Source organism: Adelges cooleyi, unplaced genomic scaffold (assembly GCF_023614345.1).
Source record: "Adelges cooleyi isolate 19-005CV unplaced genomic scaffold, UGA_ACOO_1.1 ACOO_flye_CR_arks_rails_tigmint_CR_PRNA_651, whole genome shotgun sequence".
Taxonomy (NCBI): domain Eukaryota; kingdom Metazoa; phylum Arthropoda; class Insecta; order Hemiptera; family Adelgidae; genus Adelges; species Adelges cooleyi.
Window position 1 is genome coordinate 13,729,762 of NW_026096352.1, and position 144,179 is coordinate 13,873,940.

The 144,179-nt window shown below is 31.0% G+C and overlaps 9 protein-coding genes and 1 non-coding gene across 15 annotated transcripts; 3 read left to right on the forward strand and 7 right to left on the reverse strand.

The window, feature by feature from the left end:
- Positions 1-7,801: 7,801 nt before the first annotated feature.
- LOC126844608 (uncharacterized) lies at positions 7,802-21,210 on the reverse strand. The gene is made up of 14 exons (XM_050582912.1): positions 21,184-21,210; positions 21,086-21,128; positions 20,755-20,779; positions 16,225-16,303; positions 16,130-16,159; positions 15,992-16,036; positions 15,330-15,383; positions 14,995-15,024; positions 14,870-14,905; positions 14,689-14,739; positions 13,500-13,529; positions 12,061-12,141; positions 9,230-9,319; positions 7,802-8,085 (listed from the first exon to the last, which is right to left on the reverse strand). The coding sequence occupies exons 4-14, from the start codon at positions 16,295-16,297 to the stop codon at positions 7,844-7,846; spliced, it is 762 nt and encodes a 253-aa protein (XP_050438869.1). The 5' UTR covers positions 16,298-16,303; positions 20,755-20,779; positions 21,086-21,128; positions 21,184-21,210; the 3' UTR covers positions 7,802-7,843.
- Positions 21,211-22,708: 1,498 nt separating this feature from the next.
- Positions 22,709-28,577, reverse strand: LOC126844840 (dynein intermediate chain 3, ciliary-like). Its single transcript, XM_050583264.1, has 10 exons — positions 28,395-28,577; positions 28,154-28,315; positions 26,604-26,868; positions 26,252-26,505; positions 24,844-25,005; positions 23,923-24,131; positions 23,733-23,868; positions 23,512-23,658; positions 23,102-23,284; positions 22,709-22,922 (listed from the first exon to the last, which is right to left on the reverse strand). Exons 1-10 carry the CDS (start codon positions 28,575-28,577, stop codon positions 22,830-22,832), a joined length of 1,794 nt encoding a protein of 597 aa, XP_050439221.1. The 3' UTR covers positions 22,709-22,829.
- Positions 28,578-33,325: 4,748 nt separating this feature from the next.
- LOC126844253 (receptor expression-enhancing protein 1-like) lies at positions 33,326-37,413 on the forward strand. 2 transcript variants are annotated; one of them, XM_050582290.1, is made up of 7 exons: positions 33,326-33,669; positions 33,748-33,955; positions 34,370-34,442; positions 34,772-34,851; positions 34,959-35,079; positions 35,539-35,652; positions 35,835-37,413. In XM_050582290.1, the coding sequence occupies exons 2-7, from the start codon at positions 33,924-33,926 to the stop codon at positions 36,102-36,104; spliced, it is 690 nt and encodes a 229-aa protein (XP_050438247.1). In that variant the 5' UTR covers positions 33,326-33,669; positions 33,748-33,923; the 3' UTR covers positions 36,105-37,413. The 2 variants fall into 2 exon arrangements, with proteins under 2 accessions (XP_050438247.1, XP_050438248.1); XM_050582291.1 differs by lacking the exon at positions 33,326-33,669 and having other exon boundaries at positions 33,676-33,955.
- A 4,028-nt stretch (positions 37,414-41,441) lies between these two features.
- LOC126844168 (histone-lysine N-methyltransferase 2D-like) lies at positions 41,442-61,623 on the forward strand. Of its 3 annotated transcripts, XM_050582079.1 has the most exons (7): positions 41,442-41,565; positions 41,935-42,049; positions 43,308-43,540; positions 58,133-58,628; positions 58,738-59,027; positions 60,150-60,257; positions 60,367-61,623. In XM_050582079.1, exons 3-7 carry the CDS (start codon positions 43,337-43,339, stop codon positions 60,799-60,801), a joined length of 1,533 nt encoding a protein of 510 aa, XP_050438036.1. In that variant the 5' UTR covers positions 41,442-41,565; positions 41,935-42,049; positions 43,308-43,336; the 3' UTR covers positions 60,802-61,623. The 3 variants fall into 3 exon arrangements, with proteins under 3 accessions (XP_050438036.1, XP_050438035.1, XP_050438037.1); XM_050582078.1 differs by lacking the exon at positions 41,442-41,565 and having other exon boundaries at positions 41,572-42,049; XM_050582080.1 differs by lacking the exons at positions 41,442-41,565; positions 41,935-42,049; positions 43,308-43,540 and adding an exon at positions 55,399-55,849.
- LOC126844167 (neuroendocrine convertase 2) lies at positions 61,501-73,800 on the reverse strand. The gene is made up of 12 exons (XM_050582077.1): positions 73,465-73,800; positions 70,196-70,300; positions 69,812-70,112; positions 68,932-68,969; positions 68,226-68,391; positions 67,930-68,105; positions 66,735-66,947; positions 65,655-65,755; positions 64,857-65,120; positions 63,088-63,258; positions 62,897-63,014; positions 61,501-62,819 (listed from the first exon to the last, which is right to left on the reverse strand). Exons 1-12 carry the CDS (start codon positions 73,702-73,704, stop codon positions 62,535-62,537), a joined length of 2,178 nt encoding a protein of 725 aa, XP_050438034.1. The 5' UTR covers positions 73,705-73,800; the 3' UTR covers positions 61,501-62,534.
- Positions 73,801-75,062: 1,262 nt separating this feature from the next.
- LOC126844248 (uncharacterized) lies at positions 75,063-96,765 on the reverse strand. 3 transcript variants are annotated; one of them, XM_050582284.1, is made up of 4 exons: positions 96,524-96,765; positions 80,156-80,310; positions 78,376-78,685; positions 75,063-77,699 (listed from the first exon to the last, which is right to left on the reverse strand). In XM_050582284.1, exons 2-4 carry the CDS (start codon positions 80,304-80,306, stop codon positions 76,205-76,207), a joined length of 1,956 nt encoding a protein of 651 aa, XP_050438241.1. In that variant the 5' UTR covers positions 80,307-80,310; positions 96,524-96,765; the 3' UTR covers positions 75,063-76,204. The 3 variants fall into 3 exon arrangements, with proteins under 3 accessions (XP_050438241.1, XP_050438240.1, XP_050438239.1); XM_050582283.1 differs by lacking the exon at positions 96,524-96,765 and adding an exon at positions 82,577-82,913; XM_050582282.1 differs by lacking the exon at positions 96,524-96,765 and adding an exon at positions 80,385-80,569 and having other exon boundaries at positions 75,064-77,699.
- Positions 96,766-97,964: 1,199 nt separating this feature from the next.
- LOC126845038 (5S ribosomal RNA) lies at positions 97,965-98,083 on the forward strand. Its single transcript, XR_007686667.1, has one exon. It is a non-coding gene; the product is annotated as a 5S ribosomal RNA (ribosomal RNA).
- Positions 98,084-113,173: 15,090 nt separating this feature from the next.
- On the reverse strand, positions 113,174-117,013 carry LOC126844520 (uncharacterized). The gene is made up of 2 exons (XM_050582777.1): positions 116,803-117,013; positions 113,174-114,603 (listed from the first exon to the last, which is right to left on the reverse strand). The coding sequence occupies exons 1-2, from the start codon at positions 116,890-116,892 to the stop codon at positions 113,284-113,286; spliced, it is 1,410 nt and encodes a 469-aa protein (XP_050438734.1). The 5' UTR covers positions 116,893-117,013; the 3' UTR covers positions 113,174-113,283.
- Positions 117,014-119,308: 2,295 nt separating this feature from the next.
- LOC126844165 (juvenile hormone esterase-like) lies at positions 119,309-125,092 on the reverse strand. Its single transcript, XM_050582073.1, has 11 exons — positions 124,866-125,092; positions 122,304-122,444; positions 122,076-122,216; positions 121,856-122,003; positions 121,544-121,729; positions 121,274-121,473; positions 120,894-121,056; positions 120,620-120,783; positions 120,025-120,187; positions 119,597-119,729; positions 119,309-119,532 (listed from the first exon to the last, which is right to left on the reverse strand). Exons 1-11 carry the CDS (start codon positions 124,935-124,937, stop codon positions 119,358-119,360), a joined length of 1,686 nt encoding a protein of 561 aa, XP_050438030.1. The 5' UTR covers positions 124,938-125,092; the 3' UTR covers positions 119,309-119,357.
- A 3,756-nt stretch (positions 125,093-128,848) lies between these two features.
- Positions 128,849-138,565, reverse strand: LOC126844164 (juvenile hormone esterase-like). Its single transcript, XM_050582072.1, has 11 exons — positions 138,353-138,565; positions 132,811-132,951; positions 132,584-132,724; positions 132,364-132,511; positions 132,052-132,237; positions 131,782-131,981; positions 131,401-131,563; positions 130,742-130,905; positions 129,611-129,773; positions 129,181-129,313; positions 128,849-129,117 (listed from the first exon to the last, which is right to left on the reverse strand). Exons 1-11 carry the CDS (start codon positions 138,440-138,442, stop codon positions 128,943-128,945), a joined length of 1,704 nt encoding a protein of 567 aa, XP_050438029.1. The 5' UTR covers positions 138,443-138,565; the 3' UTR covers positions 128,849-128,942.
- Between the last annotated feature and the right edge of the window lie 5,614 nt (positions 138,566-144,179).

Sequence of the window (144,179 nt, forward strand, 5' to 3'; positions counted from 1 at the left end):
TTATAGGAAAAGCGAAAAAACCGCGGTGTTTCAAGAACATTGTAAATTTATCTGTAATATACACAGCCCAAAAAATTGTCTGGATGAGCTGTGAATGAGAATTGAAATAGATTTTCTAAGAATTGTAAAAAAATAGCGCCAGGATAAATGATTAGAGATAAGAGACAAAATAGAGGTGATAAGAGCTTAGTGATATGAGATAACATATCCATGATAAAATGTTTTACCTTGGAGCAGAGAAAATAAATAGGATTTTTCCATCAACCTTACCTCTTTATTCAGCCCATGGATCAGAAATCGAAAATTTTAACAGGATATATTAAAAACAAACACTAAGGAAACTTTAATTAAATAAAGGCTCTGAAGTAAGTTTAGAAGAAAGTTAAATGTATATATTATTATTATAATGGTATTCTATTATGAATTTGTTATATTTCAATATTGACAGTATTATTACTATTAGCAATTATTAAATTTCTATAAAATTTAATACGCTAACTTATTGGTTTGTATTGTTATTTTTTTTCAGGTGTACAGATTAATAAATTTACAAATATCCACATATTTTTTTGTAAATAGTATATATACCTAGTATATACTAGGTATTAAAACTTCTCAGAACACTCAATAAGAAAAAGGGGGCAATTTTTTTTTATATAGGGTATGACGCCCCAAACCGAGACAGATGGATAGTGCGGTATGGCTTAAAAAATGACCACACACAGGAGTGGATGTAGATGATATAAGGGTGTGGCAAAAAATGTTGAGAAGAAATAATTAACTGGTAATCTGATTGTAAAAATTAACTAATTAGGTAAATATTTAGAAGCATATTAACTCGCTAATACCAAGCCTTAAGTAAAATCAATACAGTATTTTTGTGAAAATATTATTAAATGTTTATTCTAACTAAAATACTGTAAACAGTCTAGATATCATAATACTTACTACTAAAAAATCTTATATAATTTAATACAAATCCTTATTACATAATATTTTACTTTGATTTATTGTCAGTTTTTCTTTTTCGCCAAACATGGCTGAAACAATGTTTCCTTATGGCAACTAAAAAAAAATTATTATTTTAATAATTAAATAATTATAAAATAATTATTCCCAAATTTGAATCGTACATATTCTAGAATCTTTTTTCTTAAAAGAAAAGAAGCAAAATTTTTATTCTAACTCAAAATAATCGGTACGATAATAATTATTATCAAAGCATTATTGACATATCTGTATCTACTTCTACCTCATATACGCTTTGTAAATGTTTATATAGGTTGATCATTTTATCATAAACCACTCAATATCTCATTGGATTTAATTAATAATCGCATTTTTTTTCATAGTGTTTTTAAATAATGTGATATCGATTTTTAAAAAAATTTTATATTCTTACACTCCTCTTAAACTTAAATTAATCTATACCAACTTATATGGTAACGCATACATTTCAAAACATTTTAAATTGAGAATAACGTAAAGCTGTCAAGGTATTAATTTTACATCGATGTGCTTAATTTCGTATTTTTATTTTAATATAACACTATTTTTTTCTAGCATTTATTAAATACGTCAAAACTAACATATCAAAAAATAATAATTAAATTTGATTTTTCCTATTAAAAATACAATTTAAACGTGATATACCCTAAGGGTTATAACACAATAAAATTACATATAAAATTAATTTTATTAAAACATTTTAAGCTGGTTTTTAAATGACGTAAAAAAATGTTACTGTTTAAATATATATTTTTCCGTTTTACTTAAGTTACTCCTCTTCAGTGGAAGGACTCTCGTTAGGAACAGAAAATTTAACATTTTCCGTGTCAGTTATGAATTGAAAACCAATTTTTTCCGTATGTTCTATTATGAAATCCATGGAAGAATGCAATTTGGCTACATAAATTTGGTAGGCCATTTCCTCTCCAGCGAGCGGTAGAATACCATATTCACGCAGTAACTCACGTTCATCGATGGTATGGTGTGCTGGTTTACAGGTTTCGCTCCAATGAAGCTCTAAGAACGTAGCATAACCTTTGATTTTTTGGTGAAACTCTTTGGCCTTCGATGCTACAGAACCATTTTTCACACTGGGATTTTTTTGTTTAAGATACAAATGAATTTTCAACAGAGTACGGTAAAATGAATGGGTGTCGGTAATCTTTCTTTTGTTAAATTGTTTAATCTGTACATAAATGCGCGACAATTTGAACATAGTAAGCTTACCTTTTTCGAGACACTCTTCAAGTTTTTGCCAACAATCTAGAGCGTTATCTTGATCATTATTTGACATATCACTGCACTCGATTATTGTCAACGACGTTCTCCAGAGAAAGTCAATTATTAACTTTCCGTAACCGCATTTCATTACTAAAAGGATTATTTTCAACTTATAGATTTCCGTGGTGACAGGCGCAGTCCATAACTCATTTTTCAACAAGTCCACTTTGGTGGACCTTTTGATGGGTACATCTATTATCTTACTGAACCACGTCATCTCATCCCAATGTTCTGCTTGCCAAAGGTAGTTGGCTTCACGCTTCTTTTTATCACTTGCGCATTTTGGTATGCATATCAAGAATAACGCAAATAATAGCTTCACAATTAAACGTTTTTCCATAATTAAGAGTTTAGAACTTTAAATTTGTTAAACACAAAAACGAATGTAACCTGCCTACTATATAGCAAAAACTAAAATGTATTAGATATGTGTAGTAGACTCATACTCCGCGCTAAAACCAACCGACACACACATTATTTGCTTAAAGCATACAGGTGTCACACAAACTTTCGACAAATGAAATAACTATTGTTGTAGTGAATATATCAAAATTTCTTTTAAAATGAATTTATACTTCTTTGCACTACAAACACCACATTTCTTTTTTTACCTAATGGTTATACTTTTTACCATTTTTACGTCCGTACGTACATTTGGACGATCATTTTTAAATCTTGCTAAAATAATTGAGTATATTATTATGAAATGTATGTGTCACACAAAAATATTAAACCAAATGTAAATTACAAAAAAACTTACAATATAAAACATTATCCAATAAATTTATTAGGGACTTTGTTGAATAGGGCCCATGCTTTTCTTTTTAGACAAAAATTAAAGATGTTTAACAATATTTAAAATTGTAGTTAATTTTCGGTTGTTTTCAAAGTAATTGACATTTTAAATAAAATGTGTTACAAATAATGGGTAAATTGTTCTTAAAATAAAATTATTTTACTTTTTAGTTTTTAGTTCACTTTTTACTATTTTTTAGGATAGCATGTTTTTTTATGAGCTATAAATTTATGTATACTGAAAATGTAACTTAGATGTTTTTGTATTTTGGCCACAAAAAATGTAAAATTGTACGTCATCTTGACCCATTAAATCCGAAGTTATTTTTTTTTACAGTTATGATTAAGATTGCCCGCTAGATCGCGACACACGCACAAATTTTGATCTTTTTAAACTTCTTTATAAGAGCCTTGATTGATGATGTGGTCACTCTCCTGCTCTCCAAGGAGAGTTCTCCAGGAGGTTTGCCTTAGCCTCTGCCTGGATCAGACTCTTCAGAGCCGTCGCTTTGTCCATTTTGCCCTTGATAATCTTATATGTGTAAGCAAATTGTAGCGAAATAATAATATTATATAACGATGTCATTGGATTTTTAATCGATTTCATCTTAGCAGACAGCACATTAACAGTTTCTTCACTATTGTCTAAGACTCCAAAATTTGTAATCAGGATTTCCATAATTTCTTTGTCTTCTATTATGTTATTTAAATATAGCCGGTCGAAATCAAAGTCTTCAACATAACCGATTTTTAATGGCTGCCGTTTACAGAAATTTGTAAGCTCATTTAGCGCTAAAGTACGATCTAACATGAATACACTTTTATGCATTTCATTTGATTTCAGGGCTATACTACAGTCCAATGGCACAGCGTCTCGTACATAGTCTAAAACATTACCATAAAGTGTTTCCATTTCAGAAATTCTTTTCTCATTAATACCTATTTTCTCCAATTGTTTCATTTGGTATGTATAAAAATGAAATACCCAAGTAAAATGTGTAAATGTTGACTCTTTAAAGTAATTTGTATTGATTCTTGCTTTCAACATATTTTGTTCCCACTTTTGACATGCACTTTCAATGGTAGCCCTAATGTTATCATCATTTCCGTAATTTTTTGGTTGTCTCAAGTACATAAAAACCAACATATTGTACGTGAAATGACATTTAATGTTTCTACATGAACTTGTGATGCAATCTATTATTTTTTTTTCGGGATAATGATTTAGTTGATGTTTGATATAAATTAACAATTCAAATTTTGTATATATACTTGTTCATAGTCATTTTTCACTTCAGTATACCACTGTGTCAAATCCGCCATATGATAGTTACAATTAGCAAAGTTTAGTAGTATTATCGTCATCAAAATTATAATGTGTTTCATTTTAAAACACTACTTCTTAAAATTTTAAAACTTATTTTATCACGTATAACTTTGTACCTACACAACAGATTCAGCACGACTTTTCAACTGCAGCTAGATTTAGTCAATGTTCAATGTTCCGACTATGACATATTTTCTTCTCATCATTTTACCAAAATATGCACAGAAACGAAAAAAAAATGTGTATATGGCCTCATCTGTGTTTAAACTATAGTGAAATGTTTACCTTATAACAATTTTAAAAAAAAAAATGTTTGTTGACAAAACATATTAAACAGAAACACTTAATATTAAAATGGATATGTTTTAGGGATAGTAGGCAGGTTCCTAGTTAAAAGATTAAATGTAAGATAATAATTAAGTGTGGTGATGGTGTGACATTTTTATTAAAGATCACATTCCTGGAAATAGTACGTTATGTTAGAAAACAAAACCATAGAATGCAAAACAAACTATATCCATCGATATACAAACAATTAATACCGAATAAAATATTAAAAATATCAAACATCTTAAAATTAAAAAAACTAAGATAATGAAAACAGCATTAGGACTCATCTACTTAAAATTTGTTATTGTTAACAGGAGTTTGAGTATGACATTTAATCTGATTCCAATTGGGTATGCCTTAACCCCCTCCCCCCAACGTTTGTTTAGAAACATTTCAATGCTGGATTGAAGTTTTAATAAGTTTACTTAGTTGATTTATATAGTTATGTGTGTGTGCTTGCAACTTCTATGGTAATTTGCATATTAACATTGTGCGAGAAACGCCTTTATAGTAATTGGATATTGATTTATAATATATTCGTCATTGTTTATGTGTTGTGCAATGAACGAGAACTTCTTGTCGCAGTAATTTAAAATCTTATGATCTCATCACAACTGGTAACTGGTAAGTCTTAATAATATGTTAAATATAACTGATAACGGCTTCTGATAGGAGACAGTTTATAAGAGATCAGTTTAGTTTAGGTTAGGAGAGTGTAGTGGAGGGGAAGGCTATCGGATAGGTCCACGAGGGAAGAAAAAAAGTGATGGGACGATCGTGGGCTAGGTCTGAGAGAGGAAAAAATACACATATTGTTATCCATGTATTAATCACATATCAGTATTTGAAATTTTTTTTAAATTTTGTTTCCCACCAATAATTACTCGTGAATAAGCCATTTTATCGATACAATCTGCAGTCCGTACCGTATCTTATATTTTAATAACATAATAATATATTATATCCATCATTTACAATATAGCATCATGCCACAGTGCCATCATACGCGTTTGTTGGAAAACTTTGTTTGTTTTCTTTCAGTATTCTCAATGTGATTGAAATCTTATATAATGGACAAATTTTATTAGCGATTCATCGTATTCGGCATAACATCTTGTATTATAATATTATAGTATTATTAAATCGTTTAAATCCAAACAATTTGTCGAATAATAGCAGATATCAAATCAACAATGCCTATTATTATTATGTACCTGTCGACCGTCGGCCATCTTATAACAGCGTTAATTTATGGTCGAATACATGAAACATGTTGAAAGTGTAATCCTTTCTGCCATCGTAGTCACAAAATACGCTAAATTGTCGAAATTTGCCGTTTTTGAACAATAATATTGTAAAAACTACTGGTTAAAAATTCAAAATTTGAACACGATTATTTAAAAAAAAAAATAATCTAACAGAATATCAAAAAAACAAGGAGGTTCCCATTTAAATTTTAAAAGTTGATATCATTCATACGCAAACCAATTCAGGTAAGTTACACCTAATAACATTCAAAAGTCAAAAGTAAAAAAAAAATCAAAAGTGGCTCTGAAAATCAAGGGACTCCAAACTTTTTTAATACCCTGTGCATTTTTGTTAATAAGAAAGGCATTCCGTTGTACGGCTAATCGCTTACAAAGGTGGGCATATATTTTATCATCTTTTGATTTTGAAATTAAATACACCAAATTTGAAAATAATGCGGCTGATTATTTTTCCCAAATAAAATTTGGCCAAAGTATAACAACCAATACAATAATTCTTATAAAATTGAATATTCTAATCTGTTGATACTGTGCTCCTCATTGGTAATCAATCTAGGCCATACAAATAAATTACAGTCGCAATAAAACCATAGGTACGCAATAACAATAATAATAATTCTTAAGCAACATTTGTGTTTATAATCGTCAGTAAGACCGTATATTTTAGAAAAACATTTTATTAATTGACAATTCAGATGTTATTAAAGAAATAACTAATTAATTAATACTTAACAATTAGGTAGTAATTAAGGTAATAAAAAAATTAGGAAATAACTAGGGTTATATTAAACAGGTTCAAGTTATTAATAGAGTTTCCAGTCGACATTAATACATTAGCATTTATATATAATTTGTATTGATATTAGATACATTTATAGGATAAAAATTTTAGAAAATTATTTTGGATACAAGATAGACTCTGGTTTTGACAAATACTATCATAATTCCAAAGCAAAAAGACATATTCAATGCGGGAATACACTAATGAATAATACAAAATTTTTAATGCACAAGAATCATTGAAATCACTACACATATGTTTTAATAATCATAGTTTCATAAATGACTTATTATAAATAAAATCAACATGATTATTGAAAGATAGTTTTGTGTCAAAGAAAACTCCTAGGTCTTTAGTAATAATATTACGTGCTATTTTTGTATTATTAACTGCATAATTAAAATAAAGAGTGTTTTTTTTAAAGAATAAGACATAATGGAACATTTATCAATAATTAAAGACATTCCATTATTGCTGCACCATTTATCAGCAAATAACAGAAATTTCGAGTAATTCAGAACTTTGCTAATATAATCATTTATAAATAAAGAAAAAATTGTGGGAGATAAGTGATATCCTTGGGGTACATCAGATAGAACATTTATTTAATTAGATATAAAAATGTTATATTTTACAAATTGGACACGATTGATTAGGTATATTAAACATAATCAAATTGCGAGAACGTAGTTGTCTATCTAACACTTAAGCAACTAAATCATTCTCATTAGAAATTAGAGATATTAAGATACTACTTTTTTTTCAAGTGCATTAAATTAATCTTTTAAAATTTTGTTTTCCTCAGTTAAAACCGACATAATTTTTAATAAGTCATCAATTATTTTATTGAATTTGTTTTAACCATTACTAGTATTATTCACTGTAGAGATTATTTTACCTTAGATATTTTTTATAATAATATAATATAATAACTAAATAAATAGTTGTTTGTGAAGCGATTTTATATATTTTTAATAGTTAACTAACTACAAAAATGATTTAAATACTATATAATTTTAGAACAAAAGTACATTTAATTACTGTTCAAAATTGTTATACTCTAAAATATTCCTCCTGTAGTTGTACAGTTAGCTCTTTAATTTGTATATCATTATCATTAACGTCCACTTGCCAAATTTTGTCCTGAATGGATCTGTATTGTATATTATGATCAGTTTTATATTCTATGATACAATCACCACGTTTATATTCTGCAGGTGTTTTCAATACAGTTTTTGTACTAATCCACAATGCTATCAAATAACATATCATTTTATCCATAGCTTCATTTTCAGCTAAAAAATTATAAAATAATATTTTTTCTTAAAAATTATCAAATTTATAGTTTAGTAGCATCTATTTTTCTATATTCTGCAAGAAACCATTACTACACGTGTATAAAATCAGTACCTAATACAATAAATATACAAACGGTGTCCTCATCTGACAGCCCAGTCACAACAGCTTTTTTAAATGACAGGCACGCGTTAGTTTAGACAAACATGTGTTGTGTGAGTTTTATAATATTATTATAATAAAATAATTGAACTAGTATGTCTGTAAAATATGCATTTTTAGATAAGAAATAAAAGATTAGATTTAATAGATTTAAGTTAAGAAATTAAAGATACTGTATTAGAAATACGAGGTTAGAAATAGTTGAATAGAGATAAGGGATTGATTATACGAGATTAAAGAGAAAATATTAGAGATACCAGATTAAAATGAATTGATTAGAGTAAATAGATCAGATTAGAGAAAATATATCCAGAGGGGAAAGAGGATAGGACGAAATTTAAGAGTAGGATACAGAAAAATGGGGAATAGGATAGAAAACTCTTCCCCTCCCATTATCCCTTATCGGCTGATCCCTTTCTCCTATTCTTTCTCTCCCTGTCAACATGCTTGAAGCGATCCGAAAGTTAAGTTTTAAATTTAACTAATAGGTTAAAAGGTTTTTTGGCGTGAGTGTCTAGATCGTTTGGTTTTGCACAGGTGGACTCTCCTACTTCCAATAGAGCTATTTACATCACTACACACACACGCAGCTGACCAGTTGGGTTGGCAGGTAGCGCTATCGGGTAAAGCGGCTTATTTTTATCCGCCCCCGGCGCAAACACTATAACGCTCTCCACCTTCTATTCTAGGATCTAAACTTGAGTAAAATTACTTTAAAAGTAATTAATCATAATTAGTTATGGACTAATCAAAATTTTCAGAAAATTATTATTGTTGCTAGAGCTCAGGATAAATTTAAAAACATATTTTAAATATTGTGTTGTATTGTAAAATAACGAAAACTAATGTGTCTCTTAAAAGAAAAACCACAAAATTGCAATTAGTTAAAAACAATTGATTATGATATCCATAATCAATCAAACTGTAAAAAATATATGTTGTAAAAAAGTAATACTATTATAACTCTGTAATTATATTCACCTAATTTTCGAGCAATTATATTTTTTAAAGCTTTCTCAACAAAACGTCTTCTCGCTTCTCCAAGTGGTTCCAAACGTTGAATCTTCGTACCTTCATAAATTTATAAATATAACAGGTTTGATGATTAATATTTATTATTATATATTTTGTACTTATGTATTTTAACAATACAGTGATAGCAATACGTGTTTAAAAATTAAATTATTTATAATTATTCCAAGTGTTTAATTAGCTTACTTTGTGTGTAATATATTATGTATTTCGCGCGTGGATCGCGGATATGTATTGAGGAGTATATACAAAGAGTGGTTATGCAAAATTTTCCATTGGTTAGCGGCTTTGTTAAGCTGGTATCTGATTTCCTTACGTTCCTCTGCGAAGCTAACAACAGTTTACTAGGAACGTAAGAGGTATTCGAGCATCAAAATAGTCTACGACGAATACGATATTGTTAATGATGACTCTGTTGGACCGTATCTAATAACGTTAGACTCTATAGATCAGTCCATGAAAAACATAGTAATTGATAATAGTCCTGTGCCCAAAGGAGTGATCATGCGAACTCTAAGGCAAGTCAAAGCAGCCCCAGCCATCTTCAATATTGCAAAAATCATGTTTTCCTGGAACCATGCTATTAAAAAACTTAGGACCGGGAGAACAGTTCTTCTATATAAAGATAAAGGGGATCCAGCAGACATAAAAAATTGGCGCCACAAAACGATTTTCAGTTTGGTAAGACGTACGAGAGAAGCCTAGATCATGAACTTCGTTTCCGCGTTTCATTCTCCTGCGTACACATGGATTCGTGTCAGGTGTCGCGAAAGCTCATGTTAATACATTGCTGGTTGACGGCTGCTTCCGTGTCGCTGAAACTAATAAAACCAATTGTTGCGTGGTGATGTTAGATCTTACAAAGACATTCGACACAATTGGCCACAACATAACACACATTTCAGTCATTACCAGTTCCGTCTTCACTGCATAGCTTGGTAATCACACTTATAACCACCAGCTCAACAAAAATAAATGACGACCAAAAGTCATCTAAAAGTATTTTTATAAATCTCGGAGTCCCACAAAGATCTCCTTTATCTTGAAACTAATCACTGACAACTCCCGAGTTAGAGAGTATTATTGCAATGTCCATTGCCGACGACAAAGTTATAGTCGCCAAGGACGCAGCCAGCGCAGTGACAGTTGTTGACATAATGAATCAAAAGTACGGTAAAATGGCAATGCATGTTAACCCATTTAAATCTTTCTGCATTAATGTACAAAAAGGTCAGCTGATGCATGAAGACACTACAGTTCTTGACGGATCCGGAATATTGTCGCTACACGAGGGAGAAAATATCAAATACCTGGCAGTCAACTTTAGCGGCCAAATTGTGTTCAATCGAAAAAGATTTTAGAAACTTGGCACCATCGCCTCGTTTACGCGGGGATCAAAAAATCAACATATTAGACCAATATGTTTATCTCAAGTTAGTATATCCATTGCAAACAGTCCCAATAGACATTTTGGACCAACCATTTCTGGAGCGAGTGCTATTCTAGTAAGACAAGGCGTACATGAGATTTGCAGTCTTCCCTTGGATACGCCACTCCCCGTGTTCTATACCAGTTAGTCCAACACATCACTATTTCCCAGAGATGTCGTCAGTTCACGATGGATACTTCCATGCCATCCGTGACGTGAAGGATGAAGAAATTCTTTGCCGCACTCACCTCGGTAGTGTAATAGACTCAAACGCGAGGGCAATGAGGACAGAGCTTAGGCTAGCAGAGTTTAAATTGTTTAAAATGGACGGAATTGTGCCAACGATGGATCAGAACTAAATGGTATAAATGTTGCACCTTAATCAAGGCTTGGGTATCAAATAAGAAAGGTCTGACTAGTGCAGAATAGATGGCAATAATTATGTCTATGAACTCAATGGCCAATAGACGTACAGGAGGTCGTGGTGTTAGTAGTCGCCACTGCAGGTTTCCAGTCTGTAATGAGAATAATATAATTAAAACACCTTCGGAACCTAGCAAACCATAAAGTGCACCACTCGTTATAACCACTCGTGAACCTGTTTTAGAGAAAAGGCTTTGAAGCCTATGAAGAGGTGCATTACGAGATCCATGAAAGGAACATCACTAAAAATAGAAGGGTGGATATTATTGTCCTTGATAGCATTATGGGTAGAAGTCTGATTCTGGATCTCACCAAACGATGGGAAATTAATGATGACAGACAAGACATATCAATATACGAAGAGAAAAAAACAATTTATACTCCATGCATACCATACCTAGCAGAACATTATAACATAACCCAATGGGAAGTTACTGGATTGTGGATTGGAACCGGAGGAACGGTTTCGTCTCTGCTAGTCTCATTCTTCAAAGCGAATGGTCTAGCAGTCGAAGAACTGCGAAAGATATGTCTTTTAATACTGAATGACACTCTATATATTATTAATTTCCAGATCTACTCCGTTTAAATGTTTTAAGTGTGATAATTATTTATTTGTTTACTTATTTATTTAATTATTTATGTTAATTTGTATTAATATTATTATCATCGTTGTTAGCAAAATCCTAATGTCATGTACTATTGTTTACATCAGTATGCTGTGTCACCAATGGCATCCTATGATTACTAGGCAGCTCGCTCGAATTTTTATTAAAATAAAGTTGAGTCTCATTATATATATAAATAATTTCTAACGGTAAAAATAAATATATGTTTAATATGAGTTGTGTAAGTTCTGTTATTTTAAATGTATAATTTATATATATTTAAAAAACATTAAAACTCTATAATTTATATTAACACTTACTTGCATGGAAAATACTAGTTTTTAATTGTTGTGTGGTACGAAATCTTCTCTCTTCTATAAGTTTGACCATCTTTCCAACTTCTGCAAAAATCAATAAATTATCGTGTTGATAACAAATAGTAAAAACAAAAATTATAAGTTTCTCGAAAAAAAATAGTTACGTCAAATTTCAAAGAACGATTAAAATAGTATTTTCTTTGTAAAACATGCCAATAGTATTCTTATGTTATTAAAATTATATTATAAGTGGTTTTAACAATTAAATTCGTATTTTATACTTGAAAGTGGATAACGAGAGGTTAACGTGGGGTTATAAAAAAGATATATAAAGCAAATATCAAATTGGCAAAAAGAGAAGATAATCTAATCATAATTGGTGATTGGAATGCGGTAGTAGGAGTGAGAGTGGATGGCCAAGAATTTGGAGCGAGAAACGGCAGGGGAGAGCGATTAGTAGATTTTTGTAAGCATTACGACATGTCGATAGCTAATACATATCAGAACAAACACCGAAGACGAAGAGACGAAGAGATAATTAAGATAAAATTAGAAGATGGAAATAATATATTAAAGAGCTCTACCAAGATGACGGACTCACTAATGGCCAAAACAGCGGAAATATGGATGAGCAGGGCAAAACTATTCTAAAAAACGATACCTATAACAAAGCTTTGGAGGAAATGAGAAGGAATAAAGCTCCGGGAATAGACAATATACCTATAGAACTCATCCAAAATTAAGGAAAACCAGTTAAAAAATAGCTATTTAAACTTGTGAAGGAAATATATGAATTAGGAGTATCCTTGAAGACTTCTAGAAAAATGTTATCATCCCAATACCAAAAAAGGCAACCGCAGACAAATCTGACGACTTCAGTACACTAAACCTTATGGCACACGAAGCAAACTTACTAGTAAAAATAATAACTTTCGATACCAATGACAGTGTACTTAATGAAATAGTTGAACCTAGAAGATTATAAAGGTCAATCAAAGAAAGAAAATGGAGACTAGTTGGACATACTTTAAGACACGAAGAGGCACTACACCATAGAATATTGGAAGGACAAATAGAAGGCAAGAGAGGCAGAGGACGTCCTAGAACAAATATAATCAATAAAATTATTAAAGATTCCAGACTGAGAACCTAAAGGGAACTAAAGGGGCCATAACAGAGAACTTTACCGTTTCACACCAAATTTTGATACACTTATTTTTTTACTATAGAGATTAATTTCTAATGGTGGTTGAACAAATAAAAAAATCTTTTTTTTGGGCTACCCTAGTGTAGGGAGTATGGAAGAATTTTGTAATGGTTTTACAGCATTACAGTTTTACGTTAGGGTTGATTAATAAAGAAGAAGAATATAAAGCAAATATAATTTTTGAAACAAGCCATAAGTTCTATTTACTACTAACAAATAACATTGTAGTAATTACTTTTGTTTTCAGCATCAAAAAAAGAAACACCTGTAACAAAAATATGAAAAATAAAATAACTATACCTACAGTTAATCAAACCAGGTTTTTATATTTTCCCCATGTAATTCAGTGAATATTGATGTGTCGTGGTGAAGGGTTGAGTTAAGGTTGGATAATTAACTTGAAAGTGGGTTAACTAACACGGTTGATATACATTTCTAGTTTTATATTCTCTTTTTCACACTTAAAGATACGACTTGCTTCTTTCTTACATTCTAAATACGTTCCGATTTTATTCTTCCTATGCAAGGTCATAAAGTCATGAACTTCTAGCTCTCTTTCTCCGACTTAGTGTTTTTTCATACGTTTCAATCAATCCAGTTTTTTTTTTTTTAGTTTACCAAAACTTCATCTGTAATTAATTTATGGCATCTTTTAATAGAAATCTTGAGTTTCTAAAGATCATTCCATCAATACCCATCATTTCATTATGATTACCCATCCTTCGTGTTCACTTATATTGTTTTAAAGAGTTTAGAGTTTTATATTCTTAAGCTTAGAAATAACGTGTCTGGCAATGCTAGTCTTCTAGATATATTAGGTTTTTTTAACTGTACTTCTATATTTACCAAATTATCATCTTAATCGTAATCAGTACCTTTCACAATTTGCACGTATCTAATAGAGCATTTAAATCTGATATCAATCAGAACATGGTCATGTTGTGACTTGTGATTATTATAAAGTACATGTACTGCAGCTGTTTACTTATTTTCTTCTTGGTTTCTAATAGTTCTTAGATGCTTGTTAAACAGTACCTACTCTAACTTTTCATATATTCGCTGTTATGTTCAATATAAAACTTATCACAATTTTCAAACTGATTTTTATAAACATCTGATATTTTCTGTTCACATATTTTATCCTTTTTTTCCCCTAAAATATCTTGTGTATTATTTTTCTTTAATAAAATGATTGTATTCCGTACACTTAGAAAAATATGTTTGACAATCTGCTTGTCATTTCTGGAAATGTAACATAGCTGATATTTTTGTCGTTTGTTCAAATTCTTATTTCAAGGGGCTTATTGTCCTGCTTTATTCAATTCTTTTGACCATTTGTGTTAATTGATAAATTTCAAAACAGGTTTGCATAGTTGCATAGTTTTGAAAATAGTTCGCAATAATATTTTTAATATTATACTCACCAAGTATAAAATCTATGTCTTTTTGCAAATTTTTCTGCATTCTTATAGAATCTAAATGTAAAAATAAAATACACTTGATGTACATATTTTCTTGTAATAGAAACCAATATTATACAATATGAATCTGTGCGAAGCATTATAAATCTGGAATTTGAAATATGTTAAGGTGATAATTAATTACTTTGTATTGTTTTTATACTGTCAGTATCTACATATTCTGAAATATAAAGTGAAATCTTTGTATACTTAATAATTATCAAACGGCTGTGTGGAAATATTTTTAAAAAATTCGATTAAAATGATTACCCGGTACAGTGATCATGCAATTCAATTCATCTGCAATAAACAATATATAAATTAATTATATTGGATTTTATTTTATTATAATATAAACCAAAAAAAAAATATATGTATTAGTAATTGGGAATATAGTGCTTGGCTCTATCATATTAAATAAGGTGGAAACTTTATGAAAATACAATAGCTGAATTAAAACTTATGGGGGAGCAGGCGATGATAAAATAAGATTTATATCACTCAACATTTGCCTTTAAGTTGAACTTTTATACGTTTTTTATACAAATACCTTCTGTTACCCAAGAATTTTTTAAAATTTTTTATTGTCATATAATTATTATTACCTATTGAATACCACCCTCCATAGACAATTCGTGTAATTGCATACTCCAATCCATCTAGAACAAACAAATAAAGGTTTATATTATAGAAAAATTTCAAATAAAATCATAATAGATACACAAATAATTAGAAAAAAATACACTATTCTTTAAGTGACTCCTCCTGTTGGGTTAAATAGTAAATTCCTAGAGTCAAGTGTGCGCATAGTAAAAAGAATTTATAAAACTAAATAAAGAAGTTTTTTTAGGGTGTGGAGAAATTTGAGATTAAAACGAAGAACAGTGTTATGCCCTTTACAAAACGGGAAGAAGGTTACCATTGATGATTAAAGAGTGACTGAGGGCATTAATACCCCCGGAGAGTAAAGAAATAATAGAGAAGGTGACTACCCGACTAACCAAGTTTACAATATTACTATAGCTGAAAAGCTAGGAGGATCCTTAAGAATCTGTCTGGACCCCTTGGAGCTAAATAAAGCGATCCAAAGATCTCATTATCAAATACCAACGTCTGATGAAATAATACCTAATTGAGAAGAGTGCATAATAGCACTTATTGTCCATTTAAATTATTTTTAGCATCTCAATTTCCATATGTATATATATTATTTTTTAATATTAATTACTAATTATTGTACACATGTGTGTATATGTGTATATCTTACTTCCATTTTCATTGTTATAGTTAGAAGCTTTCTCGATTTTTATGTCTGTAGTAAATGTTTTTAAAAATACATATGTAGAATAACAGTAAAATTTAAAAAATCATAATATTAGTCTGTTCGTTAAAAAAATTTACTTACTTGATTTAGAAACCATTTTTATACATATCCCTATAAAGAAATATACAATTTTACATAACTACCTTTTGTAAGAAAAATAAAAATAAAATAATTACCTAAAATGTCACTTTTTATATCTGCCAAAACTAATACCAAGAAAAATGTTGTTAAAACACAGAAAATTTTCATTTTTATCTGCAAATAATATTAAACATGAATGCAGTTTATATTAGTCTCAGGCGCTTCTGGAGTAAAGATGAGAAGGTTTTGGTTTTCCAATGATATATTTTATGTTTTTTGGCTAGAAATAACTTATATAGACCGATAAATATATATCTCTTATATCTATTTTATATATCTAATTCATATTTATAAGTTATTGCCGTCATAAAAAAGTAGGGTAACATTTTTTCCAACGAAACACAATATTATGCACACAATGATTAAATTAAAAATCAAATATGATATTTTATCACGGATCTTAAGATTTTATATAAGAAAATTTCGCTATAAAACAATCATAGACTGAGTATATTGCGATATTCACAGCAATGTTTATTTAAAAATCATTTATTTCAAAATTAGGAAAGGTGGAGAATAGAGATATTTTTTTCTGCGCGCATTACTCAACCGCACTTCCCCTCCCATCCTAACTTTTAAACATTAATAACTTTGAAACAAATTATCCAAAATTGAGTATCGAGCTGTCAAAATGTTCAGCAAATTATTTATATTTGATAGTTTAATCAAATATATCCGTTACCATTTTAAAACTTAAGTTCATACAATTTATAACGTATAAGGAATGGGCTTATATTTTTTAAAAATATATTTGATTTGTCCCAGCTAATAACTATAAATGTATAAATCAAAAAATTATTAAAAAAGTCTAATATCTTCTAAGTTATTGATTAGGCCATAATGTAATATAAATAAAAAGGGGAATAGAAAGGGAAAGGCGAAAAGGGAAGAAAGACTTAATAAGGCGTATTATTTGTTTTAATGATGGTTTATTAAGTATAGTTCTATGGCTTTAACTTCCAATTATGTACATATTATTATTGTTAATTATTTACTTACCTTGTCTTAGTTTTCTATTGAAGTCTAAGGGTTTAAGCTTTTTTGACTTACCATTAACGAATAAAATTACTTGTACATCGACTACCTTGATAACACAATCTGACTTATAATTAATGAATGTAATCAGGCACGCATTTTAGTCATTGTTTGTAAAGTAAGTGAAATAATATTTATCAATAATTTAGTTATTTTGTTAATTGAAATATTAAAGTATTGTTTCATTATTATTTTGTTTTGTTTTAATCAGAGTTTATCTAATTACTTTTTGTTGATGTAAAATAATTGAGGTAAATAAAATCAAAGAATATTGTAATTATTAATTAAAAAAAAATGGATAGTTAATTTGATTTGGATAATAACCAAAAGAATATTTCTAAAATTGTTATAACTTACGTGTATATTGTTTTTATATTTGTGAACATTTTAGACTTAGAATTTTGTGTGGTCATAGTCAAAAATATATATTTATTATTATTTCTGTTAGGTTTTTATATTTGTAAAAAAAAATGTTTAAGGTGCTTCGCCATGGCAAAGCCAAAAGTGTTGAATTGTAAATACTGGCTATGAAATTAGAGGTTTTATAATGAGATCGATTTTGATGACTTTTGGGTACTCATTTGACAAATGGATCGCGACAATGCAGCTGTTTCAGGGGCTGCGGCGATTGTAGGACTTGGGGAATTTTATTGTTGTGGTATGGTTTGACCACTACAATTTTGAAAAAGTTAAGTAGGTGAACCACTGCGGCGATGTGACTGATCAAAGGTCACGACAGAGTTACGAATTTTTACTACGGCGATGTGGCTGGCTGAAAACCACGATAGCTTTAAGGAAAAATATTTGAACACTAAGTCTGGTTGTAGTGTTTTAGAATTTCTACTGCGGCAATGTGGCTGATCGAAGACCACGACAGTATTGATAATGTTTTGGATGTGATGGATAAAATTAGTAGACAAGAGGTCGAAAGTATTACAATGTACAATATATGATTTATTATTATGGTCATTTCTTGTGCTGATTGTCCAGTATCAATCAAACTATTAAAATTATTTAAAAATTATTTGTAATATTTATTTATTATACAGAGTGTTTCACAATAGTTCGACAAATGAAATAACTTTTGTTCTAGTGAATATTTTTAAGATTTTTTTTTAAATTAATAATACTCGTTTACGCTATAAGCACCACGTTGTTGGATATTTACTTTTTATGTTACTAAAGGTTAAAGGGTAAGATGGGAGGTGGAGCACGGTAGAGAAATGCGTGCAGATAAAAATAGCTCCACGCTCTTACTCTACCGCACTCCACCTCCCATCCTACCCTTTAACTGACTGACTTTGACTGACTCGGTTTTTGATGCGCTTAAAGTAAAAAAAAAATCAAGTATATAACAGAATGGGAATGATAATTTGGAGGTGGTGTGATATTGGTTTTAAAAAAATAAATCTTAGTATGTAATTCATGACCGTTATAAAAAATTAAGATAATATATTTTACAATAGTACATAATATTGAGCAGAATAATGAATTAACTGAAAGTCTGATAAGCCCATATTTATAAATTATTTTAACATAATATTTATTGTCCATAATACCTACTTAAAATCTATTCAAAATAAAACATTGTACAAAGAAACTTGGATTTATAAGTTTATGATACAATATATAAAATATGAAGTTATATTTACACTATTTACATTACTTGAGGTTACTCCCACTTGGATGTCTTGACTAGTTCGCCAACGTTCGCCTCAAGTCATGTAAATAGTGTAAATATAATACCCCACTCAAGCTTCAATAATGAAGTTATATTTTATTCTTAAATTATATAATTTATAATTCGTCCATCTCTGATTGAAAGCCTACTTACAACCAGAGTTGTGCACCATTAAAATAAAACGTTATCTAAATAATCATATAGGTAACATATTATTATTAGTATTACTTACTTATGGACTTAATGTATAGTGAAACAGAACCAGTAAGTGAAATATTATCGAGGAACTAGATGCGAAGAAAATTTAAAATTAGAAAAAAACATATTGAAAGCGTACAAATTTACCATTTTGGAAGTTTGATAGTATTACTTACTTAAACAACCGCAATGATAATTGCCGAATGGGTTATATTATATCGACCGAAATAATAAAATCTACATATTTTTTTTAGAATTCTCTATACCCATTTATTGACACAGCTGACTGGAACGACGAAGACGAAGAAGCAACCTTAGTCATTTTTTGTTATGACTAACATATTTTCAATATTCCGAAGCGGAGTAAAATTTTTTATAAAAAATATTTGAATACTAAGGCCCAGCGCACACGGCGTGACTGTTTTGCGACTAAGGTTGCAAATGAGTTGAGCGCGCAACTGTTTTGTGACCTTGGCAGCAAAAAGCTGTAGGGATAACCGCACACGAGGCGATTGGAAAGGGAGTAGTTTGCAATCGGTTTCAAATCGGTTTCAATGCGATCGTTTTCTGCGGTCGCAGTTGCGTTGCGTCACAGTTGCACTGAAATTAGTAGGTTTTATTATTTTGGTTCCAAATCTTAAAATGATGAAAAAAAAAACATTTCGTTCTTCTTTATTTTTAAATATTTTTATACATGGATAATATATATATATATATACATTATACATATTATCCATGTTTTTTATAGTCCGCTGTGTTATTGATATATAGACAGACTACAGAAATCGTTCATTTTTCTCCTTTATAAAATTAAATTAAATTTTATGTTTAAAATAGTAATGTACAGACTACTGTACGATAAATTTAATAACGATGACACTCCTCTCCCTACCCTCTCCATAGGGATTGTTACAAGACAATACGCTGTGCGCTGTACGGTCCCTACGGCCACCAAGAAATATAATAACAAAATATTCACCTAACCACGCATTAAACGAATGTAACCTTATTATTTGTGTATACCTATTTGAATAGAAAATACCAACTGATCCGCAATCAGTCTTGCTCGTGTGCGGACAAAAGTTTCGTTTTAGTTGTAAACTAGTTGCGCGCTCAACTGATTTGCAACCTTAGTCGCAAAACAGTCGCGCCGTGTGCGCTGGGCCTAAGTCTATGTGGCTGATCGAAGACCACGACAGTATTGATAATGTTTTGGGTGTGATGGACAAAATTAGTAGACAAGAGGTCAATGTACAATATATGATATATTATTATGGTCATTTCTTGTGCTGATTGTCCAGTATGAATCAAATAATTAAAATTATTATTATATATATATCATTTTTGAAAATATGTCTCTTTTGTTAAAAATAAGTGAAAAATTTAAATTATGATTTTGCTAAATGGTAATAATTGTTAATTTTTTTGAAAAAATAGTTTGAAAAAAGATTTTAAGTGTTTTTAACTTTTTACGTGGTAAAAGCATTAGTTGGGCGTCATTTGTTACAGAAATGACAAAGAGAAAAGGGAAGAAAGACTTAATGAGGTTGTCAGTTATTTGTTTTAATGATGGCTTAATGAGTATAGTTCTATAACTTTTACTTCATATTACGTAGGTATTATATATTATTACTATTAATTATTCACTTACCTTGTCGTAGTTTTCTATTGATCTTCTGTGAGCATACAAATAAAACGATCTAAATAATCATCTAGGTAACAATATATTATTATTCAAGTAAACGTTATTCGAATAGTTTGTAAGTGCTTTTTTCAAGTAATTATACTTGAAAATATTATTATTTTTTTATAAATCCAATATATTTTACATTTAGAAAATATATAAAACCAGTTAATTTAGAGTCATTTTTTTATTCGAATAAATTGCAAAAAAAAATTATTTGATTAATTTTTTATTCGAATAATTATTCCAATTTTCACAAATGTGCTTACAACTTTTGAATTTTGATAGTATTACTTACTTATGGACTTGATGCGAAGTGAAACAGAACCAGTAATTGAAAACTAGAAAAAACACACTGAAAGCGTACAATTTTGGAAGTTTGATAGTATTACTTACTTAAACAACTGCAATGTAAATTCTCGAATGACTTATATTATATCAACCGGAACAACAAAATCTAAATATATTTTGCAGAACATTTTATGCCAATTTATTGACATAAGTAACATTAGTTAACACAACTGCCTGACACGACGAAAATGAAGAAGCAGGTGGCTTCTTTTTTACAATAATCTGAAGCGGAGTTAAAAAAGTTCACTAAGCTGTTATTGATTTTACAAATATCATAAGTTATGATCTTTAAAATATTAATATAAAAGACAATTTAGAGGCAATGAGGCATATTGGGCACGGGGAGTCTTATGTATGTATACTAGGGTGTACCAAGAAAAAATGTTTTTTATTTTTTTTCGTTCTTCTCTTGACATTATGTTCCTTGGGGTAAAATAATATTTCCCTATTTTTTTCAGATTTTTAAAATTATTTTTAGGGTTTGCGAGCATCAGTTTTCGAAAAAAAATTTTTTTTTTTAGTTTTTAATTTTTTTAAGGTATAAATATCAATTTTAAACAAATGTTGCTTGTATACAAAATCATCATTAGAAAAAGAGAAATAAGCCAATATTTTTTTTTTTTACAAAAAAAACTACTATCCAACTAATAGGCCTTAGAATGTAAAATTTGCGAAAACATTGATATATATATACCCTTAATAGTACCCTAAAATATTATTTTTAGGGGTATAAAATATTTTTAATTTATTCCTCATTTAGTTGCGAAGAATTCCGATGTAATTTATATAACACATTATTCCAACAATAGATCAGAAAAAAAATCAATTTAAAAAAAAAACAAATAACAAGTTTTGAATACTGTTACTTAACAATTTTTTTTCTTTTTAGTTCATAGTTTTTACAAGTAATTAAGAATAATGTGTTATGTTTTGTATATACAATTTATGTATTTCTATATAAAAATTTTTTTTTATTTTATAAAATAATATTGTTTTTTGTTAATTACTTAATTTTTACCTTGCTGACCTTTGGTCGGCTGTTCACCCATTGTATTACGTACAATTATTTTAAATACTACTTCAGTACTTGAAAACAAGCAGTGGCTATTGCCATTACATTGCACGTGACCAATTAATAATTAACTAGATTACTTAAAATAATAGCCGTATATAAAAAATAACCGTATTATTTTAATATTGTCATAATTATTATTAATAAAAGATAACACTTGCTGTATATTGAATTTCTGGGACAGTTTTATAACATTTACACATTGTAAACTAGTTACCTACTGAAACTTCCCAGAAGAGTACGCAAAATTAAAAATAAGAAGTGAATTTTACTTGCATAAAGTGGTTAGGCTAGGTACAACTTCAAGCGTTTTCGTATTATGTCTACAAAGAATCTAATTTCTTAACATACAAACTGAAAATAACAATCACACAAGATCATTCAAATTATATGGCTTTTATTAATTCTCTAAAATATTGATGATAATCTAACCATTTTTTATTAGCGAGAATGAATTTTTTCTAAAAAAAAGATTGAGCTGGCCTGTGGCCGGTCAGATTTTTGTAAAAGAAATTTAAAAAAAAATGTAATTAAGTAAAATTTCCCGGCCTTAATTAAGTTTTCACTTTTCCCCTGAACACATATGGATTTTACATGAAAACTTATACATATATATAGACTAAAGCTCAATATGATCTTCGAATGAGACTTCCTCTTCCCCGTCGTCATGTTCATCTTCTGTTACAGCATCGGCTTTATCATCATATTGTTTCTAAGCAAATAGTAATAGTAAGTTAAAATTATATTACACTATACTAAGACTAGACTTGAATGCATGCAATATAACTCAACAAAACAATATATTTTACGTATATAACATATTGTCTTTCCTTATATACTTAAACAGCTCACTTATATGAATATATACATAAAAAAGCAATAGATACTTACAACAGTGCTGAGTTCAAAAAACTCCCTCTCTGCTTCTTCGATTATTCTTGCTTCGGCTTCCGCCAACTGCACTTGTTTGTCTTTGACGGTGATAGTGTCTTTAGGCGCGGATTTTGTTTTTAATTTCAGCTCTCGAAGTTTGGCTTCGATGATTTTCTCACGTCTCGTTTCTCGATCAAACATCTATAATTAAATTTAACCACGAATAAATGCACGCATTTTTAAAAAATTATAATACTATATGTTATTTTAAAAAATAAGTGTACGATTAAAATACTAGTAATTACATCCTCTGATCATTAAAGCAGGGCGGAAAATTATCAGTTTGAAAACAACAGGAAAAGCAGACGAATACGACGCTATTGACCCGGGAGGAGCAAAAAGTACTTTTGTCAACAATCTACACTTACAGCAGTCAATAAGGCTTTATCGTTTTTCCCAGGTGTCACAAACCAATCGTTCATTTCAATCACATAAGTCTTACCGCAGTCGTCGCCGACGGCCAATAGCGCTCCGCCTTCGTGACATCTAATACAGTTCAAGCCTTCGTCAGACACCTATACAAATCGAGTGAACACATTGTTTTACTATAATTACCAAAATAATTGTTCTTTCTGACGCTATCCCTCACCTTAATTGTGAGTATGGAATCTTTCTGTTTCTGTAGAACATCCCAAGCGTCCAAACAACCGTCGGCCCGAGTCGTGTAGAACACCGATGGTTTAGTTTCACTCCAAGCGCCATCGGTCAGTCTCATTTCGTGACGCCTACAGTTGTTAAAAATATTTTAAATGATCATTTTTCTACGATTTATTATTTACTTTGACCACATAATTGGAGAGTCTTTGACGTCTTCTGACCACAATCGCACTTGCCAGTCACCGACTGTTAAAAAGTTTTTCAAGAACGTAGGATTTCGCTGAGCCGAGTAAACTGGACCAACGTGACAGTTATAGGTAGCCGAGATTTTTTCAAATACTGTTTTACCCTTACGGTTTCCGTTAAACACCTGACCGGTTTCAGTACCTATCTGGAAAATGGATTAGTTGAAATATGTATACAGCGATCAATTATTGCCCGGTGAAGGACAAACCGGATATAAGTCGCTAATATACAATATAACCAACACAATTGATAAATTATTCTGGTCAGTTACAAAACAAATAACAAAATAGTATGATCAAAAGTATATATTGCATTAAAAAAATATTATAAAACTAAGATGGAACTGGTTATTTTTTCCATTGAAGGAAAAACATTTAATCATGAATATGTCTTATGGTAACTACAACTTACAAGAAGAGTTTTTGTTCATTATCCTTATTTAATTCTTATCAACTGAATAGGTACCTTATTATTAATCTCCTTTCTTCTCCTCTCTCTTCTCTTCTCCACCGCTCTTACCACTCATCTCTTGGTTTTGACATTTCAGGTTAAGTTAGGTTTAGACAGTGGTGGATACAAGGGAGAGGGGGGCTAAGTTTTATGCATTAGAAGTGTATTTTTAGGTTTTATTTTTTTTTTATAATATAATATATTAGATTTTTTTTTCTTACTGTGTAAGCTTTAACACTATGACAATTGCTTATATGTAATTGAATTTTTTCCAGCCTTTCTCCCCTTTTTCATTCCTAGATCCACCTTCGAGTTCAGGTTAGCTGAGGTCAAACTCATGACGTAAATTTTCGACATATTTCGACTCTAGCCATAAGACATATTCATGTCAAAATCTTATCACACACCATAAATCGAATTGGAATTGCAGGGTCGTAATCCAAACAAGTCACGCCATGAGACCGCGCCCATTTCACCCACTCTGGATCATCTGTATTCTCGCTTTTCGACAGATCCAAAAACAGAACTTCTGTCGGTTCCGTTAGTTTCCTCGTGTCCCACCACATCACCTATGTGTAAACGTTAAAAATATCAACGTATTAACATTCAAAATGACATGCATCAAAGAATACAAATTCATCAAAAAATATAATAAATAATTTATAATTTACTCTAAAATAATGAAACGTAGCTTATTTTTTTCATCTTACTATTTCGTTCCAATTGATGCACGGTGGTTTACTTGAACTATTTGGCCATGTTATAAAAAAATAATAAAACTGTTTTCCGTCTTTACGTTGTATTCGACCCAATGACTAAGTGAAAACCCATAAAAAACATTTTCTCCATTTAACCATAAAATGTGTGAACTCCGTTAGTAATAATGTCATTATTACATTTTGTCTCAGTCAAATAACACCGTAAATACGTAGACGATAAACAAAATAAAGAAAGAAAAACAGAAATTAAAGGCCTACGTGGGAACTATAAGTTATTATCAGCTAAAGAACAAAGAGTAGAATTTGAGTTGACATTTTAGACCATTTCGACCAGCCCCTCTTTTTCACAAAATAATTCGTTCAATTTTTATTTGTTATTATAAGTACTTTATACCTAATTATTAGTTTTAATATTATGTAGTTTATTGATGAACATCTTTCTTCGTACTCTGCAAACGGAGATGGTTTGGGCATGTCATAAGAAAACAGGAATCGGAAGCAGAAAAAATGGTAAATGGGAATAAAAATAAACGTTGGAGGAACTTGTGGAAGAGGAAGGCCGAAAAAGAGAAATTATAGAACCGTGTAATCTCGACCAGGGGTTGTCGTACGACATAGAAACCCCTGGTCGAGAGAACACTGTTCCATAAATAGCATAAATAGCGGTAGGAAACAAGCGAGTAAGACAGTATAGTCACGCCAGCCGAACGGTGACTATCGCTTCCGAGTCCGAAACGTCAACATATAACTGAAGACAATAGATATAATACTATGTAAGATTATAAAACTGTGGCAAGAAACTCGTGGGCAGTTGTGAGCATTTCAAAAACTGAAATGACGCCACTGTCTAAAAGCCATCGCTTCTCGGCCTATTGGCTAAGATCATAGTGTATAAGTGCCATTGAGAGCTTCTGACTTTATGGCTTGTTTCAAATAATTAAACATAATAAATTACGTCAAGTTGTATAGTACTAATAGTAGCTATTACAGCTATTGACAACCAATGCCATTGACAACACCTCTGTAATGTAAGGCACTGAACTCGAACAATATTTCCAAACCACAAAGAAAGAATATTGAATTAAAAATCAAATACCTGACCGTCACTGGAGCCTGTATAAAATTCCGTACTGGTTTTGGAATTAATCCAATGCAGACTTCTGACTGGATCGCGGTGGCTGCTTTTAACGTTGCTGATGCCGACACTCGCTGAACCCTTGCGAATGTCCCAATAAGCGACCTGCCCACTTACAAGACCGCCAGCTAAGCACTGAGAGTCTCGGTTATTGAACTCGAGGGTAACGATTGGATGTTGCGATTCGATGGTGATAAAGGGCGTTGTCGAGTCCTCTACCAGATAAAACACGAATTAATTTAATTTAATTTAAATATGTTTATAGACAATATTATACGGGTAGTGCAATCAAATTGCAATAATTGTGTTTTACCCAAGTCAAATACTAGCGAATCGGGACTGCTAAGTGGGTCCGCCATTTGAAACTCCATGTTGGCGTAACTAATTGCTACTAACGAACCTTGATCGGGAGACCAAGATAAGTGCTGTACCGGTCTTGTTGGAGAAAAAGTATCGGACATGACGGCTACCGTCCGGAAAGATGGAGCTATTGTATGCATCTGCTGGCAGTCCGGGTCGATAAAATATGGTTCATATATGTCAATGGAGTTGTTTTGATTGATAAAGTGTTCGGTAAGCTATAAATTAAAAATTTACAAATCACATAGCCAATAATAATTAAAACTATTTGTTCATTAAGTAATTATTTTAGCTTCGGTTGTGGACTAGGAGGGTAATGTTTTTTACAATTATGTGTTCTTGTTAAATTTTTTATTTTTTGTGTCTAGACCCACGATTTATTCTAAAACGCTGAACCGATTTCTTCATGTACCTAGTCTATAGATCATAAATGGTAACTGAGAGGGTACTTTATTAGGCCGAAAATATAAAAAAATGTTATCTCTACCCCTTCAAAACCAAGAAAACCCCCCCTAAAAAGTACATATCTTTTAACTTAAAAATATGGCGCACTATAACTTTTTTTTTTTAAGTAGTATAATTAGTTTCAAACTTGTATGGACTATTGTCTTTAGTACTATCGATACACGATGACAAACCAAAACAATATATATCTATTTCCCCAGAAGGGATAAAAACTTTTTTTTTTTTAATTTTTCACGCGAATTTTTTAAACCTAATGTCTGAAAATAAGATTATAGCCTAAAGTTTAATCTTAAGTGAGGCTTAACATGTATTATTTTCTTTAAAATCTGAAGTCAATCTTTTTTTTAATTAAGAAAAACTACAAAAAAAAAGGAAATACCGTATCACTTTGACCGTAATACATTTTTAGCCTTCTAGGTTGCTACGTGTGAGTAAATCAACAGTCAACAAATATCCAAAAAGTACTTTTATTAAGTTCTAGATTTGCCTATTGGTAATTACGGCAATGAATTATTAGGAAAGGCCAAATAATCAACCCTGGACGTATCCACCCTTAAACTAATGGTACAATTTTAAACACATTTTTGCCTTTACAATGATATTTATCGACATTTAATACTTATAACGTCTACAGATTCGCACCGGAGCGTTTATTTGAAAGTGGTTTTATCACTTTCGGTTTTAATAAGTCCTAAAATTCTGTGACCTCCTCGATTTCAATAAGCTCCGTCCCCACTATGCCCCAACCCCATTGCGCTGGATTTGTTTTTATGTGCACATAAAAAAGATACGAGACTACTTTAATATTATATTTCTAATAACTTATTTCGTTTATTTTCTGTTACTATTTTATTATATTTAACTCTATATTTAATAAAACAACATTGAGGGCTGGAATTATGTCGATACGAGTAAATCGGTCTACTGGTCGCTGTCGACGGACAATGAAATTGACCATACAACCGAACACATACACTGACGGAATGCCAAGTTGTTCTATTTTCGATAAAAACAAAAAATACATGTGGTAACGCTTACGTTGGACATCTGCAACACGGCTTGCATGTACGAATCGTCCTTTTCGGCTTTTTTCCTAAACCTGACCACTTGTTCAGGATCGTCCATATTGACATCTTTGGGCCATCCGCCTTCCACGTGGTAAACACCGTGTTCAGCGTACTCTGCACGCACTGTGTTGATCTAAACCGGACGATCATCAACGAGTGTACACAATACCTTTTAATTGTTTAACAATTATATTGGTCAAATTTTTGTTTACATCGTGCAGTGACATATCGACGGCAATCAACGTGCTCCTATTACACGGGCTCTCCGGTATCCATTGGTCTTCCAGACGGGGTTGCGGTGTTAAATTCTCCAGCATTTTCGGACCCCAATTACTGAATTTACATTGTTTACCGTATTCTCGCCTACATTTGGCGTACGTGAAATTGGCGTGCATGTTGTATATTTTTATTTATAATCGGTCACAGTGCACAAACGGTGTGTGCACTAAAGACGACTTGCACGAACTAGCGAGACGTGCTCGTTTTTTTTCAACCCTTCTCGTCACCCGTAGAAACCGTAACTGTGAATCGATTAACTACCTTCTACCTTCGCTTGATACACAGGTAAATAGTAAAGCTTTATATGTTGAAATGAAACAGCAGTGGCGTGTCCAGAACAGCTATTGGCCCGGGTCTATGTTTCCCATAAGACATGATAGTTGAAACTAATAGTAAATGTCATATTGTAATCTGAGTAATATAGGTACATCGTTGCCAACAAATAAAATGTATTTGTGCATATTAAAGCTGTCGTAAACAAATCGACGTTTGGTTTACTTAGCCGGAAGACTAAATGTGTTTTCCTACTCCTGGCCTAGTAAATATCCCATCCCACTCCGTTCATTTGATCACGCGGCGCGGGTTTTTTGTTATTATATTTTTATATAATAATTTTTCGACTAAAACAAACAACGGGAACAGCTTCCTATTTGGTTAATACAGCCACAACTATAAAACGAAAACTGTAACACACGTATGGGACATCATCATAGAAAGGGGGAAACGCTGTCCCCGCCCCATTTTCGATTAGAAGAATGACTTAAAAATGTTGAGAAAAAAAATGACATTAATAAATATTTACTACTAAACCGACTTTGGCGAAATAAAAACTAAAATAATCTGTACATTTTCAGAAGTGTTCTTAGTTAGGTTACGTATAGCGGAAGTGCAAAACTATTATTATTATCTATTATTATTTATTATATTGTAATCATTGTATTAATTTAAAAGCCTTACCCTTACATTATTTTGGTTTCCACATTACAAATATTTATTCCCTCAAAGAGGCCATTTTAAATTTGGTCGTTAAGTCGGCAAATAAGCATTGTACTGTATAACTACTATGCGAAATGTTTTAAGAGAGAGCAACAGAATAGTTAAAATTAAGATCTGTAAAAATGAAAATTACAACGGGAATTTTTTCCCTTTCTAGGATGTAGGTCCTTATATATAAGATATAGTAGAGCTAACTCTAAAATATATTTAAAAAACTGCAATACAGAAACTCTATAAAAAAATATTTTGGCTTTAAAGTAGGCTGTCAAGGTATAAATTTTACATTGATGTGCTTTTATTTTAATATCACACAATTTATTTCTATTACATTTATTAAATACGTCGAAACAAACAAATCAAAAAACAGTTATTAAATTTTAGTTTTGCTATTGAAAATAAAATGTAAAATGCGGTATACCATAAGGGTTATAACACAATAAAATTACACATATACTGCATTTTAATAACATGTTTTAACTGGTTACAATTTCTATATGACAAAACAAAATTTTAATGTTATCTTATCTATTTTTCCGTTTTACTTAATTTACTCCTCTTCACTGGACGAACTCTTGTTAGGAATAGAAAATTTAACATTTTTCCTGTTAGTTGTGTAATGAAAACCAATATTTTCCGTATGGTTTATTATGAAATCAAAAGAAGAATGCAATCTGGCTAAATAAAATTCGTAGGTAATTTCACCTTCAGCGAGAGGTAGATGTCCATATTCATTCAGCAAGTCCTGTTGACTGATGGTATAGTGTGCTGGTTGACAGGTATCGCTCCAACGGAGCTCTAAGGACGCAGCAAAACGTTTGATTTCTTCGTAAAAATTGTTGGCATCTATTGCCGTAAGACCATTTTTCATAGCGGGTAGTGCTTCCTTAAGAAAATCATGAATCTGCAATATTGTACCGTAAAATGAATGAACGTCGATTATCCTTTTGTCAAAATTACTAATCTGTATATAAATGCGCGACAACTTGAACATAGTACGTGCACCTTTATTGAGACTCTCTTCAAGTTTTAGCCAACAATCTAAAGCGTGGAAATGTTGACCATCATTTGACAAATTACTGCACTCGATTATTGTCAACATCGTTGTCCAGAGACAGTCGATAATTTTTTTCCCGTAACCGCATTTCATTACTAAAAGAATTATTTTGAACTTGTAGACTTCCGCGACGATAGGAGCAGTCCATAACTCATTTTTCATCAGGTCCCTTTTGGTGGTCCCATTGATTATTACATTTTTTATCTTATTGAACCCCGTCATTTCGTCCCAATGTTGTGCTTGCCAAAGATAGTTGGCTTGACGCATCTTTTTCTCGCTTGTACATGTTTGTATGCATATTAAGAATAACGCAAACAATAGCTTCACAATTAAACGTTTTTCCATAGTAAAGAGTTTAGAACTTTAAATTTGTTGAGTACAAAAACAAATGCAACCTGCTTAATATATAGCAAAAACTAAAATGTGTTAGATATGTGTAGTTCACTCAATACTCCGCGCAAAAACCAACCGACATCTGCGCACATTATCTACCGCACTCCCATCCTAAACTTTTAAACTTAAATAACTTTAAAAGTAATGAGAAGAATTGGTTGTTGACCAGTCAACCTTTTCAGCAAATTATTCTGAATAAAATGGTTATCTTGAAAAAGAAATGTAACATAAATAATTAAAAAAAGTAAAACAGTTAAGTGCAATAAAAAATGTGGTGTTATAGCGCAAATGAGTATAAATTAATATAAACAAAAAAATCTAAAAAATATCCAAAGCACGAAAGTTATTTAATTTTGTCGAATCTTTGTGGGACACCGTGTATATCATAAGTCACTAAAAACATATTTTTCATCCAGTGACAAACTATTTTAAGCTATTAGAACACCTGTACACGTGTCTTTACTGTACTGAATTCGTTTTGTCGATTTCTAGTTATAATCAGTTTTTTAGCACGCAATTTATTTCAAGTATATTTAATTTAAAAAAAAATTTGTATTTAAATATTTAAAATTAAATACTTGCAAAATTTGAATTTTAATGATCACCAGCAAACAAATAATTTTACTATTTTTATTATTGTTTTTCCGTGCTTTTCAAAATAATTAATTAGTCTTGTTATCAATCACTAATGAAGAATAAATAATAATTAACAATAATTACATACTGGGTGATTCTATTAAGGCCCTACGTTAGTTTACTGGTAAAATAATTACAGTTTCAGTGTTGCGTTTAGGAAACATTTTTATTTGTTTTAGTAAAATATTAGACAATAGGTATTTTGTATCTCTTTCAGTATTTTCTAGAGCTTTATCAGCTTATACAACTTAAACGACAACATATAATATATTTAATTCGTTTTTTAATTTAAAAATAATTTACTGAAAAATTTTACTGGTCATAGCATAAGTTATTTAAGTTAAAACTAAGGACGGGAGGTGAAATGCGGTTGAGAAATGCGCGCAGATAAAAAAAACTCTACTCTCCACCCTTTCTGCAGTCTAAAATTGTAAACGTATATACCTTTAAAACTATTTATTCAAAACTAGTTATTGACCAATCAACATTTTCAGTAAAATATTCTTAATTTAAGAAGTTAATTAAATACAAGGTGATCAACTTATCGTGTACCACTCAATATCTCACTGGGTTTAATAAAAAAATTACATTTTTTCTTTATATAGTGTTATTTATTCCACAACTTGTAGCCATCAGAAAATAATAAATTTAAGAGAAGTTAGATATTTTGGATTTGTTATAGTTTGGAACCTTAGGTGAAATTATACATAATATTAAAAGTACAGCAGTGCGCTCGAATAAAGCCTCTGTAGGTTCAGCAAATTATAGCTTATTGCTTCGGATTAAGAAACTGTAATATTTATTTTGAATGTATGACTTTTGTTTTATTTTGTTTTTCTTTGTAATCACACAACAAGCTATGTTACACACGTATATTTATTTATATTGTTATTACATTATTATAAATTGTTTTTTAAATAAAATAAAAAAATTAATAGGTACGCTAGTGAGCGTTTTATATGTGTACCAATGCAATTTTGAACTAGACATTTCACAAATACTACAAATTACTAAATACTACTATTTTATATCCGGTTTAAGGGTCTTCTCTTTAAAAAAAAAACGCCGACGGAAAAAAAATGCAAATAAACTAATCGTTTAAATCACTTAAATTTCTTTATAATATGATAATATATTATATTAAATGTTTTGTATAATTTTTTAATTTGTATTTTTAACTAATTTTTTATTATATATATACTATACTAAATACCCCTGAACATAGGCAACGCAGTTGCAGTTTACAGTTCAGCAGATTGGCGCATTTTAGTAGTTCAGTACAATATATACCCCTTTGGTATAGGCAACCCAATATACAGTTCAGCAGTTCAGTAAATTAGACCTACCTAATCTACCTTACTGAACTGCTGAACTGTATGATGGGTTGCCTATATCCAGGGGGCATATGCACTGAACTACTGTGAAATGGGCCAATCTGCTGAACTGTGCACCGCAGTAAATGAGACCTTCCCGGTAAATATTATATTATTGATAGATATTTTTAAATAAAAAAATACTTTTGAAAATAATTTTTTGCGTCACTGCATGTTTTGGCACCTAATGGTGGGACTCGACCATCGATGTAATAACAATATTATTATTATTATCGTTATTAGTAGCCGTACACACATGTTATGTATGCAATATTATGGTCACACTCAACGATAGCGATTAGCGCGCGTCTGGCGTTTGATCTATTTTTCGACTCCATTATTATGCTACACAGGATGTTTTCAATGCTTTCATGTGCCGTATTTTGTACTTAGTGTGTGTTTAACGATCTAACAAACACATCACGCACAAACCGTACGCGGCGCGTCTTTGTTTCGAAACGAATAAAACAAAACCGATTGGCAACAAAACAGCTGCAGCAGTAATATTTTATTGTGTCGGCGGCCGTGTCAGCATTCGCGGTTACCAAGACGTCTTATCATTTCCGGACAACGGCTTTATGTGTTATCACGAGACGTGAAGACGACTTGAGCGTTTTGTCCTTATTGGGCCACAGCGGTTTTTTGCTTGTAATCGCGTGCGTTGCAATAATTTCGCATCCATATACGTTTTGGAGGACAGCCAACTATATAATTGTATTCTGGTCTGCGAGCGCGTTATAGGTCACAGCTACTACGGTACAGCATCACTATGTTATTACACACTATTATCTTTGGCTGCAGCCAGTAATAATTATTATTGTCAACCTCTTACAGGATCATTCGCTATGATATACAGCCGTCGACAACAGCCACAACACTCAGTCGTGGACGTCTCGTAGAGACTTGGTCTGTCCGCGGTTATCGTTTGAGACAATTATGAAACCAAGCTGCCGTTGCCGCCGCTTCTCACGGGACTTGTCCTCGTCGTTTGCCTGACACAACCGTACAAAATGATCCCGGGCGTCGTGTGCAAAGTCCTGACGTAAGTCGTTGTCTTGTCGTATTGGCAGTGGCGTATTTATGGGGAAGGTCCGTAGGTTCTGGTCTCACAGACCAAAAACCAAATAAATACAAGTATTCATATAAATAATAGTATTGTTTTTTTTATCATTTTATGGTTACCCAACAATTTGGATCGCCTTAAATTTTTTTTTTAAACTACGCCATTGCCTTTAGGTAATCGGGTTACAGGCCTTGCGGTATTCCAGCATTTTGAAAAAAATCATTGTATCAATCCCAAAAACTCAAAGACTTTCGAAATGTCAGTAGACCAACCGACCTGTATATCTGTGTGTGATATCTTCTACAAGAGTATTGCATTATTACGCAAATGTTTCAGTCCTCAATTTCAGAAATTTAGAGATATAATAAAATGCGTTTGCCATTTTTGCCCTAGGTTGCTATTCGGAGTCATGTACCCGGCCTACTCGTCATACAAGACCGTCAAGAACAAGCACGTCAAAAATTATGTAAGTAGCATTCGTAAAAGAACAACCATTCGATTTTTATTCCTATTGACTTAACCCGTAACTGGTACAGTGTGGGGTCATACACCACTTAACAATTTAAATCTTATGAAGCTTTTTATGACTGTTATGGGTTAAACTTCCTATGTTTATGTTTTGTCTAATTATTTATTGCATTGCTCTTGATACTAAAATTAATGTTAGTAAATAAAACTGGTACAACGGTTGAGACGCCTTAAATATTATGTGAATTCATTTTTTAAATACACATTAAATATACTTTATACATCTTGTATAAGACATTTGTAATCGTTGTTTTTTTATTTTTTTAGGTCAAGTGGATGATGTACTGGATCGTATTTGCCACATTCACGTGCATTGAAAGCCTGACAGACATATTTCTTGAGTTTTGGTGAGTGACAACCAACCTAACCAACACCCATTGCACTGGACAATGTTTAATATGTATTAAAAATAGGTGCTCATTCATTTGCTTTGTTAAAACTCGTCTTATTTTAGGTTTCCTTTTTATTACGACATCAAACTGATTGTGTTGCTGTGGTTAAGCTGTCCGTTCACCAAAGGTTCTACTATAGTGTACAAACAAATTGTGCACCCGACGCTTTTAAAAAAAGAGACTGTAAGTCTATAGTTATATTTCAATTTTACTGTGTGGGAGTGAAAACGCTGTTAGAAATAAATGCAATGGAGCATGAATTTTCATTTAATTTTTATCATACTTGTTCAGTCTCCAAGGCTCATTCCAATACACGTAACCTAGCTCCACCAGTCTTATGATAACCGTTTGTTATTTACTAGATAAAATAAAATGCTGATACAAAATTGAGAATTAATACTCAAAATTATAATATTAAAGTATAACAACAAAACTTGAATTACCACTATTGAAAAGTTTTTGATAAAATTAAAAACCCATTTTACCTACGGGTATGCTTTTACAAGTTTGATGTAAATTCCGAAAAAAAATTTGTTCTACCTTTGTTAATATTAAAGTATCAACTATTATTAAGAGTTTATTATTAATTATTTACATGTTATTATCATGATTATAACTTATTCATGATGTTTGTTCCAACAGGACATTGATGAGTTTTTGATAAGGTGTAAATCGCGCACATACAACGCTTTAACACAGACCGCTAAGCAGACGTTTCAAATGACTGCTGCCATAGTTATCCAGCACACCGCTGCCGTAAGTATGGTGTTTTCACTGACTTTACACTTGTAATTCAAGGGTTATTTAATAATACTGAAACTAAACTTACATTAAATACAAATTAAGGCAACATTTTCTGATTGAATCCATTGTTGTTGTCACTAACACGTATTTGAATTATTACTGTACATTATCAAACAAATTATAATCAATTACAGGTCGGCGGCTTGTTGCCTTATACGTTACTTCAGCAAGTGGCCAACAAACTGGATGTCGATTATACAGCGGCAGGGGCAGAGCCAGCCAACCGAGCAGTAAAAAAGAAAAAAGCTGTTGCCGCCGACGATCAGGATGTGTCGTCATCTGACGAGTGGTCAATAGCACAACGTCCAGCCACACCACCAGTAGTTGTTCAAAGACCCAAGCGCACTAAGACGAGCCAACAAAAACTCATTGCTGCAAACGTCACTAAACGTGCACTCGACTAGACCAATGAGAATCTCTAAAGACAATACTAATGACCATGAGGATTATCTCTGTTAAGTTATTTATAATTGGAAGTAATTATTATTGATAGATAATTATATCTCTAATTTTCTATACCTACCTACTATTCATCACACACAAGCATCACCTTTCCACGACCCCATACACACTTATTTATTTTGTCCATGTTTTCGATATGGGATATGGGTATTTATTCGAATGATAAATAACTTTTATTAGCCCAACAAAAAATATAAATCAGCTGCAGACTCGACTGAATTGTGGCGTCTCGTTTGTTTCCAAACTTGTATATTTTCAATAAAAATTTGTTGACTTTTGTCAAGTGATAATTTTCAATAACCTATCATTTTGTATAAATAATATTTCGTTTTCATTAAATTTAATTAAATATCATTATGAGTTGTGATAAAAAAAAAAAACCACGCTATCTTCTTTATACAATAATAATTATCGAGTATTTTTAATTTAAATATAGGTACGTTATCTTATTGCGAATGTATAATTTTTATTTTTTTTACTTGTAAAAAACTTTATACGAGTATTCGCTAGTCATTTTCATGCAACATTGTCATCAATAATGTGATCGGTCTACTTTCGCAAATAGATCGTACACTATTAAAATAATATAAGTAATGACAACGGTTGTTTCCTACCTAGATGGTGCTAATATTAACATAATATTTTCTTCTTATTTTTTTTTTTTTTGTTTATTTTTAATTTAAAAGTATACGTTATTTTATTTACATGTGTTTACTCGGACGAGTCGTCCAAAAATAAATGAAAAACTTAAATTACAATTTATTTTAATTTTTCTTCTCAACCGTATTTATCAGTATTTTAATTTAAAACTGTAATATTATTTTAGCAACAATAATAAGGTAGATTTTAATTGATATTTTGTGCAATTTGAACAGTTACAATGTTACACGCTATAATTTTCTTATAGTATAATATAGTTAAAATTTTGAGCTCGAAAAAAAATTATTATGTTAGTAGTAAATTTATTGAACTGTTATATTTTATTTTGTACAATATTACACTAGTCATGTTCATATCATGGGCACGCTCAAACACAATCCATGTACGTATTACAATGATACACTGATGTGCACACAAATAATTATTTTGGCAATATTATTAACACCGTTAGGTTAATAATAGTATAAAAATTACGATAATTATTGTATAATATCAGTTTGAGGAACCGACGAATTTGATGTATTTCTACTTACGAGCTTATGTTTATAAATAAATTTCAGTGTCAAATAAAATATATTGATATGTAAAAAAGAGATGTTAATTATTTATAAAATCTTGTATACAACAAATCATTTATAGAGAAGTCATTTGTTAATATTTTATCTGTCAAACTGATGATTGTCATATTATTTAAAAGCGATATTGTTACGTTGTTAAAATATGATATTGTATACAAAAATATATTGCATATTTAATGTACATCAACTGTTCTTGTTGTTTTACGAATAATTAATACTGACAATTGTCTTGTTTAAAATTAGGTGACAATTTTGCAGATTTAAAATCTAACTCCAGCCCCTTTTATAATCGGCATAGCAGTTGTAAATACTATCAACTAATAGTAATAAATAATTTATTACAAAATGGGACGATTTTAGAATCTCGTGGTATCCTCTTTGTGACTGTATAGAATTAATGAATTGAAGTAGTTTTTTAGAAAAAGTTTAGGAGTACAGTGATATTTTTTATTTACAGCAAAAATGTACCCCTTTCTTTGGGACAAAATCCAAGTAAAGCCATTTATTTTGGTTCAAATCTCCAATCTAAGCTTTAAATTTCTCTAGCACGTCTAGTTATTTTTAAGTCACTTACAAAAGGCTAAAAACTAAAAATCTTTATGAGGTCTTTTTACCAAGTTTTGTGTTTGTGATTAGAGATACATATTATTTTATTATGTTTTTTCACCTTATCATTAAGTACACTTATTGTGTGATAACTAATAAGGTTCGTCTCTAGCATAAATATAATAGACAAGTAAAACAAATTATCACACACATAGTACGTTTGAATAATTTTCAAAAATGTAATTTATGTATTCTAGTTAAAATAAAATCTAAAAAAAATAAAAACTGTTTTATTCTTTCTCTTGAATTCAGAATTATTGTAGATTTTATAGTTTTTTTTAACACAAAACAAAATTAGAAATTTCTGATTTTCGTTTTGTAAGTTGAAACTTTGGAGGCGATTTGGAGCCATTATAAATGTACAATACAAAAATCTAAGTCCAGATCAGAAAGGTCTAGGCATAAAAAGTCCAAAATAATAATAAATTTATTAATTAATTATAAATTTAAATAAAGTGTTATAATGTTCCATCAGTGAGATAATATGTAGGTAATCCTAAAATGTTGTCCTCTTTAAATTATCTATTAGCCAGGAGTTAAGGTATAAAAACTGGTTTTTAAATTGTAGACACTTTTTTTAAACTGTTTTTTTATTAAATACAAGCTGTCCGCCGTGTCCGGACCCGGCGTTGCCCGAGATTTAGTTTGGCTGAGTAAAAAAATTCCCATTCTCACCCCTATCCCTCATCTCTAATCAGATAACAGCGTGACCGCGTTTTTGTGACACTTTTTTCGGTTATTATGTCCTCTTCTTATTGCTCATGGGCCCCAGTCCCAGTTCCAGATCCCGTTCCAACAGTTAAAAGCTTGCCCAGAATCGTAGTACATAGAATCGACATGTTCCTTTAATCATCACCTACCATTCGCTCGAGTACCGTGTTTACCATGGTTACAAACAAAGGGTTTATTTTGGGTTAGCAATGAAAAATATTTCCTATTTAAAGTACAAAGTTCGTGTTTGAGGTCATCCTTAGGGGTGGAATTTTCGAAAAGTACTATGCCAGTCAGGTTTGTGATAGTGTACTCAACAACTTCCCAAAGTTTCATGGTGATCGGATGAATAGCGTACTAATGCATAAAGGACAGACAAACGACAGATATTCATTTATATATATATAAATATATATATTTATAAATAGATCTATAATATTAGTTAATTTGCTGTTAAAACGCGTGACTAACTCGAGTGGCAAACCGTCACTCATCCGATTTAGACGGTATGTACTTTGTACGTTTTGGTTCCATGTACAGCGACTTGAAGATAATTCCTTCGGCAGCGGTATCCTGCAGTAAGGCGCACGCCTTGACTTGTTTGACGAACGCTCTCTTGTATTCCTTTTTCAGCGACTTAATCCGGCTTTGACACACCACGTGACTGTAAATTATACAACAGTCTCAAAATAATAAACTCGGCACTCGGCGATTTGAGTAACAAAATAATAGAATACCTAAAAATTCCACTTTACTGAATCTGTCAACGGGCTAAACCCGCTTGTTATTTAGAAAATTAAATTTAATAGGTGTAATTTAAAATGAGTAATTTCTCAAATGATTTGGACCATCTAACAGATTGAAATCGTGAGATCCAATTTTAAAGGATTTCCTTCACACACGAGCGGATTTTTTGAGCGGTCAATTTGCCAAAACCCGGTAAAATTTTTAGATATTGTTTCCTAGGACATTATTTAAATACCCAACATAATTATTATGCTGCAGCTGCTATAGTAACGACGATTTGGCTTCAACGACTATGACGAGGAATTGCCTTCAGTGAAAAGACGGAAAGACACCCCAAAATAACAGTGTATATGGTTAATATTATTACTGTTACAGTACAACGTGGCTAAGTGAAAATTATTACTAAGAGATGCGCAGCTTCGAGTAACTGGGATTGTGACTTTGCATGATCTCTCTGGTCGTTCCATGGCTAGATGGTGTGTTTGGAAGTTTGTTGGCAAACCCGAATTGATTGTAATATGCCATTGTTGTGTTTCCGGGGTTATATTATGCACTATGGCCTATGGGTCGACTCTGTCGGCTACATGGACAGTATTATAACAGTATAAACATACTTGACCGACCGCAGTGGCAACGAGTCGGAATGAATAAACAATTAAACATTTCAAAATGTCTTTTTGGCCATTGTTTAATAAAATTATACAATATATACTCTGTTCGGAATAATAACAGAGTATAGTCAATATAATAATTATTATTTAATTCATTAGCGGACATTTTTGAGAGCGGTAGCCGGGAAGGTATGCTCAAAACACTAAAGTTTAAATTATGATCATGTCAAATACTCAAATGGGACATATGTATGAAAAAATAAATAAGTCTCTTGCAATTGAGGAATTTTGGAGAGCATTAACTTTAAGTTTTCGGGATTTCAGTAGCTCGTTTCTACAATTGCCTACACTTACCTATACCGAAGAACGTGACGTAGGTATTGACTAATGAGTAAAAAGAAAGTAGGAACTGTATACAATTGAGAGTATGACTTACTTTACTATTACTTACCAGTTACCATCTACCTATTATTACTTACACATATAACTTCTTAATAAGTATGGCTTATTAAAATGACTTACTCGATAAACAGGTTTCCAGCAATTATAATATATACTACATTTTAAAAATATACAAAACCAGTATATTATATAGGAAAACAATTATTTATTCGACTAAATTGTAAAATGATTATTCGAATACAAATTTGCACAACTCTGTCTATATTTTTTTTATTCATTAGGTCTTTTAATTAAAGAACAATTTTATTTTCATCTTATAAAATATAAAAATCACCCTAACTATTATATATAATAATATGCCATGCATATTTAATGTTTAATAAACATTAAACAGTCGTATGTAAGCTACAAACATGAAAAACGAAAATGTGACGAGCAATAAATTTGGCAGACGGTAATTTGACACTAGATGAAGGCACTCTCGCCCATAGACAGGCGGGCAACAAAATATCATAATATTCCCCTGTCCCTGTCCGATACGGGATATTCGTTGTTCCTGTCGTTTGGAGTCTATTCACGTCTAATTTCAACACGGTCCTAATCGCTATTATAATGTCTATTATGATTATAACGCTGAATATTACTTATACACCCAAGTCGCCTGAGGGTTGTAGCATAGATTAAATACATGTATTTAATCTATGGTTGTAGCCTAATAATTAACAATAAAAAATAATTATGTTTATTTCGGCGGACGTTAGAAGCGTCACTCACGCGCCTTCTATCGCGACGGGGTGTCCGGCGGTTGTTCGGCGCGACAATAAGACCATAAAACGTTCACCGTAAACGTCATACGACCTTTCTCCCCACCGCCATGGCCGTCGCGGGCGGCTACGGTAAACACCGCATTGTTGTCCGCCAACCAATATCACGCGTAGTACGCGGATTATACTGTATATACATTATACATATATATATATATATACACATTGTAGCCTTTAATAATATACATTATACACGATGAGTCATCGAGTGCTAAACATTTTCCCGCACCATGGCGGATATTATCATCGGTAGGTAGGTAATAGGTAGGTATCAGTTACACACTTACGCACAAACAGCGTATACGCTACATTGAACCACATATATACACACACACACACACACAAAAAAAACTGTGCAAATTTTTGCGTGCGTGTGTTGTTGTCATCGTCGTAATCACCACGTTCCGTGCTAACTGCAATAGCGTATTTTCAGTTTTTCATTGCCAAAAAAAAAAAAAAATTATACATAATATTTTACAATAATAATAATAACAATAAATAGTATAAACTAAAAAACGCTATTGTTCCGTTCGCTATTTATACGGTGTGTGTGTGTGTGTGTGTTCGCGCGTTCGTTCGTGTTGTAATTTTCTAGTCAATCACATATTTTGATAATTCGATCGCGGTGTACAGATGATCATCTATACTACTACAACAACAACAATAACAACAACAGAGACAACGAAGGGCGCGATGAACGATTCGTAGCCTCGACGACAATGGTCGAAGAACGGATGTATTTTCTCTAGTGAGTGTTACGCACAATTATTACTAAAAGGCGTTCCGTATACTTTACTTGTACTTATAATTAAAAATGGGTACCTATTTGGGTTTTTTTTTTGGTAGCGAGTGTTTTGACGATAATTGGCAAACGACCAGTGTTCGTGTACTGTTGGCTATGTTTTTCTCCTGATTTTTTACCGAATCCATCCACTTGAAAAATCATTGTCGGCGTTTTTTTTATGTTTATAAGTTTATAATTGTCCCAAGATAATCGTCCGTCGACGACAATAAATGTCTGAACTTATTTGAACTAGGTACCTAATTGTTTCATAATGGCAACAATATCAGATTGCAATGGTATCATAATTTCCGTTATCGGTTCCTGTCAATGCCACTCGATACTATCAGCAGTCGGTTGACTTCCAAAATATTATAACATATTTAGGTAGTACCTAATATACCTAAAAGTAAAAATGCTATGGTAGAGTAATGTGTTCTGTCTGATGGTAATACACTCTAAATGCATAGCGCCAGTACGCTTTGTGAGAGTCATTTTAGTTAGTCGACGGTTAATTTTTGTCGTAATATATTGCTATCTAACTTGACTACATTAGCCATCAGTGGACGATTTTTATAAATGATGTATAATGATATAAAATGATGTTCTAAAAAGTTTGGCGCTTGACAGTAGGTACTCTTGATTCAATAAGTCGTGTTTAAAATTGTACAGTTTGCGCTAATTTTGCGTAACTGTAAACGTTGATTCCTCGCTTAAAAAATGTATTTAAAATACATAGTTTATTTGAAATGTTTCATATCTGGGTATATGTCCCACATATTATTATGTCACTAATTTTTTTTGCTATATTTGCCATGATAATTTAATAAAATTGCTGTCAAAAAACCATTGATGGCCTCTTGACACGACAGATAATCAATAACTGTTGTCTATAGTATAATGTATAGTGATAACCATATTATTTTAAGGTTTGTTTTTAATGATAAATATCCATACAATCTATAATAGTTGAACGAGTACACTGACAATGTCATCTATATCTATAGATACACACTTGCATAGATTTCAGTTAGTCAATATATTATCTTTCCATTTAATATTAAATAGATCTCATATGTGTGATTGGAGGAGGGCGAAATACGTTTTATTAGTGGCGTGCAAAAATGGGAATCAATATGTATATAATCAAGTCTTAGGCTTTTATATCTATCATAATATCATATATTATAGAAATGTATTAATGTATATGTTTTGTTCTGTGTAGAACCATGTAATGTAAATTTTGCCTGTCAAATGTTTACGTCACAGCCGCAACAACTCCAACATGCCGATGTAAAATTGTCGCCACGACGCAACACGACCTCCACTGCTGCAGTATTGCCACCGCCTCCACCCGCAGTACCCATTGCTACTAAACCCAAACCCATAGCGGTGCCATCCAACAACATGTCTACAGTAAGCAACACCACATCAATGGTGACCACATCAATACTTACCGTAAGTACATACTTTTTGTAATAAACATATAAAAAAATATCTGATGTAATCTGGTTACCTGTTAGTAGGTTTATTTGAATATGTGTGTATAGAATATAGATAAATAAGTATCAACTAACAAACTAACAACACGATAGTCAATACATTATACAGACTAAATTATAAAAAAAATGTTCAGTATTCAAAAGCTGCAAAAAAAATTATGCGGAACTAACAATAAACTTTGAAAAAAAAAGACATATTGATCTCAAATATTGAAGCAAATTAAAAAATATAGACCAAAGAATAATTATTATCGATAACCTAGTGGCTTTCATTTCCATGCGTTCTGAAATAATTGAAACTTTTCAAGTAGTTAGACCTTCTTATCTTCAGATTTAAATAGGTTGTACGCATGATCTCTATTATGTGATTACATTATGGAATATTTTTTTATTGATATTACATTATGAGGTAATATTTATAAAAATTTTCATAATTATATTCATTATGTATCGTTGGATTTTTCGAAAAAATTGCCAAATGTTCTCACAACATCATTGTGACTGTTACCATTGGTATAACATTTCAAACATGAGACTGGTGGTTTGTTTTTGACGAGGTCAGTTAAAGCAACTAGAAACAGGTGTGACAATATATTACTGTCGTAATAATACTACCGTCTTGGCTGTGCTAAGAGTAACTACGAGAAACAGACTCGATAAAATTAATAAAATAACAATGTTGCTCGGTCACTTTGTGCACAAAGCTTAAGACGTTATGTACACTATAATGGTACGACATAATTTTGGTCCACCTAGAAAGTATAAAAATAATAATAATAATTGTTAATACTATTTATTGTACAAATAATAATTAGATATTTAGTTATCTGCGTGTGCTCACACTCAGCAGTTTTTACTGTGTGTTTTTAATGACAATTCTTGACGGAAAATAACTAGATCGATAATTGTAAGTACAGGCTAGATTGGGATGCTAGCAGACAGGATTGATCTATTGTGATATAATAATATACAATAATATGTTTTTAAATAACCAAAGTAGGGTAAAGTTATTGTTTTTTTTTTAGAACTTGTTGAGTGTGGTGATTAAAAAAAATAAGTAGTTAAATTAAAAGTAACCTTTTTAAAATGGTTTTTAATTTTTTACTCACTAAATATAATAGCTCTGTTCTCTAACTCTTATAATAATATTTACATACCTGAATTGTGCTATTGTCTGAAATCTTTTGGGTATACTCTCTTTAGAGTACACGTGCGAGTTACTTGTAATTAGTGCACAAAATAATATCATAAATCATATCTGCTAAATGACAGTACAACAAGTAAAGAATTGAATATCATAATGCCAAAAAAATAGAATATCTCATTAGGGAGTTTGTGCGTCGTTTAAGTTATTTTTTTGTTACTACTGTTAGTTTAATTTTTTTTTGTTACACTAGTTAATCACTGTCACTGTTATTTGGGTTCAAAGGGTGGACGCAGTTTACATTATAGATTTTTCATTTCTATCATTTGTGTGGTCTGATAAATAGTGTGGGTTCAACCAATAGTCGTCCATTGCAGTGTTATTTGTCTAGAATTAGAGTTAGTAGAAAAGTAATAATTTGTTGAACACAGTTTGTTTGAATCGTTTAAGCTATTTGTATATTAATTTGCACTAATACAAATATGGTGATTGTACAATATTTGTAAAAATATAACTATTTTTTTTATCTACGTCTCTTCTCATACAAATGGAGTCGGCCAGTGAAGTTTGTCGGTATGTTTATAATTTTTGTAATTTCAACAAGCGAAATAAGTAATAATAGGATATTTTTAGAGTAAATGAGTATACAGTTTACAATACCGCTAAAAAGAATCAATAAAATAACACATTTTCCTGCCGACTTGTGGTCCATCACAAAACAGGAAATTTTGCCTGAGCTCTCGCAAAGAGTACCACTTTAATTTTCTACACAATATAATCAATATGGTCTTATATTTATTTATTTACTTTTTAAAAATTTTTGGTGAAAAAACTTTGATTTGTATAATAATTATTGTTCATGAAGTTTGAATTAGTGTTTCCAAAGCAATGAAAACAATTTTAGGTATGATAATTTAGAAAGTTGAAAATTTAACAATAACTGCTAACTTTTTAATAATAATAACAATGTTATTGTTATTTTATTTTTTCAGAAATTTGTACACACTTCTTTATACTTTTAGTGTTTGGGTTTCAAATTTGTTATCATAGTAATGTTAAAATTTATTCACATTAATATGTTCAACTAAAACAACAATACATGCATAATAATGTACTTACTAAAAATAAATCAGTCAATTATTTTAAGATTGTGGTACGTCAGTTTTCTTCTTGTTTTAAGTTTATCAACCTTAAATCTTATGCTAACAATGTATTCAGAAAAGTTTAGTCAGTTGTTTAACAGTTAATTAATAATAACTGTGTGTGAATTCATCAAAATTAAATTTTATTCTGTAGCGAAAATAAATTTAAAAGTTGTTAAACATAATAATATGTTTTCTCTTTAAAAAAAAAAATTGTTTTAACTGCTGCAAAACGCAAATAGAACAAAAAAAAATGGCAGAGTTACCTCCAAACGCAACATACGAACCTTCAAAAATGTTTCTGTGTTTATCCTTCTTTATGTATAGGTACAACAAATTTTTATAAAAACGATTAATAGCTTGACTACAATAATTTGCAATATTTCTATGGTTTTTTTTATTTTAAGCTTCGATGCGTAGCTGAGAAGGTACTGTTTTTACAAAGATATATTTTAATTTTAATTTGTGTTTGGACCCACATTAACTTCTAAGCTACTAAACTGGTTTCTTTATGTAGCAAGTCCATAGATTACAAATTGTACATGAAGGGTACTTTACTGGTTTCGGTGGGCCAAATCAGCAGATGCTAATGTTTAACTTAAACATAAACAACAATATTATTAAAATTTGTATGAACTCTGTTCTTTACTAATTTTTTTATTTTTAAAAATAAATTTTCTTTTTTAGTGAAATTAAGTCACTTATTTATTTATATGTCATTACTATTATTCTGTGTTGTATATATGACTTGCAATGTACTATGTATATTTAGTCTAATTTTTTTTAATGAGTTATCGAAGCTAAGCATAAAAGCTTGTACTATTACTAGGTACTTTGTAGTTAGTGATTTCTGGCTTGTGTATAATTGTTTCATATTGTATGTATAATTGTGTCATCGTTTCGTTAGCTGTTGATTTACATACGCCATAATGGCATCTAGATCTAGTAGTAAATGAAATCATAGTGGTTGCCTATGCATCTTAGATCAGGGGCTAATAACATAATAAATTATTATAATATTTTAATAGACATATTACTTGATTATATGTATGATTTATTGTTTTATAATTGTTTACAATGTATTTAAAAAATAAATTTATAATTTGTACACTTTATACAATGTAGATAAATATTAATTATGTGAGAATATTAATATAAGGTAACTTAGGAGTAACGTTTGATATTTGCTATGCAGATTATAAAATCATTATTATTTTCTTACTTTTTATTTTTCATAATCTTGAAAAGTAGGTCATTATTATATATACTTTTTGTAAAATAATTTACACTTACATTTAATATCTTATCATTAAATAAGAATCTACAATTTATACAAGCTTTAGGATTCATTAGTATAATATAACGAGTAACTAATTCTATCATTTTACTTTTAATGTTACCCTTTTTTTCTATTAATAACTTATCTATATTATTAATAGACCAATAATCTTGCTTACAAAAATAATGGTACTTTTATATAGATAAAACATTAGTGTTTTTTTTAAATTTCAACTATTGGATTTGTCACGTGTAGAGATATTTATTGACACATTCTAAATGACATAATTTGAAAGAAGCCCAGCCAGCTACATACACAATAGCATTTTCTTTATGCAATTCCAATTGAATAAGTTTGGCATTCATCAAATATCGAATCCCTATTATATGTTGTTAACTTTTCTTCTAGACGTTTAAGTTTCATTTAAAATGTTTGGTTATTGCTAAGTATTTCATTACATTTATAAATTATTACCTATTAAGGGGATTCGATACCGACCGTTTTTAAGGAGTTTTGAATAGGCAATATTTAAGAAAAAAGTGGTTTTAATAAATTTCGACCATGTCAATTAATTTACCGGTTAATTTGTATAAGCTTCATGGTATTATTTTTAATTTAAATCATTTTGGCTATGAGTAAAAGCCATTTTAGTTAATATAATAGTACATTTTTTGTCCATCGCATAGGCCGAACCAGCGATCCGATTAGTAATCTAAAAACAGATTTGAATTCGTTATGAAATTTACTTGGGATCCTACGAAGTACTTTTTTGATATCTTTTTCTTACTATGAATAAAAAACGTTTAAACATTTTATAACATTTCAAATTTTTAAATCAAATTTGTAAAAGATTAAATTTCAAAATTGAAAAAAGTGCCTCGTAGGATCTCAAGTAAACTTCATGAAAAAATCAAATCTGTTTGCAAATTACTAATCGGAACACTAGTTCGGCCTGTGCGATGGACAAAACATGATGTGTTTTGACTGAAAAATACGGCCGGTATCAAACCCCTTAATTAAAAACTAATAACCGTAATTATAAACTATAAAAAAATAAATCTTAAATTAACATTTATAAATAAAATACCTTAACATTAAACCAAATACTATACAATAAATTCGAGTATTTGATTAAACTAACTAGGTTCTATTTATAAACACAACAAATAATAATATTACAATATTTATAGCTTTAATAAATTATAAATAATATAAATTGTAAAATTTCAAACGATGATTAATTTTTCTTGTTTAGTGTTATTTTAATAAAAAAAAAAATACTATACTAAAACATGCAGTTATAAAATATGTTTTGATATTTTTTCACCTTTTTTTAATGTTTGACTTCAAACTAACAAAGTATATGGTAAGCGCCTGATTATTTAGATATAGGCAACTATTACGACTTCGAGGGGCTATGTCGCAAGATTTTATCACTTTGTTATTTTAATTCATAATATAAGATAGTTAATCAATTCTCTGTATATCAGTAAATAAATATATTACATAAATTAATTATACATTTTGAATTAAATTTTCTGATCTATTTAATTTTATTCTTATTTCTAAAAAATATAAAAGGAATGTAGGTTCCTAGTAATAATACAGTTTTATAAAAAAATAGTAGTTCATGAAAATATCAACATCTTAATTAATGTTCGGCTTTATGTTTTTATTAAATGTACTTATTATACCTAACAAGTATAATAAGGCAAGTATATATATTGTAATAAATAAAATGCACATTTTATTTAAAATATTTTTTTTTTCTTGCTTCGGGATTATTATAGTTCTCTATACATTTTCAAACATAAATATCTTTTGTCTTCTCCCTATCTAACACATTGTAAAAACAATACTTTCTCAGTTACGCATCTAAGGTAATTTTTTTTCATCCATTTAATTATCAAAATCTTTATTTCTATATTTAAAATGGCTTCTTTTGGTTTATTCATTTAAATGTACTATATGTACTATGAGATTGTACTATCATGTAGATTGTACGCCGTAAGCAGTAAAGACAATTTTGGCGGCACTTGAGTCATTACTTAAGTTTAAATTCATTTTTTCATTTTTATTTTTTTTCTAAAATCCAATAAATATATAATACAGTAAGAATGGTTTCATATTTTGGCCGCAAATAAATTTCAACATTTACCTAATTTTACTAGCTTGTTACTCCAGGCGTCTCTCTTAAGTAATTAAACAAATGGTGTCGATTTATCCGTGTATATAAGAAATAAAGAAAAATAATCTCAGATCCAGAAAAATTTGGCCCATTATGCAAATCAATTTTTTTCTACACCCCCCCCCCCTGCCGTTGAGCTGCATTAAGCCAATAATTATTGTAAAAGCCCGCAGCACTGTAGACTTATTAGTTATTATTGTTGTCGACTGTAGTCGCCTCAATGTCGTCATTCGCGAAGACGTGACGCAAACGGTGTTTTGCGTTCGTTAACACGCGAGTCGCGACACAGGTGTAATTGCCGACATACTGTGGCCGATTGTACGGTATTCCCCTGTGTAACCGACCTAACCTAACCGCACTGGAATTACCGGCGTGCGCGCGCATTTAAAAAAAAAAAAAAAATACAAAATACTTTCTCTCTCTCAGCTCAGCACAGCACGTATCGTGGTGTGTGACTCATCGCTTTGGCGGCGGCCCGGGAATTTCCGGAGCCGCTGCCGCCAAACAACTCTGTCGAGGTCGAACCGCCCGCTTTTTCGACAAATTCTAAGAAATCGCTACCGCAGTACCGCCGCTGCCAGTACCGCCACTACATGAGTCATGTACCTACGTATAACCGTACACTTGCTTAACAATAATATTGTCTCGGGTTAGGCCTTGTGGTGTGACATTTCGTTTGGGTCGCCGACGATTTCGGCGCGAACAGCACAGGGGACGACACAAGACGACGTGTTACATAAAACCCTGGGCTGGTGGTGAAAAAGGGTGACTCACTTGGCCACTGGTCAATTACATAGCGACTATTGGCTATATTAGCGCTCTCTCGTTGAGACATCAACCCCCTCCCTCTCCTCATCTTTGTGCATTTGACGTATATTAGTTTTGACGTTTTATAATATTAGTTATGTTTATGTACAATCTGTAAATGTTTACAATAAGCACAATTTATAATTGTTAGACGTGCAATGACAGTTGACTTGATCGGAGATACTGCTCATTAACAGAACTCCATGCATGTTTTAAACTAACTACTGACTACAGGTATGTACACTCGGTGGATATCTTTTATTGAACAAATAACGGTGTAAAAACACAATATTGCACAGTTGCTTGAAGAAATACTGTAAAAAAAAAAAGCCAGTACAGTGGGATCGGGACATAGTGGAGCGGGGGAGGTCAATTTCAATTAATCAAACTTTCAAAAAATGCTTCGATGCTAATCGGTAATGGTAGAACTTGGAAGTACAGATATCGATAAAAGTGATGTATCTAATGACAATAATGTGCTTAAAAAGGTTTTTTTAGTATAAGGATGGATACGATTAGGCTTGATCGCCTATAATAATTTATTGCCGTTGTTATCTACATTATATTATATCTTAATTAACAATATAACAAAAAAATATTTTCAAATACCTGTTGATTGACTGAGCAACCTAGATATTTACTACGGCCAAAGTGTAGTTCCCCCTGTTTTTTGGGGTTTTTCTTAATTGAAAAAATCGGATCGATAGAGTCGCTACTGGAGTAAATTGGTTTACAGGGAAAAAATTATCGTGACTTCGGACACAAAAAAAAAACATTATAAAACTAATATCTTCTCAGCTATCGCATAGAATTTTTTTTCCATGTAGCACCAATAAATTAGGCAGATAGTTTGGGCGTTATCTCCCCGGCAATAAACAGAATGCCAATATCACATGCTGAATGACGTAGTTGAGTACTACTCAATATGGGAACATTTGAGGCTTTTAGTGCAATAATGGACAAACCCCAAAAAGAATAATTATTTGTAAATAATAATACTAATTCATATTTAAAACATTGTCATGATCTCCAACTAGCCGGTATAGCGTTACCCTCAACGCGTTGATTAACCTAAATTACTACTAAAGTGCAATTTGTGTGTATTGTATCATTCGAGGTTCGAATCATAACATTTAACCAAGTTTGACTGTCTATTATGCCCAGCATAATTAGTGCAACAGAGATAATTAACTATTGTTTGCTAAATTGTCGAACTATAGTAGTGTAAACAAATTCGTATTTTCAAGTTTACATTTTTTTTAGTAATTATCACAACGGTCGTGTTTTCTATTATTTATTGACGTCTAAACAAATTGTTGCAAGTGCTTTCACGGTAGTTTTTAATATATAAATTAAACATGTATCTGATGTGCTAATGTTAATATTGCGGCTTCCGAAGAACAACGACTACGATACTAATAAATAAATAAAATCCCAAGAGCCGCCAGAAGCTAGCAAAATATATTACCTAGTTTTTAATTCTTATTTAAAATATAATAAAATAAAATTACGAATGTTAACCGTTAGCAAATGTTTTAAGTGTTGGCGATGGAATTGAAGTGGCATTGTGAACTTTTTTTTAAAAGTATTTAAGGATCATAATAATTATTATTACCAACAGTGTTGCTTTCGTTTAAGTACCCATAAACCATATTTAAGTATATTATCTTGATTAATTAAACAAATTTATAAAATATGAGCGATAATGTACAATGTTATTTATTATTATTGGTCGTTTTAACTCGTTACAATATTTATTTTATTATATTCATAACGATACTTGTTGATTCTAGAGAACTGATACTTAAAAAACTGTGTTTTCGAGACGTATTCGGTCGATTAAAGGGGGGTTACACACAAACTAAAAAACGTGTTGACGGATATAGGTTGTCTTGTTATAGAATCAAGTCTTATTAAGAAAAAACTTTCACAAATAACATAGTTATATATTTGTATTTAATAGGTCTATTTTCCATGTGCTAAAATATGCGTGTCGATGAATTATATAACGATAATATAATATTTTATTATGTCTTATTATTGATTTCTTTTTCGATATACTCAACGAATGTTTATTGACCGTTATTTGATGGTTTCGTCAAGGATACGACTACGTTTTTATTTTTATTTTAGAAAGACGGTTGAATTGAATCTAGAATTAAAAAAATAAAACACCAAATTTCGAATGTAAACTAATCGATAAACGATTTAAGTATACAGAATTTGATTTTTGCGGCATACGTTTCATGTGCGATCAAATTTTTGTTAGCGACAAAATTTGAGTAATTTTTTTGGGGGGAGATTGATTAGTAGTAGTTTTGAGTACTCGAATGAGGATTTCAACTGTTAGGCTGTTATCAGTTGAACGCTGTTAAATAGTTATATTTGATCCTAACAGGAATATATTATTTTATACCAAGTATTACATCCGTAATTGAAACACTAGTATTGTGTAGTTTGGTTTTTATGCCACGACTTTTGTTGTCTTGTCGTTTATTTGGCCACCCACGATTGAAATATACAAGGCTATTGCACATATACCCCTTCTAATTAATTATTCGATGGTAAACACAAATATGTCAGCGTAAAGCCAATCAAGTATACAAGTACATGGTGTAAAATCTATGTGTATAGTAATAGTAAATTATATAGTAAAATTGATATCCCCTTACGCTGTCATTTTGTTTATAAAGGATAACAATTCAAGACGATGTGCTGACGATGCTAACCTGTATACTTCAATTATGGGTTTACTTGAAAATAATTCTAACCTTAGAATTTTTAGGGGTTGGCGTATTTAGTCTGTGTTTACTTTGGAAATTTGTTCAGTAGGCAAACAAATTTCGTAGGTAATTTTTTTTTATTGTTATGTGTTTTTCGTTTATTCAACTGTCTTGTGCGTAGACCGTTTGGGAGTTTTGCTTGCCCCGCTTGCCAGTTGCCTACCACAGATATAATATAAAACAATATTACATATATATTACATCAATACATGCAATTCGAGGGAAATAAAGGTACATAATGAATAACGATTAAGCTAATGTACAGTGTTATCTTGTCAAACTACTTGTATATTATTATTTGTCACGTTTCGCGGCTATTAAAATGGAGCCGTCGTCGGATTAGTGTTTAAATAGAAGTTAATTAAACGATCATAGAACTCGTAAACATACAGTTATTGTACGTAAATAAAGGAAAAATATAATAAAAATTAATATTATAAAAACAAATACGGTTCGCTAATTAGAAATGTACAAATATTGGCACGATTGCTCGTGTATAATAATGCTTGTCAATATCCACGACAGTTTGTAATTACATAGCGAATTTTATTTCAGATGTGTGTGTTTAACCGGGTAATTTCCCATTGGCGGATCAAAAGTAAAACCATTTAGTATATAGATTGATCTATAATTGATTGTAATTTATTTAATAATAAATTTGAAAAGTTGACTTTAGTATTATTAATTAATAACGTTGTCAGTTGGGTTTATTAGTAAAAATAATTTATTGTTTGACTATATTGCAAAGATATTACATTTCCCCTTATAAATTATAATTGTCATTTATTTCGGTTTTTCAAAATTCAGATGCCCATAAAATTGTATTTATGTTAGCATTGTCCGATAGGCGAGAACATCGATAACCAGACACAATGAAATGTTTTGAGATAATAATAGACAAACGGTTCTTATCTATTCAAACACTGTCACAGGTGAATGTGTTATTGACGGGTGTCAATGTCATTATTTAATGGAGATGCTACTGTTGCAAAAACCGAACGAATATTAATCTTAAATTAAAATCTTTACAAAGTCATTGCAAACGAACAGGTTGATGAAAATTAAAAATTCAAACGCTTATATGTTTTTAAAAAATGTTGGTCTATATATTTATGGATTAAAAACAGATGTTCCCATTTGAAATATAGTAAAATATTCACCTTCTAAGCGTATAAAAAAAGAATAATTTTTAAAATATTAATAATTTCCGAGAATATGAGTCTTATACATCAGATGGATCACCTTGTATACAAATCGATAGCTTAATTAAAAATATATTAAGACGTACAAAATGTTGATTTCACAGGAGAGATCTTTAAAGCTTTATCTTTTATTTATATTTGTTAACAGTACTTAGGTTGGTTCACTTAGGATAAGACACTCATTTACGCCTAAAAAATGTGCTATTTTAAAGATTTACTTTTTGAAAACATTTTTGATTTTGTTATTTTACAATATTATAAAATCACTAAATATTTACTTTTTTAAGTAAGAGATCTATAAACTATTGAAACTTAAATAAAAATGTATTAATTTAATTCACTTTTTTAATTAAGAATAATTTGCTGAACATGTTGACTGGTCGATATCCAGTTTTGAGTAATTATTTTTAAAGTTATCAAAGTTTAAAATGTATGATGAAAGGTGGAGTATGTTTCAGTAAAGACCAGTCAAAATGTGCAGCAAATTATTCTTAATTTAAATAGTTAGTTAAATATATAAATTTGTATTTAAGTGTTAAAAAGTGATATAGGTAATATATCCAAATTTTCAAGACAGGATCTGAACGAATTCTGGTTTCAGAATTTTCAGAATATGGTGCAAAACAAGAGGTCTTTTTTCCCTTTTCACCTCGCCGCATACTATTATTTCTACACGAGAGCTTGTTTGTTTTGCTCGACGAACGGGTTAATTTCCTCGTCATGTTTTATTTTTTGTCTAAAGTAAATAATAATAATATATCGTGGTTTTTTTTTTTTGGCATATTTATCACAATCGGACATAACGTTGGCGCCACTGCACAGTATAAAACAAAAAAAGAAGATAATTTTTAATATTAAATTACGCAACGTTTATCCAATCTATAGATACTCGCGCTGACAACGAGATAAAACACCGCGGCTAATCGGCTCGTGATATCCGCTTGTTGCGCAATGACGATACCGGATTTTGGGTCCGCCGCCGCAATAGTATGTCAAACGATGACGCGTTAGAAGTGTCCACGGCCGCCGCCGCCGCCGCCATCGAGTGGCCGCATGGTGAGTGGCAGCTACGGCGGCGGTGGCAGTCGGTGACTCATGGGTGTTTAAATTGGGCGATGACGAAGACACTACTGTGATACTGTATCGTTAGTGATGACGGGGGTGGGGGACGGCGGTTGCGGCGGCCACTCTTCTAGTATTTATTTATTTATTTTATTTTACAACGCCGCCGTACTATAGTATCCACCGCGTTCATTCATGATTTCACCCGGCACACGATATTCAGTCTTCGTACGACGCCCGGCCAGTTAAGTCGATCAACGACTCGACAGTTTTGCGCTTACGATATTTTTCCCGCCGCATTCCCGGGACCACTAGACTTTTTTTGTTTTTGTTAATGTTATTAATTTTTTGTGTTTTTTAATTTAACCGCCATCGCGTGATTGTTGAATAATTTATCGTTGAATCCGCCCGTTCGCGTCGTGTCTAGCGCGCGGTCGCTGTGTTTTATATAAATATTATGCTTTTCCAAACGGTACCGCCGTCTTGGGCAAACGATTATTGTACCACTATGGACGGCAAGCGGCCCAGCGTCACAGGCGCCACAGTTTGCCCGGACTGCCTGGCCACCGATTGTTCGTGTTGGCTCATACTACAACTGGACACTGACAGCATGTACACGTCCGCCGTCGGTAAAGCGTCGTCGTCGTCCCTCTGCCAGGTACACCATACAACACCACGACAAAATTGAATATCGTCCCAAAAAGTTGTTTGATTAAACAAGACATAGCCTAGTTGCAAGCGAACTTTATGTGGTGAGGGGGGGGCATTTAAGTTTTCTCAAAAACGAGACACTGTTCTGTTTGTACATTGAAAATCATTTTAGTTTAGAATTACTTCTCAGTATTTTAAAATTAAGGCACTCGTCCTAAATGTTGAACACCATGCTACAATTTTTAGATATTTTCCAGTTGTATATTTTTTGAAATAATTAAATCGAAACGACTTTTTACTGAAACTGGTTAAAATAAAACGTCGTCCATTGTTGTTATTTTAACAGCTGACTATTTTTTGAATACGTTATCATTTTAATTTCAAAAGTCAATAGAAATTTTAAAATGGAAGCAAAATAAACATTCGCGTTTACTGTACAATTAACATTATAGGTGTAGATTAAAAATAATTTATGGACAGAATTAAAAAATCAAAATTAATGTTTTATCGTTAAATAGGTATATCAAGTACCTACTTAAACTAAATGTCTTATGTGAAATTGATCATCCTATCAAATATATACAATTCTAGTGTATAGTAATCAAATTTAATATGTATAGTAGATACCCCGTACCTAAAAGCCTGTTTCGATTTTTGGTATTGACTTTTAACTGCGTACGTTATTGTAGGTAATTCTATTATAAGTTGTGGCTCTAAGATTGATGCTCTTAGTAGTTTGTGTTGTAAGTAAAACTTCATGATCAAGGCTAGTCGACCAGTACTTTGTCATTGTTGATATTCAACAGTCTTTTTTATTAATTTAAAAAATGTTAACAGTACATCCATTGTTTTGTTCTAGTTTAAATTCTTATAACAACTTCATCGATTGCAAATATTTGGATGAATACCTATTAAAAAACAGTTGTTAATTATTAATCCAGCGTTAATATCCCGTTGGGTTATGTAACCTAACCGATATCTTGATGTGTTGTCAAATAGAAATTGAAGTTGTCTTGGTACAAAAGGAATTGTTGTCCGGTCACTAGTGTAGATTAAACTTGTCGGTTAGTAAAAATTTAGAATGGACTCGTTCGAACAAGAAAACCAGCCAGAAAAGTAGAGCGGTAGTAGGCTCGGGGCGGCCACTGGATTTTAATTACTCCGACGGGGAGGAGTTTCGGTGTAGACGCTAAAAACAAATCTTAAATGTCGAGAAAAGAAATCCCCATAAAATCATAACAGCAGCATGTTAGTAGTGCGTACATTATGAGCTCTCTAGCCGCGGTTGATCGTTTGCGGCAAAATTGCCATTGGGGTTTTCTTGTCGATAATGTTTACAACTCCTTCGGATGCCTTGTAAATGGATCGTTCGGTTTCTACAGCTAGCTGCAGCTGGACATTAAACATTATCTAAAATCTATCGGTTAGCGTATAGCAACGCTATTAATAATGTGTTATATCTAATGACTAACGTACACGATAGCAACAACCACCGTCAGCGATGACACAAGTGCCTAAATAGAGTGTTGAAAATAATCTCAAAGACAATCGTGATTTACATAACGTTTTTTTTATTCTGGACTGACATTGTCTAGTCACAAACTATATCGCACTATTCTATTTAAAATTTAAGGATAGTTTTGGGAGCAAAATGGTACTCAAAAGTCGTATTTCGAATACTACAAAGTCGAAAAGATACATAAATAATATACCTTTTGAAAATATGATAATAAGTTAATCTATATTTTTTAGTTGGAACCAGGTAGTACTTACGACACCTATGTATGATAAAGCATTAGTGAATTAGGCTCTTATTAAGTCCTCGTTGATCGTTTTATTTACAATATAACATACCTACATTTATTATTTTCGAGTAGGTCTACTCGTGATTGCACAATACTTTAAACACTACTAACATTTTTATGGGAAATTTTCTTTTTAAATTTACCAGTTGGATGCCAAATATGCAGTTGGATAAATGCATCTTATGATCTTAAATAATAAAACAATTGCATGTCGGGCATAGTACTTCTTCATTCAGAAATAGCTGATATTATGTAATTAACTGCAATTTTTCGGTCTAACCATTTGTTCGAATTGTTGTCGTCGTTCTTGTTCTCAAATTTATCAACAGTGGTTTTCATCAATGCGATATTTAATTAATGTATTACTTTTTGTGTACGGTTTATTATTACCATTGAGTATATATTGTCAATATATACTCAATGTTATTACTTAAATTATTTACAGAATTTTGATAGCAACGTTTTTTTTTTGTATGGTTTTACAGTTGGACGGATTGAACTGTACCGGAGCAGGAGGAGCACCGGGAGGCGGAGTGCCTACTCGCACCACTCCGACGTTGACTCCGACCACTATGCGTACCATAGAAGACACCCTGGAATCCGTTGGAGTCGTACAAGGGCCGCCGGCGGCCGATTTTAGTTTTGCCGGTCAGCCCCCGTCCGCTTCGGACCTACACCACTTGCTGATGGACGGCCAACAGCAACACCACCCACAGCAGCAGCAACAGCAGCAGCAGCAACAACAACAACAACAACAGCAACAACAACACCAGCAGCAACAGCAACACAACCAACAGCTTCCGGACCGGTATCAAGCGGGCGCCGGGTGCGTGTTCTTGACCGACACGATAGCCACCGGAACGGGACATACGCCGTCCGCCTTGCAACAGCGACAGGCCGGTTTCGTGCCGCCACTAGTCCATCACAACCCTAACCCCAACCAACAACAACAGCAACCCTTGCAGCACGCCAATCAACCAGGTAAACAAAAAAAAAAACATTAATCGACTCGGCGCCGATCCGAGGACCAACTTTGGTCTTTAAGTCCAAACAAGAAGTTAATTAATTTTTGTATTTGTCTTGTCCGTAGCTATTTTGTTGAGCACGGCGTTGAGCATGGTCAACAACAAATCGTGGCAAGGAGTGGTGACCACTACCCAACAACACAAGGACGCTACGACCACCGAGGACGACGATGACGAAGACGAGACGTCCGACAGCGACACCTCGTCCAAGAGAAAAACGCCGTTGAGGAACACTAACGGCCGGCAAACGGGTGGCCGCAAAAAGAACGGAGCGGCTTCAAAGTCGTCGCAGGCCAACACATCCGGCGGAGGAGGAGGTGGTCGCCGTTCTAACGGCAGCGGTAGAGACAAAGTGGTAAGCAAAAACATTTTGAATGTAGAGAGTGTAGAATAACAAAATATAAAGTTAGTTTTCACAAAATGTAGTATAATAGATTAATTAAAAAAAAAAAACCCCAACACCTGTCCCTGTATTTAACGAAGTTTTTAAACTTTACCTATGTATTATACTTTTGCTGAAAATATTGAAAAAAAGACCATCTTTTCCTTGTACTCTTTAAATGGAATTAGGGTTCAATATTCTCATTGTAAAAATGATGTGATGAGATGGAGTCTAAACTGACTATTTTATCTAAACAGAGATGTCTATACTTTGTTAATACTAACATAACATCACTGATGGCTAGGATTTCTACAAATTTACAAGTAAACAATTATTTAGGTCCGTAGTTTACAACTGTCTAATATTAAAAAAAAACAAAATATGTATTAAAAATATACGTATTATTTGGATAATGGCAATGTTTTTTTTTCCGGAGGTTGAGGGGAAACAGTAATGCACTACCATTACAAGTTGATTTTACCATCAACAATAACATTTAAAAATGTTGACAGATTATAGTAATAAACATTCATTGATTTTTTTCTTCAATATTTTCACAGTGTTTTTTTATGGTTTTTTTGTAAGAAAGGTGATAGAAAAAAATTTCAGCAAAAGTAGTGTTTGTGTAATTACATACAGCGTTTTTTTTTTTTTTTGCTGTAGCAATATCTAATTATTTATTCAAAACATGCAAATTATTTTTAAAATAAAATTAACAAACCGCCTTAGTTTTTCAAATGTGTACAATATGTTTCTAAATTGTATAATTTATGGTTTTTATTTTGACTTAAAATTATGGCCATTCAACTTACAACTAATAGTGTTTTAATATTGGCTACGAACCGCTAAGATTATGCACAAAAATCCACATGATTTTAAGCTTCAGTTATGGCTAATTAGTGTTTAAGATTAGATTAGACACCGTGTAGTCTAGATTAGATGAACGAAACATTGAAGCACCTCTCCGATAGAAATATGTTATAAAATATTGTTGACTTTATTAAAACGATATTGATTTTATTATTATTATTTTTTATCTAACCGACTTAAGCGTCACAAATTGTAATGATTTCAATTTTTTATTTTGCATTACAGCTGTCGGCCGAAGAAGAGCACAGGAGGCAAGTGCGAAGAGAGCGAAACAAATTGGCTGCAGCTCGGTGTCGTAAGCGTCGTATGGACCACACAAATGAACTGCTTGAGGTAATTGATAATTATCAATATCACAATGGTTGATACCATAAAATTATCCTACCTTAGGCCTATATTGTTGAACTATTTTCATTTATTAAAATGCATATGTGTGTTTTAGGAAACCGACCAGCTGGAGGACAAACGAAAGAGGTTACAGCTGGAAATCGAAGCCCTGCGGCAGCAAAAACAGGATCTGCAACAATTGTTGAACGAACACAGCCGCCAGTGTCGAGTCAAAGTGGAACCGCTGGATGAAGAGAAGGTCGACGTATCCACCGTTGTTATCACGTCCGTTGGCGTCCACAATGTCGTAAAACGTGAGACACAACTGGAGGCAGTCCGACGTCCCACTTTGTTGCGGCTTAACGACAACAGCTGCTCGTCGTCTCGTTTGCCTCAACAACAACAACAACAGCAGCAGCAGCATCAGTCGCACCGAAACAACGTGCAAAAGGTCGAATTAAACTTTGAGTCGCTCATGGACGGCGGAACCGGACTGACACCGGTGTCGTCGTCGGCAGCTATGCAACCAGGCGGTAACGCCGTATCGTGATATCCGCCTTCATCGCCGTAGAGGCCACCCTAGTTTGCCGCCGCCAGTCTCACCATAGTTAAAAGTGGCCATTTATTTTTATTTTTTAATTTAATAACTAAAATTAGCTTAACAATTATTCTCTTAGTTTTATTATATTTTTTTATGATTATTGATTTTTCTTCCGTTATCGCTGTTTTAAATTACATTACTAGACAATTATTTAATAATATATAAATTTATATTTTTATTAGTTTTGTGTATTAAATTTTTTTTATTATTATTATTATCATATATATATATATTTGTGACTAAATTATATACAGACGACGGTGAATTATTGTGTATTGGAAAAAAAAAGTCAAATCAAAATTTGAGCCAACAGAGTGAGCACCGCCGCTTTTTCTTTTGTGATATTTGAATCATCGTATTTTGTACCTTATTTTTTAGCTTTCATTTATCATCAGAATAATATTATTATTATTAATCATTGTACAGTTGATGTAAAAAATTTTGTAGACAATGATTTTTACCAGTGTTTAACAACTATTTTGAGCCAATGAAATATTTTAAAACGTGTGTTGGACGCTTTATTTATTGTCTTTTGTGCCTAAATTTATTATTATCGATTTAAAATAACCGAATTGTTGGAGTAATTTGTAATCTGCCCCGGCCGAATTACAACATTGCAAACGTGTACACAGATAATAACGATATTAATACTTTGTATAATAATATATATTCTATTTATTTAATGTATTTATATTTAATATATATATATTTTTTTTTTGTGTAGAGATATAATATATTTGTATATAATAAAATATAATATAGTAATCCAAAGACACTTTTTTTTTCTATTGGTTTTAATCTGGTATAATATATTCGTATTGGGCCCGGTAATAGTAATATTGCCGTCACACAAGACTACGCCGTTCATATAATAATATTTTTGTTCTATCGTTATTGTATCTATAATAATAATTTTAATATAATAATAATGATAATTTGATATAATAATAAGTAGTCTATAATATGATAATTATTAACGTTTATAATATGCGGTAATATGTACTGTACTATCTAATAATAGTAATAATAATAATAACGAAAAGTTTATGAATGGTAAACACTGACATTGTGAGTATAATGAGTTAAAACTGTTGTAGTACAACGACGGCTATCTGTTTCATTAAACATTTCAAGGTTTTTACAGTAGATGAATAATATGATGTAGGTCAGAAGTTAATAATATTGTAGTCGCTCTGAAACACTATGTTTGGTCCTCTAGTGAGTTTTTTGTTGTTTTTTTTTTAAACTCGTAGTATACTCGTGGTACGACGACTCTATAATGTGTACCACAAAGTAGTTTTGTACTGGGATTGTTTTGATATAGAGCATTTGTTTGTTTTTTGGTGGGGGGCTTGTGAACAGGCATTACAGGTAGGTTATCGATGGCAAAATACGGCTGGTTAGTTGGTTGTCTTTTGTAGAAGGAACATTGGAAAAGGGTTATTTAAGTAATGGTTAGGTATACAGCGTGATTTAAGAAGACAAGAGAGTCCAGGGGGGGGGGAGTTACTATAACAGGGAGGTGGACTGTTTGAGAGGAGAGAATTATGGGGTAGTGTTTGCACTTTTGAGGGATAAGTATTGATGGGAGTGTGGCTTAGGGGGTAGTAAGTAGTAAGGCTTTTGTTGTTTTATTTAATTCTTAGGGGGTAGTAGTATGTTGGGCGGGCGGTGGGTGTAGTTTAAATTTGGAAAGTCTTCGGGGTCGTCTGCTTGGCGTAGTCGGCCGACGGCATGGCGTGCGCTTTCTTGACGATGGCCAACTTGGAATGGGGGTCGTGGACGGGCAGCTGTCCGTAAGGCGGTTCCCGGGTACCGTGCAACATCAGCGTCCATTCCTTCAAAAAGCCCACGTTTAACGGTTGCTGCGGCGGCGGCGCGGCCTCACCCGGAGTAGTGGGTTCGGTGGCGGCGGTGATGGTGGTCGCCGTGTCCTCCTGCTGCTCTTCCGGTGTGTTGAACTTAACCTGAGCGTGTCAATCGAAACGGTATTAGTACACACAGTTAATATTATGAATAATTATAGGACGTCACTGCGTAATACCTCCAAGGTCCATTCGCCCGCCGGATACTCGCCCCAAGTGTGAGTGGTCATGAACGGCCACTTGGTGAACCCGTCCCGGCGGTCGTCGTCGTTCGGTCTCCTGCTCAGTATCATCGACCTGCGCAAAGTTTTGTGTGTTTTTTTTTTTAAAAAGGGGTGGTTATTTTTAAGGAGGCCCGTGGCGGACGTACTTAGTGCCCATAGGAGACGTCAAGAACAGCTCGACGTCGCCACGGCGAGTGGCGTTCAGCGTGATGACGGCCTGCACGTGCTCCAAGTACTTGACGTGAGTGTCCGTGCCTCGACAAGCGTCCGTGTTCAGCGTTAGCGTAAGCGATCCGTCTTTGCGCGACGTGAATTGCCTGTACCACAAAATAGAAATCACTTATCACAAAAACAACAGAAGTATTCATACAACAGCGTTAAAATTGTCCTAGTTCGTTATATTTTTTTAGTTTTTTCTAAGTTCTTTTATATATACTTGACACTAATATTGTAACCATAGTCTTAATAAAATGAAAAAAAAAATATTTTAATTAGAAAAAATGTATATATACGTTATACATATTTAACTATAAATGATGACACTATAAAATGACCACTTAAAATACACAAATGAAGCAAATCATACAAACAAAATAATTTTCTCAAGTTTTTTTTATCTTTTGCATTTGATATTATTAATATACGCTATTCTATAAATCTCTATTAAAAAAAAAATGTATTTTATATTGAGATTACGTAACTGGTATTTTTAGAGGCCACTGGATACCGACCATTTTTAAGGAGTTTTGTATAGGCAATATTTAAGAAAACAGAGGTTTTAATAAATTTCGAAAATGTCAATTAATTACCGGTTAATTTGTATAAGCTTCGTAGTATTATTTTTAGTTAAATCATTTTGTCTACGAGTAAAATCCATTTTAGTTAATATAATAGTACATGGTTTGTCCATCGCACAGGCTGAACCAGTGATCCGATAAGTAATCTGAAAACAGATTTGAATTCGACATGAAGTTTACTTGAGATTGGTTAGTGTACTTTTTTGATATCTTATTCCTACTACGCAAAAACCCGTTTGAACATTTTATAAAATATTAAAAGGGTTAAAATAAAATATTTAAAAAAATACTCTGACCGATCTCAAGTAAACTTTATGACGAATTCCTATCTGTATTTGGATTGCTTATCGGATCATTAGTACGGCCTGTGCGATGGACAAAAAATGATGAATTTTGACTGAAAAAAACGGTCGGTATCCAGGGGCCTTAACAGAATTTAGAAAATGAAAAATATGCAAAAAACAAAATAAATTTTGAATTTGGATTCAAAATGAAGGTTATCTAGCTATTTTTCGCTATTTTATACTTTCGATCTTTACCTGATACACACAACCGTCTCGTGTGCATTGCACATTATTGATTAGAGGTCGTATCGTGTCAAACTATGGATACGGGCCACGGTTGTAGACTTAAGTTAAAGTATAGGTAGTTAAGCTAATAGTTGAGCGTATAGAGAACTCTAAATTAGTTTGATAAAACAAAAACGTCTACCCTATTAAACCCAAATTCATCTAGTCCGCTATTAAGCCGTTTTGGTGCCAATCGTTTCGGTGAACTGGAAGAAAATAGATAGGTCTCTGAGCAGGCTCACGTCACAACACTAAACTAACTCGTTTGGATGATCGAGAACCGATCTGGATCTATCTGATCCTGGTCAGTTGTCTTGAAATGACAAATTAGGTCAGTTGCATGTTGATAATCTCTGTTTTTCCATCTATTATCTAACTTCTATCTATTATCTCTTTGCAGTAATAATTTCGCTTGACACTTTTATTATTTCCTATCTTTCTCAATCGATCCTATCTCCAGTCCACCACCTATCACTATCCTACCGTGGCCTAGTCTACTTTGTAGGCCGGTCCACTTTGTACCGGAAGCTGTTGTCCAGTGTACTGTACCTGTGCGTGTTGTGCGAGCCACCCTGACAGTGGTATCTGGCTGGCACGGTGCGCCACTGCTTGGCCATGCGAACCATTGCGCCGGCGTCCAGCACGCCGAACCCAAACAGATGGTTGTACTCGAGCCCAACGCCGTTCATTGTCCACTGGAACCGTCGCTGAGGTCCACCGCCAGCCGACCAAGACCGGTGCCGGTCGAACAGTGAGTTGCGCTTGGACGTCAACACCGTCAGATGCTGCACGTCCCTCCACGTCAGTTGGGGGCTGCGAATAAAATATGGATCATTGCGATAACAAAAAAGACAAAAAGTTAAGAGTATCCACACTTCTTGCAGATACATCAATACATGGACATGTCCTGCAATTTAGTATCTCTAATCTATTCTCTCTAATAATTCACCTCCATAATTTTCTTAAAACTCCTCCATACTCCCTCCATAATCCATAATGACGTCAGAACAGTGACACAAAACGTGAAGGATAAATTTTTAAAATGACCCCCCAGCCATAAGACATACCCATGTCAAAATCTAAAAAAGCTATTCTTATAGTTGAACACTCTTAGGCCTCGCCCGCAAGTGTATGGCAAGACTGGCAAGTGGCAATCGTAGACAAGGTAACTCTAAAGGGGTCGTGTGCAGCTCGATTGAAAACATAAGTACATAGGCGATTATTGAGTCTGAGCGCGTTCAACGAAACTGGGAAAATCTAATATATGAAAATATTTTACAGTTTTAGGTAGACTGCGACGATCTCAGTGACACCATCGTACCCTTACTAAGATATCGTAGTGCTTACTTGGCTTCCAAGGCTAATGCAAACACTCCGGCGGCTTCGGGAGCCGCGGCCGACGTGCCCGAATGTGATTTTGTGCATTTCCCGTACAAATCCGTAGTGGCCTGCAACAAACGGATGAGAACAAAATTATAATAAATCAATTCAAACCAGCGCATTGGAGACGTCGCTGCTTATGTCCTAGTAAATTCCAAACGGTCATTCACCGAGAAATTCGTGTCTAATATTGAATTGAATAACTTTCCATTGGCGTCACTGTATAATGTGTATAATAGAGCGGTATACTTACACCACTGAGCTCGAGCTACTAACACTTTTCCAAACAAACTTAACTCCGTGTTGTTTATAAACGCATAATAATGAAGTCCTGTGGGTTTACTGGGTCAGTCAATTTGTACTAAGCGACTGGACGGTGCAAAGGTAATGTAATATTATGAACACACACAAATCTTTTGAAACTTAAATGCTAACTATATATTTGATTAAATCAAGAAAATCGAGAACGATTTGCTGAAAATGTTGACTGATCAATAACAAGGTTTAGATAACTATATTTAAACGTTAGTAACTTTAAAAGTAATTATCCAAAACTGCAGTTTATCCATGGTTATCGATGAGTCAACATGTTCAGCAAATTATTCTTAATTTAAAAAGTTCATTGAATATTAGTACACGTTACCATTTAAGTTTTGTAAACACACAAATATAAATTATGTATTAGAAAATAATATAAAATTTGATTATCGTGAAATAACATTAACTTCAGTGACTCCAAAAAGAAAAACTCAAAATTGCAATTATTTTGAGAGAAAATGAGTGTCCAAGCGTACCGTTGCCAGTTATTGGCGAAATGAAAAAATTGTTGTAAAAATTAAATGTAAAATTTTGCACTCCCCCTAACTTTTTAAATATTTTGCATCCCTGTCGGGTGCCAGCTTGCTACCCTCCACGATCCGGCCCGGGAGGGGGGGGCAGCACCTGGCCCACCTATACCAAGATGTGTCCCAAGTCCTATTCGAAACTAACCTAACCTAATTGCCGGAGGTGACCCCCTTAGACTACCGGGTAAGCGTATATACTAACCACGCCGGTGTTGGGGTCTTTGGCTCCGTTGCTGAACGTGCTGGCCAACGTGGACGAACAGCTCTCGTCGTAGTGTGCGTTTTGACCGTCGTTGATGGCCGAGTTGATGGACACGGTCCACATGCTTGCCGCGTATCCGTCGCAGTTGCAGTCGTCAGCCTCGCCCCCGTCGCCGCTGGCCCACACGTAGATGTTGCCCTTGCCTTGTCGACCCTGTACAGAACACGCAAAACAAACATGCGTTACAATACTACACGACCACATCTGCATAGTGAGATTGAGGCGGTCGCCACTTATTAGACGTGTCACACCGTAGGCGGTTAGGCCAACCGGGATACCGGCCATTCCCGGTAGGTCCTTTTCTTGTTAGGCTTTTTCTATAATTGAAGGGATGAGTGTATAATAGTGTTAAGTGACATTTTTTGTAAAATAGTTTTCAGTTTGAATAGTTACATACAAATAGTTTGAATGAATGAAGGTGTTAGGATATATTACACAATTTAGCAAAATATTATAACAGTTGAATGTGTGTTGAGCTTAAAAATTAGAAATTTTCCAAGCATTTCAATATATATTAACTAAAATTTTGCCCAGTTTTGAAATTGTCACTGAACACCTTTATCCACAATAATATATATAACAATAGCCAGAATAATTTATGAATTATTATTTAACATACCACTCATGAAAATGTATGTTTGTATTTATAAATACAAGTTTTACAATTTGTGTATACTTTATTTTAATATCAAATACGTTTTTTAAGGTTTGACTAAAGCAAAAAATTTTTTTTTTTAATTGAAATTGAAACGTATTAAATGCGCATGATAGAAACAATAAAAATGAATACATTTTGTGAAATGGGTGTGGGAAGCGAATCGTGTGTCCTACGAGTCGGTCCAGTGTGGCTGACCAGCTACTTATAAGTGGCTTTAGTCCGTTTTTAATAGTTTGTTGCCGGTAACAAAAGTGTAACCAATCCAAAGGCGGATAACTGATTGTAATAACCAGAGGTGGTTCTGTATTGCAACGACTCGTGTGACTGAAAGGTGACGTTTTGAGTCATAGGAATAGTTCATACGGGTCTTTGGCCTCGTAGTATTTACTTATGATGTAAATGTCAGCGTGTAGTAACAAATTACCCGTGTAAAAAAAATATAAATAAATAAAACAATAACCAATTTAATTTCGTTACCTCGTTAACACCGCGTACAATGGCCCGCATAGTCGCGTTCCTCGGGCCGTCCACCGTCTTGCCGTCGTCCGTCGGTCCCCAAGAAGCGCTGTAGATGTCGATCAGATCCGGTTCGTGTCCCATGCTGTTGGCCTCAATCAGGTCGGTCATGTAAGGCTGGTCCAGCATGCGAATGCCTAAGAAATATTTCACCCAAAACGATCAGCTCGTTCAACTCGTCAACTTGCTGGGCTAAATTACACCCCAAAAGGGAAAATCGGGATTATCCGGGGGGCAAAGACAAGACTGGTACTTACCGGCTATTTTGGAATCGTACGCCACTCCTGTACCGCATACGCCGTTGTCCCGGGCCGCGGCCACCTCGCCGGCGCATCGGGTCCCGTGACTGTTGAACCAGTCGTCCGTGTACCTGGGATACGGGTACGGGTCGTTGGAACTGAAATCGTAGCTGGCCTTGGCGTTCTGCGTGCCAAAAGCAGATTGAAAATTATTATTATTAACCCCAATGCAAGTGTCGCATTCAGGTTTCCCCTATCCCGAACGGATCCGGATCCGCACTGCCCCCTTATCTAAAGTCGGAGAGATCCGGATCCAGATTTCCTGACCAGAGCTTCCCATTACTATTATTTTATGCTGAGAAGGGCGAGATGCCGCAGCTGGTATCTTTCCCTCTCGGCGTGCACGTCACCAGTCAAAGGGGCGGGTGTGGACGGATGACCGGACGGGTTAATGGATTTGTCGGATCAAATAGAATTCTATATTATGTTGTTGTATTATCGAGGACGCGGACGGGCCGACGCCAAACCCCCGGGGAGGTACGCGGTTTTTCCGGACCGTCGACCGGGCATTTGATTAATATTTGATGGTGCCAAATTGAAACCGACCGTGTGTACCGAACCGGCAAAATCGCCCGTCAGCAGCATATGACACCACACACAGTGAATACTAGATGAAACGGTGTATAATATGTAATATGATTATGATATTTTACGGTATACTCACGTAGTTGTATTTCAGGTCCAAATGCGTGTAATCCACACCTGCCGTAACAACGTCACCATACATTAGTCAATATACATTATTATATTAGTAGTGTGCACTGTACTACAATATGCACAAGGTATAGAAGCGGGCGTAAAAAAAAAAAAATATATCAGTCGGTTAATTTCCGAAATTTGTTGGTATATTTATTTATAACTGAAACGGAACAAGCCCACCTGTATTATCGGTTTTATTAATAATCATTTATATAATATATATATTAATTATTGAAAAATCGAAAAACTCCAAACAAAAGTTTTATGTACTCACCCTTACAATACAATTTTGGTTTAAGAAATAAACTTCATCGATTTTAAAGGATTTTTTTTCGTTGCTTAACTCTAACTTGGTCTCAGATTTTTATTTGTTTATAAATTGGTTTTAAAGTTGTGAAAAGTATATTATATTATTTTCAGCGTGCTCTCAGAATATAATTGTTTACTCTTGGAGGTATGTAAAAATCGTAAAATTCCCATAAACAATAGACGTTATTTTTTGGCCTCCTGCGAGATTCGGTATTTTAGAGTGAAATAGTTTTGCTAAATAGGTTGGCGTAATAATATATTGTAACAAGAAATAGATTTACTCTAAAACTGAAGAATCCGAATCGATTAAATACCAAAATTATAGAATAAAATAGATATCACCAAAAGTACCAAATTATTTCCCCATAAGTTGCCCGAATGGAACTCCCTTTCAATAAGAATCCTATTGGGGATCGGCTAGGGTTTTCTTCCAAAGTAAAAGTCGTCATTTAGACACTACGGGTAGTAGGATCGGAGTGCAACCGGAGTGGATTGGGGGGAATTCCAGACTCTTTGGAAACTTTATCAGTACTCACCGTCGTCCATTATGGCCGTGGTCACGTTCTTGCCGGACACTCCCTGGGCCCAAGCGGCCCTGACGTTCAGGTCCAGCCGGGGCTTGCCGCCGTTCTGGCCGGTGTTGCGCAGGTACCACTGTTCCGGGAACAGCGGGTCGTTGGGCAGCGGGTCGTTGACGTCGTCGTCGCCGTAGTACTGAGCGTCGAACGCGGGCCGAGGTACCGGCGGTGGCTGCATCATGGGTCCTATGAACGGCGGTATCATCTTGAACCCGCGCTTTACCCGCTTGAAGCCCGGCTGCTGGCTGACGGATTTCACCTGTAGGCAATGTGTGGCAACCCAATTATTTGATGGTGATCGCCAGCACGTTACACCGGAATGAGCGAACACCACTAACTTACCAGCGGATCTTTGCGAAGCAATCGGACGGCCGGCAGGGAACGCCGTCCCCGGATCTTGGGCAAACCGTGGTGCACGAACTGGAATTCGTCGGCCGTGCCCCTCACCTGTGTGGAAAAACAACAGTTTGACCATTCATATGATAGTGATTCAAATATAAGTTCTCAGTAGGTATTGCATTTTTAAAGGTTCAAACCTGGGGAATAAAATGTAATAAATATCGCAGATAAAATAATATAGTTGTTGAACTATAGTAATTATTGGCTCGTTTTTCCCCGAAGCTCTTCATATTATATATTTTATTATTTTTGTCCAATTTGAACACTTCTGGTGGAAGCGTAGGTACGCGAAAACGAGATGCTTATGGGCTTGTCAAACCGTCTTGTTGCCCTATCCAAGTGTCACACACGACCAAGCTTTATAAGAGGCTTATCCCGACCAACCCCTACTACCGTTCAAGCTGATCTCTTAAAATAATTGACGTTTTGAAAAACAATGTGAAAATGATAAAATATTTACCTTTTTAAATTTGTATTATAGCCAGAACTCTATCGACCTTTGAAACGTAAATCGAAACGTTTATATTTAATTGACTATTTAAATCAAGAATAATTTGCTAGACGTGTGGACTGGTCAATATCCAGTTTCGAGTAATTCCTTTTTGAAGTTATCAACATTTAAAATGTATGACGGAAGGTGGAGTACGTTCTAGTAATGTGCGCACATAAAAATAATACTACACTCCATCGTTCCACCTGTCCTAAATTTTTAACTATAATAACTGAAGAATAATTATTCAAAATAGGTTATCGATCAGCCAAATGTATAGTCAATTATTCTTAAGTTGAACAGGAAACGGCTATTTTTAAGAGAGCTACAAGATAGACAATATTTGACAAAAATTGATTTAATAGCGATTTTAAATATCAAATATGCCTACTAATTTTAAGGTAAATTTATTTTTTCTAGTTATAAAACATTAAGAGTTACTTTTTTTAAGTTATGTCGAAAGTTCGATAAAACTTGAATTTTGGAATAATATTTGTTCAGTGTGGTTATTTATTTTTGATTTAACGGTTAGACAATTAGTTAAATTTGCGGGAATAAATAAAAATAAAGACGTTTGCAATCATTAATATTATATTTAGTGTTATCTTTTAAGTATGATGAATCGCATAATTTTGATTCGCATAATGTTATGTCGAGTATTGATAATGGTTCTGTACTTACTAGAGTGAAAAAAAACAGAATTGAAATATAGACCATGACGACGAAGCGATTCCCATGAAAATAGTAAGAGCCGTTTAACATTTAACCACGTATGAATACATTATAACATATGAAAATAGAAAAACAGTCATACTTACACATTTTTTTTACTAATAAACGTTTAAAATTTAAAAAAATCAGTCTTTTTAGCTCCCATAGAACAGATGTTTAACTTTATAACAAGCAAATTATTTTTGAAATTGGTTAGTTAGACAACATGGGAAGTGGCTTTGCGTTTTTGTGTTTATTTTGGTATACAATTTTGATCACTCAATGTAAAAACAATTATAATACTGTTTAATAGTGTAAAAAAGCATTATCTAAAATGTCTCCAAAAAAGAAAAATTCAAAATTATAATTACTTTCAAAGGAAACGTATGTTTTAGGTTAAATTGATCACCATGTGTGATGTATATTCGGACGTGTGTTTGTGTAACAGTCGTTATGCCGTTTTTGTATGCTCATAAACCGCATTGACAGTATTACAGTACCTTCTCTGTGTATTGATTTATATCATAGCAGATTTAAGAAGAGCGGGAAAAGAGGCTGTGCGGCGTACACTTAATCCTGGTTCGTGTATTCTGGGTAAAACGATGCTTGCGTAGGGTGTTAAAACAATCACATGAGTATAAGGGCGGGTCAAATATTATGAGCAAAACAGCGCTATTATAGCCCGAGAGGTATTGAAAAAAAAGTTTAGCGAAAATGGTTTAATTTTATATTTATTTTGCTTCAGATAAAAGTACAACATTATGACGTGAATAAACGTAAATAATAATAATAATTAATTGGCATAGAGTGCAAAACTATAAAGTTCTTGATGTGTACAGCTGGTGGAAATAAAGAAGTAATAAATATATCTAGAGTAAATCTGGAAACATATGTCGGGTAGTGGAGACAGTTTTCAGGTAGACGTTGCGGACAATACGGCATAGCTTATACGCCAGGTCAGGGTAGGTTAAATTGAATAATTTGAGAAAAGTATAAGGTATTCTACAATGTAAATTTGCATCTAATGTCATTATCGTTCACTTCAATTATGTGCATTACGTTAAGTCCAAACCGTGTAGAATTTTTATTTTCAATCCGTTATAGATGTAATAATAATATTTTTTCACGTACCTATCGAAATAGCACCTTAAATAAACGAAAAATCTTAAGTATTCTCGAGAAATATTTAGAGAGGGAGAAGAGAGAAGTTTTTCAAATCCATCTAAGACTTGTGAGATTATGTACGGCCACAACAGCTGTTAGCCACGACGTGGACGCACCTCTTTTTCCGGGAAAACCTAAACGAGCGTTCGTGAAAACGTTTGGTTTTTCAAAGGTCATCGGAGCCGCGTAACGGATACGGTGGAACCTATCAACCGTAATATCCAATAATTACATTACAGGTATATATTTCACCGTACATACAATATAGTGTTGTATAATATGCTGCCACCTACGCGACAGTCGACAACATCAACGCAATGACGTCAGACAGCCACCATCAAGTTTAACCCACCCCTCTCTCGCATCACTCGGCCGTGCTCACCGCGTGAAACCACCCTAACCGCCGCCGTTTCCGTCCTCCTACCTTTCTTCCCCTATTCACCCGCCACCCCATCGGCCGATCGATAAGACAATAATTCAACGTTGTGTTTACCACCTGCTGCTGTTGCAGCGGCCGGAGCGATTAAAAAAATAATTACGCGCGCTAATTATCATAACTGTTGTTACGGCGAAACTGTCGCGTCGTGTTTACCGCAGCCTGATAGTTATCACGCCGTGACCACGGAGCTCAGCGATGTCGCGCGATATGCTCCGTCGTCGTCTTGTTATCCACGGCCAGCATCGCACCGGCCGTGGGCCCATTGCCCGAGCTCACGGCAGAACGGGTCAGGTGGCCCCTGGCTATTTTCGCTGACGTCCGTTGGCCATATGCGTCACGTCGGGGGACACTGTGTACCCCCCTACATTACACACGGTATTATGATGATTACTAGCTACGGTACCATACCTTGCCGACGTTCTGGAACGCACCACCCGTTCGCCTGGCCACCATGTCGGCGTGCGCGTCGTTGCCGGTGTGCAGCTTCACCGAGAACGTGTTGGTGTACAAGGTGGTGCCGTCGGCCCGCGCGGCCAACAGGACCACCGACACGACGGCCGCGGCGAGCGCGATCGCGGTGCGGCGCATACGGCGGCCCGCGGTGCCCCTCTGACGGCCTGTGCCGCCGACGGCATGAAGGTCCGCCATAAAACCACTGTTGGAGTACGTGGCGTGTACGACGATGGGTCGCGGCGATGCTTAGTAAGTCGGAGGCCACCAACGGATCGGTCGGCCTAAGCAATACTGCGCGCACGGACAACGTCGTCGACGACGGCTGGTGCCCGCTTGGTGTCGGCCGTTGGCGGCCGCGTCGGCGCCGTGGCCAAAGCTAGGATGGTACGCGAGCGGGGAGAGGGCGAGGACTAGGCGGGCGTGGGCGGATAACACGGCGCCGCCGCCGCCGGGGGATGTACTTGGCTCCGGGCCGGACGTGGTGCGCGCGGCAAAGTTTTTAAGCTACGGCGGAAGATAAGCCCCGCAGGTATTGTCCTCCGACACTAATACACTCGACTGAATGATAATTTCACGTCAGACAATATTTTCTTTTCCGACGACAGCGCAACAAGGTAAACTATATTACTTTCTTGATTTTTCAAAATCAAGCGAGTACGGTTTGAATTGAAATGAAAAACAAATTTGATGTAAATGATTTTAAGAGCTTGTTGCGAATAGGAAAAACAACGAAACACTACACGCTAATAGCGGGAAGATAGATATTTGTGTTAGCTTAATATAAGATGATATTGTTCAAGTATAGACTGGGTTGCATATCCATTCGGTATAATGATTTGAATTTGAAAAAAGTCTGCGTGGTACATCTTATAAACGCTAAATTTTCTCTTAAATCTCTTAAACTATACGAGATAGAAAGTTGATTCTAAACTCATTAGAAAGAGCTCGTCTAGGATATACATAATACGAATTCAAAAACAAATTATTTAATGTTTTACAATTAAAACAATTGTCAATTTTCTTTCATCTTATTATCAGCTAACCACAGTGTCAGCTTAAAGGAAAAGGGCCTAGTCTGAAAAAAATTACTCGACTAGGTATAGTCAATTTTTCACCAAATCTTAATTCAGAGCCTAAACCATAGTGTATACTTAATATATTATACAGTAATGACTAATGAGGATTTTTTTTATTGGTCGTATTTTTTTTTTTTACAGATTATCGCAATCATTTCTGTAGACAAAATTATAAATCTACCACAACAAAATAGTTTTGCTTGCGCAATCAAGACCAAAGCGTTTTGGAATTATTATTGTTGTAAAATCACCTGAAATTTTTCACAGTACTCCACGTCGGACAGTAAACCAATCACCAAATACATTATGTACAAATTAATGGCTGTTGTCGAGAAAAATAAAGGGTTCACGAGTAAACCGCACAAATTCCGTTCTCGGTTACAGGAGTATCGTAGCATATAGAATAAATCGGTGGTATAACATATTTATTATTTTAGAAGAAAAAACACTATTGACATGTTATTTTAGATTTACTACTTGTACCGATAAACACACATGGTGATCCATTTAACGGAAGACGCTCATTTTCTTGGGAAATAATATTTTGTAGTTTTTTCTTTATAAAAATTGTTTTATTAATGTTATTTTACAGTACCTAAAAATTACCAAATATTAAACTTTTTCTAGTATTTTGTAACTTAGTGCTATTAACTTTTGAAACTTGAGTTATAACGTGTATATTCAATGAACGTTTAAGCATAAGAACAAATTGCTGGGAATATTGGCCGGCCTATAACCAGTTTTGAATAATTACTTAAACATTTTTATTGGGGCTTAAAATGTTGAACACATACGTAGCAATCTAGAAAATCGCTACGGTCAAAGTGTACTTTTATCCTCTTTTTATTGGTTTTTTTTTTAATTATAAAAAATTTTAATTACAGATGTTTATGAAAATAATATTTGTTATATCCCCTATCCACATAACATCTAATTTGCAGACCTTAGATCCTAAACCTCACTTAAAAAAGAGAAATACAGAAAAATTATCCATTACTAATAAGTGAAAGGGCATATGGTATTTTGTTGATTTGTCAGTTCATCGGTAGTACTATGTTTAAAAAGTATTCCATGCAAATGAGAGATTAATTAGACTGTTTTTGAAAAAGTTGTTTAATTTTAACTTGGAAAATATGTAAATTGTTTAGGTGTTTTTCTCGATTAGTGAAGGGAAAGGATATCCATAGATATTTTATCTGTATTACTCAATAATTACTGTGCAGAATAAAATGTAAATTTTTAAAAATGTTAAATTTGGGATTGGTGTGATGTTAGAATGTATGCGGTCCGCGAAAGTGAAGATTAAGAAACGCGTTAATTGGACATCGTTTTATAAGCGGCTTATATAACTAATAGTTTGTATACATGTTTTCAGTGAAATTCGTCTTTGAGACTGAACTTGTACAGTTTAAAGAAGATTCGGAAATGTATGGTACTAATAATAGTTATTTACTCTTACATGTGTCTTACATTATAAACAGATTAATCTATACTTATGTAATAATTGATGGTGGTTTTTATTTTAAATGATATGAATCATTTACAATAATGATTAAAAGACAAAAACGAACACAATGCATTATAAATAGGTCAGCGCAGCGGGACGTGTTTCCTTAATGTTATAGAACCACTCCCACGGATTCTGTTGTGTTCTTGCAAAAACATAATAATTTGGTTTCAGTACCGTTAACGCATATGCTCTGATTACCATACAAGTTCTGTCTACTTATAGAGCCAATCAACTGTAAATTGTTTTCCGTGTATCTAACGGTCGCCTCGAACTTGGCTTCTCCCGGCGTGGTGATCACTTGAACTACGAAGTCCTCGAGCTTGCCGTTGCCGCCGCCGGTCTCCTTGCTGGCAGACACTATCTTATGCAGTTTCAACTGTTCGCACTGCGGATGAGTTTTTAACTTGACGTTAATGTGGTCAACGAGAGCGCTGGCCACGCGTTCAACTTTCGAGTCATCCGTCTCAAGCGAAATGACCTTATTGTGACAAGCGCAATAGTGCATGGGTATGCCGGCCGACTCGCAGGTCCTGTTTTCCGGGACTTGCGTGAAAAGGCTATGGCCCAGATCGCGGGACGGTGGTCGCCGGTTGACAGCGTTGTCCTCCAACTGCTTAAGGTCGAGGAAATCCAAAAGGGTCTTATGAGTATCGTACGGCGTGGTCAGCCTGTCGACGTTGACCCGCAAGTTCTGCATGGCCACCTGATACTTGGCCTTGAACCATTTTGGTAGAATCAACCTCAACATGGGAAGTCGATCCTCCAGACTACCTTGGTAGGTGTCCCTAAACGGTCCAAACCTTAGACCGTGGTCGCTCATCAGCACCACCGCCGTTTTGTTTAGATGCCCCGACTGGTCTAAGAATTCGAAAAAGTCTCTCAGACACTCGTCGCCGTGCCGCATTATGTTTAAGTAGTCGTGCGTGAGACTGGTGCTCCAGAAAAATCCAAACGACAAGTGGTCGTCCGTGGACCGAACGAACTTCCGTACATAATCCAACAGAAACGTCATTTGCATGCTGTCGCCAATGCACAGGTCTGTGTAGAGTGGACTATTGTGGCCGATGTCGTTTTCGGCGGCAACCATCATGGGCCTGATGTACCTGTCGGTAGGCTGCTTATGGAATCCGTTCTTCTGAAAGTTGAACGCGCCAATTAACGGGGAGTCTTCGCCGAAACCGGTTTCGTAGCCAGCACGCTTGAAGGTGTCCCACACAAAGGAACAGTCGTCAAAGAAAGCTTCTTGTTTCGGCCAACAACTAGCCGCAAGCTCGGGCACCGAATGACCCGAGAGCGTTGCCACTAAATTCGGAAACGTGTTGTACTCCATCTTGTTGTAGCCGAGCATTTCCACGACTCCAAATTTGGATAGCAACTCTGCCGTTTTGGGCATCTGACGGTTAAAGTTCAACCGCGAAATGCCGTCTAAGCCTATCACGAGCACGCTGACTTTTCCATCGTCTTGTTTCGCTGCGGTAGACGACTTGGGAATCACGAATCCGTGATAGGACCTGTACACTTCGGTCGACTCTAACATACACCACGCTTTCACGAATTCGTCTGTCACCGTCACCCTGTCTTTGAATTGTTTTTTCATGCCAGTCCTAATGATAAAAAAAAAATGAATAAATACTTATATACATACATGCTTCAGTCTAGTCTAGCCTCTGCATAATTTCTACCACATCAATTTATTTTTGACTAATTTAATGACAAATTAACTCATTATTTTTTTTAGTTTTGAGTTAAGTAAATAAAATAACCAACCATACTTAAATGAGATGGTTCTTCAGGCATACTTTAATCCTTTAGTTATATTATCTTCTATAATATATTATAGCGTTTAGGTATCTTCTATAGTAAGATAACGTCTATCGAGTATTACCTCCTCGGAGTTGTTTCCTTGATCTAAGACAACATTGGGATTTAGCGAAAAAAATATGCATTTTTGTTCTTTACATCCATAACTAAAAGTACAATTTTTAATGGACTTTTATGTTAATTATTGTAATAATTTAACGAAAACAATTTTGTTTTTAATAAAAATATAATCTAGTTTCAAATTAATAAATTTGATTCGATTGGAATTATAACCTCAGGGAACGAGTAAATTTGTTCTGGAACGTTACAGGTGTTAATAGGTATAATTGTTGGACTAATGGGTTTTTTTTTTTAGAATATGTATCATGTAATGATAAAAATGCTAACCATGCTTGAAAAATTGACATAATGTAAACATTGACATTGTGTAAAAGCGTTATTTAGACAAAACCAACTTACAAAAAATCATTGTCAAATTTGGTGTCTTCTTTGTTCGACGCTGTTGGTTTTGGTCGGCTCACGGGCTCATAATAGCATGTCAACGAAGGATCGTTTTTGGATAAATTTAACTTAGCCCAGATACCGGGGTTAATTATGAGGTCCGTCTCGTCCGACGTAATTGCCTTGAAGCCTTTCAAACGACTATCGTGTTTTGGACTAGTGCAGTCTACTTCAGGGTCTGTATCCAAAAACTTGTCTATCGTCGGTCCCCTCGTGAACATTTCCGGTATACGACATCCTGATGTATTGATCAAGTATGCATTTGATACTGAAATGTGAACACATTGGTTACTTGGGCACGGGCAAAAATGGAAATTTGTAATAATAAATTGTACTATAAATTTGTTTTATATAGATTAAGCCATTGTTCCGACTATTGTAAAGTAAGAAAAAATCTATAGATTAGTAAGTTCATACCAAGCTCAGTTCAAACCAGTATTGTCCAAACCAAGCACATTAAGAAAGTAGGCATTGAATTGAGATGCAATGTCCACAGATACGCATCGAACCGTTGTAATAATTCCTAGTTAGTTATAATTATTCCTTTAATATGTTATAAATACTCAAATTCTTAACTCAAAGAGTTAAGTTACCGTCATAATATCTTTGCCATGCTAATTTTTTAATTTTCTATACTCTTGTTGTACAATGGGCACAACTTTTTTTTTTAATATTATTTTTGTGATAACACTTACTCACGTGATATCGATTCAACTTAATAGAATAACATGTGTATCATGCGATAAAAGTATAAAGGAAATTATAAACGTTGTATTAAGTCATGTATAAACACAGTAGGTAACTACCATTTAGACAATTCTACAGGAGAGCCAGTTTACTAAACATTAATAAGCCGGTGTAAAATCTCGATAATAAAATATTGTAATCTGGTTTCCGTTTTCTAGTTATTATTTTTATTAAATGGTGTTCACAGTGTTTTAGTTTTGGACACTAAAATCACAGAAAAAAATCATCTATTCTGTACTAAAATAATTGTAGTGGTTTTGATAACCGTTTACATAAGTCGAAATTTGTTATTAAGGTTTTTTTTTGATATTTGCCAATAACTTTAACATAATTTATCATTAAAATACCGGTATTTTTTTTTATCATGAAAAATGGTCGTTGATTCAGTTATGCTAACCGTGTGTTTGATATTAGTTATCAGCATGTGTCAAAAGCGCGCCAGATGGGTGCACATTATAATTTATAATGTGCATTGGGTCGTGACGGAGCCGTTGTTAATGAATTTTGAACAGTATAATGATAGATGGTAGGTAAAATAATATTCTCTAAATTCAATTTGGGACTGAAAGTAAAACTCTTTCCATATTTAATAAAAAAAATTAACTACACATCGCTAGCATTTATAAAATATATAATTAGTTTCTAATGAAGTCGTTAGTAATCGTTTTATCTCGTTGCCGGTTTGAAATATGTAAGTATTTTCAATAGGTTATTCTTCCACTCTGTTTTATAAACACTCAAAAATACTCCATATTTTGTTGAAATATATTTTTTTAAAATATTTGTATACATTTTAAACGCGTAATCAATATTTATACTCTTAGCTGAATAAAAAAAAAATATATTTTTCACAACACTAGTACCTAATATAAATACATAATATTATACCATAAGAAGTAACATATTTTTCAAGCGATATTTTTAACTATATTTACCGAATCCTATACAGAGTAATTATAGTTAAATTAGTTATATGTATTCGACTACTTACCGATATTATTCGAATCGATTTTGACGTTATTATCGTTGAAGGAACCATATGTTATTATGGAATAATAGGTGAGCACACATATTAACGTCAATGTGGCGAGCCATATAACCAACGACTTCATATTTAAAAAGCACGGGCACTGCTTCGGCATTGATCTAGATAATCAAAAGTACGTTATTAATAATGGTATTTAACTGATTTTAATACATAATAATGTGTTAGCACAGACACAGGTCACTTGAAAACCGTTTTGTAGCAAGCATAAGTACAAATGGTTGTTGGGAAAGCTCTAGATCACAACTATTAGCTATAACAAGGCGCGACCATTGTGTAGAATTTTACCGCTTGTATAGTACAACTGTATAAAACAATTTACATCTGCATGAGATTATGTACAGCTGTATAGACAATGTACAACTGTAATAACGTTCCAACTGTAATGACTTAAAACACTCTATTAACCATAGGTAAAAAATGTAGTTTTTGGTTAGTTTTTTTATTTTTAAAATTAAAATACCTATTCTTCAACGTTAACAAAAAAAAAAAAAAAAACACAGCGAACGTGTGTTCACACACATTTAAACTCCATGTAAATTTTATGTTTTTAACTGACACACTTTTGTTGCTATAACCTACCTGTTCGTTTTTTTTTTATAAAAGGAATGTTTATCGTTTATGAAGTTAACGAAAAATATTAACCACTTATAGATAAACTTAAGATGAAGTTTACCGTAAAGTTTGTTAGAAAAGTAAGATGGTTTTACAGTTTATTCAGATTCTAAAAAGTAATAATTACGTATAATCATTAGTTCATAAAAAAAAATGTCAAATTTATCTATTTTATGTATCAAATCAAATTTGGGTAAAGAAATGGAGTGGGAAGACCATATTATACAGAAATTTGCCACAACAAAAAGCAGAAAAAAAAGATGTTTAAGTATTGAATAATTTACTTAAAAAAAATAACCTTAACGGTATAATTTAAAATTTGTGAACTATAAAATTGTCTTAAGACAATGTAATAAAGCACAGATACATGGGCGTACGTAAAAACAATTTACTATAACTAAGACGTTTTTATATCCTTAATGATAAACCCAAGAAAACCCGTTTAAGACCTAAAGTGGTATATATTTTACGTTTTAAAACATTTTGTTCGTTTAACTTGAGGAGTTCGGGTCTAAGTTCTTGCTTCTTAAAGTCATACTTTATCCGAGCTCTTAATGAGCGGTCGATGGATAGATTGTAGCTTTTATGAACATTTACGTTTTCAAGCACATTATTGTCATTAGAAACAATGTTCATTTCATGAAATAATAAAAGCAGGATTGCAAAAAAAATTCAATATCTATGTGTACAATTCCAATAATAGTATTCCTGTTTCGAAGTATTTATCAACCTATGGCTTATTTATTAAACCTTTGAATTTTCACTATAACAAGGTATATTGGTGCAAAACCTAAAAAACGAAATGCGAACGCTATAATTTGATAAACTGAAGATATTTTTTTCGAATACATAAGTAACAAAAATCCGTGTTGTGTATATACCTACATTTTTTTTAACATTGTACAAATATCTAAAAATGTACTACTTTTTCAGCAGCTGTTAAAAAATATACTAGGTGTTATTGACTTAAGCTTAAAATTCTAAGTTTGTTTCGAAAAATTTGTCAACTTCTGATGTATTATAACCTTTATATTTTTGCTAAAAATGTATATCAATAAGATTACACACGAAAACTAAACGAAATTGACAATTTTCTACATTTTTTAGTAGTTGGATTGACTTGTTTTTCTAAAACTGAATATTTATTATATGAATGTAGAAAAATACCTATGAAAAATCCATTTTAAAAGAATATATATATATATAAATTGTCTACTTATGAAATAATGTTTTTTTATTTTATGTTAGTGTATGAGTACATACAAAAACTAAAAAATACAATTCGATAAATTCGTACAATGTTTTGTCATTTTATCGACTTACCTACAAATACATAATACTGGGGAACAAAAAAACAGCTTATTGAAGCGGAGTAAAGGTGCAAACCATTTTGAAGAAAATGTTTGTTAAAATTATTAATTTGTATAAATTATCTAATTGAACCAATTGAAAAGAAAATGTACGTTGATAACCGTGAAGATAATAATGTTATATATTTAACACAAGCTAGTGAAACTGAAATGATAACATATACAATTAATTAGTTATTTAAATCGGGAATAATTTTATGAAAATGTTGTCTGGTCAATTACTCAACTATACTCTACCTCCCATCCTAAATTTTAAACTCTAATAACTTCAATAGTATACTTACTAAAAACTGGTTATTTACTAAAAAAACTTTCAGTAAATTATTCTCAATATAAATAACTAACAAAATGTATACATTACCATTAAAATTTCAAAAGTTACCTTCCTAAATCTGACTTCTGACTGAAAAAAATACAATAACTTGAATCTATTATTGTATGTTAAAACCAAAAATGTTTTACATAGGTAACATTTTTCAAAATTTGAGCATATCATAAAAATATCAAGTATAGCGCGAAATTCTGATAGTGTCGTATACGCACTTTGGCACACGAACCGTTAAACACACACACACTTAAAATTGACGAGAGAAAAGGTAACACTTTTAAATTAAGTAAAAGAAAAGTAACTCAAAAGTTAATAACACACACACAGTTATAATATTCGTAAAAGTAATGTAAAAACAATAATGCACGCGACAATACTCTACTCGTAACAGAACGGTCGCTTACGGGAGAGTGCGACCGACAAAGTAATTTGGGCGGCCTAAATAATAAACATTATTGAAATTTTTACTGTGTAGGCAATTTTGTAAAGTTTTCTTTTGATTGTTTGGCCTACATTTAATTGCTTGTTTGCTAAAATACATTTGGCTTTAAAAACTATACTACAATAGTTCTGTACATGTATAATATATTATATAATTTAGCGTTTCATATAAACGTTTGGAATAACAAAAAAAAGAGCTAATTAAAGAGCTTTCACACATAATTATTTCTACTATTTTGATTACTGTGGTCGTTTTTACTACAGCTAAATTATTTATTAATTCATTAATTCACAATTCCTAGAAGGAGTAAAATGCATTTTTTATGTGTACAGTAGTAGCACTTAAGTCTGAAAATAAATACTAAAAGAACATCTGCTGTGACCTATTACAATAACGAGTTCTTCTAAAATCGTAACCTATTTTTTGAACAGCTTTGGCCGGTGTATCGTAAAAAAAATATTAACGAACATCAAACAATTGAGTATTTTACTTTTAAAACGTATGTACCTTCTAAACAAAACAATGGTTAAAAGCACACTACGAGTTTATTATATAACCACAGTACAATAGTTCTTATTAAAACTTGTTTTTCTCTGATTAAGGTTATTAGGACTGACACCACTATATGGTTTTTCCCCTTTTCAACTTCTGTTTACAGCTTAAGAAAATATAATATTGACGTTGACGCATCGTGTTCAAATAATCCATTTTGTTTGTCGTAAAATATATATATATATATATATATTAAATTTTGTTATTACAGTTTTACAGAAGTAATATTTTTCCAACATAAAATATCAATTCAAGAAAAATGTGTTTAGTTTATAAAAAAACTTAAAAAAGTTTATCATGTGGTAGTTTTTGTAAATTTTATGGTGCTAATTATAAAAACATATAATTATTAGGTATACTTATATAGGTATTGGTTTCACGATGATGTACTTTATTTTAGTTCATTAATTTTGTATCTGTATCCACGATAACTACCAACTTAGAATTTCGAAATAGGATTTTATACTAATTTAAAATACCTAAAATAAATATGAGAAGGCATTTTCACAGCCAAATTCAACACGATATTATGGTATTTTCAATAATTAAGTCAATTGTAATAAAACATTTTAATACATATTTATTTCTTGTAGCACACATGCATAGTTTTTGTAGATAGTATATGGGTTTAATCGTGGTTTTTTGTTTCTTTATTTGTCCTTGACAATATTGAAGAGCACAAGGGAAAAACGGTAGTAGTCACATTATGAACATTTTAGAGTATAGCAAAAACAAAGTTCGTTAATTCCTCTCCCTTTTACATAAGAACAAAAAAAATCACATTAAAAGCTATTCTAATAAAAAATGTATTTATTTAAACAATCTATTGGCATAAATTAAAAAGTATTAATGGCATAAATTGAAAAAAAACTATTTGAAAAAAAAAAATTTTATAATCTGACTACTACCGTTTTAACCCCTGTGCCCTTCAATTGTGTAGATAATAGTATTTTGGCAAAACATACATACTAAAAAACACTTTAACATAAGTAAAGTCTATTGTAAATGAGATGAACTTCTATGTTCTTCTTTTTATGACAGTAAACTGATTTCTTATTTTTTTTTTAGCAAGTTGACTCATAAAAATTTGTTTTTTTAATGTATTTAAATAACAGAAAAGTTTAGGAATATTAAAATAAATGTTAAGATGTATTATATTTAATATTAATTTTATAACTGGAATCATGTTTTTTTTAAAGCTAAAATAAATTTGCCGTACTGCCCTTTACATATGTGGTTAATCTAACCTAACCAGACAAAGCATCAATATTAAATCAAGAACATAAAGAGTATAAATAGTAAATATTCGAAATTAATTATATATTGTATATTTATAATTGTTATAACTTATAAAGTTCCACAATTGACACTATTTACCGCATTTCCATAGACATTTTATTATAAAGAATTAAAAATAAGAGGAGGAAGCAAAAGTAAAAACAAATTGTTGGAAAAGATTAGACGATAAAAACAAATTTACTTATTCGGTGAATGTTCTTTTTATTGGTAGAGAAGTAAATATAATAGACATAATATAATTTATATGATAGGTAACAAAATATATGTTATTTGGACTACATTGTTATTAGAAAAATCTGAAGGTTGAAACACAATTATGATAAACAAAGATAGACATTTTACAATATACACATATTAGTAAGCATATGAATTTTGAGAATGTGACACGGATCTACGACAGTTAAAATTACAAACAAAACTGCAGTATCCAAATACTGCAGTTAAATTTAACTGTCGTTAGCGGGGGTTAGTTTTTAGCTAAAAAATATATATACATTAAAATATTGTGTAAAATAATCGATTATTTGAAATTAGCTTACACATAAATTTTAATTCAAATTAAGTTATGCTTTTTTATAAATTATTAATTACAAGGCATTTCCATTTGAATAAAATCTTAGGATTTACTAGTATCCATTGTTTTAATTTCGAATTAATTGTGATTTTAAAATATCAAACTATTTTATGTAAAATAATCGGTTATAAGACATTTTAAATATAATAATTCAAATGAGACAAACAATTTTGTGCATTTTTTGTATATAAAGTAAACAATTGTACTGTTGCAATTGTACTCTTACATACTAAGATATTACTAAGCACATTTTTAAGATATTTTTTAACAACATGAATTTCAAAAGTGTAATTCTGATTGTAACAACTGTGTTATGCCTTATCATATCTTTTGCTAAAGGTAGGTACATAAAAGACATTTAGTTTACAAATGTAACAATAATGCGGCTGTGTTAAAATTAAATGTTTTTCCATATGAGTAAAATATTTTTAGTATGACATCTGATGATTTTTTTAGAAAAATAAATTTAACACTTTATATACTCATTAAGTTATTTATATTATAATAATCTATGTTTAATGTTTCAAGTGTTAATGGAATATTAAAAAAAAAAATTGTTCCATTGTTTTTCGCTGATCTGACTTCAATGACTGTTATAACTTTTTTTTCGATTAAGTATTAATAGCAGTTGTAAAATACTTCATGTACCCTTTTAAATTATAATAATATTTGAGTAAACAACTGTGAACCCATATTAAATAGGAAATTGAAAACCACAAATTTAGGAATGTTTGTTAGGTTTGTTAATAATTAAATAAATACAAATTCTTTTTTTGTGGCTCCTCTGATAAAAATATTATTACAGTCGTATATAAAATTATATGGTCATTAGCAATATTATGTAATTTTCTTTATCCAGTAATAAAATTATTGTATAAAATAATTTCATTAATTTTTCAAACGACTGATAAAATTACATAGTGATTTATACTTTTATGGTTATGGTGCTGGTGGTGGAGGTGGTATTTGTGGTGGTGGTGGTGGTGCTTGTGGTCGTTGTGGTAGTGCAGCTCTTCGTCCTGTTTCGTGCGCTGAAAAATCAAAAAAAAAAAATTATTTAAATATTTTATTTTATCCTAGTGCATCACGTCTAAATTATTTATTGATCCAAAACCATATAATTTTCTTATAGCCACACGTAATATTCTTAAAATAATATTATAACTGGATATGCAAAATTATACAATATGTTCAACATGGCAAACGTATTCTTATTTTCTACAATTTAAGGCATTTGTAGCATTTTATTTATACTTAAAGCTTTATTAAAAATAATTTGGAAACTGCTAGAAAATGTTTGAAGCATATAAACCGATATTATCAATTAACTTACTAAGGCCCCGGGTATCTGAAATATTGAAAAAAAAAATTACTTTAATATTTTTTTTTATCCTTGTGTATAAATTATATATTTTAATTTTAATCCAAAAGCGTTTAATTTTATTATAGCCACATGTAATATTCTTAAAATAATATTATAACTAGATATACAAAAAAATACAACATGTTAATAAACTTGGCAAACGTATTCTTATTTCGACAATTTAAGGCATTTGTAGCATTTTATACACATATTAAGCTTTATTGAAAACAATTATAAAACTGCTAGTATATTTGTAAAGCACGTAAACTGATATTATCCATTAACTTACCTTGTGGCATTGGTTGACCTTAAATAATGAAAAAAAAAATTAATTAAATATTTTTTTTTTATCCTTGTGTATAAATTATATATTTTAAATTTTAATCCAAAAGCGTTTAGTTGTATCATAGCCATATATATATTTCACGTATAAGTTATATATAAAAAAATGTCATTACTGGATAAAGAAAATTACATAATATTGCTAATGACCATATACATTTTATATACGACTGTAATAATTTTTATCAGAGGAGCTACAAAAAAAGAATTTGTATTTATTTATTAACAGTACCTAACAAACATTCCTAAATTTGTGGTTTTCAATTTCCTAATCGAAAAAAAAAGTTATTACAGTCTTTGAAGTCAGATCAGCGAAAAACAATGGAACAATTTTTTTTTTAATATTCCATTAACACTTGAAACATTAAACATAGATTATTATAATATAAATAACTTAATGAGTATATTTAGTGTTGAATTTATTTTTCTAAAAAAATCATCAGATGTCATAATAAAAATATTTTACTTATATGGAAAAACATTTAATTTTAACACAGCCGCATTATTGTTACATTTGTAAACTAAATGTCTTTTATGTACCTACCTTTAGCAAAAGATATGATAAGGCATAACACAGTTGTTACAATCAAAATTCCACTTTTGAAATTCATATTGTTAAAAAATATCTTAAAAATATACTTAGTAATATCTTAGTATATACTATACTAGAGCAAGAGTACAATTGCTTACCTTATATACAGTTCACTTCACAAAAACATTCGACCGAAGAGTGTACTATTTGTTTAACATGACATAACAGTGTTATTGATTCAGTAGAAAACTTTTAGAACAACAATTTTCTAAGCGTTTTTTCGGGACTTTTTTAGTGTTATAATGTTTGAAATGCAATCCAACGAAAATTCAAAATGAATATGTGAATTAGAGTATTTGAAATCAGTTGACGACTACTACATTTTTATTTATGTAAATATTGGAAAGAAAACCGTACAATGTAAAAAAAATGATTTTATCATATTTAGATAAGAACGAAGTCTCTCTCTGCAGGTTTAAACATGGGCAACATTTTTTTAAACACCCTGTTGTTTTAGTTACGGATACGTCCAGCAAAACACTAAAATTTAATGAAATGTTATTTATTATCTTACAAACCGCTATTCCTATATATACTTGGTTTATTGTAGATATCAAAATGACAGGTTTGGGATATAAGTTTTAGAATACGACGGGACCTACTAAGTTGTTTGTTTTACAACGATTTGTTATTTTGTTTCTTCATCGGTGCAAAAATGTAATAATGATTTTAACTCATTGACGTGTTCGCTAAATATTCAAAACGTGAACTTGACACGCACAATAAACTTAAAAACCATAGGCAACTTGTTTTCTTCTTTATTTTTTTATCATGTCCCTTGCGCATGTAACACATGTGTATAAATATTAAGTATTTTTTATCTATACAATGACTTGTTATTCTGGCTTTTTTCATCGGTGCAGAGTATATAGCAATAATGTATTTTGTATCAATCTAACGTAAGGCCTTTGTTTTGCGATGAGATGTTTTTCTTTGGAATGTTTACCACCGAGCCAAAATCGTAACGACTCAAGTGTTTGTGTACCTACTAGTGAATCTAAAATCAAACCTCAACTACAAAATTTACAGTTTTTAAGACTTCATATTTAGGTCATAGCAAACCCCTGGGGATTATTTAAAAACAAATTATTCAACACGATTTTAAATAATTTTTAAAAAAAGATTAAGATAAAAATAATATTTTAACGAATATCCAAATAGTAATTTCATATGAATTTCTATTCGAATACATTTAAAATAGGTAAAAAAATTAAAAAAGCTGTTTATATCAGTTTATCAAAATTAACTTTAAATAATTTATATATTATTGTTATTCGGTTGTTGTAAAAATTATAGCCAGATTTGTTTTGCTTTATTCTTATTTTATGTAAAATAATCGGATTTTAATATTGAACAAATTGCAAATTTAATTTATTTAATTACAAGAAAGTAAATTTTTTAAATAAAATCGGGCTTCCTGCATAACATAGTAAACTATCCGAAGAACTCGAATCTCTTTACAGAATTGAAATTAGACCATCCTATGGAGTCGAAATTTTGTCTGGATTTTTGGTCTAAAATAAACCCAAATGACTTTTACGCATAAAAAAATTATTTAAACTAAAAACAATACCTTGAATCTTTTACGAATTAACCGGTAAAAGTATTGGAATGGTCGAAATTTATTTTAACCTCTTTTTTCTTAAATATTGCCTATACAAAACTCCTTAAAATCAACCCACGTGCAATTCCCTTATAGCTTGGTGTATTATACATGATACGTATATAGAAAAGGAAATATCTGTAGATTGAGTAATACCTATTTTTTTTAATAGAAGAAGCTACCATGAACCCTTGCCAAGTCATGGTCGGCGTGTAGACTTTCTTTACTTTTAATTATTTGGAGAATTTATTAAACAAATTTTATAAAAAAAATATATGCTTATGTATGACGCGTTTCAACTTTTTATTCATTTATTTATGATGTACAACTTTAAAGCTCTGTGGTGACTGAACTATACCAGACAGTGGCATAAGTTAAGCTAAATTTTGGGGGTTGCAAAAGTTCCCAGAACCTAACAAAAACGTTAGGGGGGGGGTTGCTTTGCCCCTTCTCCCAATACCCTTAAGTATTGGTAAATCTAATTTACTTACCATTTAAATTAATTGAATACAATATATTTAAACAAAGAGTATTATTATTTTATTGATGTATAATATAGCTATAATATAATTAAAATATTTTTCAAAATTAATAATGATATTACCATCATTGTTGATGAATTTTATTCGCTCCTCTTCTATGCTATAAACACTTTTATTCCAAAAAAAAGATACTTCAAATCTAAATTTCCCTGTTGGTTTTCTAAAGTCTTAATAAATTTAATAAAATTAAAAAAATCCAACATTCTATCTTTAAATTATCAAACTCGCACGATCATTATCTAAAATTTTCTTCCACACGTGCCCAATGTAAAACCTTAAGTAGACTAGATTACTCCCGATACTTAAATAATATTCAAAAATCTTTTAAATCCCATCCAAAGAATTTTTGGTTTTTAATTAATAACCTTAAAAAGTCACCTGGTTTGCCCAACTCAATGTCATTTAACCAACAGACAGCTGAAAATGGTCAAGACATTTTTGACTTATTTAGTCTGTACTCCTCTTCAGTATATAAAGACATAGTTCCTACAAATAATACTTTTCAGTCTAATATAGTTCAATCTATTAATCCGTTAAATACACTTCATATTGAACTCCTTGAATTTTTCAATGAATTAGATATTCTCTCGTATAAAAACGCTATTGGTCCTGATGGTCTCTCTCCTATATTTTTATAAAACTGCAGATTTATACTTTCTCCACCTATTACATATCTCTTCAATATTTCTTTAAATAGTGGCTCATTCCTATCTCTTTGAAAATCCACCTATAATAATCCAATTCTTAAAAAAGGTAACAAATCATTATTTTCAAACTACCGTCCCATATCAATCATTTCTATCCTCCCAAAAATATTTTCTAAAATAATAAATAATAAACTTACCTCTATATTTAAAAATATTTTAGCACCACAACTACATGGATTTCATAATAATAAGTCATCTCTTACTAATTTAATAACTATAAAACATCATATAATAAAATCTTTTTCCAATAATCAACAAACCGATGTTGTTTATACTGATTTTTAGAAAGCATTTGATAGAGTAAACCACGCTTTATTAATCAATAAACTACAGGAAATTGGCTCTGCCTATCTCCTATTATCATATAGTCTATTTATCTTTTTTTATGTTATATCTTATTATTTTAAATTATATTATATTATTGTTATTTATACAAATATATTGTGAATTGGACATTTGTCCGTATTATATAATTTATGTGAGTATAAAAAATAGCATATATAAATTAAACAAAAATATATTAGATCAAAGTTTTACAAAGATATTTAAATTATCATATTTAATTTACCTACGTTGGTACTTAAATACAAATTTAAAAAAATGAATGAATAAATAAAATTAAATAGAATTTAAACATATGTAATATGAATTACTTATACGTTTCAATTGTTTTTACAAAAAATATATTTAAAAAAAATTGTATTTATTGATATAATTCCTGGAAATCATGTTTTTTCTATACCATAATATTTTTTCTAACTGTAAATAGCGTTCACCTAATACTTTTTATATTCAGCACTCCATGTCGGTTTTTTAGACACAAGCACACATAAGTCACAATGTGCACTTAAGTTTTCCAATAACATGTTTTTTTGGGCCACAAAAAACCGCTTTACTAAACTAAACGGTGTAACGCGTAATTTTAAGATGTACAGGGTGATAAATTTAACGTAAATTGAGAATACTCAATATTTCTTAAGCAAATGCAATTTTGTAGTTTTTTCTTTTTTAAAAAAAATGTTGTTTACGTTATTTTAAAACATTATGAAATAACTAAATATTTAACTGTTTTGGGATTATCCTAAGGTCTATCGACTTTTGACACTATTAAACCCTAAATAGAATCAAACTATGTCATTAGAAAGATTAAATAGTTTAGCCATATTAAGTATAGAGTAATCTATAACCAAAACAATTATTAATTACGATGATATTATTAAATAATTTCTCAAAAAAAACTACTGTAAACCGCTTATCTGAATTAAATACTAGCTACGCCTGTTATATTTTATAACGTGTGTTTTTATCTTCATCAAACCCTTTAGGCCTATCAGTTACTATTTAAGAATACTAAAATAATACTTCTTCAATAAACCACTTAATATACTGTGCTGGTTTTTGAAATAACTAAAAAATATTATTTTTATTGGACAAATTTAAAATTTAATTTTTAATGCTTGTAAGCAAGCGATAGAAACATCTCCATTTCCATCACCCATTAAAAACGTAACTAAATTTAATTAGCTAAAAACTAAAACAGATTTTTTTGAATTAATATTTTTTTTTTTTTTGATAAAGTATTTACAATAAGTAAATTAGCAGTAAGTAATTAGTAATAAGTTAGCTATTTAGAAAAAAAAGAATGCAAAAAATTCAGTGAATTACATGAATAAGGAATCTCAAAGTTGAGACACCAAATAAGATAAAAAAAGTCATTAATTTTAGTAGTTCTTGAGCCAGTTCTGGGCTAGTTTATTTTAAGTCGTCTTTGAGGCCGGAATAGAGTAAAACATTTTGAACATACCTAAAGGCCCTTTGTGATTATTCAAAGGCATATGGATTGGAAGGCCCGAATTGTTTTGTGTTTGAAGGTCTCGCTAATCACCAGATAATAATACCATAAGTTCATATTGGATTGATAAGGGTAGTGTAAACAAGGAGCTTGGGTTTTAGTGGTATTTTTAAGTGTATGGGCTGATTTTGTTTCGTTTAATTTAATTTTACAATTCTTTAGTCAGGTTTCTAGTAAGTCCAGGTATATATATTATATTGTATATGTAGTGAGATAGCGTGAGTTGTGGAAAGACATATCCTGGCTGGCCACAACCATATTGGTATTGAGTTGGCTTAAATAATATTTATGTAAGAACAATTCAGAGTACGAAAATTAATCCTACGTATTTCAAATTGAAAAGTACTTTGATTTCATATTATTTTTCAACTCGTTATCGTGTGCTAAATTCCAAGTTTGTAAAATTATTCTTGTGGTTGTGTATTGATTTAGAAAAATGTTTTTGTGTTGGCTATTACTCATATGTTATTCACTTCGATACGAAATCGAGAAAAATAAAACGCCAAAAACAATGATAAATAATTGTGATTTTATACCCAATACTTCAATTGGAAACCTAAACTTGGGCCTCTGGTTGAAGAGTTTAGCACAAGTTGGAAAAAATCGTTCTAGATAGAATAAAAAAAATATTATAGGTATATTCTTTAAATATTTATTAGGTAAATCATAGATATCCAGTAAAAAAACAAGTTTTGTATAAATATTAACTGTGTTATTAGCATTTTGAGAAATAGGCTGGAAGACTATCGTTAGTAATAGAAATTATTAATGTGTTTTTGTTTAAATTTTAGACACTTAAAATAATATATCTAGATCAATGGTAACGACGTTGTTTTTGTTTTGGATAAATTTCTTATTTAGTGCAAATGATGTATGACTATCAGGTAACTGTTTGAACAAGCCTACAAAACATCACATACAAATAATATGTTTTCTTCTTATTTCAATAATAACACTTAAACTGTGTTTTCGTGTAAGAAACTAAATATAACATTTTTTGGAAAATTAATAACAATAATAACTATATACTGTTTTTAAAAGGATTTAAATGAATATAAAAATAAAATTGTAAAATTATTCATGACCTGGTGCACAGACATTTTTAGGTGCCCTTAATGTACCAGTTATTGCAAGTGTAAAAAATATAATTCAGCAAAATTCTAGTTAAAATGATGTGCAATTTGGGATAAAAGGAATGTTCAAAATTGTACAAAATTATATGTATAGTGGCCGCAAAATAAAAACACGAATATATGAAACTTTAATAGATTCTCAAAAATCTGAAGTGGAATTTTTTTTTATTAAGGAAAAACTCCAAATAAAGAGGAAATTTTAGCTTTGACCGTAGTCAATTTTCAGGTTTTTAGTTAAGAGCATAATTGTCATTAGGTTTAATAGATTTATCGATATTTGTATTTAATAATTCTCTTAGACCTGTGACTTCCCCGTCCCGACTATGTCCTAAGTCAACTGTACTGGCTATCTTTAACACCTATTTTTTTTGTTATTATTGTATTAAGTATTAATTTTACAATTGTGGGCCAGTGTATTCTAAGAGAATCAGCGAATGGTGTTTCCAAAACGGATAAAGACTTAGGTAAACCCATTAATATATTTGTTATAGGATACCAATAAAAGTAAATTTACAACAAGCTTCAAAACCGGAGTTGGCAATTTGATCGGGTAAAACTTTTAGTATTGATATATGAAAATAGCACGCTTTAACTCTCATGGAAATAGTATTACTGTAATACAATATTAAATAGTCGTTATTAAGGCACCTTTGTCACGCCCAAAAAGGTGTTTAAAATTATATAACTATTTTATGATAAAACAAAATGTATATAAAAACCAAAAATGCTTGGACGCCTGAAAAAAAAGATAGGCAACCTAACCTACACAAAATTAATCGGTTTCTTTTATGTAACGAATGAAATTGTATTAATAACGTCACCAATAAAGAAAAATTAATTATTTTAATAAAAATTAACAGAAACAATGCCACATTCTAATTGAAAAACTTAAGTCAAAACTTCGGGTATTTTTTTTAGAACGGAACAAATAGTTAAAAAAAATTTTAATTAATTTTTTTTAAAATTGTTAAAATTAAAAACTAAAATTTACAATGTACTATTATTTTAATTTACCCCATTAAGCATTAAATTAGATAAAGAAAAAGATTAAGAACAATTTGAATGCTAATTTCTAATTTTTATTTTTATTTTTATTTTTATACTATACTTACAACTTACTGGGGGTGTTGTCAAAACTTGGCCTAGCCTCCCAGCCTTGACTTAGGCATTTTTTGGAGTGGGTTGGGTATTAGTTTGTGTGTATGGAGGTGGGTTAGGATATGAAATTTGTGGGAATTGGGGATTAGTGAACATGTTATTATCAAAAAAAAAAGAGAGAGAGATAAGCCGGCACTACCCGTAAAAACGACTGGACCGCGGCCGTGTAGTGGTGTCATGGACACGGTATAGTCCTGTCGTTGGACTTGTTTTGTTGTGCCCTCCGACTTTTTAGTTTAATTGTTATTTATTAAAATTATTGAAGTTAATTTTTTGTGTAATACGAACAGCTAATAAACCACGGTGAAACGTGTGATCTTTCTTTTCATAAAACGTGTGTGTTGAATTTATTTTTCCTTTAACTTTTTTTTTATAAAATCGGTTAAAACTTAGTTAAACAATGTTTCGCGAGGGGGGAAGGGGGTACATGTTTTGCAGTGGTTGTTGATAATTTTGGAACCCGAATTGGTGATAAGGGAAACCACCTACTTGTTGAAATGAAGTAAATCCACGACTATTGTTATTCCAACCTCCATTAAAATTATTTTGGCACCCTACGTTCCTACGTTGAGTATAATTATTATTCCTTCGATTCGAATTACCCCTATTATTATTTTGCCTATTATGTGGTCTATTCTTATCATTACTATTATTATTATTACTGTTATTATTATTGTAGTTGTTATTATTACGTTGATTATAATTATTATACCTTTGATTTCCATTACCCTGATTATTGTTGTGCCTATTTATTCTGTTCCTATCATTATTTCCGCAACTGGAATTACTATTAGGTCTATTATTGTTAACATAATCATTGCTCTCGTTATTAACTGCATTTATTTGGGGTGGGGTAATTTGAGAATTTAGTAATTGCTCCCTTAATGCGGTAATTTCCTGTCTCAAGTCGTCGTTACCTTGTACTTGAGATGTAATCTGTACTTCATTAATCCTAGTATTCTTAAGCTTCTCAATCTCTTTTCTTAGTAATTCTATCTCATTACTTGAATTGTTGCGCACCGCATGCGCGACTTCATACGCCTTTACATTCTTAATCACCTTGTCTACCGTAGAATTGTCTTTCGCGTCTATTCTCCAAAACACTTCTTCTGGTAAACTTTTAAGAATAATGCTTACTATTTCCTCTTCTGACATTTTTTTATAAATTCTCTTATATTCTGCTAACGCATTTAAAATAAATTCCTGTAAAGATTCTTCTTCTCTCTTTTTCCTCTTACTCAGATTTTCTTTTAAAAGTAATAATTGATCTGCCGAATTATAATATTCAACAAAAGCTTTCTTAAAAATTGCTCAAGTTAAGTTTCGAATTTCGGATTCAATTTTAAGAAAAATAATTTTTGCCTGTTGCCTAAGATATAATGGTAACATTACTAATTTTTGTTTATCATCCCAGGTATTTGCCGCAGCAATTCGCTCATAACTATCTAGATAGTCATTAATATATTCTGTTAATTTATTAGAATAATATTGTGGTTTAGCATTACTATTACAAGCGATTTTATTTTTAAAAATTGTATTTTCCGGTTTAGTATGATCGCCTTTTTTATTATTGAATGTACTGTCTTGCTCGTTTTCAGAAGATATTACTGTCGTATCTATATCGTCAGATGAGCTTATATCGCTAGATTGTCGAGGTATATTAGAAAATCCACTAGGAATAACTATCTTATTCCTAATAAGAATCTGATTAATATCAGAATCGGAATCTGAGTCAGAGTTTTATTCTAATATATTAAGTAAATCGTTCTTAGAACAATAGTAATAGGAATAACCCTTAGAGTCTTTTTGCTTCAAAATAGAAAAAAAGCACACAAAACTTACATGTTTTTAATATAACTTTTTAAAAAATAGTCCAATTAGTTCCAAATTTGTATAGAATATTCTTTAGACGATCAAAAATTTCGCACACGACACTAAACTTTTAAGAATCACACCGTCAATAAAAATATGATATTTTTGGAAAACGTGTGTTACATGTACCAACAATAGATTATAATTATAAAAAATAAAACATGAAAAATAAAAGAACAGTAACTATACTATCACTATTAACGCACTTAACTGATCAGCGATGAACGGCCAAATGGTACCAGAAGTATAATAATATCAGACGTGTGGGCCGGATGTTTTTTTTATCTCAACAGCGTCAGTTCTATTGTGTGTAAAAATGACAAATATATTTACAATAATGATATTTGAGTATTTGATGCAGGCAATGGCATACAAAAAAAATAAAATGAAAAACCACTGCTATATTATTTTACAAAATTAAAATTTTGAATTCTATTTTTGCTCTGTAGGTTAGGATGCATTACATCGCAGTGGAAAAAGTTTGTGATTGCACGTCAATTTCACAGAACAAAAATGGCCCTAGGGCCTAATGGGGTCACTCGCAATTACTCGTGAGCCATAAGGAATTGTTTGGAACTGAATTTAAAAGGATCGGACAACATGATAGGGCTACGTGAAGCCCTTCCTAAAGGTTTTTAATGATTACGGGTAAAATAGTGACCAGTAATTATTACAACGTCATTCGCAATTGCTAGCAAATAACTTGCTAAGTATTGGAACAGGTTAGAAGTATGTAGCATAAATTCGGAGGGCCAACTTCACACACGTTAAAGCTTTAACTCAAAATATTTGTTTCTCGCTTGAGTCAACGATAGTTTAGACTTTTATTTTTTTTAAGAACATTTACATGAACAGTCGTATGATAAGTCCTCAATTTTATATTCTACCTAAATATATAATATATTATTGATATTCGCCAATTTTTCATTTTAGTGGCTCAATTTTAGGCGCGAGACGTTCATCCATATGCATCTGTATTTCCATCTCCCGCTCCATCCCTATTCCCACCCCCGTCCTAATATTCATCTCCATTTCTATCTCCATGTCTACCCCCATGAAAAACATATAAAGTTATTAGCATCGACTGAACACCAGCAGAATGTTCAACTGTATTTTGAAATAATATACATAATTAAATAGTTTTGTATTGAATTATAAAAGAATATAATAAAAAAGAATATTGTTACATAATATTTTATTTTTGTTCTTATTTAGGGGAGGGGTGAAAAGGATACAACTGGTGATGTTGTAATATAACATACAGACAAATCAAAACGAATTTTATAACAATAAAATTGCCATTTTTAAAGTGACTGCTGGTTTTGTTCTCTGTATTCTTTATTTAAATAATATTAAAGAAGAACTGTTACAGGTTATGTGTTTAAATAAGTAAAATAAACTCAATTTCACCGCCAACGACCATACCACGTTGAATACACCAGTTCTCGTCCGATCACTGAAGTTAAGCAACGTCGGGCGTAGTTAGTACTTGGATGGGTGACCGCTTGGGAACACTACGTGCCGTTGGCATTCCTTTTTTTAAAAATGTTCTTGTTTTTCGATATACTCGTTTTTTTTAAATACTATAGCTTTGATGTACTCAGTAACATTGGTTTTATAATTATATATTTTTTTGTGTCAGTAGACAAGATAACTTTTTTCCTTTGGACTCAATAATATGTTTTATTTTATTTTTGTGTCTTAATCCACGATACCTTTTAAATAGCTAAACTGATTTCTTTTTTCCTTAGCTACGACGTCGTATCGTATCGTAAATGATCCTCCAGCCTGCTCTAATATTTGGAGATTTCATTATTAAATATGTTTCCTCTATTCATTACCTTGGTCTTCATTGACTTCAATTTATGACACTAAACTCCGTGTCCGTGATCCAACCGCATACGATCTTCAGGTAAAACCGTTTGGGGTTCCCATTTTATTTCTTTATAATTAATCTACAAATCAATGATTAGGTCTAAACTTAACTATTGTTATTTTATGTATGGATCTGAATGTAAGACATCTAGAATAGAACTAAGCAGTCTATTGGTAATTAAAACAAATAAATATGTTTTAAAAAAAATCATAGTTTAATATCAATTATCATTTTACAATAATGTAAGTATAATTTTTTAAATAATAAAATAGTTCTAAATTATAATATTATTTATTAATGGCAATTATTGTTTTATTCTTACTAAATATAATCACAAGTAGTGATTAAGTTTAAAAGTTTGGCCGCTATAAGTTAGGATTTTTGTAAAAAAAAATACTTCAATATAGGTGAAATATATTATTGCGGTCGATTTTCCGGCCAGGTCGAGCGACAGTATAGTACATTTGATGTGCAAACAGTTTTTCAGTATTTGGAGCAGAATAACGGCCATCCGACGCCAAGTCAAATTTAAGGACCAGAAAGAAAGAGGTTTGGTGAATATCGAGCTAAGACCTCACAATACCTTTCCAGAAACGATTTTTAATTGATGGGCTTAAAATAAATCCACCCTAACAAGTGCCTTTTTGTACAAACGTTTGTAGTTTGTTCTCTAATAAATTATAATTAAAAAATCATTGGTTTTTATAGATATTATTCAAACAAGGATATGATACTTGTAACCCACTTACTATTTTGTTATTCATGTTCTTACGGCGCATTATATATGCAATATAATAGCTTGTATCTTGTATGTGCCAGACTGCGTTACACTTTTTTTACATGCTTTTCTTTAACTTGCTAACACGTACGGTACGTACGTTTGTATGGGTATTTTTCATATCTTGCAAAATTAATTTAACCCCACTTCCCGATGTCGTAGAGGGCTGAAACTTGACATAGATACTCATCTTGGATGGCAATACAATATCCTATAATAATGTTGGGACATAATACCAGGACATTCAGGTCGCAAATGCTGGGGGGTCAAATATGGGGGTCATTTCACTAAAATTGTATGTTTATCAAATCTTCCAAAAATAATTTAGTAATCTATTCACAATTATTAAGTACCTTTAATGGGACTAAAAAATAAAACTTTTTATAAAAACATGCTTTTTTAAAAAAATAGTTAAAAAGTAGACTAAAAAGAAATTTTACTACAAGAATAATTTATCAATCAACTGTAGCTAATTTTTTTTAAGTGCCAATTTCTTTGAAAAACAACCAAAAAATTAACTACAATCTTAAATAATGTTAAATATCTTTAATTTTTGACTAAAAAGAAAAGCGTAGACCCTATTCAATTAAGTCCAAATTCATTCAGTTAAATATTATGAAATGTATGTGTCACACACTAATATGGAACCAAATTTAAATTACAAAAAAACTTACAATATAATACATTATTTGAAATGTTATCTGATAAATTGATTATATTATATATTTTTTTTGCTAATCAAATTCAAGACGATGTCATGCGCAATTAATGAGGAGAAAAAATGTATAGTAAAATTATTGTTAAAACATTATTAAAACTAGAATAGGGTATTATATTTACACTATTTACACTAAAATATAGTACAGCAACCTTTATTGAAATCATTTTAATACAATTTAATGATTATTAGTACATACCTAAATATTCATTAAATTTGTAAGCGTTTCATAGGTATTTTAAATAGTGTTGAACATTTTTTTTTTTCAGTTACAAATACCCATTCACAAATATTCGTAACTAACATTTAATATTTTTCTTTACCTTCAATAATCTACGTTAAACAATTTATGTAAATTATATATGATAGTATTTTAATATACCAAAAAAATACTTGTAAAAATAGGTTTTACTAAGCATGCCAATGATTATCTATAGTAGTATTATTATTTAATAAGACAAACATTTAAACATTACCCTTTTGAGACGATGGTAAGATTGATTTTTGTTTTTTTTTCCAAACCGTTTCAAATTGCCTGTATAGCCTATCATTGTTACGTAAGCAATGACCTCCTCGTTAGGAATTGTATCCTTGTATACATTGTGCTTATAAACTAATCCGTCGACTTGGTATTCACTTAATCCAATGCTCTGTAAAGAACAATATACGCAATGTAATAAAAAAAGTTACTTTCAAATGACTACATTGAACTTATTATATTGCAATTGCTTAAATATTAACTGTTATTATACTCTGTGTTTTTCTTACCCATGCTAAGTTAATAAAATACAAAACGCCAAAAAGAATAGATATTTTAAAATACATTGTTTTTTTAAAATTTCTAACCGAAATTCGCCTACGTGTAACTAAAACCAAAATACTTTCTTTACTGAAGTCGAATAAACAGTATATTAATTAAATTTATTATTTTGTCATCGCAGTTCTGTATCGAAAATGAATAACCAAACGAAAAAACATGCAAGTACATCGTGTTAAGACTCCTTAGAAACATGTGTACAAATAAAAACCATTACAACAGCAGCAGAAAACACAAAAACAATATTGGACAACAGCATTTGGACGACACAATAAAATATAAATAACTAATAATACACAAGCGGTTTTTATCTACCTATTCAAACAAGGTAGATAAAAACCGCTTGTGTATTATTAGTTATTTATATTTTATTGTGTCGACTATCGGACAATGTGAACATAAGTATAAATTTTATGAGCTACTGTTTTTTTAGATACCTGAGAAAATACAGGAAAATGGAAGTGTATTATTCTTACAAAGTTATAGAAAACGAAAAGACTGATAAAAATTAAAAGAGCATACGCTAAGATGTTTTAAAATGTTTTGTTTAAATATTTTTGGAATTCATAACATATGTTCCCACTGAAAAAAAATGAAGTCCAGATTTGTTTTACGTATAGAGAAGATGATAAAAATGTATCTACAAGATAGTATAGGAAAATATAATTGGTTTTGTTAGTTTGTTAGTTTTGTTTGGTTTGTGTTGTGTTGTAACCTTGATACTTTCCTGAGTTACGGTAACTGATTTGCAATGTTTTGTTAAGGACGGGGTAAACTCTGCCATAGATAGGTCCTCAGACGTATTTACTAATAATTCCAAATAGCTCTTGAATAATTATCTAATTACATTTAATTTATGATTCTAAACGTTTAAATGTCAAAAGTCAATAGAGCTTTGGATAATCCTAAAAAAATATATAGTATTTAGTAATTTCATAATATTGTGAAATAATATAAACAACACTTGTTTTTGAAAAAAGAAAAACTACAAAATTGTAATTAGTTAAGAGATATTGAGTGTTCTAGATTAATTGGATCAACCTGTACATCTCAAAATGTTTAGTGGCTACGAAAAATGAGAAAGGCGTGAATTTTTTAAACTTTTTGGTCTAGTTAAATAATGCAAGTACCTTACATAAAAAAAGTACAGTTCAACAGTTTAGGATAAATCGTGGGCCCTGACACAAAAATAAAAATAAAATACTTTGCGATGGATCCTGTAACTATACTGTACAGCGTACTATACGGTATATATATTTAAAGAGTATACATATAAACAAAAAGTATGTTGATTTTTGTCAGCAAAAATATAAATCGTATTCAATTTAAATTCGATATTTAGTTCGAATTATTTTTACATAAAAAAAAGCCAGTACAGTGGGGTTAGGGCATAGTGTATACAAATGTACTGTCATAGTTACCCATATATCGTAATTAACAATATAATACAAATATTTTCATTACCTATTGACTGTTGATTCACTCGCACATAACAATTTAGAAAGTGACTACGACTAAAGTGTAAATTTACCCTATTTTTGGGATTTTTCCTTAATAAAAAAAAATTTGACGACAAATTTTTAAGAAAATTGTATAGATCCATTTTAGATCTACCTTTGATCTAATTTTCAGATCTAAATCTCTAAAACTTTGCTTGAAAAAGTGAAATAAAGAAAAAAATTCTATCTCTTGTAAGGGAAAGGGCTTATGATATTTTTTGGTTTGTTAATGTTTATCGATAGTACTATGTTTGAAGAACAATTCAAATAAATTTGGAACATTTTCGACTATTTTTAAAAAAGTTATAGAGAATCGTAATTTTAAGTTGAAAAATTTGTAAATTTTTTACGTGTTTTTCTAGATTTTGATGGGGAAGGGGTGACTTATTTAATTTTTGGCCCTTTAAAGTACCTAACAGGTATGATTTCTGATCTATAAAATTGCTACACGAAAAAATTAGTTTTGCGGTTTACGAGATATCGTGGGTCCAGACACAAAAATTAAAAACATTTTAATAAAACACATCTTTGTCACAACAATACCTTCTCAACTCCGCATCGAAGCTAAAAATAAAATCACATTGTAAAAACAATACCTTCTCAGCTACGCATCGAAGCTAAAAGTAATTACTATTCATGTTAGTTTTAATTTCATGTATAATTTCTGATTTTTAGAGTTGCTACTCGAAGAAATCTATTCAGCGGTTTACGAGATATCGTGGGTCCAGACACAAAAAAAAAAAAAAATAAATAAAAACACATCATTGTAAAAACAATACTTTCTCAGCTCCGCATCGAAGCTAAAATTGGAATTAAAACATTTAATAATTCATAATTGTTCATTATAAATAATTATGAAATTATCAAACGCAAAATATTATGCCAACAAGCAAAACTTCTATTAAAACAAATCTATAAGTTGTATTATTATTACAATAATTATGTAATAAATTGAACAGCAAAGAATTAATATTTACTGTGTCTGTCTGTCTAAATATAGCGTTTTAAAAAAATTAAGTTGTTTAAGAATCGGGTCTTTTTTTATGGTATATGGCAAAATATAACAAAGAATAATTTGATATGCATAATTCGTTAGTGTTTCTTACCAACGTGCTCGGTAGATACAGCTAAATACATTGACCCTTGTAAGGCATTGTATTCTGTCGACCATGTGCTATTATTAAAATAACTTATTGTTTGTGTTTTAGTTGTTGGTGGTTGTACAGCGACTAGGTTGCTTTTTAATGGATAGGAATCGACAGACAACAAGTCGTCATTTTTGGCATCAACACCTTGGCATGTAGAAGTGCAATGAGACGTTTCAGAACTTTATCTGACATTGTTCATTCATTTGAAACATATAAGTAGTTATATTTTTTTATAAGATTTATTTGAAAAATTCATCAAAAAAATAAAAATAAAGGATGTCCACCTGCTGCCGCCGACTTGGCAAGTATTTTTTTTTTCTATGGATAGCCAAAAGTTCATGTAGCCTGTTATATAAAAAATGTAGGTATTGCTCAATCTGTTGATATTTTCTTTTCTAAAAACACATCATGGCGTATAATAAATAATATTATAGAACTATGTCATGCTAGAATTTATCAAGCGTCAATGTTAGGACTTTAAGGATGTGAGAAGTGACATTAATGCGTACGAATCTCGAGTATGGTGTCTTTATTATAGAATCCATCTTGGCCTGATCACAAAAGCCGTTTCAATAACGTACAGACCTGCTTCTTAAGAAAGTTTATTATTACACCCAATCTAATAGCTCAAGGTAAAGATTATGAACTATTTAGAACAAAATAAAACATTTTTAATTACAGAATACCAAACATAAAAATTACACTAAGCCTTTAATATAGAAAGGAAAATGTGGTGTCAGTATTTGCAACAAAATGTTCAATGGATCTTTAAAAATCTTTTGCTTCGAGTTTTTACTAGTATTGATTTTGACTTTAATTTGCAGAATAAATTAAACACTCTTAGTTTTTGGAAATTTATTTTCCATGTTTCAAGTCATTCTTACGATATGATACACGATAATTCATATCCCTTAACAAAGTAAAATTGTTGAAAAATATGTTTTGCACACACTTTGCCCCATAAATGGACGTTAATAAACAATAGTATTATTGACTGTTTCAAATAACTTGTTATGTATTTTAAATAAAAATGCATTAGATTATATTTTTTACATACATTTTTTCTATAGATTAGTACTTCTAGAGAATGTAATATGTGCTGTTATTTATCGTTTTAGTTTATTCGATAACAATAATGTCAAGTCATTAAATATCAAGTAGGTAGCTTACGTCCCAATTCCACGGACGCAAATAATCTGTAAAAAAAAATCTACTTGCTTAAAAGTTGATATCTGGGACGCAGCTATTTTTTTTTTTATTTCAAACTGTTGTTTTATGTGTATAACCCATTTGCAAGAATCCTGTACTACAGAACAGTATATTATTGTGTTGTACACCAAACAACGAGTCTCTTCGAAAATATTATATACATTTAGTGTAAATATTGTGTGGCATGCTTTGATACAAAAACATGTGCTGTTTTCGACTATTGGTTTAAAAGAAAATAATGCCAATTTTATTTTTTATTAAATAAGCCTCGACTGCTGGGCCATTTCCTATAACATTAGTTTATTGGTATAATATAATGTTTAGTTATTAGAAATAATTGCAGTTTGATTTAAATGAAATTGAATAACACAGTTCTTTTGAGAAATTCAATAATGTTTCAATTGATCGATAGGTTTATTTATTTTCATTCGACTACAAAAATTAGTTATTTATTTTTAAATAATACGGACAGATGTCTAATAAACAATGAGAAATATACCGAGGTAAATCTGAATAGCAAGATAACACAGATACATATGTATATATAGTTAACATAACATATTAACATGATATTTTAAATTATTAACATGCAAAACATTTAAACAAATTGAAGAAATAAAACATAAGATTTAGGTCATCTTACTTTTAAAGAATGTAAATTTAAATAAATTAGCACGTCATCATAGCCAGATTGAGGGGTCCTAGGTATTTTACAAATAAATCGGAGAACTTTGTTTTAGATTGCTTCGATTTAGTTACTATATCCTATACTAGTGTTTCCCCAGATTAATGAGGCATATTCCAGCTATAAACGAATCAATTTTTTGTTTAAAAAATGTTTTTCCATTTTTTATAAAATAATTATTAAAAAAATATTACTAATAATTTGAATAATTTTACTGTTTAACTTTTTATATTCATTTAAAACCTATTAAAAATATTATACGGTTTTATCGTTGTTATTACTTTTCTAAATAGTTGTATATTTACTCGGAAACCTAATGAAAACACGTTTTAAATTGTGTTAGTTATCGAAATAAGAAGAAACCATATTTTAATGCAAAGTTTTGTATGCTTGTTCAAACAGTTACCTGTTATACGCCAGTGCACTAAAGAAACGTATCCAAAAACAAAAACAACATCTGTTAATTCGACCTAGTTAATAGTTTGAATTCTCCATAGTTTTTCAAACGATTTTGATTATTATTTTATTTTAGGGCCATTTATTTAATACATTTATTAATTTCAAGCAATAATTATAAATGTAGTACAATTGTCAGTATTCCGGAATTAGTTTTATAATTGTATATAGAAAACAAATTCATAATTTAAGACTTATAGAAAACATTAAGACGGATTATTAAGATAAAACGTGTGTTGTAATATAAAAAAACCGAATTTCTTTGTTATAAAACACATTATTTCGTCAAGTAGTGTGTAATTTACAACATTTCTGACTAATATTAACATTTTTCATCTGAATTTTGATGAACTTTTTGTTTTTACACTTGCAATTAGTACATATTATCATCTAACAGCGAGCATTTACTAAGGCACGTTGTACAGGTAGGTAATTTTTTACTAAAAATCGATATTAATCTGACATATGTAAACATATTATATATTAAAAAAATAAAGAAGGATCTACTTTGACATTTAAATATTTTCTTTAACTATTATAACCCTTACAGGCTTCATTTTTGTACAAAATAAGTACTTTTAACAAATATCGATCAAGGCACAATTTTTCAAGTATTTTCAGTTAATTAGTATCTAGTTATACTATGTAAAAATTGTAATATTTATAGTTTTTGTTTAATGATTTTTGCAATAATATCAATAACGAAAAATTAAAAATGTACAACTACTAAATATTTCTTGGGTTAATGAAGCAATAATCTAAATGTATTATTTTCTAAAATTTTACACATTACTTCAGTTCCTGTTTGGTTTTGACTTAAATACAGTATATAAAACCTAATACCTATTAACTGCACCTACTGTATTCTATAAAACACCCTTTAAGTTTATATCCAAAATCTAACTTTTAACCCCCCATTTCCAACTAACCTTTGTAGTCAAGACCTTATTAGTAAAAAAAAACTTATATTATTAGTACAAAGCCATTTTAAAAAAAATGCAATTTACTAAATAACTTATTACATCATTTAGAAATCACACCTAAAAGGTATTTTATTGACCCAAAAATTTAAAAATAATAACCCCTTCCCTTCAAAATCCAGAAAAACAACCCAAAAAATTACATATGTGTTAAAAACTAGGGCACACAGTAATTTTCTTTTTAAAAATAGTCGAATTAATTTGTATGGAACATTTTTCAGTTAATGTGCCTTTGATAAACATTTACAAACTAATAAAATATTACAAACATTAAAGAATAGAAACTGATATTCTTGGAAACATCTTTCTTCCACATCCCACCCTCAAATCCCTAGTTTATAATGAAAATGTTGACGTTTTCATCTCGATTTTCAATGATATTTAATATTCTTATTATCTTAAAGATCTAATTACGATATTGTAATTCAATAGAATTGTTACAAACTAGAATAGTAGTATGTATGTGTCACAAGGTTCTTCGTTTAGTTTTTTTTTTAACAAAATCACGTGTTCAATTTTCGCCGGGAAAGCGTCCTATTTTTTGTACATAAACAAAGAGTTTGTTGGTGTATACGTTTAGCGAATTCCCATACTTAATTTTACATACAATCCAATAGCTTAGGAAATAGCATTGGGAACACGAAAGGAACCAACAATATTTAGTTTTGTGATTCTTTATTTTCACTAAAAACTAACGCTTTACGTTAGGTGAACTTAAATCCATATTATGAGAGTCGATATTTTATTTTCCACCCATGACCTGTACAATGTATAGAGTATAATATGTTATATATATATATACTATGTACAATGTACATGTTTATATATAAACCCACTGCGGATTGGTCGTTGACGGTTCGATAAACGCACCGAGGCGAGGATGAGCGCACATTCAATTTGTATTTTAGTTGGTGGCGAGCTTAGGAAAACTTTTAGGAAGCATATTTCCCAGCGGACGTGCCGGACCGAAATGAAAACAATATCAAATTCCAAAACTAATTTCGTGGCGTAAACAAAAGGTAAAAGTAAAAATAATAGAAAATGCAAATTATACGTGTATCATGTATATATATATATATATTATACATTTGTATTGTACCTATAGTACTTATAGACGGCTCATAAATTAACTCTACAACTCACACACACTGTACTCATAAAATAAAATGTATAATATTCAACCACAATGCCCTAATAAATTCGTCATCGCCTTGTCGAATCGAAGACCTAATGTAATATTTTTTTATGGCACGATTTAGCGACAGTTAATGTTTTTAAAGGCTTATAATTATTTTTCTATATGTAAAAAATTACTTTTTAAGCAAAAAGTTTAAGGAGGGGTAAAGCCGTAAGGGTGTTTCATTGTTGTTATGATTTTTTTGTTGGTCTCTGTACTCCAACAATATTGTGTAAGCTCTAAGCGCTGAAAGTAATTCTTTATAGTATTATATAATATGTTTACCGGTAATGGATAAGTATTGGAAAACGTTTTCCTTAACAAAACATACTTTAAAAATAAAAACATTGCTGTGTGGATTTTAGTTTTAAAGTTTAAGTCTTACTTTTTCCATACTAAAGAATACAAAAAATTGTTTTATTTAAAATATGATTTATTAATTTTAACTCTTATTTCAATTATAATTTAAATAAAAAAAGACTTTTACAACAAAATATGTTTTTACACTGTTGAATTTGTTTATTATCACCTAATTGAATTTTTATTTTTGTAAAAAAATGTTATAAATAATACCCAGGTTTGAGCTGTTATTCATGTATAAATATAATATAGATATAATAGTTGCATCTGTAATTCACAATGTTATTTTACAGGTAACATAGAAGAAAACTTTTCCCCTGTAAATTAGTAAAATTTCGATTAATTCGGTACCATAGATTTAAAAGGACTAAGCTCACTCTTTGAAGTAATTATAAAATTGGCATTACTTTTTTTTTTCATTAAGCTCTATTTAATTTGTTTTTACAAAATTTCTTAATAAATTATATTTTAATTTTTGCTATAAGAGTGCATTTTTTTAAAATCATTTAAAGGATATTTCAATATTCGTATTAATTTGTTTATACTAAAAATTTACATTGCCCCATTAGACTAAGGTACAGAATAAGTTGTTCTTTTTTATTTGACATTTTAGCTATCTAAGGCGCCGCATGTCTGTTATTTTATGTGTTAAACTAGATTTTTCTCAAATTACTCTATTTCGGTTGCAGTAAAGTTATAAAACTTTGGTAACATATAAAAAAACCACTTTATGCTCCGTAAGTCATGTATTTCATTATCTCCTGTGTCTTATTACTTCAAGAAAAAACAATAAAAGAAAAAGGTCTTATGCGATAGATATTGGGATCTGCAGAGCGAGAACTCATATCCACAATATTATATACACCATTAATAGTAGTTACATTAATATATTAAACCTTTTCTATGTGCTGGAATGTCATTATAATATCTATACTATTAAATAATGTCACCATAAATATTTCACAATATCGATAGAGGTATAAGGTATACACGATACCTAATTGTACCCACAGCTACCACTAACACCTGTTAGGATAGTATAGCAATTATTATTTAATAAAATACATTCGGCCATTGATCGATCGTATGCGGGTCAAGCCAACGATGATTTGAATAGCACAAAACCAACGACACTGCTTTATCACTTAAACAAAATAATATAATAACCCTGACAGTGTTATACTATCGACTGGGGAGCCTTATTTATTACTAAATGATTATTACACCGTAGAGCACAATTATTTCGGAACAAGAACCAAAGTAATAATTTATATTTCGCTGAACCAAAATTTGGCCACAGATGTTGAACTACAATTTATATGACTATTTTTAATTTACCAAAGAGAATAGAACAAAACACTATTAGAATTATATTTTAGCAAATTACTCGAGCGTACAAAAACGCAAGAAACTGATATTTTCATACAGCGGGAGTTTATCTAATAAGATAATTAGTGATCGAGTAAATTTGATTATGGATTTTTAAGTAAGCCTGTAACCATATTAGTACATGGTAAAAATAAGTAATTTTTTTATGAACGCATTGTGTATTGATTAAATTAAAAATGTATTTTACAATAAATAGATTTAATGTCTGAATATAATATTTGTAATGTATACTATTTATGTTTTAAATTATTGTATATTGTGTAGGTTTTCATAATAAACAGTGAAAGCGAAAAAAAACCTGAAATTCAATCAATAATAGTTTGTGAAGCTGGTCCTGCAACTTGCGGGTCGATGGTTTAAAACAGTATTGAAAGTTTAAAGTAAGTAATAAATAATACATTTTTTTAAAAAAAAAACATGATTTTGTAGTATGATATTTTTAGTTTTATTTATTTATTCGCATCTTATTCAATTTATTTATTTGAATATCTTGAGTATATTTTTAGTTTATTGGTATCCCTGTATTGCGAGTAATTTCTTCCATAAACTTAACAATACATTAAGGTAAACACCTGATGCTTTCAAATCTACCATCAGACCACGTACTGTGGTTACAGCAATTTCTAGAATAAATATTGTTATTAAAATACAACTTTACAACATTAAATTCAAATTTAGTAAGATAATTTAAAATTCCAGGGAAGATTTGAAACTTATATTTAATTCAATATAAAAAGAAACGTAACAATACAGAATTATTAATAAATTTACTGATTGATCGAAATTGTGTTTTTACAGTAATTTATTTTTGTAAGAAATTATATTAATTTATTATAATAAAATTTCAAATTAGGCTGCGTGCATCACATCCGATTGTTTTAAACATGTTTAGCTTGCCTTCTACATAATCGTGTCAATATACATAGTCGATGAAAATATATAACACCATAAAAAGGTAAATCTCTCTCTTAGAAAAAAAAATAATGTAAGATACTTAATGCCATTGTAAATTAGTCAATGTTGTTGGGAACTTTGAATACATTATATTGGTATTGAAATGTGTACCGGCATGAAATGAGAGTATTAGATCTAAACTGTTTTAGATAAGTTAAGAAAAATTATCTGTGTGATAAAGCAACTACGTGAGTTTCTATCAATTAAGGATGTTAGAATGTTATGTTTAACACTTGATGAATATCTAATAGTTATATATTATAGTAAAATAAGTAAGGGTGGGGCCTACGATAATGAATTTACACAACTTCAAACCTTTCAAAGCACAACTATCAGGGTAGCTTGTAAAAAATATTTCAGACATCCGACTTCAAAACTGTTTAAAGACTTTAATGTCTTGAATACAAAACAATTAAACACTAAAACAAGTACTATATTTACTTAAAAAACATCATCTTTCGTCTCCTTGAGCAATAGAGTAAATAACAAACATTCAGTTAATAATTATAACCTAGGCCAAATAAACAATAATAATTATAGGAGTAATGAGTACACCCAAGCCCCCCTCAATTCACGCCTATGGCCGAAAAATGGGGTAACTATAATACTATTTACATCACGACCCAGTGTTTATTATTCTGTTCAGTAATAAATATTCATGATTGTTTAATAAACAAACAATAGTAGTCTCTTATTTTACATTTGCCTCATTCACATTTTATACTTAAAAAAAGAGCCTTTTACAGTTCCATTAAAAACTACTAACTATTTTTTATTTTTATTTATGTACAATAAAGATTTTTAGTGAAAGTATTTAAGTTAAAATATTAATTTCGCAATAAAAAAAAATATTAGTTCAACACCTTTTCTTGTGCTTAATCGAAGCTTTGTTTTCTAATTAAGCAAAATGGGGGACTTAGAAAGTTTATGCATGCATTTAAAAAAAGCAAAATGCTTGTCTATTGTATATATACAGGGTGTAAAGTAAAGTTCCATCGAGCTTCAAATGAAATATTCAGGATGCTCTATAGGTACAATAAATGGTATTCATTTTTTTTTTTAATTTTAAAATTATTTAAAATAGAACTCGTGTCTAATTAAAAAATTATCTTACAAAAAAAAATAATTTCAGATTTGAAATCGGGAGAAAAAATCTTGTTGAATTGATATGTAACATTATTTTTTAGTATCTGGCCACACTTGCGTCCACCGAGTGGCCACTGCGTGGCCGGCATGTGACCAAAACCAATGTTTGTTTTTAAATAAAATACAATTTTATTACAATAAAATAAAATATAATACAATAAAATGCAGTTTTTACATTTTAAAACAAATATGCTTTAAGAAAATACATAAATAAACTGATGGTGAACGTATAGTCAAGCTGCGCTATATTGAGTGCTTGTCATTTTTACAAGTGCAACGTTTTGAAAAACCCGTTAATTTTAATAAATAGAGCATGAAGTTTGTCCCATGCTGAGTTTAAAGGAAAAAGTAATATAAATAATAAATGGATATAAATGGTGTTATCAACAAGAATTGGCTAACGACATCGAATGATGGAAATCTACAACAAAAGCGTGTAAAATACTTCTTGAAAAAAGTACGTTAGGATTCTGAATAAACAAGCTGTCAGTATGCAAAAAACGAATCACAATTTAAGAAGAAAAACCACTACTACAAATGACATTGTGCAAAAAACCAACACAATTATTACACTCCAAACTAAAAGAAAATGATCGTCATATGTGAGATAGGTACCATTAAAATCAAATACGAAAATGACAATTTTATTAAAAGCAATAAGATAAATCAAGCGGTATAGTTCGACCTATACATACTTAATATTGTATCAAATATAAACGTATTGTATATTGATGGAAAATTGCATCATTGCACCAAGCATTTTTGACAGCTATTCATGGTTTAGTAAATAATTATTACATACCTTTTGTTTTTTTTTTTTACTTAGAGAGAAAAATAAATAGACCTATTTCGGAATTGTCGCCGGCATTGTTAGATTTCACTTGTAAGTAAATCAAATAATCAAACGATACTCTAAAAAAAATCTTAACATGTCTCTGCTGTAATTCAATTTGGATTTGTATTGATACCACTTGAGATTAAATTAAGGAGATCCAAAGATGGGTTAAGGATTGTGCAGAGAATTATGTCTTTCCAGAGTCAATAATAAAGAATAAAAAAAAAAACTATACATTCAAATTATTTAACTAGTAAAAGACAGCACAAAATGTTTACTTAATTTAACATAATTAAATACACATTAAAACAATGATACATTTATCAATAATATTTAATAAAGACTGAAACATAATATTATTATATTATATTATTAAACGTAATATTATTATACTAAGACGTTATGGCAAACATTAAAAACAATGATTATCTTCAAATAAATAAATATGTCGTTTCTTAAATGTCATTGCAAATTTTTTTTTTTCAAAATGAAATCCTATTTAATAATAAAAATGTAGTGTACTTTATTAGTGTAGCAATGAAGAGTTTTTTGGTAAATTTTTTTTTATAAGGCTATCATAATTTTAATTTTTTAACAAATTGTGAGCAAACAAATCTTAATATTTTTATCTATAAATACATTTCATCTAAAAAAAAATGACATGTAGCGTCTTTTTAACAAATAAAATCTATTCGACTAACATTTATTCGTTATATCGTTCTCCGTTAAGAAAATATAAAATGAGTTCGATATTGGTGTGACGCAATGTTTTTTTAATGTTTTCTAAATATTTCTGTAATGCTGCCGAATTGTTTTCCAAAAGTTTCAAGCCGGGTTTATCGTCTGTAAGCGACCATTGATTTATATTAAAATCGTTCAAGATCAAATCGGCCTTCTTCTTAATGCGCATTGACATGGTGGTTAATTGGTTTGTGTCGATTTCATCTCGATAATAAAAGTTAAGGAATTCTATGAGCTCGTCCATAAATTCGTCTTTGTAGCGAATCGCTTCGGCGGCTGACTTGAAAAGCAAATGAAAATCTTGATTAATCTTTACCGAATGTTCTTTTGAACAGGTCGCACTGGCTTTCCGATAGGCCGCCAAGTGTGTCCACGAATACAAGTACAACCTGACTATCACGATGTTCACTATAAGCTCCAGATAGATCTTGACTCGGAACGGTTGCTTTACCCACATCCGGTTTGCAACGTGGTTCCTCATTAAAATGTTGGCCGCGTCCAAATCACTTACCGTCGCAGCCCAGTCGATCAGCACACCGGGGATTTCTTCGAACAACAACGCGTGGTTATCCCAAAGTTCTTGCAAGTACAAATTCGAAATGGTAAAATCTTGCTGGTGTCTATAGGCGTACTTGAAAGCCGTGTGGTCGTGTGGTTTGAACATTCTATCCATCAGAACGTCAATATCGTCCATCGAACGGATGGGCACGACCAAACTGTTGACATCAACGTAGTATTCGTCCAGGTAAATGTTTTCGCACTTGTGTATGCATTTTGCAATGTCGGCATTCAGTTCATTGTTGCCGACGAGATAATTGGCATCCGGTACTGTGAACTTCTCGGTTTCCGCATCTACGACACCGTAAACTCTAAAGTACAACAGCCACAACCAATTTGGCGACACGGTTTTGGCAATGAACAGTACCGACAACATTCTGGCCAAGTAGATTTTGAGTTTGTAAAATACTAGTTTTATCTTGGTGACGCGTTCACTCTCGCTGTTGAACGACACGTTTATGATGGCCTTCGAATGTTGCAAGATGGTTTGTGCGATCACGGCGTTTGTACATTTGATCTCTTGTACTTTATTGTTGAATTTTTTCAGCACTTTTTCTTTGCCCTCGACATTGAACTTACTGTAAGTCGTCGAAGACGTCAGCATAAGACGCTCGTCGTCGTTAAACGTAATTGGATTCTGACTGTAGGTCTTGAACTCATTGATTACTTTAACAAATTCCAAACTGTGAGTGTCTAATAAACTGTAGTCTTCGGCTTCTTTTTCCTGGGGGAAAAATAATGCTCGATAAATATAATTATAAGTATTGTAATAAAATTATAACAATATATATAAGTAAAATAATATTTTTACTTACAATAAAAACACCGTAAAATTAGTTAAACATATAAGATGAACTATTTAATTTGTATTCATTTCAATATTCACAATTAAATTTAATTCAACTCATATTGTGGTACATGAATTATGTGCTACAGATAGAAGTACATTTCATAGAAGAATATAATAAACTCTAATTATAGAGTACTACTTTTGATAAACCAAGTATTGAAGGTTTGCGAGTGAAAGACAGTGTAATACGATTTAATTTTTGAAGGGAGAGATAAAAAAACCCAGAGAATAAGGCATGAAGAAAATGTTATGTAGGCGTGGCCTAATATTGAGCATCTCAAATACAAGTGGTGGCTTTGAAAATAATTAAAACACATTGTGTATCGTGTAGTAGTGTTAAATATATATAACTTATAAGTGATTCAGACACTCGTTTTCTAGGGAAATATTTAAGATATACAATTTTTCTTTTAGTTTATTTTCGGTATAACTTTATCTATCATATATTTATACTTTTAAAGTTTTATTTTTATGTTCTCACAAATTAATCATTAAACTTGATGATTTAAAAGTACATTTTAGCCAATAAAATATGCTGTGCTGTTAACAGGGCCGCATTTAGGGGGGGGGGCACTGGCTACAACTGCCCCGAGCGCCAGTATTTTGGGGGCGCCAAAATTTTCACTTGTGAATTATTAAAACTTTTAAAATTGAAACTATTTTAATAACAGTATTATATATTATAATATAATATAAAAAAATAATGTATTATGCTGTTTGAAATTTAAACAACTAATGTATTTATAGATAGCTATCAGCGATCGAGAATTACTAATATACCTAATAATAGTTCCTTAGTGTAGAGCCATATAAAACCAATAAAATCCGCACCGATCAGTAAACAACCGCAACATGTATTATTAAGATACAAACAAACCGCCGTATCGTGCTGCGGATTTTATTGGTCGCCGAAAAAAATGGTAGTGTAGCTTTACACTTAGTCCTCTTCCCAATTTTTTTGTGATTCAGTAGACTGTTATTTATATTCATTATATATTATTTATACTAGTCTTGTATTAACAGTCTGTTAATACTAGACTTATTTTTGATAAATTTTGAAAATTTAACTGGTAACCCATATATTTAAAATACTTATTGAATTAGGAATCATCCTTGAAATATAATCACTGATCAATAACCAGTTTTGGACAAATATTTTTGGAATTACTGAGATTTAAACTTGTTTTTACTAGGAGGAGTGCAATATTATCTCTAAGCACTGTTTAACCGTTTTACTTAAAAAAATTGAGATGGGAGAAAAGGTGGAGCTTAGAATTATTTTTATCTGCACGCATTACTCAACCTCACTTCATCTCCTGTTTTATATTTTAAACGGTGATTATTTTATAATTTTATAATATTGTAAACTAATAAAAGCCAATTATTAAAAAAAAAAACCTATGAAACTGCAATAATTATACAAAGAAAAAATGATTTTCTTATCTTTAATGAATCACCCTGTACATATTATCGCACAGTTGTAATATTAAAGAGGCAAACAAGGGGTTTTATTGTTTTAAAACTTCACTTATATTAACAATGATTTATTCAATATAACAGGGTATTGATAATTATTATTTTTGTTAAAACAAGGAGTACTTTCCTATGTATTACTCAATTATAAAAAAATGTCATAATATCTACATTTAACTAAAAAAAAAAGTTGTAAGATTCAAATTTAAATCTGGGTGCATAAATATTGAATTTATAAAGAAAAAAAACCTTTTATTGCGTAGGACATCGATTGACGGGGTGAAAAAAATTGTATTAAAAATAAATAATAAATTTATCTAAAAAAAGTGAAGTTTTCACAAGTTACATATGATTTTAATGTTCCATCTGAAAATATCATTTGTAAAGGTATTTTCAGCAGTTAAATTTAAAAACACAACAACAAAAATTGATTTACCTTTAAAATGTAAAATAATGCAATAAAAATAATGGTCGATGCCCCGTTTCGAATAAACGCTTTATGTGTTATTTAAATTCGACATTAATGACAAAAAAAAAGCATTTGTATGTTGATTACTTAAAATTTAATATATGTTATAATATTATTTTTCTCGTAATTACTTCGTCTGATTTAGATTTGAATGAGGTAGTCTTCAACAAGCCAATTTGCATAGATATTACGAACGATAAAACCACACTAATTTTCTTCATTTTAAGTTTCAAGGATTTAACTTGTCAACTGGTTTATTTCGATAGTAACAATATAATATATATTTTTCACACAAAAAAAAAAACCAGAACACTTGTGAAGTTTAAAGACGAATAAATACAAATAACCGCTTTGTCGCTAGTTGGAATGGTTTGACATACGTAACACTATTGTTTACCTTGTATTTTTCTTATTTTTTTTATTGAAACCTAGTATGGTAAGAGAATATAATTTTTTTTTATACTTGACAACGTTGTTGTCGCTTATGGAATGAAAAAAAAATCCATCACTACCTTAAGGGCCCATATTACGTATTCATTGTAACCTGATAACACAAAATTAGACCTTATGAAGGTTTTTGAGGGTATCACACAGACACCAACCCGTAGAAGCTTTTGCGAAAAGCTAATAAATAGGAAAACAAGATACAATTGAATGTCTGGCAAGGGAAACCAAACAAGAAAAATGCTGCAATGTTGTATATACCTGAGCCTGAAAGACAAATACTGTAGATAAGTTAAGAAAAGGATCGGATGTAATTCGTAGTTTCCCGGATGCAAAAAGTATGCGCCCATCACAGATGACAGTGTTATCGATAGAGGTCAATATTATTATTTGATGATGATGCTACTGTTGTAAAAAACAAACAAATACTGATGTTTAACTCAAATCATAAGAAAGCCATTGCAAACGAACACAACAATTTATAAAAATTCAAACACATAAATCGTATAAAATTGTTTGTCTATATATTTATGGAATTAAAAACACGTGTTCATTCCATTTAAAAAACCGAAGTCCATACTTCTTTTACGTAGGGATGAAGATAAAAAAAATGTTAGTATTAAAAATATCGATGGCTGATAGGTCAATAGATGTAACCCTCACGTTTTTCGATTTTGAGGATATGATTGCAATCGATTATATAGATAGAAATACACATTTTGGTCAACTGTGTTAACCCTCACATTATTTTTTCTGTTCAAAATTTGTCATTAAATTTTTTTTTTTTTTTTATGTAACCCACTGACAAAATCAGTTTACTAAATACCAAATGATGTAAGCCACTACATAATATCAATAATTTTAAGGCAAACTAATTTGTACATGGTCAGTTAGTTTAAGACACAGCGTAACCCTACAGTGTACGAGTAACTTCACTTTAGAGTAACATAAAGTGGTTAAGCCTTCTATTTACTTTTGCGAGCAGTATATTAAATTATACTTAAACTATTTTTAAAACGATTAAAAACAAATTCAACTTTTTATTCCATAAAATCAATATGCACATGCTATTTTAGTGTCTCCTGTATAATTTAAGTTTTGATGGTTACGTCTATTGACCTATCAACCGATATAGCAACATGTTTCTCTAAAAATATTCATATTTTCCAAGAACATAGCGTCGTACATCAGATGAATCACCTTGTATGTACACTGAATGGTACAAAACAAATTTTGCTAAGCGGAATACGTTTCTTTACTATCAATATATGCCTATGTAAATCGTATTATTCAACAGTGTCACGATATAATTTGTCGTTACTATTTTTATCACCGTTTATCGGTTACTGACTTTATGTCAGTGTTTTCGCATTGTGCCTTTTAATCAAACAAGATGTTTTTAAGTACAGCAGTTCAAAAAACACTCGTTTTCGTATGTTCTTATATTTAATGCCGAATTAAATTGTCTGGTTACCCAATGAAAAAAATGTTGTTTTTTTTTGTAGTACATTTTGCTTTATTGATTGTAACATCCATGAAACGTGGAAACTGATCAACATGTTTCTAAAAATATTTTCATTTTATTGTTAAATACGACATAACGGTGTCAATTAATTTTAGACAGAGATCAACCCTATAGTATTCTCCCTAATTCTAGCAGAACAATATAAAGCACATTTATGTCATTACCATGTTTTTATCGGATTCACGAATCCGAGAAACAAAAAAAAATTCGATACTGAATCGATCAAGAAGTTGAAAACTAAAGAACTAAAAACGTATTACTGAACTCCATAAGATTTGGGCGGTAATAATTTTATTCTAAATTCAGTGGTGTTTGTAGAATTATTTTATATTCAATGATGTGTCACATACCATATGTTGGTTTTAGTCACACGCCGGCCAAAAAATCATGTTACAAATCAATTCAACAAGATTTTTTCTCCCAATTTCGAATCTAAAATTATTTGTTTCATAAGACAATGTTTTAATGAGATACAAGTTCTATTAAAAATAATGTTTAAATAAAAAAAAAAATTACCATACCATTTATTGTACTCATAGAGCTTCTGACTGTCTCATTTGAAGTTCAGTAGAGCTTTGTATTACACCCTGTATACATATATATATATATATATAAAGATATTACAAGAATAGTATTTTTACAAATAAATTCAAAATTATAAACATAACCACGTAAAAGTATTATATAATGAATACTAATAATATTTACAACAGAACATCACAGCTTTTGATTTAATTTTAATAATTCATCTAAGTGTTTCCAAAATTTTACTCTGGCTTCGTTCACTTGGCCTTCGACCATATGAGTATCGTCACCGTCAATTGAAAGATACTTAGGTTTTTCCAAACTTGTACAGTCCCATTTGACATTAAGATCTGATGAATTCGGGTTTCTAAAAATAAAATTGTTTTTATTTTAACAGTTTTTGTGTAATAAAAAAAACACCTATAACAAACCCTGTTTTTGCAAAGTTAGTCCATAATTTACACATTGTTCTGCACACACTTAGTTCTTTAGAATTTGGTTTAGGCATAAGTGCAATAAATTTACCAAAGAATAAATAATACAATTCATCAGCGTGACACGCTCCTGTCGATACATAGTATTAATTAATATTCGACATTGATCGTTTACTCTGAATAATGAGCGAAATATCATTTTTCAAAAGAAACACAAATTATTTCATAACGAGGAAGGATTTGATGCAATACCTATTTATTTACATTAAAAAAAGTGTAATTTAAAAACATAACCAACTATATAAAAAACGACCAATAGTCTAAAAACACTTAAAAAAGTTTTTAAACGATTTTTTTATGTAAAATTAACCAAAAAATTAAGTTGTTTGAGTTATGTCAAAAATGATAAAACTGATAATGTGTACCTTTTAAGTTAAGCAATTTCGGTCTTGTACAAAAAATAAGTTTTTTAATATTAAGTTCTCCGTCAAATTTAAATTCATAGTTGTAAACGGGTGTATTGCCTTCTACGATTAAGTCGTTGAATCCTTTGTAGAAATCTTTGGCGAAAAATACATCAGTGAATAGCTGAAAAATTTTTTTTAAATAATAGATTATTATCATCATTACAAAAAATTAACAGACAAAACGTAAAAATAAATTACTCATACTTAAGAACTTTATTTTAAAAGTTCAATTCATTTTTTTCAATTCACATTGCAACGCAAGCATTTAATGATTTCTACAATTTGTAGATCAATACAATTTTAGGTTAATCTGACTGAATTTATACTAAAATTCAAAATATAAATTAAAAAATAAAAACAAATAAAAAAATGTTTCAACCTTATTTTTTTTTTGACTTATGATTTTAGCGTTCACATTGACAATTTTATAAATGAACTTTTTAAAAAACTGTTTTATATTTTTAACAACAGCAAATTTTGGAAATACAACCAAACAATTTTTATGACAAGTTTAAATTGTTTTATAAATTTATTGACAATATTATGTTATTACCGCGCAAATACTTTCTAATTTATCAATCTCAGTTTTTAAATCATGACCATTAAAGTAAAACGATTGGATCTTATTTATAAATTCATCACATTTGGCATCGTCTTCGAGGAATTTACTTGTTTCTTCGACTTTACTAAAATTCTTTATTTGTCTCGACTTATAATCTAAAAAAATAAAAATAATAATTCATGACGCAACGATTATACAAGTAACACATTATTCATTAATGGAGATTTACGGTATTTCATGCAAAATAAATTAAGATTTTATTTGCCTTTAAACATTAACATTCCTTCTCTGTCGTTAAGTCCACATATTAAAGGAATTGAAGAGGCTTTTTTCAACAGCTCTTCTGGATGAGCTGGTATTAATTTTTCACTTACTTGATCGCTTTCAATGGATGGAACAAATTGGTAAATGAAAATTTCTCTTTGGCCCTACGTCAAAAAAAAAATTATATTTTCGGCCAATAAAAAAAATATTTGACCTACTGTACAATTTATATTTTAATATAAAACAAATATTGTTACTGTCGTTTGTTTCCATTAATTATTAAATAGATTTTATTGAAGTTGAACGCTCGGTGTTTGAAGTATTATCGTAAATTCAATCACAGTTATTTTGCTATAGTAATATTTTCACGTAAATACGTACTTGAAATGTAGATTTGAACATAGAAGCCTTTACCAAGTCGTTTACAGGAACTTTTCTTAAATATTGTACTATTTTGTGAGGGTCGTCTGACGGACAACCCAAATCCGCCGCTATTTTAAGCGCAGCGTTTTTGTGTTTCGAAGTAAATGCCCAAGGATTAAGAACACAACCACTTTGCATAATAGCCCTTTGGAACACACCTAAATCACCCGATTCCAAAAAACTATTTTGATAGTATCTAGCAGCCTTAGAGTATAAAAAAACATTTACCTTTCGATGATGCAGAGAGTATATGGTAATGGATCGACGCTGATCCAGCGCTCTCGCCAAAAACTGTTATGTTATTGGCATCGCCTCCAAATGCTGATATGTTTTCTTTTACCCACTTAAATGCAAACAATTGATCTTTTAACCCTATGTTTCCGGGACAATCATCGATATCCAAATTTAGAAATCCTTTTTTGTTAAAAAAAATTGTATAATTATGAATTACCCAAATAAAATATCAAACATATAAATATATGTTAACTAAATATTTATGTAACGTGAATATAAGGTTCCTGAATTCTCTTAGTATTTTACCTAGAACATTAAGGCGATAGTTAAACGTGACCAAGATTACGTTTTCTTCGATTAAATAGTCTGGGGAATATAAGTCTGACGATCCTGAACCGTAGTTAAATGCGCCTCCATGCACAAACACCATTACAGGTTTCATTTCATTTAACTCCTATGAAAAAAAATTAAAAATAATGTTATTGAAATTCATTAATTTGATAACGCGGTTTTTTATTTTACGTACTTGCGGCACATATATGTTCAAGTATAAACAATCTTCGCTTCCGACAATTCTTTTCTCTATCATTTCATCGTATTGTACACATTCTCTTTTTTCTGAAAAAGCTTTGTAAACTCCGGTCCATCCAGGGTGTTTGACGGGTGGCTACAATAATTAATTAAAATCAAAACAAAATTATTAGTAAATAAGTTTCTTCTCGATATAAACTACAAACAACATACTGTTAATTACCTTAAATCTTAATTCATCGATGGGCGGCTTAGCATAGGGTATCCCTAAAAAACTGACATATGGTTTGTTCGACAAGCAGGTCTTATAATATTGACCTAGTAGAGCTCCTTGTTCGATATTAATGCTCATTTGTCTTTTCGGCTAAAAAAAAATATAAGTGTTTAATATTATAGATCTACTAAAACTATTAAGAGCTGGCACAAATATATATCTATATTATAATATTAGTATCCGATTCACCGTAAGCAATAACCAATACTATTGTGCAAAATAATGCAAAAATGTAATTAACAAAACAAGTTGAATAACATAATATTTTGTTAAAAAAAATATTAAATAGATACATATTTAAACAGCTGTAAAGATATTTCTAGCATCTATCAAACCCAACAGGTTATCTTACCATACAATTTTGCTTATGGTTATGTCATCACTTATTTTGTCGAATAGATCTTGTATTTTGAAAACCTATACCTACACTATGTTACCTCGTTTGTGTACGATTTTCATAGTAACAATTGAACGGATATTATCCCGGTTTTTACTATTACATAATGTTTACAAAGTAGTTTTAGGTGTATGATGTGTGGATACTTGTGCAATCGTATTTATTACAGAGTGATCATTTTATCGTGAACCACTCAATATCTAATAAATATAGAGTTTAATAAGATTATTGTTTTTTTATTTTTCTATAGTTTGTTTATACAATGAGCTCTCAATTTTCCACAATTTTTTTGTCTTTACTTCCCTTCTAACTTGGTTTTTTAGATAGCAATTTTTGTAACTTAAATGGTAACGCATACGTTTTATTAATTAAAAAAAATAAAAATGTGAATAATGTACTTAACATTTTCTCTGGTAGATAACCAGTTTTGGATAACTGGTTTTGAAATTTCAAGTTCAGGGCATGAAAAAAGGTGAAGTGTGTTATTGTTTTTATCTGCGCGTACTTCCCAACCACACTTAACCTTCTTATCTTAACTTTTATAACCTTAAGAAATAGTTGTTCAAAACTGATTATTCACCAGTAAAAGTTTTTAGTACATTATTCTCAAATTAAAAACTTAATGAAATGTATGCGTTACCCTTTAAATTTCAAAAGTTGCTATAAAAAAAAAGTAAGTTGTAACGGGTTAAAAAAAAATGTGGACCATTGAGATCACATCGTATAAAACCAAAATGAAAAAAAAAATTATTTTTAAACCCAGTGAGATATTGACTGGTTCGTGATAAAAGAATTACCCTGTAAAGTACTAATATAATAATCTATATACAAAATTTTAAGTTCATTATCCCAATATATTTACTAAATAGATATTAAGAGATTCACGATAAAATTAACACCCTGTATAATAGTTTGATCATTTTAATTGGTAATGATAATAATGTTGTGCTTAAAAGTGAATTTTAAGTATTTGGTAGGTGAGGTCAGGTTTAACCGGTTTGCCACTACAATAAATTCAATCGTCGTAGTAGCTATGCTAATACTAAAAGCATCGCAAAGCCTAATAGTTTGTATTAAGCTGGGTTTACACTAGGATAGTATTCGGCCGAGTTACTAAAGCAAATTGCTAAATCAAGTACTAAATTGAATCTAGTTAATGTCTATACACGGTATAGTAAAATTATAAGTTCTTCATTCTAGTAGTATATTTAGTCGGGCGAAAGTAAAAAAAAATGTTTTTTTAAATGTGTTTTAGGTTATTAGGGTTCACAGTTAATATATAATATTATAACTAATACAATATAATATACTTAAAAAATATGGATAAAGCAAAAACAGTGACGTTAATATCAAAACGATGCTTAGTGATTAGATGATTAGCGAGGAATTATTAAATTTTATAAAAGAGGAACTAGATAGGAAGCTGTAATGAAAAATCCAAAGACATTCGTGCTGTCGATATTCTTCTACAAACTTAAGGGTCGTATCTTCATTAAGCTTATGGCTTTATATTTAATTATTAACTTCCAATACAAATATATTATGTAACGCCTCGACAAAAAAACACAGACAATATTTGTATAGTGATGAGTGATAAAGTATTTTATTATAACGCGATAACGTATAATCGCGCTGTTTTAACTAAAATTATCAGCGGCAGTGGTGTTTACAATGGTTTAGTAGATAAGCAAGTGCTAGTGGAAATACCAACTTGGTAAAAAAATAGAGATGATTTCTAATCGCTCGACTAAAATGTTTACTAGAAGCGACACTGAAATTACTACTAAATGATATTTCCACATCTTTCAAGCAATAAAAAAATTAGCAACTTGCTATAGTAACTCGATCGAGTACTACTTAGTGTAAACCTGGCTTTAGATCGGTATTTAAAAAAAGGCAGAAGTCAACCTCGAAATTACAACTAAAAAAGAAAACATTTTGCCGTTGTTTTTCTAAGTTTTGAACAGGAAGTGATGAACTTTTTTAATTTTCGGGCCAATTAAGTACTTCTGAGCTATGAAAATATCGCTAACTTGTATATTATTGCTTTAGTTGTATCACCGTTGAATTATATCTGTACATGCAATGATGGATTGGCGCAATGTTCGACTTACCACGAGCCTCGTCAGGAAACCCAAAAATCTATTGTAAATGATGACCACGGTCAGTCGCCATATGATTAACATCTTCGTGAACTTCGTCGTGGATTTTTGAATGTTACCGTCCGGCTATTGTTTTTTTTTTTATTAACTCTAATAAAAAGTTAATAAAAAGTAAAAACTTTGAATTTTTCTTCTATTACCCAACGAAATACGACCGCGCTGCATCACTGAGAGTCGATACACTGGTTGCACAATGCTATTGACCGCGTGGACCGTGACCGTGTGTATAGCAGATAGCCATCCGCTTTGCCTTACCCCTCCCTCGGGTTCGCCACAGTTATATTATGATTACTCCTGAAATCCTGCCTACCTACTCGGTAGTTGTTAAATCAGGCCCTGGACACTGATAACAATTTATTTTATATACTTACACTTACTTTGGAGTATCTATACATTTTCGCATGACAAACTTTAAACGCAATTTTCTCAAAATCCTTTTTTTTCCAAACGGGCTTTCACGATAGGTAGGGAAAAAAGTATTTGACCTAATGACTTATTGGTAACATTTTCTTTTAATTTATAGTATATCGTATAAATTAATATCAGAAGTGTTTTCACAAGTCTGTTAGTAATAAAAGCAAAACCATTTGTTTTTTAATGATTGACATACCCATAGAAAACATACAATCGAATGTTTTATTATAATATTTTATATAACTATAACTATATAAGTAAATTTAATGTACAAATTCCATACTAAATATTAATGTTACTTATACATCCTTAATCAATGTTTAAAATATTTGCCAAACATAAATTGATATTTGTTTGTTTGTATACAATGTATTTATATATGGAGTCCTTAACCAGTTATTAGTTTGTTAACTTTATTTCATGTAAAAATATGACCTAACATCGTTTGTGTTAAATCCTAATGAACTCAAGACTTGTAAATGGTAACATATTAATTATTTCAACATTTTTAATTGTGAAAAATTTTCTGAGGTTTTTGAATATTTATTTTAATTTTAGTTTTTAAGTTATTGTGGTATAACATTTAGGGCTGGATGAAAGGTGAAGTGTAGTATATATTTTTTTTATCTGCGCGCATCACTCTAATGGAATCTAGGAAAATAACCGATGAAAATTTTATTAATTTGATTCTATATGTTATTACAATAAAATAAATATTAATAAATCAAATAATATATGTCGATGATTTAAATATAAAATGTTTTCTATTAGAATGTACATTTTTTTGTGTGAACTATAATTTAATATATTATCACATACGATGATATATGTATGTACACGTGGGAATTTAAATTACCAATATTGTGTAATTTCTGAATAGTTTGGCTCATTGTTTAGATCTAGTAATTAAAACTAACATGAATAGTGATTACTTTTAGCTTAGATGCGTAGCTGAGAAGGTATTGTTTTTACAATGTGTTTTTATTTTTAGCTTCGATGCGGAGTTGAGAAGGTATTGTTTTTACAATGATGTGTTTTTTTTTAATTTTTTTAATTTTTGTGTCTGGACCCACGATATCTTGTAAACCGCTAAACTGATTTTTTCGTGTAGCAATTTTATAGATCAGAAATCATACCTGTTAGGTACTTTAAAGTGGCCAACAATTAAATAAGTCACCCCTTCCCCATCAAAATTTAGAAAAACACCTAAACAATTTACAAATTTTGCAACTTAAAATTACGATTCTCTATAACTTTTTTAAAAATATTCGAAAATGTTCCAAATTTATGTGGATTGTTCTTCAAACATAGTACTATCGATAACAAACCAAAAAAATACCATAAACCATTTCCCCTAGAAGGGATAGAACTTTTTTCTTTATTTCACTTTTTCAAGCAACGTTTTAGAGATTTAGATCTGAAAATTAGACCGAAGGTAGATCTAAAATGGATCTATAACATATACAATTTTCTCAAAAATCTGTAGTCAATTTTTTTTTTATTAAGGAAAAACGCCAAAAATAGGGTAAATTTACACTTAGGTCGTAGTCAGTTTCTAGGTTGCTATGTGTGAGTGAATCAACAGTCAACAGGTAATAAAAATATTTGTATTATATTGTTAATTACGATTTATGGGTAACTATGACAGTACATTTTTATAGACAGACGATCAACCCTTATCGTATCCACCCTGCACAAGACAAAATATTAAATTTTAAGTACACTATTGCCGGTCCCACTGATTTGAACATACTATCCACAGATTCGCATCGAAGCGTTTATTTAAAAGTGATTTTATCACTTTCAGTTATACTAAAATCTGTAGACCTGTGACCTCTCCGTTCCCACTATGCCCCGACCCGACTGTACTGGCTTTTTTTTAAAAATTCAAATGTATTATACATTTTTTTTGTCTGTGCTAACTATAATTTAATATATTATAGGATACGATGATATATTAAAGCTAATATGACTAGTTACTATAATAAAAGATAAGATTATGAAAAATTTGAATAATTATAAATAAACCATTATTCAAGTGTAATAACTCTATCAGAACGTAGGTAATAAATATTTAAAACAATTTGCATTATTCATAAAATCATAAGCTACACTTAAGGATATAGTAGAGGTCATATTTTATTAAAATGTTAATACTTTATTTTGATTATTTATATTAGACAATAAAAAGTTTTACATCATTCTACAAAACATAACATAATACAATTTTATTAATATAATTCAATAAGGTTCAATGAATTAAATTTAAAAAACCTTCAATGATCGTCAGTCCAAATTTTGTACACTTTTATTAAGGTTTTGTAATTAGTAATTTTTGAATTTTGGTAACTAGCCAGTGATATATTTTAGACATGCAGCCAATTGTATTAAATAACGAACTTTTTTTAAACTAAATTTTTTATAGTTAAACTGAAAAAAAATATTAAAAACTAAGCAATGTATAAACCAGCACAGAAGAGGTTTGCAAAGTTGGTTTATATAAATTATTAAGTATAAATGTGATTTTATCAAAATTAAACGCTTAGATGCGAACCTTGAAATAGGAAGAATCCAGCACAATATAAACAGACTTTTACATAGATTTTCGCACTTCATCGCCGCCTTCAGAATACATTTTTCTAAATAAACTATTGAAATCGTTGTCGTCATCGTATTTTGCGTTTTTACTGACTAGTTTGCCCCAATTGCGTTTTTCATTGCTTACACTTGGTGTGGACTTGACGGTATATATCAATGTGTCCTATCTTTCCGATTCAGCTTTGGCAAGAACTACTTCCAATAGTATATTATATAATTTTAATAAATGCAAATTCGATTATTTTGATATGGATACAAACCACAATATAATATTAATATTGTTGAGAACGATATTAAGTATGGGCTATACCAACAACAGTCAATATTTGTGAATATATTTCCTTTTAAGTATATCACAACTTAATTTGAGTTCAATTGAATTAACATTTTTAATTAGATAAATACGATTTTCTAAAATAAAGGTGTTAGCTCTTAGGTAGTATGTATGTATTTGTTTGTATAAAATAAAAATAAAAGTAAAGACTTTCAAATTATTTTACAGAAGTTTTGGTATTATGGGTGACCAGGAAGACGAATCTAAAGAAAACGATAATGTTCTCGAATTTGAAGATGTGGAGCTGAAAAAAGTAATGAGTACTCCACCGACGATGTCAATAAAGATAACAGGCAACAAACTACATATACTCTATTCAGAATAAGAACAGTCTTCGGCAGCTGACTTGTGCGCATGGGCGTGGCTTCACTACGAGCAACGGACCTCGAACACTGCCGCCGGTGGGGCTACAGACGAAATGTAAAATGGGCGGTGCCTGACTGCCAACCGACGAAAACTGGTCGGCCGCCGAAGCCTGTTCTTATTCTGAATAGAGTATAAGTATAATACAAATTATAGATAAAGACGATAAGTCACAACAAAATGTAATAAACATTTAACACAATATATATTTTAAGGATATTATAAGAATAGTAGTTATACAAATAAATTCATAATTATACCCATAATCACCTAAAAGTAATAAATAATTAATACTAATAATATACATTTATCGCAGAACATCACAGCTTTTGATTTAATTTTACTAATTCGTCTAAGTGTTTCCAAAATTTTACTCTGGCTTCGTTCACTTGGCCCTCGACCATATGAGTATCGTCGCCGTCAATTGAAAGATACTTAGGTTTTTCCAAACTTGTAAAGTCCCATTTGACATTAAGATCTGATGAATTCGGGTTTCTAAAAGTAAAATTGTTTTATTTCAACAGTTGTTGTGTAATAAAAAAAACACCTATAACAAACCCTGTTTTTGCAAAGTTAGTCCATAATTTACACATTGTTCTGCACACACTTAGTTCTTTAGAATTTGGTTTAGGCATGAGTGCAATAAATTTACCAAAGAATAAATACCACATTTCATCACCGTGACACGCTCCTGTCGATACATAGTTTTAAATAATATTCGACATTGATCGTTTACTCTGAATAATGAGCGAAATATCATTTTTCAAAAGAAACACCAAATATTTTATAACGAGGAAGGATTTGATGCAATACCTATTTATTTACATTAAAAAAAGTGTAATTTAAAAACATAACCAACTACATAAAAAACGACCAATAGTCTAAAAACGCTTAAAAAAGTTTTTTAAACGATTTTTTTAATGTAAAATTAACCAAAAAATTAAGTTGTTTGAGTTATGTCAAAAATTATAAAACTGATAATGTGTACCTTTTAAGGTGAGAAATTTCGGTCTTGTACAAAAAAAAAGTTTTTTAGGATTAAGTTCTCCGTCAAATTTAAATTCATAGTTGTAAACGGGTGTAATGCCTTCTACGATTAAGTCGTTGAATCCTTTGTAGAAATCTTTGGCGAAAAAAACATCAGTGAATAGCTGAAAAAATGTTTTAAATAATAGATTATTATCATCATTACAAAAAATTAACATCTAGAAGTCTATTTCGACTTATAACTTGTTACACTTTTAATATTCTAAACACAAATGTTTGTTTACAGACAAAACGTAAAAATAAAGTACTCATACTTAAGAACTTTATTTTAAAAGTTCAATTCATTGAAGGAGTAGATCTACCATTAACAAGACGTACTTGATCATTGGTTCTAATATTGATGCAGTTTCTTGTAAGAAAGACGGGCATTATTTTTAACCCGGATCTAAACTACCACTCCCATATATAATCATTTTGCTATAGAGCGCTTAAGGTGTTAGGATTTATTATACGTACATCAAATCAATTAAAGTTGTCTAGTTCGCTTAAAATTGTCTATTGCTCTCTTGTAAGGTCTCTTTTGGAATATGGTTCTGTCCTTTGGGACCCCTTTACGACGGCTGACTCCTCTCATTTAGAGCGAGTTCAGAGGTGGTTTTGCTCTTCAGCAGCTTTTATTCTAAAAAGTACCCACCCTCCTTATGACTACAGTATAGTTATGGATAAGCTCGGACTGGTTTCCCTAGCTGACAGAAGATTGGAAGCAAACTTGGTGTTTTTGCGAAAGTTGAATGATGGACGAATTGAATGTTTCTCTCTCTCCTTTCCCAAATATATTTTAAAGTCCCTTCTCGTGCCACTAGATCTAACTTTCAGTTTGTTGTTCCGTTTCACAACTCGAACAATGGTAGGAACCATACTATCCATCGAATGATGCGTCTTAGCAATGAGCACCTAAGCTTTCTATAACCCATTATGTGTAAAATTGTTTTTGTCTTTTTGTTTTTTTTTTGTTCGTGTATTATAAATTATAATGTAAGTTACTGAGCTGTTAATTTATCTATACGTTGTGTTATTTTTACTCTTATTCTATTGGGATCAAGCCCGCTAAATAAATAAATAAAAAAATTACCGCGCAAATACTTTCTAATTCCTCAGTCTTAGTTTGGAAATCGTGACCATTAAAGTAAAACGATTGGATCTTATTTATGACTTCATCATATTTGGCATCGTCATCGAGGAATTTACTTATTTCTTCGACTTTATTAAAACTCATTATTTGTCTCGATTTATAATCTAAAAAAATAATAATAATCATTCATGACGCAACGATTAAAATATATAAAATTGTATGCTACTAACTGATAAAATCTTTTAATTATTCAGTTTTCATATGATAAAAGTACTAACAACATGAACTCAAAACCAAAACATACAGTTGAACTTAGTTAAGGAGAATATAAAATAAAATGTAAGCACTAAAGCAATTACATTAAATCGGCGATGATGATAATTTGTAGCACAATAACGTGAATTATGTCTTGTTAGTTTACATTTGCAGCAACCTAACAAATATCATTTTACATGTGGCTGGTGATGATCAGACAAGCATTATATTATGTAATTTTAAAAAATTATTTAAACTTTTACATTTTATTTTATCGCATTGTACATATTTTTTATAAGTGATATAAGCCTGTCTAGTCTTTTAACTAATTATACAAGTAACACATTATTCATTAATGGAGCTTTACGGTATTTCATGCAAAATTAATAAAGAAACTTATTTGCCTTTAAACATAAACATTCCTTCTCTGTCGTTAAGTCCACATATTAAAGGAATTGAAGAGGCTGTTTTCAACAGCTCCTCTGGATGAGCTGGTATGAATCTCTCACTAACTTGATCGCTTTCAATGGATGGAACAAATTGGTAAATGAAAATTTCTCTTTGGCCCTACGTCAAAAAAAAAATTATATTTTCGGCCAATAAAAAAAAATATTTGACCTACTGTACAATTTATATTTTAATATAAAACAAATATTGTTACTGTAGTTTGTTTCCATTAATTATTAAATAGATTTTATTGAAGTTGAACGTTCGATGTTTGAAGTATTATCGTAAATTCAATCACAGTTATTTTGCTATAGTAATATTTTCACGTAAATACGTACTTGAAATGTAGATTTGAACATAGAAGCCTTTACCAAGTCGTTTACAGGAACTTTTCTTAAATATTGTACTATTTTGTGAGGATCGTCTGACGGACAACCCAAATCCGCCGCTATTTTAAGCGCAGCGTTTTTGTGTTTCGAAGTAAATGCCCAAGGATTAAGAACACAACCACTTTGCATAATAGCCCTTTGGAACACACCTAAATCACCCGATTCCAAAAAACTATTTTGATAGTATCTAGCAGCCTTAGAGTATAAAAAAACATTTACCTTTCGATGATGCAGAGAGTATATGGTAATGGATCGACGCTGATCCAGCGCTCTCGCCAAAAACTGTTATGTTATTGGCATCGCCTCCAAATGCTGATATGTTTTCTTTTACCCACTTAAATGCAAACAATTGATCTTTTAACCCTATGTTTCCGGGACAATCATCGATATCCAAATTTAGAAATCCTTTTTTGTTAAAAAAAATTGTATAATTATGAATTACCCAAATAAAATATCAAACATATAAATATATGTTAACTAAATATTTATGTAACGTGAATATAAGGTTCCTGAATTCTCTTAGTATTTTACCTAAAACATTAAGGCGATAATTAAACGTGACCAAGATTACGTTTTCTTCGATTAAATAGTCTGGGGAATATAAGTCTGGCGATCCTGAACCGTAGTTAAATGCACCTCCATGCACAAACACCATTACAGGTTTCATTTCATTTAACTCCTATGAAAAAAAATTTAAAATAATGTTATTGAAATTCATTAATTTGATAACGCGGTTTTTTATTTTACGTACTTGCGGCACATATATGTTCAAGTATAAACAATCTTCGCTTCCGACAATTTTTTTCTCTATCATTTCATCGTATTGTACACATTCTCTTTTTTCTGAAAAAGCTTTGTAAACTCCGGTCCATCCAGGGTGTTTGACTGGTGGCTACAATAATTAGTTATATTTATACAAAGTTATTAGTAAATAAGTTTTTTCTGGGTATAAATTACAAGCAACATACTGCTTATTACCTTAAATCTTAATTCATCGATGGGCGGCTTAGCATAGGGTATCCCTAAAAAACTGACAAATGGTTTGTTCGACAGGCAGGTCTTGTAATATTGACCTAGTAGAGCTCCTTGTTTGATATTAATAATCACTTTTCTTCTCGGCTAAACAACAAAAAAATCTGTGTTCAATACGGGTGGGTTTAATAAGAAATTAAATGTTTTTGTTGATATTGTTTTTATTCAATATGACCTCAATTTTCACAATTTTTTTGTCTTTACTTCCCTCCTAACTTGGTTTTTTTATAGCCACTTTTGAAACTAAAATGGTAACGTATATATTTTGTTAACTTTTTAAATTGAGAGTAATGTATTAAAAATGTTGACTAGTGGATAACCATTTTGGGATAACTATTTTTAAAGTTTTAAGAGTTTTTAAGTTAGGATGGGAGGGGAAGTGCGGTTGGGAAATGCGCGCAGATTAAAATAATACCTTCACCTTTCCTCATGTCCTAAACTTGAAACTTTAATAACTTTTTTATTCAGTTTATTATAAGTATAGTATAAGGCTTGGAAATTTCAATGTCGGGTGATGTCGGGAACCATCTTAAAGTTTGGCTTCTAACGTAGGGTGACCACACGTCCCGTATTATACGGGATTGTCCCGTATTTCAACTTTGTGTCCCGACAAAAGTAATACGGGACGCATTTTGTCCCGTTTTTCCAAGTCCGTCCCGCATTAATGCCGTTTTTTCCATACCGTTAATTTATAATTTCTGAAATTTATTTTACTATAAAATCGTTTTGTTTACGATATTTTTGTACAACATTATTCAATATGGAATATTAAAATCTATTATTTTTCAGTGGTAGGTATTTTTTGATTCTTATTTTGATTATAATTGTTGCGTCACATTGTTGTCGGTGATATAAAACGTATATAATGTCATAATACCATAATAGTGTTATATTTTCGTATATTTTGATATCATTGGATTATTATTAGAACAATCTCACTGGTCGCGGCCAGTTCGTTTTCTACAATATTATTAGATCTATGTATCATTGTAAATGTTATTTGTTATAATATTTGTACTCCTTCAGTCTACATTTTGTCCGTCGTAGTAATAGTGTTCAGTCGTAGTGGTGTCATTTAAAATATACAGTTTGTTTATTTTTTTCTCACAATGCCGAAAAGGAGGTGTGTTTTTGCTCCAAATTTAAAATCCGAATTTCCTTTTTTAAAAGATGCTGATGAAGTTGGAAAAGTGTTTTTTACAATATGTAAATCGGTATTTTCTAAAGAACATGGTGGACTTTCAGATAGAAAACAACATACCACAAAAGTGAAAAAACATTTATTGGCGTTATCAGCTGCATCGAAAAATGAAAAGGTAACTTCTTTTTTTTTAAAGAATAATCCGAGTGGATCCACTGACGAAAGTAGACGTACCGAGGCACAAGAAGGGATATTCGCATTTCATACAGTTGTACACAATCACTCATTTCGATCGATGGATTGCACATCATCTCTTTTAAAACAAATTTATAATAAAAAATTCACTTGTGCTCGAACTAAGGCTGAATCGATTGTTTTAAATGTGCTAGCTCCTTTCGCCATGCAACAGATTTGTAAGGAATTAGAAAATATGAATTTTGCTACTATCATGATAGATACTTCTAACCATAAAAATCTGAAAATCGTATCCATTTTATTACGTTATTTTAATCCAAATCTGGGAGTACAAATTAAAGTTTTTGAAGTGACAAATTTAAAAGGAGAAACAGCAGATATTTTATCAAATTACATAATTGAATGTTTGAAAAAATACAAGTTATTGAATAAAATTATTGCATTTTCTGGTGACAATTGCAATACTAACTTTGGAGGTATTTTACGAAAAGGAAAAAAAAATATTTTTTCAATCTTAAATAATAATTAAAAAACGAATATTAATGGGATAGGTTGCGCTGCTCATATTTTGCATAATACAATTCAATCAAGTGCTGATATATTACCTATTGATGTAGAAATTATAGTGAACAACATTTTTCAATTTTTTCATATCTATACAGTTCGAGTTGAACATTTGAAAGAGTTTTGCGAATATGCAAATGTCGAATATAAAAACATACTTGGAAGTGTAAGAACTCGTTGGCTATCTTTATTACCGGCCATAACAAGAATTATTGATATTTACCAAGGTTTAAAATTATACTTCGAAAAACAGGAAAAGTGTCCAACCATTTTAAAATCTTTTTTTAATGATCCTATGTCTAAAGTATGGTTTTATTTTTTGCAAAGCCAATTCAAAGTTGTCTGTGATACTGTGACAAAAATAGAAGGAGATAAAATATCAGCATGTGAAGTTGCAGAGGAATTAGAGATTTTGGTTGGAAAAATAAAAAGTAGAAAAAATCAACATTTTCTTACATCAAATATTTTATCGATTTTAAATGATTTGAAAAACAATAATATGTATGATCAAAACTCATTCAAAAAAAGTACTGATCTATTTTATAATACTTTTTTATCTTACATAGAAAAATGGGGTTGCCATTTTGACGAGTTAATAGTATTTCGTTGGGTTCAATTAATAAATTGCCCTACTTGGGAAAATGTTCAAAAGTGTATACAATTTCTTATAGAAAAAAACCAAAATAATACAAACCTGGAAAACTGGTTGAAGATAATTTGTTTGACGAATTCAGTCATATTGAACAAGTTTTTCAATCACGAATAAATGAATGGCAAAAAAGTTCAGCTAAATTGGAAGTTAAGTGGTGTGAAATATTTGAGTACACTAAAGCTCATAACATTGACACAACTAACATATCAGCAATTGTAGAATATGCTTTAGCAATGCCGGGTACAAATGCTGCAGAAGAAAGGATTTTTTCTACCATTAATGTCTTATGGACGGACGAAAAAAATCGTTTTTTAGTTGAAACTATAAAATCAATTATCATAGTGAAAACACATTTTTCAAACTATTCTTGCAATGATTTTTATAATATTTTATTAAAAGAAAATAAATTACTTGATGCAATTAGTTCAGCACAAAAGTATACAAAAATAGCAGAATAAGACCAACCCATCGTCATCAAAATAAATATTTTTGTGTTTTTGCTTACGTACGAATATTTACTAGCCATATTTTATTTATATATAAAAAACATGATACAGTACAAATTAAATTTAAATTTGTTTTTTTTATATTATTATATTTAGTTAGGTAACTTATATAATACATGTATAATCTTAATTCTTAACTAGTTCACCATTAATATCAAAATAAAATTGTTTTCATGTATCTACTATATATTTAAAAAATTATTCATCAGATTATTTTGTTTTTTGAAATGTCCCGTATTTTTATTTTATTTTTATGGTCACCCTATTCTAACGAATAGTTCTCACCTCCAGTATTAATGCTAAGCTAAAAGTTATTGTTTTTTAAATTATGTGGTTTTATTATTAACAAATATTGAAAACCTTTTCCACCAGATGAGGTAGAATGTTTTTGTTTATATCTCTTCAGCAAGTGTTTAAGGCATAAAGTCTGTTTTTTTGCATTGTGTCATATAATTAAACAAGAATTTTTTTTTGTACAGTGGTTTAAAATATACTTATTTTCATACATTTTTCTATTTAATGCAGAATTAAATTGTCTGGTTTCACAATGTAAATAAAATATTCTTGTTTTATATGTGATTTTGCATTATTTATAACGATTGTACTGTAAACAGGAAACTCGTTAATTAAGCGTCCACATATAATCCTAGTATGAGTAATTATCTTAATAATACAATTATATTATATTAATAATATTATATAATTTTATACTACTCAAATAGTTAAAAATAAAAACACTTATTGAACTTAAAAAATTATGTTTTTATAGTTAATGATATTTTTATTTATCATTTATATGATTATAAATATTATAGCTTTGGAGCTAATCTGAAAGTTATTATTGTTTTTAAATTATGTGGTTTTATTTAATTTTTAATTTGTATAAGCACCGGATCCACAATTTCCTTTAAACCACTGAACCGACTTCTTCATTTAGCAAGTCCTATCCTATAGCAAGTTCATAGCTATGACAAATCGTTCCTGATGATAACTTAATTTGATCAAAAATTTAAAATGTCACTTCTTTCTAGATAGTATCAAGTAAGAGACACAAAAAATGTACATATTTTTCATCTTAAAAATTCTACAAGCAATAACTTTCATATAAATAGTCGAATAGCTCAAAATTTGAGCGGAATAATCTATTAAGTTGACAAACCAAAAAAATATTTAAAAACCTTTCAACCAGTTGAGATGGAATGTTTTTCTTGATATCTCTTTATCGACAAACTTTTTTAAGTCATAAAGTCTGAAATGTTCACACAACTGGCTTAAAGCAGCGCGCACACCAAGTACGTTCCGTTACGTCACGTCACTATACGTCCTGGAGACGGTTTGGAACGTGACGTGACGGAACAGTGCAAAGTCGCACACTAGATGCGTCTCCTTCCGTCTGGTTTGTGTTGCCTTCCCAGAGAATCGTCATTCTACGTTTGAATTTGTTGCTGTGCGATGTGTGTTTTGTTAATTATAATATAGTTTTTAAAGTGAATTTCGTTATTAAAACTTTACCATGGACTTTTCTTCCGACGAGAAACTTATTGTAATGGCGTGTATTGCAGAAGAGAAAGAGAAAGAAAAAAAAAAAGGTTATGGGTCCATAACATAAATTTAAAAAGAAATGAGCACGGAGAATTCCATACTCTATTTCCAGACCTTCTTCAGGATGAAGCAAAATTTTTTAAGTACTTTCCGGATGGGTTCGCAAAAGTTTTTTGAATTGCTTAACATGCTGCCGCAACTACAAAAGCAAGATACAAATTTCAGACGCTGTCATCAACCGTCGTCCGTCAATTTTGCCCTAAACAGCAACCTATCCGTCTCCTAACGTCTCCGTCATGCGTCCAAGCGCGACGTGACGTAACGTAACGTAACCTATGTGCGCCTGTTCATAAGAGTTTATAATAAGCAAACCTTTCGGCTCAACGGAAGCTGCGACGTAACGTGACGGAACGTATTTGGTGTGCGCGCTGCTTTACGCGTCGTTTACTAGCCGTTGGCTTATGATGCCACATGCCCATCCGTCGACCAGGGATATTCATGGAAATGCAACTAAATGGCGTGCGCATAAGGATTCAAAAAAACACTTGGAAAAAAAAACAGACAACATGTTTCTGAAAAATATTTTTATTTTATTGATAAACGCGATCCAACGATGACAAATTATTTTTGGCAGACGACCAACCCCAATCGTATTGACCCTAATTCCAACAATATAATTTTAAGCAAACTATTGTCATTACCGTGTGTCATTTACATATGGCTTCTTCTTGGTTTTGGATAGGAATAGGTAAACTTTTATCATTTTTGGGCACAATAAAGTATTTCTGAGTTATAAAAATACTGTTAAGTTGTAATTTTGTGCTTTGGCGTATCGACAGAAATTTATATTTTTGTATGCAATGATGATTAGTTCAATGTTTGACTTACCACAAGTCTTGAAAGCAAACTCAAAAATCGATAGTAAAGAACGACCACGATCAGTCGCCCCATGATTAACATCTTCATGAACTTCGACATGATTTTTTATTAACCGACCGGCGATTGTTTTTGTCAATTATTCTTTATTTTAATTTTAATTTTCGTTATATTACCGATTGAAACACGACTGAGCTGTACTACTGAGAGCTAATGCAGTCGTCCCACGATACCATAGACCGTGCGAACAGTGACCGTGTGTATAGCAAATAGCCACGAGCTTCGCATCACCCCTCCCTCGGGTCCGCCACAGTTATATTATTATGGTAACTGCTGAAATCCTGGCGAGTCGGTAGATGTTAAACCTGGCCCTGGACACAGGTAAAAATCAACTTTATATACTTATAGTTGCTTTAGAGTACCTATACATTTTCGTAATATAAATTTTGAACGCAGGATAGGAAAAAAATTATTCGACCTAATGACTTATTGATGACGTTTTCTTTTAATTTATAGTAAATCATTATATTAATAAATATAATAAATTTCTTAATGTAGTCCCTCCTTATCTAGTATCGTGTTCAGTTTGCTCATCCTTCTCATATCATTGCATAGCCTTTGAATTGTGCGAACTCCCCGTTTCCTATTCATAGACTGATTATGTTTTTCAATTTTTTTTGTCCTGTACTTTGGACCTTTTGGCTGTTTAACATTAAATTATTATACAAATAAAAATACTTAAATATTACGTCTACCGGAGTGCATCACCATCGCACCCGAACACCGTAAATTCGACTAGAAATCCCAGTAATTGTTATTATAATTGTAAAAGTTAGTATTCTTGTCCACCTTCAACCGTAAAAAAAAAATTTTTAAATAGCGGCTGCTGGGTGGCGTCCATACAGTGGTTTAGAATTTAAAAAAAGCCGATAAAAAATAATATCTTCTACATTTTTGATTAAATAACATCAAAATAGGTCAAATTATAAATTTTATAAGTCGCCGAATTTAAATTTAAAAATAAATTGATTGCACATTGATTTAGATGTGGTAGCTGAGCAAATATAGTATTGACAATTATTTATTTGAAAAAAATAACATTTGTAATTAAATCAATTACTAAAAATGCCATTAAATAATACATTCCAAAGTTGATATCAAAAAAACTAGTTTGGGTAAAAACATAATAATTTGTGGAAAATTGAGATCACATAATATAAAAACAGTATGAAAAAAAAATTCAATTATTAATTAAACCCAGTGAGATATTAAGTGGCCCATAATAAATTAATCAACCTGTATTATTATAATAAAAAAAAATGTTGCCATTTTTCATTATATATTTTGATATGATTAAAATATGAAAAGTACTTATTTTTAATTAAATTCGCTTATACATTTTTTCCTCTGTGTGAACTAAAATTTAATATATTATAGCATACGATAATATATTAAAGCTATAATTAAGGGTTATAATAGGGAATATTTGAATAATTGTAATTAAAACATTATACGATTGTAATACTTCTATCAGAACGTGGGAAATAATTTTTTATAGCAATTTTCCTTGTTATTAAACTCATAAATTATCTCTTAAGGACATAGTAGAGGCTATATTTAAATAAAATGTATAATTATATGGATTTAAGTAACCCAATTAATTCAACATTTTATTATTTCATTTTGATTAATTATATAAGACAATAAATTGTTAATTATCATCCTAAAAAACATAACATAATACAGTTATATTATAATTCGATAAAGTTCACTGAATTAAATTAAAAAAATCATCAATGATCGTAAATCTACATTTTGTACACTCATATTAAGGTTTTGTAAATTGTAATTTTTGTATTTTTGTATCTAGCCAGTGATATATTTTAGCCATGCAGCCAGTTTTATTAAATTACAATCATTTTTTATACTAATTTTGCTACAGTTAAACTGAAAAAAAAATCCAACAGCCCAAACCAGCAAATTATAAGCCAGCACAAAAGAAGAGATCAAAGTTCATATTGATTATTAAGTCTCAATGTGATTTTATCACAATTGAACGCTTCAATGCGAATCTGGAAATAGTAAGAATCACGCACAGTATAAACCAGTACAGTCCGAACCAAGCACAATTCCAACAAGCTCAGTGTAGTAACATAAATCATATGTTTAAGTTTTAACTATATTTATTAAACTATCATTTTGTAATAACATGTTATACATTCAAATTTATACTATATGTGACATTTTTATATACTCGTAACTATCATGTTATTATTATTCAATATACAACGCGCGTAGTGTGATATAGAACCTCTTTGAATAATTTCAATAAACTTTAAATACTCTAATAGATAGCGTACATACTCATGAGAGGCGTAACATTTACATAACAATAAGTTCATTAAAGAAGTGGTCGGACACACGACTCGACACGAACTTAACCAACACAAAAACGCACTATTTAACCCAGCCTACGGCGCAGCGAAGCGCAGTTGTCTTCTTACATCTCTCATTCAACCTTCCTTTCCTTATTGTGTGGACGCCAAAGTCGGGTAGCTGTTATCAGTCCGCCGCGGCCACCAATATCCTAATCCTTCCTTATTATCCTTACACACTCATACGCCAAGTCCGTCGCGATACATAAAAAATACTATATTCATCACAATTCAATCACTTAAATACTTTAAACCGTACGAGTTTCTTATCACACACGTGTCATTATTAACCAACAAAAACACTGTTGTTCTTTCGTTCATTATATATACATATACCTATACCTAATTACTTTCCTCTTAAAGGTATCGTTAAAGGACATTAATTCTAGCGGTCGAACAATCCTATTACACCCATGTGACTATTTTTGGTCAGCAAGGAATGTAGTCGGCTTATAATAACTCAGTAGACGTTGTTATTTCTGACAAGCGCATTGATTATTATAAAACCATTGGTAGACCGTGTACTGAATTACACTTTAACGAGGAACAGATTGTCGTAAGATAACGTTAAAACACCAGTGTCTGAAATATTTTATGAACGAAAACATTCGCGTTAGAACAACGTTACATATCAAGATCACATACTCAAGGAATATCGACAAGGTCATAGAGCTTCGAGTAACTCCACGACAAGGTATGTACTATATACAATATTATAACACTGTGTAATAGTAAGTCTAGAGGCAGGAAGTGGGCTCTTGTAGTAAATATACACACATGCACACCCCGATTAAGAGACTTTTTCATATATATTTAAAATACCCATTCACCGCCGCTTCCCCGTGCTTTTCTTCTATTACAAAATGGCGCCCAACGTAAAAAGCTTTTATTCCACAAATCACAAAAATTTTTGGCTTCGTCCGAAAAAAACCGCTGCCCAATTTTTTCACAACTACAAAAACTTGGTAAAATTACAAGAAATATAAATATAAAACATTAAGTAAATTATATATTAAATAAACATACGAACTCTTAAAAATACTGACATTAAAGTTAAAAAAATAATCAAATATTGTCATACAATTCTGTTAACTGATATAACTAGAAGTTTTATTTTTCATTCTACAATTCAAAAACCATTTTTGAAAATATTACAACTATTAGAGTATACATACTACACTAATATATAACTAACATCCGATAAAACGTTTTAAATGGAATCTAAACATACATATAGTACTTATGAACGAAACAACTCAAGTCAATTAGAAGGCACCCTTGAATACTGTTATGACAGAATTACAGAGACGCCAACCAGGTCATTAAATGATCTAAGCGAGATTAACACGGCAATACACGGGTAATTGAGCCCCGACCGATTTTTCTGTAGAACACTTAACAGGGGTGAGAAAACTTCTCTTTGTAAACCAGACATAAAACTCTTAAAAATATCGTTAAATTTTTCATTACAAAACTCTCAAAAATGCCTAATTTGCTTACAAACTTAAATATTTAATAAATATATAAACCTACAAAATGTTTTTTTGTAACATATCCAAATTTTCACAAACATAAACACTTAATAATTTCAGCTTTGTCAATACACTGAGGAAATGTAACTCTTTTAATACACTAATACTTAATTTCGATTTTATTTTTTACATATCTTGGTGAATATCATACTATAGATCTATATACTATCTTATTATAGATGTAGATAACTTTAACATTATAACCACTGCATCATACCAACATAAATTTTGAATACAAAAATAATATTGTTCTAACATAGTTCATTTTTATAATAATAACAATAATATACATAACACCTATAAAATAAAGGCCACTCATATAATAATACATGCTAAAAATATATATATATTTATAAAGGGCAATACACATAGGCCTAACATATAATAATAAAAATAATATTAATGCTAATAAATAGAGCATTAATAAATAAATAACGCTCTTATATAAGCCAAATATATAATATTGAAACCGATAAAATTATATAAATATAGCAATGAACTTAACAAGAATAGGTTTTCATTAAACAACATAATAATAATATTCGCCAAGCTAATCATATAACATTATGAATCTTTATAACAAATATTATAAAAACAATAAGATAACAAAATCAAATTTAGTATAAAAGTATCACCCTTTTATAATTTTAATAATGCAGTAAACAAACCATTACAATTATTTCACAAAAAATAATGCGTAAAATAACAAATAGTATAATTTCCTAACATTAACAATATTTCCACATATCCCATAAACAATTATCGAATTTTTGCAAACAATCCTTATACACAATATTACTGTATTACACGAAATCAACTACAATTCACACCTAATTTTTTTTTTTAAATATCACTTTAATACGCTCAAGCGAGGCTTCAGGCCGAAATAAAAGATCATACTAGTATACTTAATGAACCATAAATATAAAACTGAAATTTATCATAAAATACCAAATCAAAAACTATCATTACTTTAATACCAGTATTAAAACACTTTTCTAATTACAAACCGAGATACCTAATGGCAAATGGAAACGGGAAATGTCCTTATAACCTAATAATGCTAATAAAATTGCGACCCATAGGATTTTCTTAATTTAAGGTTTCAAACATAGAAAAATAACATCGCACACAATATTATTACCGACAAAATGTCGGGATATAGCATCAATACTTATTACAACATTAAATATACTACCAATAATTAATATAAGCATTATATCGCAAAGTTAATTTACATAAGAATAATATTAATAATCCTTGTATAATAAGTGATATTAATAATGATAATATTAAAAAATATATGCATAAAATATGCTAATAAATATTACATAAATAATACAGGCCAAATACCAAATATATAATAAACAATTTTTTTTTAAAAACACAGGCTATTTTCATAAAGAATGCCAATATAGGCTACATACATAATAAGAAAGCCAAACAAACAATAAAATATATTGAATAATGATACAAGAAATGCTATTGATCATTTATTTACAATACAAATATAAACATACATAAATGAGATATCAATAATATAGATATCATATATAAAGTCTAAACATATAAACAAGATGCTGATAAATACTCTATTACACAAATAATAAAAATACACACAGGCCAAAAAATACATAAATGATGCCAAGTAGGACCAATTACATAACGCTAAGATCAGACAAAACATACATACTGGGAAAAATGTCTAAAAAATTCTAATTTGGTATAAAAGTATGATATGTTTCATACAACTCCACGACAAGGTATGTACTATATACAATATTATAACACTGTGTAATAGTAAGTCTAGAGGCAGGAAGTGGGCTCTTGTAGTAAATATACACACTTGCACACCCCGATTAAGAGACTTTT

Bases quoted from the DNA above. Each gene is read 5' to 3' on its own strand.
- LOC126844165 (XM_050582073.1), bottom strand. From the start codon at position 124,937: ATGTTAATCATATGGCGACTGACCGTGGTCATCATTTACAATAGATTT. The intron at 122,217-122,303 runs GTAATTAACAGT...TAATTATTGTAG, and splicing joins TCGATGAATTAAGATTTAAG to CCACCCGTCAAACACCCTGG. The intron at 121,474-121,543 runs GTAAATGTTTTT...CGGGTGATTTAG, and splicing joins ACTCTCTGCATCATCGAAAG to GTGTGTTCCAAAGGGCTATT.
- LOC126844167 (XM_050582077.1), bottom strand. From the start codon at position 73,704: ATGGCGGACCTTCATGCCGTCGGCGGCACAGGCCGTCAGAGGGGCACC. The intron at 66,948-67,929 runs GTAACGAAATTA...TGTTCTGTACAG, and splicing joins TTGTACGCGGTGTTAACGAG to GGTCGACAAGGCAAGGGCAA. The intron at 65,756-66,734 runs GTTAGTATATAC...CGTTTGTTGCAG, and splicing joins AAGACCCCAACACCGGCGTG to GCCACTACGGATTTGTACGG.
- LOC126844253 (XM_050582290.1), top strand. From the start codon at position 33,924: ATGATCCCGGGCGTCGTGTGCAAAGTCCTGAC. The intron at 34,443-34,771 runs GTAAGTAGCATT...TTATTTTTTTAG, and splicing joins ACAAGCACGTCAAAAATTAT to GTCAAGTGGATGATGTACTG. The intron at 34,852-34,958 runs GTGAGTGACAAC...GTCTTATTTTAG, and splicing joins GACATATTTCTTGAGTTTTG to GTTTCCTTTTTATTACGACA.
- LOC126844520 (XM_050582777.1), bottom strand. From the start codon at position 116,892: ATGAAGAAAATTAGTGTGGTTTTATCGTTCGTAATATCTATGCAAATT. The intron at 114,604-116,802 runs GTAATTACGAGA...TTTTTCCCCCAG, and splicing joins TCAAATCTAAATCAGACGAA to GAAAAAGAAGCCGAAGACTA.
- LOC126844248 (XM_050582284.1), bottom strand. From the start codon at position 80,306: ATGCCGAAGCAGTGCCCGTGCTTTTTAAATATGAAGTCGTTGGTTATA. The intron at 78,686-80,155 runs GTAAGTAGTCGA...TTCACATTTCAG, and splicing joins AATCGATTCGAATAATATCG to TATCAAATGCATACTTGATC. The intron at 77,700-78,375 runs GTAAGTTGGTTT...TTTTATCATTAG, and splicing joins AAATTTGACAATGATTTTTT to GACTGGCATGAAAAAACAAT.
- LOC126844840 (XM_050583264.1), bottom strand. From the start codon at position 28,577: ATGCACGCCAATTTCACGTACGCCAAATGTAGGCGAGAATACGGTAAA. The intron at 24,132-24,843 runs GTGTGTGATAAG...TCCATTTTCCAG, and splicing joins CAATTCCAATTCGATTTATG to ATAGGTACTGAAACCGGTCA. The intron at 22,923-23,101 runs GTAAGTATCTAT...CTATTTGCTTAG, and splicing joins TTTTTGAACTCAGCACTGTT to AAACAATATGATGATAAAGC.
- LOC126844164 (XM_050582072.1), bottom strand. From the start codon at position 138,442: ATGTCGAAGTTCATGAAGATGTTAATCATGGGGCGACTGATCGTGGTC. The intron at 132,512-132,583 runs GTACGTAAAATA...TTTTTTTCATAG, and splicing joins TGAACATATATGTGCCGCAA to GAGTTAAATGAAATGAAACC. The intron at 131,564-131,781 runs GTACGTATTTAC...TTTTTGACGTAG, and splicing joins TGTTCAAATCTACATTTCAA to GGCCAAAGAGAAATTTTCAT.
- LOC126844168 (XM_050582079.1), top strand. From the start codon at position 43,337: ATGTTTACGTCACAGCCGCAACAACTCCAACATGCCGATGTAAAATTG. The intron at 43,541-58,132 runs GTAAGTACATAC...ATGGTTTTACAG, and splicing joins TGACCACATCAATACTTACC to TTGGACGGATTGAACTGTAC. The intron at 58,629-58,737 runs GTAAACAAAAAA...TCTTGTCCGTAG, and splicing joins GCAGCACGCCAATCAACCAG to CTATTTTGTTGAGCACGGCG.
- LOC126844608 (XM_050582912.1), bottom strand. From the start codon at position 16,297: ATGAAAATTTTCTGTGTTTTAACAACATTTTTCTTGGTATTAGTTTTG. The intron at 16,037-16,129 runs GTAAGTAAATTT...CATTTACTACAG, and splicing joins AAAAATGGTTTCTAAATCAA to ACATAAAAATCGAGAAAGCT. The intron at 14,906-14,994 runs GTAATCATTTTA...TTTATATTTCAG, and splicing joins TTGCATGATCACTGTACCGG to AATATGTAGATACTGACAGT.